This window comes from Lytechinus pictus, chromosome 16, assembly GCF_037042905.1.
Source record: "Lytechinus pictus isolate F3 Inbred chromosome 16, Lp3.0, whole genome shotgun sequence".
Taxonomy (NCBI): Eukaryota; Metazoa; Echinodermata; class Echinoidea; order Temnopleuroida; family Toxopneustidae; genus Lytechinus; species Lytechinus pictus.
In genome coordinates, this window is record NC_087260.1 from 13,871,838 (window position 1) to 14,016,016 (window position 144,179).

The 144,179-nt window shown below is 36.0% G+C and overlaps 6 protein-coding genes across 6 annotated transcripts in view; 1 reads left to right on the forward strand and 5 right to left on the reverse strand.

The window, feature by feature from the left end:
* Positions 1-3,731: 3,731 nt before the first annotated feature.
* LOC129278648 (hepatic sodium/bile acid cotransporter-like) lies at positions 3,732-8,370 on the reverse strand. The gene is made up of 2 exons (XM_054914793.2): positions 8,000-8,370; positions 3,732-5,950 (listed from the first exon to the last, which is right to left on the reverse strand). Exon 2 carries the CDS (start codon positions 5,940-5,942, stop codon positions 4,488-4,490), a length of 1,455 nt encoding a protein of 484 aa, XP_054770768.2. The 5' UTR covers positions 5,943-5,950; positions 8,000-8,370; the 3' UTR covers positions 3,732-4,487.
* Positions 8,371-12,460: 4,090 nt separating this feature from the next.
* On the reverse strand, positions 12,461-29,163 carry LOC129278788 (uncharacterized). The gene is made up of 5 exons (XM_054914925.2): positions 28,934-29,163; positions 25,076-25,179; positions 18,711-18,900; positions 15,468-15,632; positions 12,461-14,923 (listed from the first exon to the last, which is right to left on the reverse strand). The coding sequence occupies exons 1-5, from the start codon at positions 29,154-29,156 to the stop codon at positions 14,784-14,786; spliced, it is 822 nt and encodes a 273-aa protein (XP_054770900.2). The 5' UTR covers positions 29,157-29,163; the 3' UTR covers positions 12,461-14,783.
* Positions 29,164-58,482: 29,319 nt separating this feature from the next.
* Positions 58,483-60,334, reverse strand: LOC135157109 (uncharacterized protein DDB_G0271670-like; the record flags this gene model as incomplete). Its single annotated transcript, XM_064111621.1, has 4 exons — positions 58,483-58,520; positions 59,024-59,297; positions 59,706-59,892; positions 60,066-60,334. Coding segments are annotated over 4 exons (768 nt in total), but the record flags the coding sequence as incomplete, so codon positions are not given.
* A 9,080-nt stretch (positions 60,335-69,414) lies between these two features.
* LOC129279128 (delta-type opioid receptor-like) lies at positions 69,415-73,522 on the reverse strand. The gene has a single exon (XM_054915237.2). It carries the CDS (start codon positions 72,866-72,868, stop codon positions 71,606-71,608), a length of 1,263 nt encoding a protein of 420 aa, XP_054771212.2. The 5' UTR covers positions 72,869-73,522; the 3' UTR covers positions 69,415-71,605.
* A 14,214-nt stretch (positions 73,523-87,736) lies between these two features.
* Positions 87,737-98,687, forward strand: LOC129279110 (WAG22 antigen-like). Its single transcript, XM_064111314.1, has 2 exons — positions 87,737-87,932; positions 93,858-98,687. The coding sequence occupies exon 2, from the start codon at positions 93,931-93,933 to the stop codon at positions 94,804-94,806; it is 876 nt and encodes a 291-aa protein (XP_063967384.1). The 5' UTR covers positions 87,737-87,932; positions 93,858-93,930; the 3' UTR covers positions 94,807-98,687.
* A 2,254-nt stretch (positions 98,688-100,941) lies between these two features.
* LOC129278786 (probable E3 ubiquitin-protein ligase HERC4) overlaps positions 100,942-144,179 on the reverse strand; it is a 50,372-nt gene continuing 7,134 nt past the window's right edge. The window contains exons 5-22 of the mRNA XM_064111494.1: positions 142,291-142,491; positions 137,592-137,671; positions 136,412-136,536; positions 132,390-132,583; positions 131,717-131,889; positions 130,337-130,500; positions 129,403-129,493; positions 127,384-127,552; positions 125,772-125,956; positions 121,959-122,093; positions 118,079-118,180; positions 117,095-117,388; positions 116,568-116,675; positions 111,863-111,987; positions 111,019-111,180; positions 109,412-109,586; positions 107,916-108,018; positions 100,942-104,680 (exon numbers count right to left, since the gene is read on the reverse strand). Coding sequence (XP_063967564.1) covers positions 104,421-104,680; positions 107,916-108,018; positions 109,412-109,586; positions 111,019-111,180; positions 111,863-111,987; positions 116,568-116,675; positions 117,095-117,388; positions 118,079-118,180; positions 121,959-122,093; positions 125,772-125,956; positions 127,384-127,552; positions 129,403-129,493; positions 130,337-130,500; positions 131,717-131,889; positions 132,390-132,583; positions 136,412-136,536; positions 137,592-137,671; positions 142,291-142,491 — 2,846 coding nt within the window. The 3' untranslated portion in view covers positions 100,942-104,420. The remainder of the gene's footprint in view (positions 104,681-107,915; positions 108,019-109,411; positions 109,587-111,018; positions 111,181-111,862; positions 111,988-116,567; positions 116,676-117,094; positions 117,389-118,078; positions 118,181-121,958; positions 122,094-125,771; positions 125,957-127,383; positions 127,553-129,402; positions 129,494-130,336; positions 130,501-131,716; positions 131,890-132,389; positions 132,584-136,411; positions 136,537-137,591; positions 137,672-142,290; positions 142,492-144,179) is intronic.

The following is a 144,179-nucleotide window of genomic DNA, read 5'->3' on the forward strand; positions in this document are numbered from 1 at the left end:
AAGTTTTGCTTAATTTCACAAAACAGTTATACGCACATCTTGGTTGGTATGCAAATGAGGAGACTGATGATATCATCCACTCACTATTTCTTTTGTATTTTATCATATGAAATGTGAAATATTATAATTTTCTCCCCATTGTCGATTGAAACAGTGATCTATTCCTCCCTGAACATGTGATATTAGCATTGCTTTATACTACAGTGCGTATAAAAAAAGTTTACACTTTGAAAAAGCCGTGGGAATTAAATAATGTACAACATGTGGGTAATTTTTGACATATAATCTTGGGTTTGGGTCTCATCTATCCAATGAAAGTAAAAGTTTTGACAGAATGTTACACTTGAGTGAGCACTGTCCATTTTTGTAAAGCTCGCAGAAATCTGTTTGCGCAGAAATGCTCGTTTTCATTCTGTGTCAAGGGGTAAGGGAGAAATCAAACTTACCCTGCGAAACATTTCTCATACATTTCCCTTGCACTTTTGGTCAGTTGAAATAAAACGGATACATTCAAGCATTTTTGCCACCCAAAGTGAAATTTCAACACTTAGTAAGCACAACCTCTACCCTTTTTGCGCCAGCTGTATCTGAGGACATACTGAATCTGAACAAAAGTTTTTATCAGACATCTCCTCTAAGTTTTTATCATTTAAAGTGGGTTTACATTTTATTTTTCATTAATACTTGTTTCTCCACACTTTTCCCAAGCTTGAAAATGATTAACAAAATGAAAATCAAGCCTAAGCCATTTCATGTAAATCACAGCTCAGTGTAAGCAAATATCGTCACGATGGCCTCGGTATGTGGGGGAGTCAGGATGGGGTGCAATACACTCTTCGAAGTGTTTTGGGCAAGGAAACAAGTTTAAAAAGGTAAAAGATCTCTTCAAATCAATTTTACTAGCTAAATTCAATGTGTTCTTCATGATTAACATTCGCATAACTATTTCAAAGTTCTGCGCAAATCATTTTTCACTAACTTTTCAAAAGTAAGTGGCGCTTACTCAAGCGGAAATATTTTTCAACAGTTATATTGTCATTTGCTTAAATGGATCTGTACCAATCTTAAAATGTGGAAAAATCTTCAGGATATTACAAATGTATAATTTTACAGGATTTTTTCTAAGTGTAAACTTTTTTATGATACGGACTGTATAATGATTCAGTCAAGTCGGTCCCTATGGTCATATCTGTAAAGACTGAAATATTGTATAATTCAAACTATAAAAAACAAAAGAAACAGTGAGTGATGGACATCATCGACTGACTCATTTGCATGTCACTGAGTTGTGCATATCACTGTTGTGTGAAAAATAAGCGAAACTTTAAAATGCTATAACTTTCTTATTTTACATCCGATTTTGATGAAATTTTCAGTGTTTTACCAGTTTGATTTTTCTCTATTTATTCAAATCAACATTTTGCTGGGGTGGAATTGACCTTTAAGGGTAAGGTTTCACTCGCCAATACTTGTTAAGGGGTGCATTTTCAGAATATGGAAAATACGCGTTTAGGGTGCATTTCTAGACCCCATGGTCGCGCATGGTATCCACTCGTCAATGGAAGTGGCCCCCCGGGGGAAAAAAACAAAAAAAAACCAATGAATAAAAATACTCTTAATTTTTGGTTAAAACTCCCTTTTTATTTTGCTTGTCAAATTTTTTCCCGGGAAAATATGCCCCCCCCCTTGGGAAAATCCTGGATCCGCCCCTGACCTTATGAATAACCCCGCCGAGCTTTCATGTTTTTATCTAATATTTTAGAATAAAACATTTTAATCAGTTCTCTTATCAATGCTTGGGCCATCAATCTTCGACCATGAATCTTCTTTTATAGCGCCATCTAGGAAGAACCCCGTCTTTAAAAAAAATAATTAAAAAAACCCCAATATTTAAAAAATTCACCTAAAATTATTGTAGGCTAGTTTGAGAAAATTGCAGATTGAAAAAAAAATTATTCATACGAATCCCATTCCCATAACCAGGTAGTAATAATAACAGAGTTCCTTGCCTCTCAAAATCAGCGTAAAAACCCTTTGCCTTGGTTGTATCAATATGAGTACTTGGACAATCTTGAACTTAACCTCCCTTTTCCCTACTTGAAAACCCCCATCATAAGGAAGGGGGTCATTTCCCCTCCCCCGGTGAGGCCGCCCTTCATTCGCGGCTAGATAAAGGATGGTACTAATATTTTCCACTCATTATATAAAGAAAATGCTTGAAAGCAAAATATTGTTCAATACGAGCCACATTGATAAACTATCAAGCATTTTCGCGATTTTTGTTGTTTAAAGACTGGTTAAATATGTTGCTTCACGGCCACTTTTCTACAATTTTTCCGCTTTTCTCTTGATATTTTCGCTTTTCTCAATATTTCTCTTGCGAGTCCAAGTAGGCCTACCTCTCAATTTTTCCGGCTTTCTCTCACTTTCACCAGAAGTTTCGATCTCCTGCCTTTTTTAATGATTTCCGGTTTCGTCGCACACTTTCGCGCTTTTCTCTCATAATAGCTCCCTGTTACCATCTCTCTAGCTGCACTCAATACCACTATTGTACAGATTGGGGGGGGGGGGTGGGACTTGCTGTCATACTCCCTCAAGATTCATGTTCAAGAACAAAAATGGAAAGGAGAAAAGGAAGAAAAGTAACAAAAGGTCAGATATGATTTTTCCTGAATATTAGGTCAAAGATATATCACAAAATTAGATTTGGAAAAGGTCAAAAATTTCCTCGCTCGCTTTGCTCATTTGGAACTTTTAAGATTTTTTTTTTCAATCACACTCCGTCGCTATTCTTTGCCACCATCAATTTTTGTAGGCTTATTACGCCCGGCTGCAGCTTATTCATGCATTTGCTCCTTGTGAACCCAATAGTAAATTTCTCATCTAGTTACCAGTTTAATATCCTAAAGGAGAAATAATGAATAAATCTAAATCTAAATAAATTTGGCATTTAGACTTCAAAAATCACAGAGGAGATGGTGGGGATTTTTTATTTTTTTTTTATTTTTAGATTTTTTAGATCTATTTATTTCCGTTCAACAAAATAATATAATCGAAGAAACAGTACAAGACATGTTCAAAATATTACTTCTATAGTCACTAGCGTACCTACGGGGAGGGGGGGGGGGGCAGAGGGGGCAGTCTGCCCCCCTGACGAGCAACGACCCATGCAAAGGACGTATCCCTGCCCCCCTGACGGGCTTGAAAGACCTTTTTTGCCCCCCCCCCTGACGAGATTGAAGACCTTTATTGCCCCCCCTGTCGAGCTTTTTTCTTTTGCTTGTCAATTTTTTTTCTGGTAGGAAATCCTTCATTTGTGATTGAATGATTGAAGACCTTTTTTTTTTTTTTTGCTTGTCACAATTTTTGGCGGACGGCTTTGCCCCCCCCCCTGTGGAAAATCCTAGGTACGCCACTGCTTCTAGTTCAATGACAAAACAAATATTGAAGATAAATTAACTGAACGGAAGGACTTGCCGTTTTGTTGGGGGGTGGTTAAAATGTTATATGCATTCGTCTCGTCTAGGGGATTCTATTACCATGGTTACCATTCTCTCTGTACATCGAAGCTCGGGTGTACACAGCAATAAGTCACATGATCATCGTGATCATGATGTCAATGATCACACGACGACGCTGTTGCTTGCACGGCAGCTAACTCTTAAAAACTAGTGACGTGATTAAAATTGAAATCAGTGATTAAGAAATGAATCTCGATAAAGCCTAACATGTGTCCTCTTCTTGTTTTATTTCACAATCTGTTGATTACATAAACAAGTGATTAAAAAAGTGTATATACAAATAGGTAGAATAGTCAGGGGGGGGGGGTTAATTGCCCCCAGAAATGTCCTTTTTCGGAATTGGTCGGTAGTAGGTAACTTCATGTTGATAATTCAGCATAAAATTTATTCGTGTTTGTACTTTTTCCTTAAAATAAAATTTTATAAATAATTATGGCTTGATACAGTTTTCACGTGCATCATTTTTAAGGGAAAATTATTGGCAGCAGTTTGAACTTTTCGAGACCACTTTGTCTATTTTGAAGTATATTGGGTTTGAAACTGAGTTGGTCAGGGGAGCGTTTCATGAAAGGACTTGTCGGACGTTTTATCCGACAAGTCCCATTTTATCCGACAGTTACCATAGTAACAGTACTTCTCAGCCAATCAACATCAGAGAAATATGTCAGATCTGACAACTTGTCGGATGAAAATGTTGATGAAACACTCCCCAGGATGGCATTAGGGTGACCAACGACAAAACAATGAATTCTGGATAGAAATAGGAATGTGGTTGTAGTGGGGGATATCCAGGAATTTCCAAGTGGGCATATGTAGACTAAAAATATCTAAATTATTTGTCTTGTTCTTAAGGGGGTGGGGAATTGATGTGCCCAGCCTGGATATGCCACTGGCTTGTAGGCTTGGTCATGGCTGCTGTTGAAAAGAACTGTTTCCTCCACAAACAACTAACATTTAACGAATTAATCACTGATTAAAAGCTTTATTGACGTGGCCATGTTCTTCAGTGTTGGTATCCAACCCAACCACAATTGAAGTAGGATCAATAGCCTCTAATGGAACGTCTTTACCGTTCTTTCCCGGCTCGGATGATTTCTTTTCCACTGAAGACATCTCTTCACTTTCATCATCTTTTTTAGAGAACCGTTCTTTGCAGAAAACATACCGGGCAAGGACGTAGATGATAAAGACAACGATACCCTCGCAGAGACTAAGAAGAGCAATGATGTACGGTACTCTGCCTATAAGATCTGCTTCAGGTCTTGGGTAGAAAAGCGACAGCATGGTGAACGCCAGAAGGCTGTTTTGAGAACCAGTTTCTAAGGAAACCGTTACGGCCTGCTTCCGCTTGATGCAGAGGATTTTGGATATGATCAAGCCGGCGATGCAGCCGAAGAGAGGGAGCAATGCCGATACGGCGTACTCCTCGATGCTTGCACTCTTGTAGAGGTGCACCTGGGCGGGGGTCCCGACACTGATTGCAACAATGATGCACATGGATGCAACTGGCTTGAGGCACTTCTCACAGTATTTCGTGAATTTGGATGAGAATCGAGCAATGATCATGCTCAGACCGACGGGAATGACCAGGTACAGGATTTGAAGGAAGAGATCAAAGTACGGTGTCTCGAGGTTCTCTTCTCCAATAGTGAACGTACGAGTATAGAGCCAAAGATTGAAAGGCATCATGCCCATGGCTACGATGGTGGAACTGAGAGTCATGATAAGACTCAGGATGAAATCACAGTCGAGGAGAAGACTGAAGATGTTACTGAGCCACCCACCGGGACAGGATCCCACCATGATCAAACCCAAGGCTGCAGTGTTGTCCAGACTGAAAGCCTTGGACAACCCGAAAGCCAGGGCTGGCATGACAAAGAACTGGCATACCATAGCCAGGAGAAGAACCCAAGGCTTCTTCAAAATGCTCCAGATGTCACCCACCTTGATCTTGCTGCCCATCATGATGTAGGAGATGATTAGCCATATGAGAGTCAGATAGCTGAAGACGGGTGTCAGAATGGTCGGGATCGTTGACACCTTGACGACATAAGAACCTACCAATTCATCTTCTGCATCGCCTGTGTAGTATATCTGTAGCGTACTGATCCCAAAGAACAATCCCTTGATGGATGTCGAGACATTGACTGGTGCATTTCCGAGAGATGGGATGCTGACGTTCGTAACCCCTTGGACGTCAAATATCTCAGGATCTGCCCTTCGCAGTTGCAGAAACCCTGTTGTTATGGCTGGATCCATATCGGTGACGGTGATGGTCAAAGGCAACTTTTGTTCTTGATAAATGGCCAGGAATTCATCTGAGCCGTACGAGAAGTTGAAACGTGATGTGGAGATGTCCTGACCCTCAACGTAAGAAAACGTTGCGAACATCAATATGATAAAGATGTAATTTCCAGTCATGATGATACCTACAAGACAATAGATATGGAAGAGGAGAAAAGTCAAGGTCAAACCTAGATATACATTCCATTTACAAAATTATTTATCTTCTGACATAACTAGATTTTCCGTCGACATACCGACTGATTCCAAATGTCCAGGGTGGAAATCCAGACTCAGTGAGAACTTAAGTCCTTTACGGAATGCTAATTTATCTTTTTCAATATGAAGATAACATATTATTGGCTTGTATGGATGGGGGCTGGGATGGTAACAGGTGTGTAACAAAGATATATAGAACAAGGAAAGGACGACAATTATATGACTTCAGAAGACGGCAACAAGGCTAAAAAATACCTTGGTGTTTATCTTTCACATGTCTATTATGTCCCCATAACGCCTGTGCAGTTGTGCAAGACACTTTTCTAAACTATGTACATTCAGAAACTCAAAATGCGATAAACATCTTATGTCATCTCGGTGACGTTAGATTTCAGACATTAGCATAGTCTGAAATTAATTTAATTCATTTAAGACTTACTTTCCCAAACTATGGAATGAAATTCCAAATGATATAAAAAATAGTTCTACCTTATCAAGATTTACATTTTTATGCAGGAAAATGTTATTTTCCGTTTATTGATGGCATGCATGTAATCTCACATCTTACTTTAGTGCTTCCCCCCCTTAACCCCATCCTTTTTCTTCTTCTTTTTTTGCTGCAGGAGTGTTTCACTTAATTTTGATCTAAGATTTTTACTCTTTAAATTTTAATTTTGTTATTTGTAATGTATTAATGTATCGTGGTGACCCCTTTTATAAGCATCGCTTCTCCGGGGTCTCCGAACCATCTATTTTTTTTCTGATACTTTGTTAATACTGTATATTGTACTGTTTTTATCCTTTTGATGGTTGAATAAATAAATGAATTGAATTGAATTGAATAGTATTGGACTATACGGGAGGGGGCTGCTGCCCTCAAAGTTTTACAAACGTGATATCTTTTTGCAGAGTCGTTACATCATCATCATCATGAACAGTAGCGTACGCATGATTTTTAAGGGGGGGGGGAGGCGGGTTTCAAGCTGAATGAAAAGTTGATTAAAAAAAAAAAGGTCTTCAACATAAATATAGGGGGGTGAATTCTTATGGGGGGTATGATATTAAAAAAAAATTATGTGGAGCGTTGTGGCCCAGTGGGTTAGTCTTTGAAACAGAGGGTCGTGGGTTTAAATCCCAGCTATGGGGTAGTTTCCTTCAGCAAGAAATTTATCCACATTGTGCTGCACTCAACCCAGGTGAGGTGAATGGGAAATGCACTGAGCGCTGGAAGGCTGCTTGAGCTACAGCCAGGATAATAATATCCAAGTCCTTTAGAAGCGCAAAGAGACGTTATTCATAATGTGATATGCGCCATACAAGAACTGTCTATTATCATTATTATCAAAGGGAGGTGAACACCTATAACCCCCCCCCCCCTTCGTACGCTACTGATCATGATTTTGAACGACTTACCTTTGATACCCGACTTATTTGACTCGTTATACACCAAAGCTATCAAATAATTGATTACTGATTTAAAATTCACCAATATTTTTACTCTCTCGCATATTTTATCTAAAATAGCACATCGTAACAAAATTTAGACCCCTGGAAATATTTTCCTCGTTTCACCACTGAACTATGGAATAGGACACTTTGCCATATTTTCATATTAACCTTATGCCTAGATGAATATAGATTATTGTGAGAACTTCACATTCCAGTTGTTATACGATTGTTAATGACGTATATCTTGACTTTGCGAAACAACGCCAGATTACATTCCAGCACCGAAAGTAAATTAACGATATGCCAAATTCTGGCTTGGTTTAGATGGCTTTGAAAATAAATCATTCACGTCATGAAAAGTATTTTACTTTATCGACTAAACTCAAAAGATAAATTTTGAATTGTAAAGTGTCGAATACTGCTTGAAAAAAAGTTTGTACAATACATAAGACCAGGTAATCCAGTCAAATTTGAAATGTAAAACAAAATTAAAATGATTTCAAATTAGAAAAATCAATGAGACTTACCTTATTAAGGTCACACTCTTGAGCTGTGACTAAAGTTGACTTAAGTTGTTGGCACCCAAGAGCAAAATGCAAAATCACAGAAAAAGTTTTCTTTTTGTCTTTCAGGTGTCAAGTATGCCATATATTCCGACCACCGTTTCTCCATACCACCAAATTTTGATAGAGCATTTTATTATCCCAGATATTTACCTTTCTTCAAGTTTCTCTTCAAAGAAAGATCGTTGTTTCCCGATAAAGAAGATTGTGTATTCCAATCTTTATGATGGTAATTATTTGAAGAAGACAGAGAGATAACACCTCTTATAAGATTAATGGCTTGCAGTAGTTCTTCCTGACTTTGGTTGCTCCGAAACAGCCTAATTTTCAAGGATGCGGAATACAAAAGAGGTTTCGAATCCAAGGGTGTCGCTGGAACGTAATATTAATGGAATGGGTTTTAAAACCTGAGATTTTCAGATAAACCTGCAGAAGGCCAGACAAAACTATCCTGCCTTTGCTATCCACCCATTGGCCATGTTGGCGGCGGAAGCCAAAAGATTTAGGGGGGTCCACCTGAAATTTTGGGATGGACACAGGTAATTGTAAGAAATCCGGAACCAACCTGTCTTATATAAACGGGTTATAATTATGTTGATATTGAAGTACATTAACATATTCTGCTCTCCCAATGCTTATTTTCCAAGCTCATTGCACTCACATGTTAAAGAGAGCAATTCTAAAAACAATTATTGGATTTACCTTACAAGAACAAAATGTAGTTATTCGGCACCACATTTAAGTAGTCGGTCCCTTCTCTTTATCGTACAAGAATTTATTATCATAAAGTAGTAAAATCCCTCTAAGAAATCCAATGATTTTGTTCTAAAGGCGTGACTCTCAATTAGTGCTCATCATCGCTACTTTTAGTACATTTTTTGTCAACAAATGTTTCGATTGTATTTACTTGGTTTATGTTTTGTTGAAAATGAAATATAAAAAAACATCATATGATCATGCAATGGTACTCATCAAGCCAATACCCCCAAATCACCGGCATTCCTCTTATATTTGATTCAACGAAGAATGTTTAGTAATTACTCGAACAACCCTTAATTTGAAATTTATAATATGTTTTGCTAATTACGGTTTGTCCAACGAGTTAAATGAGAGGTAATTAACACGGTTTTATGTCAATTGCTATTTGGTAAAGTCATAAAGTGCAAGGACCAATTACATTATACCACATCTACACTGTTAAAAAACCCCAGAAAGATTTAAATACAGAAGAAAAGTTAAAACACAGATTTTACAGAAATAAATTACCAAATCATCCTGTAGATTGTTATAACAGGAAATATTTTCTACAAATTTACAGATCAGGTCTGTTTTACAGGGGCCACGGATACGGGAGGGGGCTGTAGGGGCTGAAGCCCGTGTACAGAAAATTGAAAATGACCATCTTATTTTTATTTTTTTTGCATGGTCAGCTTCCCCTTTTTCAAAACCGTTTCGCGGCCCCCGTTAAAAAAAAAGGGAAAGGGTTTTATTACAATAAATTTGTAAGATTACAAACACCAAATACCAATTTCCTGTAATTTTACACAAATGCATGTAAGATCACAGGTGTTCTCGAGTTTTTGTTTCATTTAAGTAGAAATTTTCTAACAGTGAACATTGAGATTTGATGCATGTTGTCTATGTTCAATCACACACGATGGTAAATGGAATTAACGGGGTTTTTTTTAATAAACATTTTGAACAATTTTTTTTAAGAGGGAGCTCTAAAGGTTAACAACCGGATGCAAAAACTTTTAGATGGGACATGTGGGGTATAAGGGTTGTAGACATAATGTATTCTAATATATTTCAAAGGCGTGCACAGGTAACTCCATTGTGAAGCCATGCCCCCATCCATGCCCTGTACGATACATAATTAGCAGATAAATAATCTGACGAAAATGTAGGCCCTATAAATTAATGGAATTATTTATTTATTCATTAAATGTATTTGTTTATTAGTTGACTAATTGATTGATTAATTCGTTCATTTATTTATTTATATTTATTTATTCATTTATTCATTTATTTATCATTTGATTTATCAAACAGATAAATTCATTCATTTGTCCATTCAGCCATCTATCCATCCATCGATTTATTGTATTAATTCATTCATTCATTCACTCACTCACTCATTCATTCGTTCGATCGTTCATTCATCCGTCCTTCCGTCCGTTCGTTCGTTCGTCGTTCATTCATTCGTTCGTTCATTCGTCCGCCCTTCCGTTCGTTCGTTCGTCGTTTATTCATTCATTCATTCATTCATCCATCCATTCATTCATTCATTCACTCACTCATTCACTAATTCACTCAATCCCTCTCTCTATATCACTCACTCACTCACTCACTCACTCATTCATTCATTCATTCATTCATTCATTTATTCGTTTGCTTATTGAGTCCTTTGTGTGGGAGCTTAAACAGCGTGTTCTCTACATTAATTTTACAGGTCTCTCTTTTTAACCATTAACTCATACATTAAAAAATACCAACATATGAAACAAATAAAGCACGAAAAAAAAGATCGCCAGTACCTATTAGTCTACAATGTAGACCCACATCTGCAGTGTGTGTACCACAACTGATTCAAGGAGTCTGCATAGCAGATTAGGTGTACTGTAGCTGCAGATGTGGCTCGCTTCGCTCGCCCTTTCAGGGTGGTTTCGCAAACCAGCAGCAGCGCGCTTTGCGCGCTGAGATCCCAGCTCACGAGCCATTCAGAGTCTGCATAGCAGACTAAGTACCTATTGAGAAACTTATGTGTTTGCCAAGAACAGGATGAAGTAGTTTCGATGTTGATACAATAGCATGATGAAAAAATTACTCGAATCTTTGTATTAAAATCAGGAAACAACTACGGAAATACTTATTGAGCATAGATTCCGTATATGTCTTAAAATCAATATTGCGAGTTGAACTGTGTTACAAACTCAAATGTCCAACATTATGTCGAACACATGCAACCGGGGGTTAATGCCCCTTCACAGTTCCTGGACCAAGATAAAAATGAAAATGATAAAAGGAAGAAAATGAAAGGAAAAGCGGTTAGAGATGATAACATATATCATATTATTATAATACAACATGATTTTCATTCTATAAGGTCAATTTTCTGCTCGCCCACTTCGTTATCTCGCAACTATTGCCCCATACACCATGATGTACTCCCCTCAAATCAGTTGAACCCAATACGCCATCGGTAAAGACAACATTAACTTGTTATCATAATTACAATTATGTTCATGAACTAAAAAAAATCATCTTTCTATCGGTTTCGGTTGTTGCCATTATCATGATTATACGAAAATGCTGCATTATTTGATATTCTGGAGCTGGAGCATATGGCAATGTACACATCGCATTTATATCGGTTGCATGTTATGTCGTATATGATAAACGAAAGCGTCGGATCTGGATATTTATATATACCAAATAAGAAGACTTTTCAGTGATCCAGGTATTATATTTTTCAAAATTCTAAGTGAGGAATGATGTATCTATAGTTTATTGGAGGGTCTGTGCATGGGACAGGAATGTAGATGTGGAAATGTGATCTGATTGTATGAGGAAATAGAAGTGAACGATTCTGAAAAGAAGATATCCAAGCGAGTCCTTCCACTCAACATGGAGCTAACAGATCAATGTACCCCATTTATACCAGTAGAGAATATTCCAAAGGACGATTTCAACATCGAGCTCGAGGTTAAATCTTCATTTTTTACATCACCAAATGTCCGAACATCTCTCGAAGAGGTGGGCGAAAGGGGCTTCTGTCTACCGAAATCTGCCGAGGGTGTTGATGAAAAGGACTCCGGTATGCCGAAATCTTTCGAGGGTGTGGATGAAACGGACTTCTGTCTGTCGAAAATTACCGAAGATTTGAATGGAATGGATTTCAATGCGGCGACATCTGCCGAGGTTCTGGAGAAAGCAGACTTCTGTCTGTCGAAATCTGCCGAGAGTGTGGACGAAACAAACCCCAGTCTGCCTGAATCTGCCGAGCGTGTGGACGAAACCGACTCCACTTCACCGAAATCTGCCGATGGTGTGGGCGAAACGGACTCCAGCCTGCCGAAAGCTGCCAAAGAGGTAGACGAAACGGACTTCAATTCAACCGGGTTCGAGTGGGAGCCCGATGCACGATGTCATTGTTGTTCGTGCCGCCATCGCTCAGATACGATGTCGCCCTTTATAATGTTCAATAGGTCGTATTTCCAGACGATTGCGTGTTGTTTGGTTTTAGTTGCCTTAATCACCGTCGGCATCATTGTCGCTGTCGTATTTGGATTACGGCATATCATCAGACTATTTATAAACTTTTGATCAAAGATATACCTGTACAGTCATGAGATTGAGACGTATGCATAAATGCATTAGCCACAAGCAGACAGGATGAAAGAAACAAAAACTCTGGTATATGTATGTCATTTCACATTTGGCGATTTAATGTACCGTTACCTTTGCACAACACAATTGCCCAATCATACATTCATACATTGGACTAAACCTCGTCTACATTAATATTACTAGCGTAGAACATTTCCATCTGATATATACATTATTAAAAAAAATGTAAACCACCTAAGATGACATTATAGTTTAAAACTAACGAACCTAATATGAACGAAATACAGTGAACTAAACTTGATCTACACTGATATAACCGACGATTGTTATATTATATCCACTTTGGTTGTCAAATTTTCCGTAAATGACCTTAAATTTTGGTTGAAAACCTTTGTCAACATTTTCGTGGACGAAATGTTTTAAATTTTGGATGAAAACCTTTTTCTTTTTTTTTTTGCTTGTCATTTTATTTTCTTGGGGAAAATGTGCCCCCCTTTTTGAAAATCCTGGATCCGCCCCTGCATATATCATTAACTTAATGATTTTAGAATATAATGGAATGCAATTTAAGCATATTGCAAACCTGTACAAAAATAAGGCATGTAACATGTAAAAGGTATGATTTATATTTGATGAAAGATGAATTCATCATACGGATAACGTGGCAAACGGTATCTCGGTCTCACCCGCAAAATCGACTACAAACCGCCATAAGTCATTACATTGTGAAAAAAATTCTGCGAGATTTTACGTGTAAACCGTGATTTTTTCGGACCGAGTTTACGGTGAAAATAACGTAAAATTTACGAGAGACTCAAATTGACGGTGAAATCATTGTAAAAGCTCCCAGTGTTTTTTATAGGGATGGTCCAGGCTGGAAATATTTATATCTCAATAAATAGAGTAAAATTCACAAAGCAAAATGCTGAAAATTTGATCAAAATCAGATAACAAATAACAAAGTTATTGAATTTCAAAGATTTGCATTATTCCGGTGAAACAGTTCTAGACAGGTCTTTATGAATATTCATTAGGTGGGTGTCATATCCCCACTTGTTCTTTTGTCTTTTCTTATATGAAATTAGGTTTATTCAAAAAAATTCTACCAAGAACTAAAACAATTGGATTGACAACTGATTAAGTGCATTAGTTATTTATATTTATTGCCGCAACTTATTTCATCATAATGGAGACACATCATTTACAAAATTTAAACATTTATGATTTCACGTAATAACATAAGAAAAAGGAAAGTGGGGATGTGACATCATCAGCCCACCTAATGAATATTCATGACGATGTGCATATAACTGTTTTCACAAAATATTGATGAACTTTAAAATTCAATAACTTTGTTATTTGTTATCCGATTTTGATGAAATTTTCAGCATTTTGCTCTGTGAATTTTTCTCTATTCAATTAGATATAAATATTTTCAGCCCGCACCATCCCTTTAACGATAAGCTGTAAAGTTTACGGTGGAAAGTCGTGCAGCAATTTGACAGCGATTTACCGTCAAAATAAAAACAAAAATAACCGTTAAAATGGTGGTCACAATATTAATATTCTGCATGAATTATTTATGTCTTTAAGAATGAGCTAAATACGTATTCATTGGCGAGAGAAACCACGTTTGGAACAGAAACTTTTATACAAAGAAAAACAAAACCAGTGACTTTATAATGTCAATTCAATAATTTGCACATAACCTACATAATACTGCGCTATTTCATAGGCTTGTTAATTAATTAAGATATTCAAATTTTGTACATATAAGTTTGCACTAAATGTTATTCTTGACAACGTGTAGGCTTACCAGAGGCTTGTATGACATAACAACTGTATGCAAAATGGATTTTAAGCATTTCTTTCTTTATTGCTAATAATTATGGTCGATGGATATATCATTACCTTCATATTAAAGAAACTTCCAAATATATACATGTATACGACCGTGGAAGTTCATCTGTGTTGGTTGAAGAAAAAAAAAGAATGCAAATGACCAAGTTAACATGCAAATTACTTTGAATCATTATAGGGGGGGGGGGGTCATATAGAGTTCGAAATTCAAGAGCGACTTTAAGAACGACTGGTGAACCTTTCTTTCGCACTAGCCCATCGCCAATGAACTTTGTGGTGTATACAATTTACGACAAGAAAGGAAGATCCGCCAGTCGACATAATCTCAATGTTGATCGTTTATAATCACGATGATGACTTTTTAACGTTCGTTTTTTCTTTAGTGATAAAAGTTGATTTCATTGATCTTTACCAACTTAATGTCTTGTTTGAGAAATTAAGTAAAATCATATTGGCAAATGTTTTCAAATGTTCATCTGCTCATACTGATTTGTTGGTATTTATCTTCGAGAACAGAAATAAAACTGAAATATAGAACTTATATGTTATCGTAGCTATCCTTCTTGCGGTTCTTGATAAGATAGACTATGATTCCCCCTACAACCACCGCTGCAACTCCCGCGATACAACAACCAACGATGAGGCCAACGTTTGGATCATCATCATCACACTCATGAGCTGAAATTAGAAGAAGGTAGTACGTATCGGGAGGGGGGAGGGGGTAGGAGATGAATCAAGGAGTGAAGGGGAGCAGGAATGGGGGGAAAGAGAGATATAATGAGTTATAGAGATTATTAAGATTATAATAAATGACTACGATGGGGGAGAAAGATGGAGAAAAGGGGTGGGGGAATGAGAGAGAGAGAGTGGAAACGAGTGGGAAAGGGGAGAGAAAGAGAGAGAGAGGGGGGACAGGGGGCAAGGCCCAGCGATGACTTCAATCATATTTGATATTACTCTATCTGTGGTATATACAACTGTATCTATACATTCGAGACAAAATATCCGTTTTACAAATCGAAAGAGCCATAGCGGAACACTTTTTTTTGGGGGGGGGGGGGGCTGATTGCATGCACGGTTGATGCATATTATAACAAATCAATGCATCATGACAAACAGGATTTTAGTGTGATTAAAATTATAATGGAAAACAATATTTTGTTGTTGAAAATGTTGTCCCTCTTTCTCTTCAATTTGGAGAGTATCTCTTAAAATTGCTTACCGTGACCGCAGCCATCCGTAGTGTGTTCGACAAATGGTTGGAAGAGGGGCGAAGATAGCTCTATCATAGCAGTGTCGAGATCAAACGATAACCTATCACACACATAATGCTCCCCAAGAGGTACAGAGAAAAATTCCCCTGTAACATTCAGAGTATCGATGATTTCTATTGAAAAATAAAACGATTTGAAAAATAAGATATCAATCAAGCACATTTTAAGAGGAAGTCATCACGGGAGAGGGTGTCTGGTAATTTAGATGGAATTAATCTGAGCCCATAATACGATAGTGCGTTACTTATTACTAATTTATGATATATATTTATTTACCGTTTTTTTTTAGCAAATTTGATCTAGAAATGGCTAAATAAAACATTTTCGATGTTCTTAATTGAAGAAGTTACGGAGATATTTGAGCTCTAAACTATAATCCTAAACATCTGAATAAATGTCGTTGACTCGAGACTTGTTGACTTATCATGACTCCACTGTCAATTTAAGAATTAAATATAACCGTTTAAACAACAACTGTAAGGTTCATAGGTAAACAGCTTTGTGCTATTAAACAGCAAGTTTACTGTGTTGTAAACATATTCTCCTATTAAAGAGTGTATACTCATTTCTCTACACACACTTAAAATGTTGGGCAACATAATGTCTACTGTGTTTGGTTAAAGTATGTTGGTAAAAATGCATATATATTCTGGGCAATTATTATCCAATTGTGCAAATTTATTACTTAATTATTAGTTTTTATTACCCAATTTGGACAGATTTTAACCAATAATTGTGTGGTCAGTATGTTGCCTAGGGTTGGTCAAAAGTTGGAATTTTTTGTCCAACTGTTTTAAGAGTGCATCAATGAAACCAGCATATAAGGACCACCCATGGGAGACAAGAGAATTGGTCTTTATGAGCAGTTGGACATGTAATTTAGGTTTCAATGAAATAAATCATTCAATGGAAACCAAAATTGTAGTCTTTATGGACAGGTGCACTGCAAAGATACTGGTGTTAATTTAACACCAGCTCGGTATCTCTATCTGAAAACACCAGAGAGGTGTTGAAAACAGTCATGACTTCGGCTTTAGACTAACACCTGGGGGGCGTTTCATGAAAGGACTTGTCGGACGTTTTATCCGACAAGTCCCATTTTATCCGACAGTTACCATAGTAACAGTACCTCTCAGCCAATCAACATCAGAGAAAGATGTCAGATCTGACAACTTGTCGGATGAAAATGTTGATGAAACATTCCCCTGATAGGCATTTAAACAACACTACACTCTAAACCATATTGGGTAAAAATGCTCCATGTGGGTAATTATGTGTCAAAACAACATTGGGCATTTCTTTAGGGCATTTTTATTTATACAGTGTGATGAAAATTTTGCCCATTCTAAAGTAATTACTTTTAACCTTACTGGACAATGCTTCCCGCATTGGGTAAAACGCTGCCCAAACTTGTTCGGACACAATTTTATAATTACCCTCGTGCTGGTTAAAATTTTACCCAATATTTTATACAGTGTAATCAATGTTAAACCATTATCGGTTTGATTCTTATCTGGTGTTGTTTCAACACTTCCCAGGTGTATACCAATACATAAATCGAACTGGTGTTAAATCAACACCAGTGTTTTGGCAGTGTGGTCCTTCTATACAGGTGGCTGCTATAGAGTAGGCGGGTGTTTTATAAGCTGTTCGTAAGTTATGAGCGAATTTACGAACGACTGGTGATCATGATCTTATGGTTTTTTCATTGTTGTTAATGAAAAAAAAAATACCGGTGCTGATTTAACACTAGCCTGGTATCTATGTCGGCACCAGGGAAGTGTTGAAACAACACCAGTAAAGAATTAAACCGATATTGGTTTAACACTGATTCATGTTGTTTATATGGTATTAGCTTAAAGCCGAACTGGAGTTGCTTCAACACTTCTCTGTTGTTTTCCTTTATAGATACTGAGCTGGTGTTAAATTAACACCGGTATTTTTACAGTGAAAGGATGACCAGTCATTCGGACATGTAACTAAGTCAATCCTAAAGCTACGGTGCGATGCGTTCGTACGAATCTCACCGTTCATACGAATTCTGGAGTTCGTAGACATTCGTAGATAGGCCATCGATTCTTACGGCCCTCTTGCGAATTCCGTATGAACGCCGTTTAATTCCTAAAAACATCTTAAGACCTTCTTGAGAAACGAAATAATTTTCGGCAATTTTATGGCCCTAGAATTCATACGTTTTTCGTAAGAATGCCTTGAGTTATTCTTTCGTCAGATCTTACGATTTCTGTTTTCGCAAGATATTCGTACATGCAACTCACGGCACTCTCAAGTCATTCGTTCGACGATTTTACGAATTTGTGTATATTTTGTCGGATTGTAAGGAATACGCTTGATCATTATCACCGAAAAAATCATCGAGATTTTGTTGTGCGGTGGCATCAAAGTCACATTTCTCTTTCTTTGGCTTTCCCGTTACCTCATCTTTATCACTATCACCCTGTCGTCTTGATGGTTCTCCCTCGTCTTGCTCGACCTCGTCATGTTCCACCACCACCTCCTAGTCACTTCCAATGTCCATCAACTCTTGATGAAGAGGCTGTTGCTGCAGCTCTCCTCCTTTCGCTCCTTCTTCCTAATTTTTTTCTTCCCTATCGCCCTTTTCCCTTTGAGAGATTTCCTTTTTGGCTGCATATTTCTTCGACAGGAGATGCTTCTTTGTTGATCACCACGAGCAGAGTGAAGATTGAACTATGCGCGTTTGGCTTCACATCCCATAAAAATCCAAAGTAGCCCTTACGAATCCATTACGAACGCCTTGCAAACGCCAAGAGTCGTCCGTAAGAGCGCCGTACGAATATCTACGAACAACTTAAGGCCTTCTTACGACCATCGTAAGAATTAAAGGCTTCTAGAACTGTCTATTGACCTCCCCCCAAAAAAAATCTAGCGTGATGGTTCTTACGATGTTCTCACGACGTTCTTACGGCCGCCTTACGAAGAGAGGGTTTCGTACGAGATTAACAAAAAGTCTTGGACACGGCCAAACTTACGAACGGTCTGCGAACGCTGGTTTCATACGGCCTTCATGAGAAGATCTTACTAAAAATTGTTCGTAAGGCGTTCGTTGCAGTTCATAATGGCATTTGTGACCGAGCCTTTACTTATTACGAATATAGCTTTGTGAAACATCCACCCGGTTTGACTGTACTAATAATTATTCCTCTGTTACCTACCACCTTCCATTGTCATCAAATCAAACGCGACTTTCTCTAAATGATATTTGCTGCCCTCTATGTCGAAGTGAAGTTGGAGCTGCCAGATATCATCATCGGAAGGAAAAGACATCACGAATATAGAACTATTTTCAGTGCAACTTGAATTGCGAGAGGTTGCTTCTTTTGGTATGTCCACTGTTGTTTCATTCTAAGTGGATGGATAAAACAGAGGGAGAGGAAAGAGAAAATGTTTATTTTCAAAGAATAAATACATGGAATTAAAAAAAATTAGTTACCACCCCCCCCCCAAAAAAAAAACCCAACAAAAGACACTAAATATCGACAGTGATCAAGAGTATGTGAAATTAGTCTTCAAATGAATTACTCAGAGCTCTTCTTTTCGGTGCAATTTTCATCCTAAAAGTTTTCTGTACCTTTAGGGATGCCATTAGGTACATTAAGAGACTTGGGTGCAGTATTTTACCCTTTATGAATTAGCACCATTTTAATGAAGAAAAAAAAAGGAACTCGGTCTGAAAGGTGCAGAAGTATATCTGTTAGGGTGCAAACATACATTTTCGGGGTGGAAAAAACCCCGTGTATTTTGTACCTTTTACGATGTAAGATAATTAATTATCTTGTATACAAAAATGTGTAGCCAGCACGTGTTAGGTGCAAGGTTCAACCTTTTTTAAGTGTGTACATCGGAAGTATATCGGATCACCTAAATTTTCTCGATCAAAAACAAGAGGTTTTTTTCAGCAGAAGTCTAAGTGACCGTTCGGGGGGAGGGGGTTGTCGGTGTGGTGCTCCTTCTTTCTACCAGGCCAGATTAACCTAAAAACTCAGCAGATTATTATTATTATCATTGTTTTTTTTTTCAAGCATAGGCCTATATACTACTGATAAAAAAAAACAATTCTTGCTATTTTCGTTACACAGTCATCCGTGTATGACGCAGAGCGGCGCCACGAATCACAGGTGGGCCGGGGGGGGGGGGCGCCCTCCTCTTAGGAGAAGATTCAAGAAAGAGGGAGAAAATGGAGCAAAGAAGCAAAAAGGGTATAAAATCGAGAGATACCCAATGTTACACTTGTTATTCAACCGAAAATATAAAATCATGATCATAATTAGCATGAGCGGAAATCTGTCCCAAATGTAGGGGGACTAGGGGCTAGAAAAATTGACAAGCAAAAAAAAAAAGACAACATCAACAAAAAGAAAAGATTTTCACCCAAAATGTAAGGTCATTTAGTCCAAAATAATATATTAGGCATTGTGAATGATGTATTTTTCTCCATCATAAAATACCATAAATAGTAGGGGGACTTTTTATTTTGTGTCCCCCTTCTATTTTTGGTAGGGGGACGCGTCCCCCTGGGATTTCCGCCCATTATAATTAGGTCATCGATATCCCCCCCCCCCCTGTCAATCATTCTGGCGCCTCTACGCGACCGCACGACTGATAAAACGTGCAGCACGTGCGGATTTTTGTACATTATTATTTTCTTCAAACATTTACGCATTTGCAGGTCAAACAGATGGATTTTTTCCTTGAAAACCTTTTAAGGTGCATTGTAAACCTTGTCATCAAGTGAGATGGAAATTGTTTTTAAAAACGAATTATAACAAACATTCTCATTTTCTACGAGGTTTCGTAGTCGCTAATAGCCACTTCTGCTACTTAGCCAGCTATAATGTTAGAAATTACAAACACTCTTACCATGGAAAATCCCTGCTAATTATTGTCTTGAAGGATGTGAATGATTTTATATAAAAGGGGGAGAATTTAAAAGTTTGTTTTCTCCGAATATGTGTTCAGTTTACGCAACCATATTCGACCTACATTGTGATACAATTTGAAATATTTCTGCTCTCATTTCATTCTTGAACATGTTATAGATAAAAATTGCGTTTTTGGTTTCTGTACATTTATATCGATAAAAACAAGAAATTGTTCGTACAAAATCACAAAGAAAAAGAATAGAAACAATAATTATGATAATATTATCAGCTTTCTCATCATCCGGTAAAATTTACTGTTGTTTTACTGTTGTGTTACTTTGTAGCATGATCATTGTTGTCACGTTCGATTATATTGCGTATTCTCTGATTACGGTAACATTTAAGTTCTCACATTATATGCAACTCCATCTCCTCAGGCTTTACTATCTGATAATAGCATAACGTTGTTTATTTAAATACTAGTACATGAACATTTCATATTGACTGGATATTATAGTTGCACATGGAAACAAACACTCTTTACTATTAAGTTCTTTGTTTTAATAAGTAATGCATTTAAACATATATTGCCATTTTATACCGATTTTATTTTTGTATATTTGTAAGCCCCGACTAGTGAGGAGAGCTTCATAACAGAAACCAGTTTTTCTTTTAGTCATCCTCAGGCACTAGTCGGTGGTAATTTATTCCTCTTGTACATATTCTCGTTGTCTTTTGCCTGGAAATAAAATAATAAATGCCACTTGGTCTATGTGCACCCGCTTATATACGTCTTCTTTCCGTTTCGTCTTATCCTATACGGTCTCCCGGCCTCCTGGTTCGTCTGCAACCAGTTCGTCTACAAAAAAAAAAGTTCTAAAAACCCATCCAAAACATGTGCAATTGCGTCTAGTCCAGTTGGTCTAACACAACCTTGACCTTGTCTATGCGAGTAGATGAATGTCTGAACCAAATTTTTGTGTGACAAAGTAAAAAAAAGAAGATAGGTCTATACCCGGTGAAAGGTAAACAAACTGGGCATTAGACTATCTGATAATTAGACTAAGTGGGTTTTAGACCACGTATAGTGTAGACAAATGTAAATTAGACAAAACTGATAGAAGACCAGGTGGATTTGGCCCACGAAAATTTCGAACATTATGAAATTTTCGTCGAGCAAAATATTTTTTTTTGGCGCCGTCACGCGCCACTATATGCACCAGTTGGGAGGCAGTTTGAGTCTGTAAATTGCCAATTCGTGCACTGCCAACTCGTCCACTCACCACATGGTCAACCTTCATTTACTGCAGTGCCATTCCGTCCATCAACATTTCTTCTAGTAACCATTTGGTCCAATAACCATTTGGTTCAAGCAACACTTCGTCTAATCACCATTTTGTCTATTACCATTTCGTCTAATAACCAGTTGGTCTAATACACATTTTCTTTTCATTCATTTTGCACAATTAACACTTTAGTTAATTAGACCAAATGGTATATGGACTAAATGGCTATTGGACCAACTGGTTATTAGACGGAATGGCATTAGACTAAATGAAAGTAGACCATGTGGTGAGTAGACGAACTGATGATAGACCAAATGGTAGTAGATGAGTTTGCAATTGGACGAATTGGCATTAGACGAGTAACGAGTTGGAAATAAACCGTTTGAGTCATGCACTGCATGCCACTAGGCATCTTATTGGCGACACTGGGCGCCATGTGCAGCAGCTTTGCATTGGCGGGAACAGTGGGCTCCTTGCATTACAATGTATAATTACTAAGCAAGTGAAGTGTACAAATGGTGTAACTTTCAATGATATTATGCAGTTTAATCTGCAACATCCGATGATAATGATAGTAATAAAACAATGATAATAATGATGATGATCATAATGATAATCATAATAATAATAATAATGATAATAATAATAATAACAATGATGATAACAATGATAACAATAGTAATAATATTACCAATACTGCTATTATTACTACAGTGAATATAATGATAATACTTATAATAACGCAGTTCTTGTATTGCATATGAAGCCTTTTACAGCCTGGGGCCCAGGGCGGAAACGTATTAAGGTAATTTTAGCACGAAAGCTCACCTAATCACGAGTGAAGTGTCGAACCAAAACAAGGGTGTGCGCCGCTGGAAATCATCTTCAGCAACAATCATAACCTTCAATCTAATACAATACTTACTCTAAACTGAATTTAAAAATATATCGTGATCACCCTCATGAGCTTTCATAATATATGGATAATTGCTTGAATTATCAAGTTTTCAAACAAGCATAACAGTAACAATCTCATCAAAATCAGATTTAAAAACATGATTATGGCATCACGATGCAATGCATTATTTTCAAAAGGAAAATGTATGGCAACGTGAGCTGGAGAATGAGCGTTTATGAAATGAAAATTCTCAAAAAAATTCACCTTCAATTTGACTTTAATATAAACATAACACTCATATTAGGCGTTCTTATCAAAGCGTTAAGGAATTATTTGGTTGGCTGGTTGGCTGGTTGGCTGGTTGGTTGGTTGATTGATTGGTTGGATGGTTGATTTATTGAAGGATTGATTGGTTGGTTGATTGGTTAGTTATTTGATTGATTGGTTGATTGATTGATTGATTGGTTGTTTGGTTGATAGATATATAGATAGATAGATAGACAGATAGATAGATTGATTGATTAATTGAGTAATTGGTTGATTGATTGAATGGTTGGTTGATTGGTTGTTTGATTGATTGGTTGAACAATTGGTTGTTTGATTGATTGGTTGATTGATTGATTGGTTGAACGATTGGTTGTTTGGTTGATTGATTGGTTGGTTGATTGATTGATTGGTTGTTTGGTTGATAGATAGATAGATAAACAGATAGATAGATTGATTGTTTGACTAATTGAGTGATTGGTTGATTGATTGAATGACTGGTTGATTGATTGGTTGATTGGTTTTATGGTTTTTTGATTGAATAGTTGGTTGATTAAAATATTGATTGGATGGTTGATTAGTTGGTTGGATGGGGATTGATTTATTGGTTGACTGATTAATCGGTTAGTTGGTTGTTTGATTGGTTGGTTGATTGATTGATTGATTGGTTGGTTGATTGATTAATTGGTTGTTTGATTGATTGATTGATTGGTTGATTGATTGATTGATTGATTGATTAGTTGTTTGGTTGATAGATAGATAGATAGACAGATAGATTGATTGATTGATTAACTGAGTGATTGGTTGATTGATTGAATGGTTGGTTGATTGATTGGTTGATTGATTTTATGGTTTTTTGATTGAATGGTTGGTTGATTAAAATATTGGTGGATGGTTGATTAGTTGGTTGGATGGGGATTGATTTATTGGTTGATTAATTAATTGGTTAGTTGGTTGTTTGATTGGTTGGTTGATTGATTGATTGGTTGATTAATTGGTTGATTGATTTAATTGGTTGATTGATTGATTTATTAATTGGTTAGTTGGTTGTTTGATTGGTTGGTTGGTTGGTTGATTGATTGATTGGTTGGTTGTTTGGTTGAGTGACTGATTGGTTAGTTGATTGATTGATTGGTTGGTTGATTGACTGATTGGTAAGTTGATTTGTTAGTTGATTGACTGATTGGTTAGTTGATTGATTGGTTAATTGTATTGATTGATTGGATGGTGGATTAACTCATTAGTTGATTAATTGATATTGATAAATATTGTGATGAGACATTACTTTTGATTTACACAATTGGTTTAACTGGATATATTTGGTGGATGCGGCATTTAGAAAATGTTCTAGACATTATGATAAATAAAAAAAGAAGAAGATAAGAACATGAAAACGACTGCTAGAAAGGTATGAGATGGACTTACTCCCAAATTGAATTTAGTCAATATTATATCAAGGAAAGAGGGACCTAGCGCAGAAGCCCTGAGCTACATGAGGGAAAATCGTGAGCATATTGTTTTTCTTTTGTGTTAAACATCCAAATAAAGATGATGCAAAAATTTACATGAATATTGATCGTTTTATAAATCTTTTTAACTGGCCAATCCATGCCAAGAAAAACGACAGCGACAAACCATTAAAATCCTGAGCCCTCAATTAATGCAGTTTAAGCCTAATTAGCGACTGGGATCACTGCAACAGATGGGTCGCTATAATTATGGAATATATTCCTTTTGTCATGTTTTTCTCTCCATCCGACTGGAATGAATACTAATTCATGACCAGATTGGCTAAGTCTTGCAATCAACGGCTACGCCCAAGCCCCCAGGCTTCAGTTTTCGAAAGCTTATAAATATTCAAATTTTCATTTCCAACGAAAAGTTATAAGCAGGTTTGGTTTACTATATATCTGCCCTCAATTTAATTGAATTCAATTATATTGTATTTCTTCATAATACACCCCCCAAAAAGGAGACAAAAAGATAATAAGGGACTAACACAAAGTAGCAAGTAGCCTTAACTAACGTTGATATCCCTAAAATTTAGAGCATACGAAATATATTACCAAAAACACATGAAATTGATGAAATAAACACTAAAGGAATAAATCTCAAATATCTTATAAATTAATTTATTTATTCTTAGAAAGAAAAATGTGATGACAAAATTGCAAATCAATGAAAGATACCTCTATGGAGAAAACACTTACATTTTCACTGTATTCATATGTAATAGATCCACCAAAGGACATACGCATGCAAATACTTCCATTATCATAAACAGTCCATGTAGCGAAAGTGCAAGCAGTAGGTTCTGAAATCAATAAAAATTACCATCATTTAAAAGTGATATAAATTTATCAATAAACACAATTTGCTAAATTCTAATCAATATGGCTCTAGAAAAAAGTTACCAAACTTGGCTTTAATCCGAATTTATAATAAAATTACAAACCCACTTGCTAACAAAGAACATGTCATTGGTTTATTTTATAAATAATAGCGGGCCTAAAATGGAGCCTTGAGGGACACCACATTGACCTATTTTACTTTCAAAACTTAATCATTATGGTGTGCGAGGTCAATCCCACCTTTGGTGTAAAGACTATTTCAGAAATCGAAAGCAATACGTCACATTTAATGAAAATGACTCTCACTCACTTTTAGGTCAATGTGGTGTCCACCAAGGCTCCATTTTAGGCCCGCTATTATTTCTTCTATAGGTCAATGCCATTATTAAAACTTCATCCATTTTATCTTTTGTATTACTCGCTGACGACACAAATATATTTTTTTCCTATAAAAATCTCACCTCCTTAAACAATATATTAAATCATGAAATAAATAAAGTACTACAGTGGTTTAAAGCTAACAAACTATCCTTGAACACAAAAGACCCATTACATACATTTTAAACATCATTCTCATATTACTGATACTCAAATTCACATACAGATTGACGGCACGCCATTAGAGCCGAAGACTCACTCTAGATTTTTAGGGATTATCATCGATCAAGCTTTATTTTTGAATGAGTATCTTCATCATATCATTATGAGTATTTAAAAAAGTATTGGGATAATTTCCAAATTAGAAAATATTTTACCTCAGAAAACTTTATTCCTATTGTATAATTATATTATAGTGCTTCGATACATAACCTACTGTAACGTTGTTTGGGCTAATTGTGGTTCTACAAAGCTGAATTCTAATTTTAAATTACAAAGAGAGTTATTCGCATTTCTACAGGGTGGCTTTACTTTGGACACACATATCCTTTATTTAAAAAAAAATGCCGACTTGCATACTCTTCAAGTAGCTATCATTATGTTTAAGTATGTTAATAAACTTTCAGCTCACAAACCCCAAACTATTAATTACCTCTGAATCCATTCGACATCATGGTCCAAACATTTGGAATAATCTTGCTGACAAAATTAATTCTTGTTCTACCTTGTACTCCGTTGAAGCCACTCTTCAAATAAATATCATTCAATTCTATTCTTCCCATACTCCAAATTAACATAGATAAATAAATATCCACATTCGCCAATTAAAATTTCTTATTTTGCTCTATACTGCTACCTACAGCACCCGCACCTGCACCTGCATTGCACCCACTTGATCAGTAAAACATCACACTCGGTCACGAAACTTTTATGAGGCCGCCATCAATTTCAAGCTTAACCGCTCACGATGGCGGTCTCCTCCGTTCATTAAGTTAAGATTATGCTCACTTCAATATTTTGTATATTCATTATGTATTATTACTATATTGTTTATCTTATGAATTATTTTGTATGTTGTATATCATTATGTCACATTGATATTGTATTATTTTTGAATGCAGAAATAAAAGCAAAATTAAACAAACAATACATGATATAACAGTGATATTGTTACTTTTGTATTCAAAATGATATTGACGACGTTCCAACATTGAAATGTGATTGCTTTATGCTCACGCGGTCTAAAACCACCAGGTCTATATTTCCATGGGCCTGCATGTTGAGGAAAATTGAATGAAACCATTATCATCATCATCATCTTCATCATCACCACGACCACCACGACCATCACCACCACCACCACCATCATCATCATCATCATCGTCATTATCAACATCATCATCTTCATCATCATTGTCATCATCATCATCATCAGCATTATCGTCATCATCTTCTTCATCGTCATCATCTTTATCAACATCATTACCACCACCATCGTCATCATCATAATAATCGTCATCATCATCATCATCACCACCACCACCACCACCATCATCATCGTCATTATCAACATCATCATCTTCATCATCATTGTCATTATCAACATCAGCATTATCGTCATCACCACCTCCATGATCATCATTATCATCATCATCTTCTTCATCGTCACCATCATTATCATCAACATCATTACCACCATCATCATCATAATCATCGTCATCATCATCATCATCACCACCGCCATCATCATCATCATCCTCATCATCATTACCAACGCCATCATAATCACAATTATCATCATCATCATCATCCTCATCATCCTCATCATCACTATCATTATCCTCCTCCTCCTCATCATCATCATCACCACCGCCATAATTATCAATCATCATCATTATTGTGCTTTCTTATAAAGCACTGAACACAATGCAACATTTTTAATTACCATCTGGCTCTAGCAGAAAATATGTCGTCAATAAGATCTTCAGGCTATTGCTTTGATATTAGGTCTGAGAATTTCGTTTGTTATACTGGCACTTGGCCGATAATGAGTTTCTAAGATCATCAAATTATGCTCTTAGCGTATTCTCACAGTTAATGGGGGGGGGGGGGGCTTGGGAGGCTACATTGCCACTTGGAGATCCATTAACATCTAGATCAATTCGGAGCTTGTTACAACACAAACACTTCAAACAGTAGAGCAACGGTGCAATTTATCATTTGCGAATAACCTATACATTGAGCACGAATGGTCCCCTTATAGCCACATGCGGAACTCCCATTGCAAGTAACGGATACCTTGCTGAGTTAAATAACCCTCTTAAAAAATGTTGATTAAAATATCAAGCAACGCTGTTTAAGCCCATTAATCTAACAACTATTGTTTAAAATTTTAAACAAGTTGATTTTAAAAGTGTTGATAATTGGTTAAAAATTTTAACAATTCTTTAAAGGGTTAAACAATTGTGCAAAAAAAATAAACAATAGTAGTTTAAAGTGACGGGTTTTTACAGTGTTGCTTAAAAATTTAATCAACGGGTTTTTAACACATATTGGTGTAGTTCTGATATGAGTTGTTCAAGGGGCACGCGTCGATGGCTTTTTTTAAGTCCAAAATTGCTACTTTTTTAGTTATAAGTTCTTTCCATCCATTCATTAACAAATTTAATTCGTCAATGAAATTATTAAGTTTCTATTAAATTTCAAATAAGAACTTGATTGCATATGTAATCGCGTCTTACAAAATAAAACGGTACAAAATGAAATTGTGTTTCATGTTCGGAGTTGCATTCGATTGGAACATTTTATGCATCCGTCATTGACCGATTCTGACCAAGCTCTTGAATGAGCGTATGGCCGACGTTTAGGTTAGAAGGGAAGTTTCAAACATGATTGTATCATTACGCTCCGCAATGGCCAAGACGGTTACCTACCGGTAACCTTTATAAACTGTCATGATCCGACGCTGAACCGTTGCTCGGTCAGTGGCGGTTGAGTACTAGTCTGCAGGCCGCACAGACCCTGATTGAATCTTCGATCAACTAGTGGGTCTTCATACAAGACTAGCACAAATACAACTTGTTGAACGAGAAGGGGCCTTCTATAATCATATAAGTCAATAAGTCATTAAGGACCTTAAACTGCACATTCAAACCACTCTCATTGAGTGTTTGCATAGTAGGCTACAGTTGACATGGTTGAGTATAGTACCGTCTAAACCAGAGGGAGAAGGGGGGGCGGTTGAGATAGGGATAAGGTTTCCTTATCTATGCTTAAAAACGAATTCAGGAATCAGACGTGGATGAAAGCAAAATAATCGCACTTTATTTCATGACATACCTGGAGTGGTGGTACGAGTCGGCTGTAGCGTTGTTGTTGAGTTAAGGACAGCGGTGGTCTCGAGCTCCGTGACGTTAGCCGTAGTCATACCAGTTGAACCGGTAGCCGAAGTTACCGTATTCGCATCACTTGTACCGGGAGATGTCCCGACTGTCGAAGAGGTCTGAGTTGAACCGAATGCAACCCATGAAAGCAGCAGAAGAAAAACAGTCGTGGCTTTCATCTCTGCTTGCCTAGGGATAAAACAAAACAGAAAACAATATCATCATAATTGGCTGTAAGAACAAATGTAATTTCATTCTAAATTTGTTACAATTTCGTTAGATTTAATCGGCATCGTAACAGACACAGTATGGAGTAAATGAGATGATGATGTCAAGACATTAACTATTCGTTTTGTATCAGCATTTCAGTTTTTTCCTTAACTATTGCTAATGTTCATTTGACTCACGTGTAGCATTTAAACACCGTTATTGTAATTCACTGGAAATCAGGAATGTGACTTATTCCTTCGATTACAAATAAAGTACGAACAGAGTCTGGTCTTACTTAGAATTTTGATGATTTCATTATAGAGCTCAAAGGACTTTCAATTCAAGCTTTTAATTCAAACCTTAAAAGGTGAAAGGTATGTACATCCAATGTTCTGCTGCCACAAACCACTTATCATTATTTCGGCACTTCAACGCTTCTGTACCTCTGACCTCATTTTGAAATAATGTTTGTCAGAAACATTTTCTCCCGTCTGAAGGGGTTTCCAGGCACACTGCTGAGTTGGCCTATATGACAGCACCTTGCCTGAGTCGATTTGACTGGCTTCAGCTTTATGAATATTAATAGGCAACGATGTGCGTGATTGGGGCTTGTCTGAGATTAAAGTAAGGATTCCTTTTATATGTTTTCATCATTTTTTTCATAGCTTATTTATAAGCTGTGCAGCTGAAGAAAATATAGTACTTCCGAAGCCTTTCGCTGAGAGATGAGCCAAATCTATAAGAGAGCGAGCCTGTTAAAGGTCAAGTCCACCTCAGAAACATGTTGATTTGAATCAATAGAGAAAAATCGGAGAATCATAATGCTGAAATTTCATCAAAATCGGATGAAAAATAAGAAAGTTAAGACATTTTAAAATTTCGCTTATTTTTCACAAAATAGTTATATGCACAATTTAGTCACATGCAAATGAGAGAATTGATGATGTCCCTCTCTCACTATTTGTATTGTTGTTAATTGTTTGAATTATACAATATTTCAATTTTTACAGATAAGGCCCAACTTGACTGAACCATAAAATGTTAAACAATAGTAGTTCCACATGTTAAAGGCAAAATAAAACTTTGTTTTTCACAGGACAATGAGAAATTAAAATATTTCATATTTCATATAATAAAATACAAAAGAAATAGTGAGTGAGTGATGTCATCACTTCCCTCGTTTGCATACCGACCAGGATGTGCATATAACTATTTTGTGAAATTAAGCGAAACTTAAAAATGTTATAACTTTTTTATTTTACATCCGATTTTGATGAAATTTTCAGTGTTGTGCTTGTTGGATTTTTCTCTCTTTATTCAAATCAACTTTTTGTTGGGATGGACTTGACCTTTAATAATCCTGGGCCGACATGAACGAGACGCGTATTTGTCGGCTCTGGCGTCGCTATTAGTACGAAGTTTTCGCTTCAACCACGCATGACGCCTCAAGAACATAGACAATCTATTGTCAAATGCCCTTCATGACAAAGCAGTCTTTGTCGAAAATCGGTGAATCAAAACAGCAGTTTCGTCTGTGAGTCTGGACAAACGACCTTTATTTGCTGTTCTAGTTCATCACTTTTCAAATTAGATTAATACCTCCCTCCTGTTCATTATCATTTGACGGGCATTGTCAATTCATTTACTGTACTAAGATCTAGACTCCATCCCCGTTGCGATTACAGCGGAAAAGCCCTTCTATTCTAAAGTAAAAACGCGACCCATGTAAGGGAGGGGAGGGGCGGGGCTTTTATATATTAAAAGATGGCCTTCTATTATTAGTAGAGCGGATTAGCTCCAAAAATCACAACAATTGTGCAAATTTTGACTAAAGCATGAAACTTTCACAAGTATTAGTATATGCCGTAAGATTTATTTTAAAGGTGGGAGGTAAATTTTAAAATGCCATTTTCGGCCGTTGCCATGGCAACGGATTAATTTCTCAAAAATGACATACATTCCCATGTAAATGGTAAATAAACATGACATAGATGACCAAAATGATAATTTTCAAGTTCCCAATTGAATATATATAAAATTTAGAAACATTCAAAATTAACAAGATAGTTCCAATTTGTCCGTTGCCATGGCAACGGCTTGTTTTTCCCCAGAAAAATAAAAAACTGATTAAAAAAACGTTGTAGAATAGGATTTATCTTTAATTTCCCCTAATTTTACAGTGTTAAACAACGATATTTTGGTTGCTCAATGTATAAACTACATCTCAAGCCATTGCCATGGCAACCAAATAACATCTAATTTACAAAAATAACATGGTAAACTAGACAATGGACAGGTGGAAAATACAACTGGAAATGACTTAATCTGTATGCTTAAGTTTTGACCCCCTCATTTGAACAAAAAAATACAGAATGTGTTCTGCAGGAGTTCTTTATAAAGATAAAACATTATGTTGCCTTGGTAATGCTTGAATTAAATAAAAAAAACGAATGTTGCAAAGATCCCGTTGCCATGGCAACAGTTTATTTCCCTCTAGAAAGGTAAAAATATTGATAAAATTATAGAATACATGTATGATTATCATTCCATTTTCAATATTTTTAAGGAACTAATCAAAATATGATTGTGACTACATTTATAAATATAACATCTTAAGCCATTGCCATGGCAACCAGATAACATCTAATTTAAAAAACAACAGCAGGGATGACAAGGTTATGGATAGGTGAAAAGTACAATGAAAATTAACTTATGTAAATGCATAAGGTTTGACCTACTCAATTAATTTAGGGGAAATAATACAGAGAGTGTTCTGCATGAACTAATTGGAATGATACAGATTGACGTTGCCTTGGTAATACTTGAATTCAACGATAAATATCAATGTTGCAAATTGCCTGTTGCCATAGCAACGGATCATTTAGTACCAGTTTTTATTAAAAAAGGACTATAGAATCTGTTTTTTCTTGCATTTCCCCCAATCTTAGTGTGTTAAACATAGATATGTTTGATGCAAATTGTTTAAATAAAATCTAAAGCTATTGCCATGGCAACCAAATAATATCTAATTCACAAAAAAATAATAATTTGGATGACAAGATCATGGACAGGTGGAAAATACAAATATAACTCAATATGCGAAAGGTTTGGCTAGTCATTTAATTTTAAACAAAAAATTCACTAAGTATTCTGTATGAGTTCATTAGAATAATAAATTGATGTTGCCTTGGTAATTCTTGAATTAAATGATAAATATTAATAATTCAAATGTTCTGTTGCCATGGCAACAGCTCATTTCCCCCAGAAAAGTATCAGCAGCTTTGATAAATAAAAACATGATAAAATCTGATTTTTCTTTCATTTCCCTTAAGTTAAGGGTGTTAGAAAATATATGTTTGCGGTTAATATGTAGATAACATCTTCAGCCATTGCCTTGGCAACCAATCAAGATGTAATTTATAAATACCAAAAAAGATTACTGTTGAAATGATAATGGTCAGGTGGGATGTAAAATAAAGGTTTACTTTTAAAAGCTACATAATGTTTGACCAGTCATTAAAGGGGAATGAAACCTTTGGAACAAGTAGGCTTGTGTCGAAACAGAAAAATCAAAGAATAAGAACAAAGAAAGTTTGAGAAAAATCAGACAAATAATAAGAAAGTTATGAGCATTTGAATATTGCAATCTCTAATGCTATGGAGATCCTCCCATTGGCAACGCTACAAGGATGTGTGATGTCACACATGAACAACTTTCCCTTTGATGGACCCTGAAAATGTGTCTTTTTGCTTTTTCGTATGGTGATACAAACTCTTTATCCATGATGTATTCTATAAAAATCTGTATTACATGCCCTCCTATAGAAAGAATACATGTTCTACTGATAGATGTAATAAAAGAGGCAATTTAAGTGAAATATATACTAAAGTAATGGGGAGAGTTGTTCAAGAGTGACATCACACATCTTTGTCGCATTGCCAATGTGAGGATCTCCATAGCATTAGTGATCGCAATATTCAAAAGCTCATAACTTTCTCATTATTTGTCCGATTTTTCTCAAACTTTCATTGATCTGTTTCTTAGATTTTTCTGTTTTCACACAAGCTATCTTGTTCTAAAGGTTTCATTCTCCTTTAAGTTTTGAACAAAAATTACAGTAAGTGTTCTGCATGAGTACAATAGCATGATAAAAACTGATGCTGCCTTGGTAATGGTTGAATTTAATATCATTTTTTTGCAAATGTGTAACGGATCGTTTTCCCCCAGAAAATACCATCTTTGATAAAAAAATACCTAGTAGAATCTTATTTTCATTCATTTCCACTAAGGTTAGGGTGTCAAACATACACGTACATGTTTGTTGTTAAATGTATAAATAACATTTTAAGGCGTTGAAATGGCAATAACATAACATTTCATTTACAAAAAAACATAGCTGACAAGATAATGGACCGAAGGAAAATACAATAAAATTAACTGAATATGCGTAAGGTTTGACCTACTCTTTTAATTTTGAACAAAAGTTACATTAAGTGTTATGCATGATTTCATTAGGATGACAAAAATTACTTTTGTTTTGGTAATGCTTGAACATAATGATGAATATCAATGTTACAAATGGCTCCAGAAAAGTACAAATTTTGATAAAAATATGTGTATTTATTTCCTTTTCCCTTATAGGAGGTTGCTGAACATAAATATGCTACATGATAAGCACCATCTTATTTCATTATACATGGCATCGAAATAAGACCTACAAAAATCACATCAGACTTTTTTGGGCTCAACTAAATTCCCGAAACTCTAATTTTGATGCTGGACAATTACGTTCAAAGTATTCGCAGGCGGCCATTTTGAAGAAAGCGTGTTTTAAAGCTGTTCATCATATCAATATCTAAGGGGATTATAGGGGTTGATGAATCAAAATCTTAAGTCTATTTGAGGAGTAGACATGGTCTTGATATCCTAATCAAGGTAAATACAGTAAATCAACTTTTACATGGAGATCATGAAATCATGAAATCCTTCCTTGTTCGACTGTTTTAGCATACTTGGCTTGAAATATGATAGCAAAGCACTATTAGGCATCATCTGCCAGGATACACCTTTTAATTCCTGCATACAAATGTCAGAAAATCGTTACTTTGTGAAAATTCCCATAATTTCTTTAAAAATTCATGAAAATTGCCGAAAATTAAAAAAAAATTCCCACAAAAGTCACGTTTATTCCCATGGAAAGTTTCCATCAAGAAAATTCCCGGGAATTTGCAACCCGTCCCCCCCCCCCTCCCAAAAAAGAAAAAAAAATCATTATCAAGAAAGAATACAGAGAAAGTGAAAGAGAGATGGATAAAATATGATTATTTTACGAATAATATACCAAAAGGAAAAATTTGGAAATTTTTGCTCTGTCGCTGGCTCGGTGAGAACATTTTAAAGTAAATTTTGCTTGATATGTCATATCTGGCCCCCTCAAAATTGCACTGCTGATTTTGAAGAAGAAAATTTTGTAATACTGTGATAATTTTTAAAGTAACATATGAATCTATTCAACGCCAAGTGTAATCTATTCACTGGTTATTTTACATGAAAAGTAGACTCGTCAAATAAAATAAAAAATACCTTTACTGGTTGAAAGGTTAAAAATAATTTAAGCAAGGGTATTCCAGGATGGTGCCCTCAGTGGGTGCCATAGGCTAAAAATTCACAATTCATCCATTACTTGATAAAATGGCTTTAATTTGGTTTCTATTCATTGGTTTTAAGGATCAAGTAGTACATTGGACCAAGTTACAGGGAAAGCCAGTGGTCTGGAATGTCCAAAAATCCAAGATGGCTTCAAAAAATTGAATCTAAAATGGTTGCTTATACCTAAAGCGGACATAGCTCATTTCATATTGGCCTGGAGGATAATATTTTGGTGTCTAAATCATTGGTTTCAAGAGTAAATCATTGGTTTCAAGAGTCTAACAATATTAGTACAAGTTACAATGACAGTCAGGTGTATTCGAAAATCCAATATGGCTTCCAAAAACTATTCTAAAATGGCTGCTGATACTTAAAAGTGGAATAACTCCTTTTATATTCACCTGTGAGATATGATTTTGGTGTCTAAACCATAGTTTCAAAAGTGAAATAATAAATTAGGACATATTTTGTTCAATATCTGTCTGGGGAATATGATTTTGATGTCTAAACCATCATCATAAAACCATGGTTTAATGCATTAGAACAAGTTACAAGGACAACCAATGGACTGGTATGTTAAAAAATCCAAGATGGCCTCCAAAATGGGGTCTAAATTGATTGTTGTTACTTCGAAATGGACATATAATTTATTAATAATGCACATTGGGGGTATGATTTTGGTGTCTACACTAGTGTTTCAGGGGTCAACTAATACTGTACATTGTGTCAAGTTGAATGGACAGTCAGGTGTTAATATTGTGTCCAAAAATTCAAAGATTGTTTGAAAAATGGGGGTTTTAATGTTACTTAAAAGTGGACATAGTACATTAAAAAATACTCCTGGGGATGTTATTTTGGTGTCTACATTAGAATTTCAAGGATCAAATGATACGTTGGGACTGGTTACAATGATGTATAGATGTCCATTTTGCCTGAAAATCCAAGATGGCATCAATGAATGGGTTAAAAAATGACGACTGTTACGTTGAAGTGGATATGATATCCACTTGTGAGAATCTACCTTGGATTTTGGACAAAATTGAAAACTAACCATCCTTGTTACTTGTCCTAATGTAATAGTGGACCCTTCATACCACAGTGTAGACACCAAAGATGTTTCTCACAGGTTGTATGAACTCTGATAATTTTTGAGTGATAGAAGTCATTTTAGATTCCATTTTGGTCACCCTCTTGGATTTTTAGGCAATTTGGACAACTGGATATCATTGTAACAAGTCTAAACGTATTTTTCGAAACCTTAAACCAAAGTTTGAACACCAAAATCATTTTTCCTTGGTTGACTTTCAATGAACTTTGTCAATTTTTAAGCAACAGACTCCAATTAAACCCCGATTGTTTGAAGCCATCTTAGATGTTTAGACATATTGGATTACTCACTGTCCTTGTAACTTGTTCCATGTCATGATGTATTTACTGACTTTTAAAACCATGGTTTAGATATCAAAATAATATGCCCTTGGCAGATATTACACGAAATATGTCAATTCTTTAGTAACAGGGCTATTCTATAATCCATTTTTTGAAGCCACCTTGGATTTTTGACATACTTGACCACTGAGTGTTCTTGTAACTTGTCCTAATGTATAGTTTGACACATTTCACCATGGCATAAACTTATTCCAGGCTATTAAACAATCTACGTTTTTTTAATGCATCAACAACAATTTTAGACTCTATTTTCAAAGCCATCTTGGATTTTTTTAAATATACTGGACAACTGACTGTCCGTGTAACTTGTCATAGTGTATTACTTGACCATTGAAACCATGGTCTAGACACCAAATCATATATCCCAGACGGATATGAAATAAGCTATGTCCATTTATATATCAACAGCCATTTCAAACTCCATTTTTGGAAGCTGTCTCAGGGTCTTGGACACATCAGACCACTGGCTGTCCTTGTAACTAGTCACAATATACTACTTCACCCTTAAAACCATTGCATAGAAACCACATTAAGCCACTGGAATTAGATGTAATTTGGTTGTCATGGCAATGGCATAAGTTATTTGTATATCAACAGCAAACATAATGCTTTGCACTCTAAAATTAGGGGAAATTTATGACAAAATGCAGATTCTAAACTGTTTTTCTATCAAATTTGGTACTTTATTCGGGAAAAAAGGAGTCATTGCCATGGCAACGGGCTATATGTAACAGTGATATTTATCATTAAGTTCAAGCATTACCAAGGCAACCTCAAATTTTATCATTCTAATGAACTAATGCGAACCACTGTAATCTTTGTTCAAAATTAATTGACTGGGTCAAACCTTGAGTTAATGGATTGCATTTTCCACCTGTCCATTATCATGTCAACCATGTTATTTTTTTCAAATTAGATGTTATTTGGTTGCCATGACAATGGCTTAAGCTATAATTTGAATGTTAACAGGAAACATATCCATTCTTACCCTAAAATTAGGGGAAATGAAAGGAAAAAATCAGATTCTACAGATTTTCTGATCAAAACTGTTACTTTTCTTGGGGAAATGAGTAGTTGCTATGGCAACAGGTCATTTGCAACGTTGATGTTTATCGAATTCAATTATTACCAAGGCAACTTCAATGTTTATCATTCTAAGAATGATAAATAGTTCATGTAGAACACTCATTGTATTGTTTCCCCTAGATTAATTGAGGTCAATCCTGATGCATACAGTGATGCACATCAAGTGAATTTTCATTGTATTTTTCACCTGTCCATATCCTTGTCATCCATGTTGTTTTTTTAATTAGATGTTATCTGGTTGCCATGGCAATGGCTTAAGATGTTATATTTATAAATTTAGTCACATATATATCTCGATTAGTACCTTAAAATTATTGAAAATGGAAAGATGATCATACATGTCTAAATTCTAATTCAATATTTTTACCTTTCCAGAGGGAAATAAGCTGTTGTCATGGCAACGAGCCCTTTGTAACATTTTAAAAAGAATTTAATCCAAGTGTTACCAAGGCAACATAAGTTCATATCTTTTTAAAGAACTCCTGCAGAACATTTTAAGTACTTTTTGTTCAAATGAGGGGGTCAAAAGTTAAGCATACAGATTAAGTCAATTCTAATTGTATTTTCCACCTGTCCATTGTGTTGTCAACCATGTTATTTTTTTTTTCAAATTAGATTAATTTGGTTGCCATGACAATGGCTTCAGATATTGTTTGTATGTTAACAGCAAACATATCAATTCTTACCATTAAATTAGGGGAAATGAAAGAAAAATCAGAGTCCAAAGTCCTTTTTCTAATCAAAACTAGAACTTTTTTGCGTAAATGAGCCGTTGCTATGGCAACAGGTCATTTGCAACATTGATATTTATCGTTGAATTCAAGTGTTACTAAGGTAACATCAATGTTTATCATTCTAATTAGTTCATGAAGAACACTCACTGTATACTGTTTCCCCTAAATTAATTGAGTAGGTCAAAACTTATGCATAAAAGTTATTTTCATTGGATTTTTCACCTATCCATAACCCTGTCATCCCTGTCATTGATTTTTTTTAATTAGATGTTATTTGGTTGCCATGGCAATGGCTTAAGATGTTATATTTATAAATGCAGTCACAAACATATATTTTTATTAGTTCCTTAAAAATATTGAAAATGGAATGATGATCGTATTCTACATTTTTATCAATATTTTTACCTTTCTAGAGGGAAATATGCTGTTGCCATGGCAACGGGATCTTTGCAACATTTGTTTTTAAAATTTAATTCAAGCATTACCAAGGCAACATAATGTTTTATCTTTATAAAGAACTCCTGCAGAACACTTTCTGTATTTTTTTGTTCAAATGAGGGGGTCAAAACTTAAGCATACAGATTAAGTCATTTCCAGTTGTATTTTCCACCTGTCCATTGTCTTGTTAACCATTTAATTTGTGTAAATTGATGTTATTTGGTTGCCATGGCAACGGCTTGAGATGTAGTTTATACATTGAGCAACCAAAATATCATTGTTCAACACTGTAAAATTAGGGAAAATTAAAGATAAATCCTATTCTACAACGTTTTTTTAATCAGTTTTTTTATTTTTCTGGGGAAAAACAAGTCGTTGCCATGGCAACGGACCAATTGGAACTATCTTGTTAATTTTGAATGTTTCTAAATTTTATATATATTCATTTGGGAGCTTAAAAATTATCATTTTGGTCATCTATATCATGTTTATTTACCATTTACATGGGAATGTATGTCATTTTTGAGAAATTAATCCGTTGCCATGGCAACGGCCGAAAATGGCATTTTAAAATTTACCTCCCATCTTTAAAATAAATCTTAGGGCATATACTTATACTTGTGAAAGTTTCATGCTTTAGTCAAAATTTGCACAATTGTTCGGCTAATCCGCTCTACTATATATAATATTATATATTAAAAGATGGCCTTCTAAAAATATAATAGCAGGGCCCGCTGGGAGAACAGTTTTCGGAACTGAAGTGGCTACCCTGGGTAAATATGCCGCTATTATTATTATTATTATTATTATTATCATGTTGTGCTTTCCATTTAGTTAGGGCGGAAAAGTGCTTCTGAAAATGGCGATGACCTTTCATCGCTTTATTTTTCATTCATCAAAAAATTTTGGATTGAAAAATATACTTCAGGAAAATTGCGGTGAACTTTGACCGTTTTTTTGTGGTCAGAACCTATTTGTCCCTCCCGGCCAAATAAGTTTTCCATGTACGCTACTGCCCCCATTATAGGTGATATCTACCTTCTGCTCCTTATTCCATTTATTTTCATATTTGTTTGTAAAAACTGTTTTGTATATTCAACATAATTTACTTAAAACGACTGATACAGAGAATCATTTTGCAATTTCTCTCTTTAAACAGCGTGTTTCCTTAAACAAAATCGTTCCCATCTAGAGATTTAAAAAATATATACAGAAGCAAACGAGATAATCATGAGAATAGGGAGGACAAAGTTATTATACGCCTACCATTATAGAGGATAACTTGTATAATATACTCGAAAGGGCGTGGAGATACTTGTCGTATAATTAGCTTCATGAGTCTTATTAGCAAAGGTCAACCATTTGATAACGCAAATAAGTATTCATAAGCTTTAGGGCGATTTCCCGATGGATTATTGTGCTCAGCAACCCTCTGCCGCTTTTAGGAAATTTACCATTATCTGCCCAGGATAGAGCGCCATTAACAAGACTGTGACGCTTCGGAGATCTTTTTTTTAAGAATAATTCTTATATTGCTTTTGTGTTTGTCTCATTTGCACCACTCTTAGACAAAACAGGATTATTTCAATTGTTAAGTAGACAATGGTAAATCATTAGAACTATTTCATTTTACGAAAAAGAAGAATATTTACAATCAGGAACATTGATGCTGTAAATTAGCTGAATAGTTGTTCTTTTATAAGTCGACATCCGATGAAAAACACTTATTGAAACGCAAGCCCGTGAGGCATTCGGTTATGAAGAGTTTGTAAGTGGCTCTACATGACTATAGATAAGAAAAAGATAATCAAGATACATGTAATTAGTTATACGGACGGACGAAATTATATTATGTCTGGTGAACTATTCAATTACCACCTATAGCTTGGATAACGCTTGTTGAATGTCAATGTATGTTTCATAAAGCTGTTCGTAAGTTAAGAGCAACTTTAAGAACGGCTGGTGACACATTCTTGTGGAAAATGCGGGGGAACTTGGTACATTCATTCCCGACCTTTCGTTGGAGAACGCGAACGCTTATTTACGACGTTAGTTGATTTTGGAAGAGACTTTTGGGCCCGTCGTCATGGTCGTAAATCTCTGTCCTGCAATGCAAATTGTGTGACATGAGATTTTTTTTTCGTTTCGCATCTGCAACGGAAACATTCACCATGCGTTTCGTGTGCAAAATTATGGTTGCTACTATGGTAACAGCGATATATCCGATCTAGGACGACTTTCCAAAGCCACATTTGGTTCCTCCCAGAGCTCGAGAGGCCGCCCGGGGGGCCCACTTCCATTGAAGAGTGGATACCAGGCGCGACCACGCGTAAAAAGGGAAAGAGTGGGCAAGTACGTTACGTATAGGCCTATGTAACGTTATAAGGGTGTCAAAAACGATGTTTAAAATACTGAAAAAGAGGATATGTTTTCAATACTTGTAGGGTTTCACAAGCTAAATACTTGTTAAAGAGAAATTCCAGTAGTTGCAGTAAACACTGATTTCATGAGAAAGTCTGTAAAACAAGGCTTAATTGTCAGTATATCTTCGATGATCTAGATTTAGTACAGTTACATAAACTGAACTTCGTGAAATCTTGAAATCTACGCTGAAAAATGTTCAGACTGAACTTCCCCAACACAGATAAGCGCACGTGGGACAGTGTATAATTGTTGCTTTGAATGTCGTGCCCGACGCTCTACCCGAATCCTGTGCTTATTTGCTGATTTCTCAGCGATTACACAATTTCTTCCAGAATCCTTTGGCACATACGTTTTATTTATACAAACAGACACTTTGGTGGTCATTTCATTGGATTCTGTACGAACTCATTTTGATATCGTTACCAAAACTAGCATTTACCTTTAAGAGATGCATTTTCATAATCTGGAAAAGCCTTGCTTCCCTTGTTTAGGGTGCTTTTCGAAACCGCATGGTCGTGCCTGGTATCCACTCATCAATGGAAGTGGTCCCCCCCCCCGGGAATTCGAATCTAATTCCAATTTCTCCCGTCTGAAGGGGTTTCCAGGCACACTGCTGAGTTGGCCTATGACACCTTGCCTGAGTCGATTTGACTGGCTTCAGCTTTATGAATTTTAATAGGCAACGATGTGCGTGATTGGGGCTTGTCTGAGATTAAAGTAAGGATTCCTTTTATATGTTTTCATCATTTTTTTTCATAGCTTATTTATAAGCTGTGCAGCTGAAGAAAATATATTTCTTCCGAAGCCTTTCGCTGAGAGATGAGCGAAATCTATACGAGAGCGAGCCTGTTAAAGGTCAAGTCCACCTCAGAAACATGTTGATTTGAGTCAATAGAGAAACATTTCTGGGGAAATTAAAACATAATGCCCATTACATTGTGTGCTAGAGGCATATCGTTTGTGTAGGAGTAAACAAAAGAAAAAACCCGTGTTCAGACGTATACATGCTGTGTACATAATCAACGCATGCGAAATGGTTTCGGCTGGAGAGGTGATTTGACCCATGGAATCAATTGCCAGAGATCCACCAATAATCCACATTATATGCAATATCGATTCGATGGACTGTAATGATCTATATCTAAGCCTTAATTCAGTAACTTTTTCCTCACTCAATATGTACTCGATTTGTTTGAAAAACCACTTTCTTATCCATGTCATAATCTATTGTAGGTCCTGCATTTCGAATATCTCCAGCCATCAGTCGTAATGAACATGCATGTATGGTGCGGGTGTCGCGGGAAAGAATTTTGCACACGAAAAGCAGATCTGTAGGGCCTGTAACCCCCTGTAACACAAAGCTTAGCATTGATTGTAGAGCAGTTTTCTACGTTTGATTCTATTGACTATAATGTACAATCAATCTTAAAAAATCTAGTGTATGATTAAGCGTTAACTTTTGTGTTAGGGGACCCTAATATTAGCGCTCGTGATGATTGCGAAAGGTGGCTATTAACGATGGTTAAGCGGGCAAGAAAGGTTCACCAGTCGTTCTTACAATCGCTCTTAACTTACGAACAGCTTTATGAAACACCCACGCGGTTCCTAACGTTTAGAACCAGGCCAATACTTCAATGGGGCTAATAATCTATTCATGAGGTCATATCTTGGGGCCTCACCGACCGATTCCCACCAAATTTGGGTTGTGTGGGTTTTTGTCATCATGCTTTACCAAAATATGATATCAAAAATGCTGAAATTCAAAAAGTGAAAATTGATGACGTCACACTTCAGTACTCTATTGAACTAACACTGAATTTAACACCGGATTGAAATTACTAATGTGTTCATGTTAGTACACCGGAAACATCACAGTCTTTGCAGTGCAGCAAATAACCAAAAGGCCTATTTTTGTAATAGAGGTTTTATTTGTTTATCGGATTGGTAAAATACCTGTTAATTCCTAATTCGTGTTTCAAGAAGCATTAAAATTGATTGCATCTCAGCCAATCACACGTATAATTTTCTGTAGCTTATAACAAATGAGACTGAAAAAAGGAATCGCCAATAAATCATTTCATGAAACCTTGCCTATCTCAAGAACACTCATTAGCGAGAGAAAAATCAAAGATCTTGATCTATTACTATTAAATAATTTAAAAAAAGAAGAAAGAAAAATAAAATACGGAAGCATGAAACATGTCTACATCTTGGCAAATTCTCGCAGTCATTATTACACCTCTCCTTATAAAACCTCAATTCATTTGTCGCCATCGCAGCAACTCTTAAGATGAAAAAATACACGTACAATAAGTAAATTTTGATTGATCCTCAAACTGATATTTATAGAGTTTTACATTGACGACTATTATTTTATTGCAGACACGGGTAGTCAGCCACTGTATATTTTGAAAGGTCCGTCTTTTGGCCGATTTCGTCTGATTTCATCAATTGCTCCATTATAATTTTCCACACAGCAATCGATCAAACTGAGTTCAAAGTTCCTGTCCACAGTGTGTTCACAGTGCGTTCAAAGTGAGTTAAAAGTGTTCACAGTGAGTTACAAGTGTGTTCACAGTGAGTTCGAATTGAGTTAAAATGGTGTTCATATTAAGTTCAAGTGTATTCACAATATGTTAACACAGTGAGTTCAAAGTGTGTCACATTGTGTTGAAAGTGTTTTCACAGTGTGTTTACAGTGTGTTCAAAGTGTGTCCACAGTGTGTTGAAAGTGTTTTCACAGTGTGTTTACAGTGTGTTCACAGTGTGTTCACAGTGTGTCCACAGTGTGTTCATAGTGTGTTCACAGTGTGATCACAGTGTGTTCACAGTATGCCCAGTGTGTTCATAGTGTGTTCACAGTGTGTTCACAGTGTGTTCATAGTGTGTTCACAGTGTGTTCATAGTGTGTTCACAGTGTGTCCACAGTGTGTTCACAGTGTGTTCACAGTGTGTCCACAGTGTGTTCATAGTGTGTTCACAGTGTGCTCACAGTGTGATCACAGTGTGTTCACAGTGTGCTCACAGTGTGTTCATAGTGTGTTCACAGTGCGTTCTCAGTGTGCTCATATTGAGTTCAAAGTGTGTCCACAGTGTGTTCGAAATGTCAACTAAGACACTGTGGACATATTATGTGACACCTTGTATCTAGCAGATCAAAGCTCCATGATTGCTAAATAATGTAACATACCTTTTTTGTGTGTTTCGAAAATCACACAAATACCTACTCATTTCAACATCACAAACATTGATTCAGGCAATGAATTCAGACAGTATAGCTCTAATTTCTTCTTCAAATCCACTTGAGATAATATTATTTGTGTAGACATTGCGACCGCTTTATGACGCTTCATCTGTTTAACATTATGACTATCTATGATAATGTGGATACATTTCCGTTTAATAATCAGTAGTTAATGATAGAAGATAGACTTTGTCCTTATGATTTAGCTGCGGGAGGCAATGTATGAACATTACCCGCAAAGCAAAGAGCAAAAGCATGCGTTCCATCACGGTTTCTTGTGCCTCACTGCTAAAAAAATAATGATATTCAGAACAACAGTAATTACAACTCAAATGAAAATGCTTACGAAAATAATAATACAACTTATAATTGAAATACATGTAATATTCATACGATGATAATTGACATACATTTACAAAAACACTTCAGTTTTGCAATTTCATAATTCAACAATTTCTCACAACTTGTGTTCGATATATGCCCCTGTTTTTGTCTATTTGTCATTCTGTCGATTTATGAATGTATCTATTATTGTTATTTATGAATGTTGATTTTATTTATGGATGTGTATTTTCATGATGGTCTGACAAACAACAAAAAAATCCATTCACTACAATTCGACACCGCCCTACATCTACACTAGACGACACCATAACTAAACATCTCTACACGAGAAGCCTATACTACATGTACACGTAGGCGTAGGTCCAGAGGGGGGGGGGTGCAAAAGGGCCCCCTTGTTGGGGACTTTCTTGGCAGGTGAAAATTTGTAAAGGAAAAAAAATAGAACTCACACATATATATACATATATTTATATTTTATGATAAATATTATTTTTCCTACCTTTTTCATACTTTTTTTTTGCTTATCATTTTTTGTGTAGTTGAAAAGCATGCGCCTGTGCATCGGGTGTGGGCGGGGGGCATTTCATAAAAAAATGTCCGAAAAGTTATAAGATCTGACACTTCTATTGATTTTGATTGGGTGAGAAGCACAGTTCCTTTGGCAATTATAACTGTCGAATAAAGTCGGACTTTTCGGATAAAATATCCAACAAGTCTTTTTATGAAATGCTCCTCTGATGGACCCACCCGTAACGTACAGCCCTTTCACACGGTAAAAAAAAAATCGTAATTTGAATGATGATTCCAGTGAAAAATAAGGCTAGTGACGAAATTTTAGCACGCGTGAAACCAAACCAGAACATGAATAGAATCACGAACGCTAATCACAATCACGAATTCAAACTCTTCTCCGGAGGTGAATTCCACTTCAGTTTCACTCAAATCACAGTTCTCGAGTGACAGTGTGAAAGGTCCGATGATTCTTAAGACGAAATCCAATCATCATTGCAATGATGATTCAACCGCCCTTTCACACGGTAAAAAAAATCGTATTTTGAATAATGATTCCAGTGAAAAATAAGGCTAATGACGAATATTTAGTACGTGTGAAATCAAAGTAGACCATGATTAGAATCACGAACGCATATCACACTCACGCTCACAATAGCAATCATCATTACAATGATGATTCAAAATTCACGTGTGAAAAGGCCCCCAAGATTCACGTATGAAGAGGCCCAAAAAGACACCTCTCCGTTTTAACTCATGTTGTGTGTTTTCAACCATGTTTCACATTATCGTAGCGAATAATGGAAGATAGTTCATGATGGTTAATGGAAATTGAGATGGTAAGGAAATAACTATTATCAAACTGATTTATATACGGTATGACCATGTTATAGAAATTCTTCAATGTTTAGTTACCAATATGAAATTTGAAAATGCTATATCTTTCCTCTTCGACAATCCACCGCGATTCACCTTGATGATTGCTTTTACACTTTAAAGGGAAATCCAACCTTTGTGATAACATGTTGTGTTAGGAAGGATGATGAAAGTTTTAAAGAAATCGGACAAGCAATTAGAAAGTTATGGCTGCTTTAAAATTGAGATCCGTAAGACTATGTAGATTTCAAATTGACAACTGGGTAATTAGTAAATTATGACAAGGGGCAAAGACAACTTTCCCATCGGCCATGGGCTTAATTATCAGGGATTGTGGTTTTCTCCTAAGTACCAGTTCCCCTGGGGCAGTAATCTAAATATAGCCAAGGTAGTATATTGTTTTATGTCCTAATGGAAAGAAAAAATATAGTTTGAAGTAAAACTTTCGAAAAAAATGACATTTTAGCCATTTTACACGGAGGAGTATAGGCCTTGCCTTACATCACTATGACATCACATATGCGGCCAATTCGAAGTCTCCATGGGTATAGTGATTACCAATATTTACAGCTTTTGAAAATTCTTAACTTTCTTATTGTTTGTCCGATAGTGTTCAAACTTTCACCTATCAATTGTTTGATTGTTCTTTTTCCTCTAAAAACAAGTTTTTGTATGGGTAGGATTCCCCTTTAAGAAGAAAACGAAGTCATGGTGGACTCGGTCATTTATTTTCAGAAATAAAAAACAACAAGAAAAAGAACACACAATTTTAATACCACCTCCTATCACATTTCTCAAGCCAGGTGGGGGGAGGTGAAACACCATGTTTTGCTAAATATTTATTTTGATTAGTTTCTTCTAGAATCAACATCCTTCACTTATAGTGTTGAAGCAAAAAAAGGAAACAAGACAAAGCATAATAAAAGAACACATTTTTTTTTTTTACAAAACACGGACAAAGGCTCTAGAAAAATCAATGTAAATATCAGTTGCATGAACATAAATAATACACACATAGTTGAAAGAAGCGGAGAAGCATAACGACAAGATAGGCAATTCCGGAAATTTATGACAACTGCTAAATGATAAAGAGTTCCTGCAGATTAATAGATTAATTCTAAATACTTCTTATGTAGTTTACTTATAGTCTACTTACCTAATTGGAAAATAATTAGTTTGAAATTCAAAATATGGTCCTGTCATGGAGGTCTTTACAACAGGTTTTCGAATACAACGCGACGGTACTATGATATACCCCGTGCTAATACAATGTATCTACATAACGAGATGGTTTTCTCCTAATTCTATTTGCATTCTTTATCTTTACAAATAAAGACACTGATTAGAGAACATTGAACGTTGACACTTTGTTAATCCGTAAAAACAACTTTACAATTCATATCTCTTTAGAATTCCATAGACACAATGATATATATGAGGATGGTACGGTGTAAAAATGGCAGAGGTGAAAATGGCAGAGGCCAAAAATGCAGAGTTAAATATGGCAGGAGCAATAATGGCAGAGGTAAAAATGACCGATGCAAAAATGGCAGAGGTAAAAATGGCAGAGGCAAACATGTCAGAGTTTAAAATGGCGAAGGTATACATGGCAGAGGTAAAATAACAGAGGTAAAAATGGCAGAGGTAAAAATGGCAAAGGTAAAAATGGCCGAGGCAAAAATGGCAGAGGCAAACATGTCAGAGGTACAAATGTCAGAGGTAAAAATGGCAGAGGTAAAAATGGCAAAGGTAAATAAGGCAAAGGCAAATATGGCAAAGGTAAAAATGGCAAAAGTAAAAATGGCCGAGTAAAAATGAAAAAGATAAAATTGGCAGAGGAAAACATGTCAGAGTTAAAAAAAAAAAAAAAAAAAATAATGACACTGTAAAATATGATTAATGTTTGCCCTCAGTTATACGTCACTAACTTTATGCCGCTCTCACAACTACTACTATACTACTACTACTACTACTACACTACTACTACTACTACTACCACTACTACTACTACTGCTACTACTACTACCACTACTACTACTACTACTACTACTACTACTACCAATACTACCACTACTACCACTACTATCACTACGACTACTACTACTACTACTACTACTACTACTACTACTACTACTACTACGACTACTACTACCAGAACAACCACCACCAGTACTACTACTACTACTACTGCTGCTACTGCTATATACTACTCCTCCAATCACGTACATGTATACTACTACCACTACGACGACGATGACATACTACTCTTACTACTACTACTACTACTACTACTACTACTATTACTACTATTACTACTACTACTACTACTACTACTACTACTACTTCTGCTGCTGCTGCTACTACTATTATTAATACTACTACTACTACTACTACTACTGCTGCTGCTGCTACTACTACTATTACTACAACAACAACAACAACCAATACTACTACTACTACTGCTGCTGCTGCTGCTACTACTATTATTAATACTACTACTACTATTATTACTGCTGCTGCTGCTGCTGCTGCTGCTACTACTACTACTACTACAACAACAACAACAACAACAACCAATACTACTACTACTACTACTACTACTACTACTACTGCTACTACTTATATTGTTGTTGTTGCTTCTACTACTACTACTACTGCTGCTACTACTACTACTACAACAACAACAACAACAACAACCAATACTACTACTACTACTACTGCTGCTGATGCTGCTGCTACTACTATTATTAAGGCGTGTTGTCAAAAGTGTGCGTGCGTCTTTACCTTTATATTCTACGGCGAACCCGCTGAGCGTGCCATTGTCCATTTTTCTTTCCTACGGGTCAGTGCTCTTGCCATTCAAGACGCCAGCGTGCCCTTTTGCAGCGAAAACGGAAGCGTTCGCTTTTATCTTTTCTTCTGACATGCTTCGGTTGGCTCTCCGATAATATGTTTTTGCATTAGCGCCCTCTATGTTCACGATATCGGCGTTTTAGGCAAACTATTGAACGCCCGATCTCTAGTCACTGATCTGAATATCATTGTGTCCTTGTATCGGTGTGCCTAGTCCATTGGGGGTACATTTTCCAAAGTTACGCTTTCACAATTTCTTTTGATAGTTTTTCGTTTCAGGTTTCAGTAGTGACAAAGTTCAATTAGATTTAGATTTGATTTTTTCAAATAGAACGAGTTGTTTTATTTTGAAGAATATACCGTTAAGACACTGACTTTCTAAAAGTAAATGTTCAGGTGCGGGTAATTTTTTTTTCATCACACTGAGCCCACACAGTCAGCATTGTCGGGTGAAAAGGAAAAATATGGAATTGTCCTTAACTTCTTTGTAAACGAAATGCAAAACCCTTTGCAAAAGATGCAATATAAATCATACCTGGGTCCCAAAATGATGGCATTTAAATATCTACATTGAAACGCTATACTGTGACAAAAAATAATAAACTCATAAAATGCAAGCGTTTTTGTGGGAAAATGGACAAGGGCATCGTTGAGATTCATATTTGAGCTAAACATAGGCCTATATCTAATTTAGTCAAAGTGCACAACAATTTTACTCTTAATATACATTATGTTTAAACATTAACATGCTAGAAACTTATATATTCACACATAATACAGATGTCGTGCAAAACAAACGAATAAAATATCATTAATTTTGAACTTTTAAAAATTAAATTGGATGCTCAAGCAGTCATATCGGTCATTGTTGATTAAATGCACAATTCTTGAATTTCATTGCCCGAAATTTAGAACAAAAAGTATTTTCGTTACTTTGTAAGACCATTACAAACATCTTTACCTTCAAACGAAATCAAAAGCACTTAACAATTTAGTATAAAAATTATCAAACTTGACCATGAATTGAGTTGAATGTTTATAAAGGAATTATAGCGTATTTTAATGAATCCCATTCTAAACTTTGAATGACCGATGTCTCCGGGGAAAAAATATCGCGTGAATTAAAATGCAAATTAACACATTTAAGTGACTCTGACATGAAATTGGACATGAAAACCTATATTATCTTTTTACCTGGGATCCGTCTTTATTCTCTTATCAATTTCCCTTGTGATCTAGAGTACTAAGTGACCAAGTGTTCTTGATTACCATCCAGCAGACACAGAACCGAAGGGGGTCTGGGCTGAAGCCTCCACACTCTTTTTCCTCCAAATAGCGTACAAAACGTAAAAAGTACCATGATTTTATGCATGGTGATCCCCTTCAAAACCGTTCGGCGGTTGGGGAAGGCTTAATTGTCTTTTTCAATTTTTCAGTTCTACTCACAATATTTAATTTTGTCAACTTAATTTTAATGGCTTTTTTTTTTCATCCAACTTCATTTCTTCCTTTGAATTTTTCTAAACCTTTTCTATACTTATTTTTTTAACCTTCACGTTTGACTTATACAGTAGTGCATATTGCCGTTGATTTCTTCTTCCTATCAAATATCTGAATTTATCTGCAATATGTGTGTGTCAAATTATTGCAAATTAGATTCCCAGTGTCTCAGGTAAACATAATTTACCGACGTAAAGTTTGTAATACGAAAGCCTCTTTGGCCTAGTTTCCCTTCCAACTTTGTACTTCACCTCTTAATCGTATAGCTGTATTCTGTATAGCTTGCAAATTTAAATACTTTTACACACACAAAAAAAATCAATAAACGTTCAGGAAATGGTAATGCCTCGGTCACATTTGCTCTCCGGCGGCCGTACGGCGAGTCGAAAACAGCCGTTTTATTCATTTTTATTCAAACCACCTATATTTAGCTGGTACAAAAACTGTTGAAACGACTGTTTTCGACTCGCCGTACGGCCGCCGTAGAACAAATGTGACCGAGGTATTAGGCATACTAGATCAAGAAGGATGGAGTGTATGCTGGCGCAGATCCTGCCGAATTAACACAATACAATCTAATAGGCGCCGTATTTATTTTGAACAATAGTTGGCCTCTCAAAAGTATTGTGGTCTATTCTGTGACCTCTACTATTGTAAGCGCTTTGGGCCTAATGGGAAAAGCGCAGTACAAATAATAAGTAATAATAATAATAATAATAATAATAATACTAAAAGAAGTCAGTGGGTCTATATTCTGCACCTGGAGGGTACAGTAGTGATACCGGGGGGGGGGGGTGGCATCCGGCCCTTGCGCCCTCCCTCTTTGAGAGCCATTATCAATTGCTAATGTAAATATGCCATTTTTACACAAGTGTGCCCCCCTTTGAAACTCACAGCATGTATTTTAATGAGGATATGTCGTTCATGCACAAGTGAGGACCTTCACTTTCGCCTGGTAAACACCCCTTTTCCAAATATATTTGATTATTAAAATACACGGAGAGATGATAGGCAAAGAATATAACTCGAATGTTAATATTAAGAGTAGACCTATAAGGAGGGAAGTTACATGGTTAATTAAAAATGTGTTGATAAAATATCAGTGGAACGTTATGTTATAATTTGCTGCGCCAAACAGGTTTTATGTAATATTGCTCTTTATAAAGACAAGTATTAAACTACATTAAATGTCGAAATGCTGAGATGTATAATGGAAACCATATTAAAATGCACATTACGAAAAGAACCAAAATCAAGGCTCTAGTATGGGGACAAAACGAGAACAAGAAAACTACCCATTTGATGCTCATTTTAATTCCCAGAAAGCCGGACGTTGAAAATGACCTGGGCCAGTGCATTGCTAGCTGTATTTAATGGGAGAGCTCGGCTTACCCCATTGTCAAGGTAGATTTAAATTACCCCATTCTTGATTGGGGAGATTACCCTATTGTTGAACATAGAGGTGGTCTGACTGGTGGCGGATTTCAATAGAAGGATGACCCCTTGATTGGTGGGGGTATTTCAATGGGTGACTGTCTTAATACTTTGATGTGTCCCCGATGTGTCTTTTAATCGAACACCGTGTTTGCAACTAATCCCAATTAATGAGACTATTTGGCATCAAAATGAAAGTCTAACTTCCATCCTTTTCATAGATTTCGTTTGAAAATACTTACAGTGTACGTTTATAAGGTAAACTTGAAATATGAGAAGGCGCTTTATAATATGTAAACCAAATATGATTTGTTCATAAGTATCTTTATAACAAATGTTTTCAAAATCGAGTTTCATAGAACAGATGTATAATACTCGATTTAATAACAACCATAATATTTCATAGTCATCGAGAGGGTAAGTATCAGACTAAATAATGCAAGCGTGATTTGTTCAGGCGCTGGTAAGATTTTTCTTTTCAATCCCACTGAGCCTGATCTCTTTTTTTTTTCATACAAAAGCCGGGATAGACATGTGGTTAAATAAGCATTAATTGGATTCGTGCTTTCGGGAAAACAGTATTTATTTACGAGCAAGAACATTGAAGTGTTCAGTGTTGGCACCGGTTGGCACCACTGCGATGAAGTTAATTCGAATTGTGTTTTTGAACAGGATCAAAATAGTAGAAGTAAAAACGTTAAGCTTATTATATAAATATGTATTAATCATTCGGATTTATGCATTATTCTGAACTACAATTGTCTATAATTGAATGATTTATATGTATTCAATCAGTGGCAGATTTTCAGGTGGGGGCACATTTTCCCTTGAAAACTTTTTAGACAAAAAAGTTGTCACTAAAATAGGGCATTTTGACCCGTTTAAAACGTGACATTAAAAAATTAAGGTCTTTACTTGTGTTTGAACAACATGTTCATATTACAGATATTTGCTGTGACTCTCAAAAAGTGAGTACACTTGCAGGGGCGGAACCATCCTTCGCCAAGGGGGGGGGGGTCTTTTTAATCACATACCCCCGATCAGCCGCTCAAATATGATTTTTGTTTGTTTAAATGAATGTAAAATAATCTCATAAGCCTTATTTAAATAGTGCGAGCGCGAAGCGCGAGCTATTGTTTAAATTATTATTCCATGTATTTTGTCCTAAAATGGCATTCTGGCAATGCTTGTGATCCTAAACGAGATGAGTAAATTTAATATACGCTTTGATCATTCTGATAAAAAAAAAGATATGTTAACGGCTGATTGCAGTTAGCCATGAAGACGTTACATATTTCAACAGTCAAATAACGCGAGCGCGAAGCGCGAGCTGAAAATTTTGATCTTTCTACCTGAAGAATTGAAATTCTAAGCAATTTTTGTAATCATGAAAAAGTTGAATATATAACAAAGCAATTGATGCGAGCGCGAAGCGCAAGCGGAAAATTCGAGATTTGTAGGAAAATTGTGAGTGGATATGGATCACAGTTAAAAAGGAGCTGATATGTTTCATTATTATTACTTTGAGTTTGACATACATGTAGGACCGGGACATTCTAAGAACATTATTCCATCGTATGAAAATTATGACTGTCTTCCTATTTCTCTTCCTATCAATGCGCTAGATGAAACTTGTCGATATTCCATTCTGAAAAAGGAACAATTTAAAGCGCTTTTGTAATAATGAATAAGATGCATGAGTTAATATATTTTTAACAATCAATGTGCGCGCATATCGCCAGCCGAAAATTGTTGATAAACTGTCATAAAATGGAGATTTTAAGTAGTTTGTTATAGAATTAATATTTAAATTTTTATAACTCACCAATCAAAATGCAAGCATGCAGCGCTAGCTGATACGTTTTTACAATCTGACATGAATAGGTATATTTTTATAAGTATATGGAATACAGGAAAATAATAGGTACCTGGAAATCAAATTTTGTGAGCGCGCAGCGCAAGCAGAAAATGTTTATATTCAGACAATAAAACAGAAATTTTTACAGAACACTTTTTTAAAATGAAAGTTCAATTTCCGAGCTGAAATATGTTATGTATATTGACTTCAAAATTTGATATTTAAAGTTCCATATATGTAAATCACCTAAAAGGTAATGCGCGCGCAAAGCACGAGCGAAAATTTTATATAATGACATGAAAGATTTTTTTTTATTGTTTTCGAAGTCTTCCCCTCGTCTTATTTATTCACTCGTTTTCCTCCTCTCATGTTTACAATTTTTTCTCCCCTCTTTTCCCTTTTTTGGTCTTTCTTTCCCCCTTTTTTTGTTCCGCCAATAGGGGGAGGAGGGAGGGCGGACCCCTTGCCCCACCCCTGGATCCAACTCTGGAACAATCTACCAAAAAGTATTAAACAAGCAGATTCAAGAGAGAAATTCAAATCCGTGTTAAAACCTTTTTTGTTAAATATAGCTTTCCCTCCGCATGTGAAGCCCCTCAATTGTTTACAGCCTACTGTGAACTGTACAACTACTTTATTTTTTGGTGAAATTCCTTCTCTCTCTATATTTTTTCCTTAGCGTTTAGATAAATGTTTTGTTCTAAGTGGTATACAAATAATGTAAATTAGTGGCGTGCGTTTCCCGATCTCCGTATCGAAATCAATATTAATGAGAGAGCGCAATTTCATTGTTTTCGCTCTAATGGGGAAGGGGAGGGGGAGAGGGTCAGTGTTCAATCACGCAAAAGACGTAGGCCTATATGTGCATAAGTCCATGTCATTGGTGTAATGATAAAGATGATGAATCTGATGAATTATGTTTGTCGACGTTATAATAAAGTTAATACAATCAATATGATTCAGGCGTACACCGCTTTAACTGCATGGTATCATGCATCCAGAAATCGAAATAGCCGATGTATTCAAAACGTACGTAGCCGGGATGGCATGCAGTTCGGATGTTACAGTACTCTAACATTAGAATAATCTCGTATTACAAATGTCAATTTTGCGAAAATGCACACAAATTCATAACTTGATAGACTCTGGGGGATGATGTCGATATAAAAATCGCATCGACCTCGATATGCAAGCATGTTTGATACTGCGTCGGACTTGACAACCCGCAAAATCTTTTCCAAAATTAGATGAAGGCCATCCATTCTCATTCTTTTTAATCTAAATATAATCTATGTATTTCAGGATCATGATATGAAAACCTTTTATAACAAACATGATAAAGGAAAAACGCGTCTCAAGTTATACATGGTTCATTGCCGCAAAATATACCAATCATCTTCATTTGTTATCATTTAATCATCAACATTATCACTGATATTATTATTCGTATTATCATGTCCGTTAATATCACTTCAAAGTTATAATTATCATTATATCATCATCACCATCATCATTCATTCAGTATCTATTTCCAATCGTTCTCCAATATCAATTTTATATTTTATATAATTAAGAATATATGAAAGGTAATAGTAATGATAATGGTGATGCTGGTAATCATGAACATTAGATCCGTTTTGTGAGATAATTTATGCAATTTTACACGCTAATCGCTACTCGATGATGGTGAAAGAAAGAAGTCGGGACGGTAGTTACTGTATACACGTACTTTATTACACTATAGTACAAAAGATTCCCCATCGGACGGGCCAACGGTCTTTTGAAATAGGTTCATCTATTGAAATTATGACAATAATCACGACAGCGGATATGGGGAACTATTCTCTGAGCGCCTCTCCCATTCATTGTTGTCTGTGGCGAACCCGCTGAGCATGCCATTGTCAATGATTCTCTACACGGGTGAGTGATCTTGCTTTTTCATGATCATAGGCCTGGGCAATGACTAAGAACAGTTCGATGAGTATCAATGCCAAGTAATCCTGAAAGGTCAATAATGTTAAATTCTCTTGCTGGAGAAGACTATATCATGGCACTATTTGCTTTTGCTGTAGGCCAGTTGTGTACAACCTGATATAGATGATAAATAATAATTATCTTTCATCTATTTTAGAGTAATGATCTAATGTTAATATCATTCTACATAATCACCCTGAAGCTTACGGCCCCATATCTTCACCCGTGAAGTATTGAAATTTGAAGTTTAAATTATTGAACATCATGGCATCCTAGTATTGTACTGATTTTTACCATCACTGCAATATAGATAAAAACATAGAGTTAATTCTACTCACATTGATTTTACTTTAGAGCAAATTCAACCCCCCCCCCCCTTCCCTTCCCGCTACAAACTTTCTTTCATTCCCTTTCATTATTTCCTTACAAAAAATGATCCTAATTTCAATCACTATGATAATGACATAGATGATTTGCTGTTGACGATAATGATGCTGCTGATGATAGTGATGATAATCAAAACTGATGATGATGATGGTGGTGGTGGTGGCGGTGATGGTGAATGTGGTAGTGGTAGCCTTGGTGATTATGACAAATAAAAATACTGAAAGTTACGAAAGTCACACATTCAATGAATAATACCTAGAAACATACTTTTAGATGAAATAAAAATCACACACAATTTGTGCAACTTGTAAGCCTCCCATTTAGTTTATTCTTATTTTTTTAACTGAATTGTGTCCGCTTATATTCCTTCTTGATGATGATTTAAAGCTTTTAAGTTTATAATTATATTGGTAAATCCCGGTCAGAAAAGTTCATGTCACCATTCCATTCCTGAGTACTATATAATATCAAGGAGATGATATCTCCTTGATTATATGAGCATGGCCCTAAAGTGATTGTGATGTGATAGGTATGAAATCAAATGTGTTTTATTGGAAAATTTAGCCCTTTTCACACATTCTTTTTTTTCCAGCGATTTGGCGACCGATCAAAATGTCTGTGTATTTTTAATTGGAAACCATCTATCGGGACAGACTTCAAGATGTAGGTCTGAATAACATTGCAACATACTTCGTTTGGTGCTCAAAAGGTTATTTCTAAAATAGAACATCATCGAGAAATGGTGCTTGATTCATGACATCTGAAGAAAAAAATCCGATGACCACTGCACTTTTGTAAACATTTTAAAATGCTTGTTAATACTCGACAAAATTAAAAAGACAAAATTACGTATTATTTACCAAAGTTAATCGAAGAGTTTCAACATGACAATTAGAACAATAAATTAAACACTACACATGCAGAGAACGATCGAGATGAGAATAAAAACTTGATCAGATGATGTAATATACTGATAAGCTTTTTCTTTATCTTCCTTTTTCCTCTTCGTATTCTTCCTCATCTCTCATTATTATTCTCATCCCTTTTTACTGCTCCCCCATTCTACATGTACGTCTGCTTCTCCTTGGTAATTCTTCTTCTCCTCCTCCTTCTCCCACCTCATCGATTTATGAAGATAAAGTTATAATGAAATAATAGAAATGTTTATGAAGATAATACTTATAATAGAGAAATGAAGATGATTGCGATTGTAACAGCGGTGATGACGATATCGATGGGACAGTGTATTATAATATTGCCTCGAAAAATACCTGACACTTGATGGAATTCCGTGCTTATATCGCTCATTTCTCAGCACGAATTTCTTTCACAGGGCTATTTGGCAAATATTTTTCATTTATACAAACAAACACTCCGTTGGTAAATTTCATTGGATTCTGATCGAACTAATTTTCAGATCGTTACCACATTTGGTATTCATCTTCAATTCCGAACATTACGTTTAATACGTTAAACCAATTAAATGAAGTTACATACTTTAGTCTGTTATAAGTTGTTTATATGTACTCTCATACCCCGAGAGGGGATCGATGGGGTGAATATAATGTAAATCTAAATCAGGGGCGGATCCAGCCTCCGCCACTGCATGTCTTCCCCTCTGTTCCCCTTTCACTCTTTCCCTTTTTCCCCTTTATTTCTCCCCCCATCGTCCACCAGATCTCTCTTCTTCTTTCCCCTTATTTTCTGTCTCTATCCATTTCCATATTCCAATTTGTCCCCCCTCTCCCGTTGATTCGATCCTAAATTTCTTCCCCTCTCAAATTTCCAATTTTTTTTTCTCTTTCAACTGTTTTTCCTCCATATTTTTTCACCCTTCCTCTTCCTCCATCCCAATGTTTTTTTCTTATTTTCTCTCTGTTTCCCCTTCCTTTTCTCTCCCTATCCTTAGTTTTCTTCTTCCTCGTTTCATCTTCTCTTTTGGTCCCGCTTCTTTAAAACAAGGAGATAAAGAAAATTAAGAGACTATAATTATGTTATCCTGGGGAAATGGTTGCCCGTCCAAAAATTGAACAAACTATTTTTAACAGTTTCTAATAAATCTTTGATCTATCTATGCCTTATAGTGCCAAGCTGTTCCGGTCATATTCATTTCATCTTGCCATTTCCTTCTCTTTATTTATTTATTTATTTATTTTTTTTTTTTTGGGGGGGGGACTCCCGACACTTGTTTCAGATGCGAGTAATAATAAATATTCCAAGTTGACGTGAATTGTACGAATGGCTTGGGCCTACGAAACGAAAATGTGTGGAATCTTATTTTCCCACCTAAAACATCATAAATTGACCCTCTTCCAATGCGAAAAAGGAGGTTTTCATGGTTATTGCAGCAAATTCGAAAGATCAGTAACGATTTATGACACGTGCGTGATTTTTGATTAAGCTACTGTGGCTTTATGAATGCACCCGAACTTCCATTATAGATGCCAACCATAGTTCAGAACAGTGACCCGAACTCTCCGATCCGACAATAAATATGAAGGCACGCCTTTGTTTTGGTCGTAGAGGGAGCTATTTAGAATAGATTCTCCGGTTTTTCGACAGAAATTAAGACTTGCAGGAAAGACGAACAAAAGAACGGTGGCATCAATGGGCCTTTGATGGCGGCCGTTCCTTTGAAGAGAAGGGAACGTTGGGCAGGAAAGCCGAAGCGAAAACCCGGATGCAGTAAAGACGGTATAGAACGGTGCATGGACTTTTGACAAGCTCCCTAATACTACTACTACTACTACTACTACTACTGCTGCTGCTGCTACTACTACTACTACTACTACTTCTACTACTACAACAACAGCAACAACTACTAGTACTACTACTACTACTATTACTATTACTATTATTTCTATTACCACTAGTACTAGTACTAATACTCCTATTCCTACTACAAATACTACTACTACTACTCCTATTCCAACTACTACTACTCCCATTCCTCCTACTACTACTACTACTACTACTACTACTACTACTACTACTACTACTATCCTTACTACTACTACTACTAGTGCAACTACTACTACTCGTATTCCTACGACTAATATTTATACTACTAGTACTAGTACTAGTACTACTACTACTATTACTACTACTGCTACTACTACTACTACTACTACTACTACTGGTGCTACTACTTATATTGCCGTTGATGCTTCTACTACTACTACTACTGCTGCTGCTGCTGCTGCTACTACTACTACTACAACAACAACAACAACAACCAATACTACTACTACTACTACTACTGCTGATGCTGCTGCTACTACTATTATTAATACTACTACTACTACTACTACTACTACTGCTGCTACTACTACTACTACTACTACTACTTCTACTACTACAACAACAACAACAACTACTACTACTACTATTACTATTACTGTTACTATTACTTCTATTACCACTAGTACTAGTAATACTACTCCTATTCCTACTACAAATACTACTACTACTACTCCTATTCCAACTACTACTACTGCTACTACTCCTATTTCTACTACTACTGCTAATATCCTTACTACTACTACTACTAGTGCAACTACTACTACTCGTATTCCTACGACTAATATTTATACTACTAGTACTAGTACTACTACTACTATTACTACTACTGCTACTACTACAACTACTACTACTGCTACTACTTCTATTGCTGTTGTTGCTTCTACTACTACTACTACTACTACTACTGCTGCTGCTGCTACTACTCCTATTCATCCTCCTCCTCCTACTACTACTACTACTACTACCACTACTACTACTACTACTACTACTACCACTACTACTACTACTACTACTATCACGACTACTACTATTAGTCCTTTTCCTACTACTAATACTACTACTACTACTCCTATTCCAACTACTACTAATACTACTACTACTACTACTACTACTACTACTACTACTACTACTACTGCTTCTACTCCCATTCCTATTTCTACTACTACTACTACTACTACTACTACTACTACCAGAACAACCACCACCAGTACTACAACTACTACTACTACTACTACTACTACTACTACTACTGCTGCTGCTGCTACTGCTATATACTACTCCTCCAATCACGTACATGTATACTACTACCACTACGACGACGTACTACTCTTACTACTACTACTACTACTACTACTACTACTACTACTACTACTACTATTACTACTACTACTACTACCATTACTACTACTACTACTGCTGCTGCTGCTGCTACTACTATTATTAATACTACTATTACTACTCCTACTGCTGCTGCTGCTGCTACTACTACTACTACTACTACAACAACAACAACAACCACTACTACTACTACTACTACTACTACTACTACTACTATTACTATTACTACTACTACTACTACTGCTGCTGCTGGTGCTACTACTATTATTAATATTACAACTACTACTCCTACTACTGCTGCTGCTGCTGCTACTACTACTACTACAACAACACCAACAACAACCACTACTACTACTACTACTACTACTGCTGCTGCTACTACTATCATTAATACTACTATTACAACTACTACTGCTGCTGCTGCTGCTGCTACTACAACAACAACAACAACCACTACTACTACTACTACTACTACTACTGCTGCTGCTGGTACCTCGCTTTTAATTGCTTTTAAGCCGCTATTACCCACGTATAAGCAATTTAAAAAAAAATATTTATTAGAAGATTTTAGCGGCATCAGAGTAAAAGTGTTTTACGTGTGCGACAGAATTATTTCGCTAATACATGGATAATAGCGGCTTGAAAGCAGTTAAAGGCAAGGGTCTATAATGACCAATTCCAATGAAATTTTGGAAACACACTACTACTACTACTAAAACTGTCTCTGCTGCTTCTACTACTACTACTACTACTACTACTACTACTACTACTACTACTACTACTTCTACTACTACTACTACTATTACCATTACTACTACTGCTACTACTACTACTACTAATACTACTAATATACTATTACCACAATCCTTTACCCATTGTACAACTATATCAACAAAAGCACCAACAATAATAATCGCAATCATCAACATGATGATGGTTGTATGGAAAATAACATAACGATGATCACAGCAAACGCAATTCCAACATGATCTCCGGTGGCTGTAACACGTAAACATAATGATAGGAATTCTCACACGAGAGCAGGTGAATTGACCGAACTAATTACAATAATATTTTTATGAACTTTTATAAACTTTGAAATATTGCAGGAATTTTTTTTTGTTCTTAAATTATACATGACCAACCGCCCTTTCATACGGTTAAAAAAAAATCGTAATTTGAATGATGACTCTCGTGAAAAATAAGGTTAATGACGAATTTTAGCACGTGTGAAACCAAACTAGAAAACCAAACTAGAATCAAGAACGCTAATCACAATCAGGAATTCAAATTCTACTCCAGAGGTGAATTCCATGCAGTTAAGTTTCACTCAAATTACGGTACGAATTTTGCGTGTGAAAGGTTTGACCTCCAAAACATCTTTTGGGGGCGGACCTTTCAAGCACTTTCGTAGATGATACAGTTGTCATGCACTCATCGTAGTTTGTATTTGCGATGTAGTGCTTTAAGTCAACAGGGACACATACCGCCTTTGCTCGGAATTCGAATTCAAATTCACAGTTTTCGAGTGAGCGTGTGAAAGGTCCGATGATTCTAAAGACGAATTGCACTAATTATTACAATGATGATTCAAGTTTCATGTTCATGTGTGAAAAGGCCATTAGGCATTTCTAATATATATAAATATATTTTTCAATATGTAGGTGTGTATTTCTTTATTAATTTCAATGACAATATAATTCAAACGAATCAAACCACGAATTCAAGGACCTGCACCGAATAATTTTTAGATCCTTGATAATACTCCATTAGTCATTGGAAAATCATCGGATTTGATAGGAATTGATGGAGTTTAAGCACCATGAACGAATCGACTCTGCATGTCAACTTCAGAAAATGACATTTCGTTATTCGACGCAGAAAGCGACGATTGTTCAATCGTATTATTACCGACCTTTTGAATTCGTAAAAAATATAAAGTAGCAATGGGGGAAGTGTTCTTCAAGATGCGTGCCGGTGCATTATGAAACGCACTTATAGCATGCTTAAACAACTTTCCCGTTGTTGACTTGCAAAGAACGACTTGGGAGAGCGTTGGATGATCATTCATTCCAAATAAAGCACAAGAACAAAAAAAAAATGAAGAGTCAGTAACCCATTCATGTTTTAATGAATTTTCTGCGAGTGATTTATGTCTTTCATAATCCTTTTCCTCTGGGCCAATATGTTCCTCGGAAATAATACAAATTCATTCAAGTTTATATTATGTGATCATCCATCAAGGGTCGGCGGAACATGGGGAGGGGCAGGGGGACACTTCCCCCCCCCCCAAAAAAAAAAAAAAAAAAAAAAAAAAAAAAAAAAAAACTTCCCCCGTAGGAGAAAATGCCTTTTTTTCAAAATGGAAAATGCCCTTTTTTTCAAAATGAAAAACCCTTTTTGAATTAACATAATACATTTTAGTTTAAAAAAATCACAAAATGTTGGGCCAGCGCTTCGTGTTCTCATAAATTATTTTTTAGTACATGTAGTAAGGTACTCATCCTGTTCATGGTTACAAAATATGCTTAGAATGTCCAAATGTTAGGTTAGAATATCACAGGTTTTCAGCTCGCGCTTCGCTCTCGCGTTTATTATTTAAATAGATACATACCTTTTCTCATTATTACAAAAACTACTCGGAATGTTTACTTTTCATGTATTATTACATGAAATGTCCAAACGTTTGAGCTCGTGATTCGTGCTCGCAACATCTCAGACACATGGATGCCCTTTCAGTGCCCTAACTGACTAACATGTCTAGTTCTACAACTTCAGATTTGATTTTTTTTCCCAAACCGCTCGCTCGCGGAAATATGAGACAGAAATATATATCTTATCAATCAGAAATCACTTTAAAAAAACTTTGCTCAATTTGATTACTACAAAACACACATTTTCACACAGATGATAATGTTATTGTGTAAATATCCTTTTGTACCAAAATGCCCATTTTTACATATAAGTGCCCCTTTTTCGCTTTGCCCCCCAAACGAAGTTACGTTCCGCCGCCCCTGCATCCATCAATACTTGAAGTACATTCTATACAGTAGCAGGCATCAATAATAATTCAATCCTATTACTGGTATTCTTTTCTTCTCACCTCCACTATAACAAAAGCGGGTGACCTTGTGAAGAATAAAGGCGAAGAAAATAATCATAATACGTCATCACAAGAGTGGCTATTAAATGTGATGGATATTGATTGTGAATTTTTCAGAATCGTAATTCATTCAGATTGTATAAGCACCATGAATAACATGGACTTGCGTATAAGAGTATACTTATTTAAGACTTAGTCAACCGATTCCTTCCAAATTGCCTTCGAATCAGACGAAGTATTTTCGACGTTAATAATGACAAATTTGAAATCAAACTAAAGAGAAGTGCCCTTCCAAAAAGGTATGACTTCCTTACAATAGAGAAACTAAACTCCACCCTGTAAAAACGCTGTTTAAACTTTCAAGCATGTTGTGTCACTCTAAGAACTATTTTAAAAGTTTTAAACAAGTTGTTTAAACTATTTAAACAATTGTTTTAAATGTTTACACAACTTGTTTAAAACTTTAAACAATAGTTGTTAGAGCGACAGGCTTAAACAATTTGTCTGAAAGTTTAGACAGCGTTTGAAATGACATGAGATTGTTAGTTACTGCTAGAAAAATAAAACGGGACGAACGACCAAAGAGCCTAAAGCAGAGGGGGCCCTAAGCTCTTTTTCAGTTTTACCTATTGCCATACGTCCGACTAGAAACACCCCCTCCCTATTGAAAAGCAAAAAAGGTACCCTTTATACCCTTCACTGGTTAGAGGGGAATCCAACCCAAATGAAAACCTGGTATTAGAGGAAAAAGAACATTCAGACAAGTTGATAGGTGAAAGTTTGAACAAATTCGGACAAACAATAAGAAATAAGATTTTTTAAAAGTTGTAATTATAGGTAATCACTATACCCATGGAGACTTCAAATTGGCCGCATATGTAATATCATGGTGATGTAAGACAAGGACTACTCTTCCGTGTACTCCGTTACATAAAATTGCTAAACTGGCATTTTTTCAAAAGTTTTATTTCAAATTATATTTTTCTTTCATGAGGACATAAAGTTATATATTAGATAGCCAAGACAGATAGCCAAGCGCGATTGGTCCATTGCGCGTCACGTGACATGTCTGATCGAAATCAATGTATTTTCACAGCCGGTCCACCTTCGATAAATATATAGACCAGCCGGTCCATGAATATATTTTTCTACGTGTATGGCGCCCTCTTGTGAAGTAGACGTTACCAATTACACGGAAATAACATATGTGGGACTGAAGTAGCGATCGCTTGCAATCGATCAACACTCTTCGAAGGTACCGGACCGCGGTATTTAACAGTGGGCTGAGTCCGACGACGAGCCAACTACGAGTTAGAACTAACGACAACGTTAGGACTTCTTCAGTTATTTGTGTAGACAGGAATAAACGTCATTGTTGAAATTCTGAGGATTTATTCAATAATTACTGGATACCGTATTGGTGAGTGAAGCCAAATTTTGTTAGTCTACCAGTTAGGGACTGAAGCTTTATAGCTTTTGGATTTGGTCTAACGCCAAAGATTTGTGGTGATGCCCAATGAGCAATGATGAATAATTAGATCAGCTTATGGACGATAAAATTGGGTTAGTAGATCTAGATTTAGGCCTAGGCCAAGATCTAAGTTAGGTCTAATTTTTTAACGTGTATTGCCGTTAGATATAGATCTAGGCTAGAGTTAGACCAAAAGCTTCGGTCTCTGTATGTTGGTTGTTCCGCTGAACTACGTTGGCTCCACCAATGGGGATTACAGTAAAATGTAATAAATTGTTGAATAAATCCCCAGAAACGACGGTTATTCCTGTCTAGGCTAGAGTCTAAAAAGTTAGAGTAGATCTAGGCTAGAATCTGATCTATCGTTAAATCTTGATTACGACAACGTAAGTTGGTGTTACTTGTAGCAAAACATTAGATTCTAGATTTGGTCCTGGAACTGGTTCGACAACAGAAAGATCAGGACCACCTCGAACAGTAGTCTGACATAGATCTAACTTAGTCATGTTTATCTCATCATGTTTATCTCATCCCCAATTAGATCTAGATCAGAATCTGCACCTGATCATAGCTCAACATTGAACATACATTCTCGATCTGCCTTGGGTTCTGGACCTGGACTCTAAATTAGATCTAACAAGTTAGGCCTAAACAAACTTGATTTTGATTAGAAAGTGGGCATTCAATGTGTTAGACTCAGTCACTGTAAATATCATACACAACTGATCTACTGGCTACTGCACGCACCGTAGACCTAACTTTAGTTAAGTTTAGAGTTAACGTTAGATCTATCTTCATCATTCAAGGCTATCTAATATAACAGATATTGACTGATGGGGTGTGTAAAAAAACAATCTTTTGACCGCCTAAAGGATTTATATTTTCCCTCGTGATCATATTTTCCCTCAGCGCTGCGCGCTTCGGGAAAATATAACCCCTCGGGAAAATATAAATCCGGCGGTCCAAAGAATGTTTATATTACACACCCCATCAGTCAATATCTGTATAATACTACCTGGAATACATTTAGATTACTGCTCCAGGGGAATAGGTACTTAGGAGAAAACCACAAATCCCTGATAATTAAGTACATGGCCTATGGGAAAGTTGTCATTGCTCCTTGTCAGAATTTACTTACCCAGTTATCAATTTGAAATCTACATAGTCTTAGGGATCTCAATTTTAAATCAGCCATAACTTTCTTATTGCGTGTCCGATTTCTTTCAAACTTTCACCATTCTGTTTCATTTATTATTCTCCTTTCCAAACACAACATTTTAAGATCAAGGCTGGATTCCCCTTTAAAGTTCAGAAAAGTCTATGCGAAACGAAGTTTGGAACGGACACACCATTAAGCCCTAAAACACGGTAAAGAGTTAGCTCTCTACTCTAACCCCAAGATCTCTGCCTCATTCAGACCTTCAGCCACATAAACCCACGTCCTTTTCCGAATATTTCGTTTCTAAATTGTTTTTTCAAAATAACTTGTTAAAGGTCAAGTCCACCCCAGCAAAACGTTGATTTGAATAAATAGAGAAAAATCAAACTAGCATAACACTGAAAATTTCATCAAAATCGGATGTAAAATAAGAAAGTTATGGCATTTTAAAGTTTCGCTTATTTTTCACAAAACAGTGATGTGCACAACTCAGTGACATGCAAATGAGTCAGTTGATGATGTCCATCACTCACTATTTATTTTGTTTTGTATTGTATGATATATACAATATTTCATTTTTTACAGATTTGACCGTAGGGACCGACTGGACTGAAGTCACTGAACCATATAGTATCAAACAATGCTAATTCCACATGTTCAGGGAGGAGTTAATCACTGTATCACTTGACAATGAGGAGAAATTTAGAATATTTCATATTTCATATAATAGAATACAAAAGAAATAGTGAGTGGATGACGTCATCAGTCTCCTCATTTGCATACCGACCAGGATGTGCATACAACTGTTTTGTAAAATTAAGCGAAACTTTAAATGTCATAACTTTATTATTTTACATCCGATTTTGATGAAATTTGCAATGTTATGCTTGTTGGATTTTTCTCTTTTTATTCAAATAAATTTTTTGTTGGGGTGGACTTGTCCTTTGAATAATATCGTTCCTCTCTTGCCATATTTCGAAACCTACACACATCTCCTTTACAGAGTGATACAATCAGTTAATCACACCAGCGCTCTCTCTGCCATATACACACGCCCCCCTAACATCCACTCTACTATTCATAATGCACAACCGCATCATAACATCTAGGATACACTCCACACCCGTCACACACTCACACGTGTTATTTGACAACCGGGGACTCACTTATCGTTCATCGCTAAAGTGGGGACGATCGAGCGTTTGTGGTCTAATAACACTAACAATTTTGAATTTACTCCACTAACCAGGGTCAGCTATTCATGCATTCATTTTTAGGCCTACTCAATAAAACGGGTTGATATGAGATGGGGAGTTAATTTGCGCAGTTTTCTATACTGGGGACGTCCCCGGTTGTATAGGATGTTCCCGTTTAATGGGTAAAATGCAAAAAACAATCTCACCAGGAGTACAACTAATTCACTCTTACACACACCCCCACACTCTCATCCCGCACACACGCACGCACCCCTATTGTCCTACACACCTTGATCACATAATACGAATCAAACCTCTCTATCTTTAAAGAGGACAAACAAAAAGCACAAATTTTCGACAAAATTGTTTACATTGAAAATAATTATGATAAACAATTGTCCGAATTATTTGACCACTCGTGTCCACTTTGTATACAAGATTGCTAAGTTTTCGAGGTGCATTGTACTTACAAGCCCAACTCTAGCCTTAGCCCTCTTGACCATAAACAAAGAAGTCCGCCATCACACGAAACATATTCAAGATTACAACGAATAGACTCACTTGATATGACATACTAAAGAAATATATTACAAATATATTACAAATCATTACTGTGCATCTGTCAAAAACCACGTGATAACAGCCTCATTTGTATTTTCTAATTTTCCTTTAACAATCACATTCTATACCCTTCCGTAAATTCCATTTAACCTTTGCTCTTTCACTTGTGCTGCTTTCTAATCATTGATTAGAAACAACAAACCCTCATTTTTTTTTAATTCATATGTATTTTTTAAGAAGTGCACACCTAGTCACCAAGAATGCTTACAGCATTTCCATTTATCTGAATGCAAGATAAAAGAGGATTGTCGATTAATTTCAATGCTCTCGGCGGCTTAGGCGGCCGGGGATCGAATCCCGGACTTTCCATGTATAATCAAGCGCCTTAGACCACTCGGTCACGGCACCTCACCTCATTGTACCAGCTTCACGTCGATTAACAAGAGCTCTAAGAGCTATGGCCCATACTACAATGGTGAGTTTTCACACTGCGATGCAGGACGAGTTCAAGAACATATAGAAAACGTATAGTCAAATGCTTCATGACAAAACACATCCAAGAAGCCTTTGTCGAAAATTGGTGGAATTAAAAAAACCGTTTTGTCTTGGACTCTGGACAAATAAAAACATACACAATTGCAATTATTGACAAAAAGTAATACAAAAGAAGCAAAAAAAATCCAGCAAGCATCACTTCAATAATTTTCATCAAAATCGGATGTAAAATAGGAAAGTTATTATATTTTCAAGTCTCGCTTAATTTCACAAACAGTTGTATACCCATCCTGGTCTGTATGCAAATGATGGAACCGATGACTTCAATCACTCACTCACTATTTCTTTTGCACTTTATTGTATGAAATGTGAAATATTATATTTTTCTCCTCATTATCCTGAGAAGTATACATCCTTCCTGAACATGTGGAATTACCGCCGTTTCAACATTTTAGGTTCAGTCAAATTGGTCCTTATATTGTCAAATATGTAAAAAAAAATAAAAATATTGTATAATTCAAACATTACAAAACAAATGAAATAGTGAGGAACGTCACTGCATCTCTCATTTGCACGGGTCACTTAGTTGTGCATATTGTTTGTTTTCTTGCAAAAAGTAAGCGAAACTTAAAAATGCCATTACTTTATTTGCATCCACTTTTGATGAAATTCCAGCGTTATGCTTGTTTGATTTCCCCTATTGATTCAAATAAAAAAAAATCCGTAGTAAGATTTGACCTTTTTTCTAGATAAAACTTCTTCGAAGCTTTTGCGCGCCTCTTCTACCAATCTCCACGGAATAATAAACGTAAAAGTAATTTTCACATAAAAGGGAATGAATGAGTACTTAAAGTTTCAAAGCTTTTTAGGTAGTCCTTAGTCTCCTTGAAAATAAGGTCTAATGTCATAAGAAATTTATATCAACAGCGTTTCAATTCTTCCTTTATCGACCATGCCCCAATAACAAGGAGAATTGCGTATTTATCTATTTCAACGAGAATGATTACTCTAAACAACATCTAGATCATGCGTACACTCTAAAAACACTGAATAAAAGTTTACCCAATGTTCGGTAGAAAGGGTTTGCTGGGAATTTTTTTTTTACCCCATTTTGAGCAAAATGCACATTTTAAGGGTCAATTTCAACGCCACATTGCGTAAAATTTACAAATTGTTTGGTATCTTTTTACCCAACCAAAGTACATGTTCCCATTTTACCCAATATCGGGTAAACTTTTTCTTAAGAATGTACATTACTAAAAACGACAGTGGGCATTATTAAGACAGTGCATTACACTTTAAACGTCAAAGAACAACTATTTAAGCAGATTATGCATCCATCCTCTCAGACAATAAAAAGAATCATTAATTTCATTGGAAGAATCACTTCATAAATATCCATAGATATTGAAAAACAAACAAATTATTTTCAACGCAACACTTATATATATATAATACATGTATATATATATATATATACATATATTTATATATAAACAAGGTCCATCTTCATTGCAGTGAATAACTTTGTGTAGGATTTCAAAATAGATGGGAAGCATTTTGTGACCCATAACAACAATCAAGAAACTGATATTAAGATGAACAGCTTCGAAACTATAGGATTAACGAACGAGTCAATGAGTCGCTACAAAATGAATCTCTTTCATAATAAATATCATCCATTCGTTTAATTGGCAGGAAACAGATTTATAATAAGAACCAATTTTAGAACAAATGAGACGAAGATATAGCAGCATCCGTGATTTCACAGTCAAGGCTGCATCTCCAAATTGTATCGTGTGCTTGATTTAAGACAGCTTAAATGCAGACATAATATCAGTGTCTATAGTATATTATATACGCCAACTCAGCATAACAGGCATATGACTAATTATAGACCTTTTTTTGCGATATGCTATCTTCGCATTTGAAAGCAAACTACGGGTTGTTTAGCGCATTTTTAAGCAATGTTCTATTGCTGCGGCATGAAATCGAATCCAATATTGCATCTGCACATCACTCTAGTGGCCTCAGTTTCACAAACGAAGCCGACTCCAGACCGATCAAAGTTATTTCGTCATACCGAAAGGCAAATCATCGCTTGGGTTTGAGTCGGTTTCGTCTGGGTGTGACCGGGCCTAATGTACCTAATCGACCGAATACATAGCAGCTAGTGCATGAAAACGCCCCAATCATGTTAATAGTCGCTTAAACATGTCGCTTAAAAAAACGAGTCGTCCTACATTATCCACACAATTTTATGTTCATGTATCGCGTGTTAAGCAGTAGCTATTGTGTGAACCTATATGCATTCAGCTATGAGAGCTGGTACCGGATAAGAAACATTTTAATGGTATTCATTTAATATTAGCATTCAATGTAGCATCTCGCAACCTTTTTAATGAAAAAAATACCATTTTAGAACTTTCAAAGGGATCTCTGGTGAAAATCCTCAGCAAGACAATAGGTTTATAGGAATCCCAGAAAGATTTAACTGTTTTTCTCATAAAAACACGATAACGTAGTTTCATGCAGTGAGAGTAACAATGAATATCTATACAATTTATGAAAAAAAGATGGATTTAAATCAATATTTCATCGTTAAATATTGAGGCAAATGCAAAAACTAGAATGGATGGTTATAAGGAAAATTAAAATCACGAAATTCATGATTAAAATAATATCGGGATAAAATTGGCTATTGCATGGACGTACGTAGATATTTTTCCTGGTGGGCAGGACGATTTTCGTAGAAGCTCGCAGGTTTTAAGAAATTTTGCCCCATCGGCCATGTCTGGCCCCTCATTTTTTTGTCATTGCGTTACAGATCTAGCCTGACTGGACCAGCCACTGCCTCCGAACTTTGAACCACAAGGTCCGGGGTTCAAATCCCACCACAGTACTGGCGTCCTTTGGCAAGGCGTTTATCTAAATTTGCCACTCTCCACCCAGATGTAGTAAATGGGTACCCGGTAGAAAGGAATTACTTGAATGCCCGAGCGTCTGATCAGAATAGCCGTGCTAAAGCCGGGACAATAGTATGCAGGGCTTAGAGACATTTGTATTAAGCGCTATATAAATGTCGTTATTATTATTACTATTATTATCATTAGATATCATATCTGAACAAAAATTACGCAACCTATTTGCCGACAATCTGAGTGTTTCTTTTACACATATTTTATTTAAAAGGAACAATTATTAAAGTCATACTTCAATTCATCTCTTGAAGGTCTTTTTTGCTGACTGTTATATACATAGACAAGCCTTTTCTCAACAAAAGTAATGTTTGACCTCATCTCAACTATAAATATACATGTAGATCTAGCATGTCTAGATTCCCTTTTTTTTATAAAAGTAAAATAATCTGTGTTGCGTTGATTACCAAGTGGAATGCAGTTTTATATTTTATGAATATGAATAAAAATAATGTTTCTTTTGTAGAAAATTATAACTTGGAAATTACAGTCTCCGTGGTCACTCAGCTATTTAGCGATATTTGATACCCTTTATAATCGACCATACCTATTTTTAATTTCTACATTTAAATATTGATAAGAATTCATTACGGAATGTCTTCATCCTAAGTGCATAGATGAATGGGTTTATGCATGTGTTACACGTTGACATGACGATCGTGATGCGGTAGGGGACCAGCGAGAAATCGATCACCCCAAGATTCAGTAGAAGAAAGTAGATTTGATTGGGTGACCAGCAGACAAAGAATCCCAAAGAGACTAGGAAAAGAACCTTGGTGGTCTTGAGCCGTCGGACGGATGCTCCTGCAGGACGGGTGGATCTCGGGACTTTGGCAGTAGCTCGTTTGGAAGTCTGGAGTTCCGCGAATCTATCAAGATTGGTACCTTGATTACAGGATACCCCCAACGATGAACACCCAGCAGGTCCGGGTCTCACCACTTTGTTAGAAATAACAGATATCTGACTCTCTGTGGGATTTTCGGGAACGCTTTCAGTGACCGACTGGTTCATCCTGGCGGGACACAAGGCACGTCGTTGCTGGTTTTCTTTCTTCTGTGTGACACAACTACTTGACGAGGCTTCGGACTTGTGGGAGGGCAGAATGGCTGTCTGAGATGCCATCGAGTTGCTGGTGGCGTTGGCTGACATCATGGCTGAGACTTTGTTCATCTTTAACATCGTGCGGGCGATACACACGAAAGAAAATGTCATGATGCACATTGGGAAAAAGTATTCCCAAAAGAAAAGTACAATTGAGATGGCCTTCTGTGCTTTGTCGAAATTCTCTGTACAGGCCCCGTCTCGAAAATGGTTGACAATGACGTTGTAAGCGATGTTGATACCTGGTGCAGTGAACCACGCGAAAATGGCAATGAATAACACCGAGGATCGTTTAAAGATCTTCGCGTACCACATTGGATGTACCACTGCAATGTATCTTTCAATCGAGATTATGGTCAAGTTGAATGTAGAAATGGCAAAGGACGACCATAACAGGACATACGACGTCCAAAATTTGCAATAGATGCTGCCCGTGATGAGGTTCGAAGGCGGTTTCGGGTTGACGATACTCGTAATCGTTAGGAAAATCAACAAAGCAGAAGCGATGCTGTCAACGGCAGCCTGCATGATTATCAAGAAGTTGGTCTGGTTGTGCTTGGAGCGACGCTTGAAAACCACCACACAGATGAGGTTGCCAAGAATGCCCAAAGATCCGAAGATCAGTTCGCATGCGTTGACGAGACTGATCCCGACCTTGACGTCGGGACTGCCCATTGTATCATTTTCCATGGGAATTTCACTCGTAGAATTCATCTTTACTGAGCCGGAACTGTTCAAAACCCACAACTGACAAGGAGATGAACTTCAGCTGTGTTTAACAATTGTGGTTAGGTGACTATCGCTATCAGAACGTGAAAGAATCTGAGTCCTCAAGTCTCAAATGGTCTGACTTGTAGAGAGAAAAAAGTTATCAGGATACTGTCAACCCGCCATTAGAGTAAAAAGAAAGGAGTCCACAGTGCATAATGGCCCCTCATCAGACAACGCAAGAAAGTTATAATCAAGAAAATGGATATTAATTTTGTGATTATAAAACAAATCATAAATCAATGATGCAATAGTAGTGATCGGTGGTAATTGAATTAGTGAAAAAAAACGTCACTTGCATTCGTCCACAATACTGTTTATCTGGTAGTATATATTTTTCTTTAGAGCAAAAGGAGACCACAAAGAGTCCATGACTGATTGCCGCGGAGCACAGTTTCCCTTCTTGACTTCATACAGTTTTTACCTGTATTCTCCTCGTACTCGTGAGATGTGGTGACCCAAAGGTGGAAATTGTGAAGGCAGAATGAATAAAGAACCCAAACACCGACTCCAATACCTCAACATCGCTTCAAATCGGTAAAAACTAGTCGATGACGCTTTCATGGAACTATTAAAGTTTGAGTAATCATCACAGCCTCAGACTGGCTATGAAAGGACACCTTTATGGAGTTGAGCCGTCTTTTAAATGTCGAGCGCTTTTAGCTAAGATACTGCATCCTGACTCTCTGTACAGTCAGGCAGGCTGTTTATATCCTGATGTAGATTCATAACGTCTCTTCACTTCCATCCAACTGCAATTACGGGTTATCAACCAATCACGGTTAAGTGCGCAATCTTGTGATAAGATGCTGACAAACTGGGCATAACACAAAAGACAAGGATCTCGCGATATTTCTTTTTTACTTATAAGTGTATCACTGCGATGCAATTAGGTGTAGCGGAGGAGCATCAGTTGACGCAGAGAGTGAGCCACTTTCCATATTATTTAAAGGACAAGTCCACCCCAATGAAATGTTGATTAAAATACAAAGAGAAAAATCCAACAAGCATAACACTGAAAATTTCATCAAAATCGGATGTAAATTAAGAAAGTTATGACATTTTAAAGTTTTGCTTAATTTCACGTAATAGTTACATTCACATCCTTGACAGTATGCAAATGAGGAGACTAATGACATCATCCACTCACTATTTCTTTTGTATTTCATTACATGGAATATGAAATATTCAAATTTTTTCCTCGTTGTCAAGTGAAATAAGTTTTATTCCTTCCTGAACATGTGTAATTATCATTGTTTGAACATTTTTTATGTTCTAACATGAGGGTGCATATTTTCAAATCTGTAAAAATCGAAATATTGTATAATTCAAACAATAAAAAAACAATAGAAATAGTGAGTGAGTGACATCAGCGACTCTCTCATTTGCATATCACTAAGTTGTGCATATAACTGTTTTGTGAAAGATAAGTGAAACTTAAAAATGTCATAACTTTTTTATTTTACAACCGATTTTGATGAAATTTTCAGTGCTATGTTTTTTTTATTTTTCTCTTTTTCTACAAATCAACGTTTTTCTGGAGTGGACTTGACCTTTAACATACGTAATAGATGGTTAACCGGCATTCCTGATTCCTCCTTGAAATTCATAGTTTCAATTTCAATAGCGCCGCATCTCTTTGTAAATTAATCTATTAAAGGACAAGTCCACCCCAACAAAAAGTTGATTCAAATAAAAAGAGAGAAATCCAACAAGCAAAACACTGAAAATTTCATCAAAATCGGATGTAAAATAAGAAAATTATGACATTTAAAGTTTCGCTTAATTTCACAAAACAGTTATATGCACATCATGGTCAGTATGCAAATGAGGAGACTGATGACGTCATCCACTCACTATTTATTTTGTACTTTATTATATGAAATATGAAATATTCTAATTTTCTCCTCATTGCCAAGTGAAACAACGATTAATTCCTCCCTGAACACGTGGAATTAGCATTGTGTAATATTATATGGTTCAGTCAAGTTGGTCCTTATTGTCAAATTTGTAATTGCATAATTCAAACAATAAAAAACAAAATAATTAGTGAGTGATGGACATCACCGACTGACTCATTTGCATGTCATTGAGTTGTACATATCACTGTTTTGTGAAAATTGAAATAAGTATATTCTATTACAGTGGTCGCGCGGAACCGGTGATGGGGGTTTTAGCCCCACTTTTTTACAAACCGTATTTTATACAAAAAAAAGGAACTTAAAAATCATCTGATTGTGATTTTTGGTATGGTGATCGATCCCCCCTCACACTTTAAAACAGTTCCGCGGCCTTTGCATTATTGCGGCGCATTTCTTGTTGATTTTAAGGCGGTGAATTCGCTTAGGTTCGATAGGTACACTCTAAAAAATAGTAGGTACACTCTAAAAAATATTGGGCAATGTCTACACAACAATTGGTTAAAACTTTATCAAATTCAGGGTAGTTTTAAACCAACAATGTGTGTTTTGGGTAAAAACTACATAGTATTGGTTGAAAACTACCAAGAGTTGGATAAACTTTTAAACCAATTTTTGATTTTTGTGTGGACAATATGTTGCCCAACATTGTAAGAGTGTAGCCACTCAGTTCTTGCAAATTATATCTTCTGCGCATGATTGTGGACATGGCTCTGATCAATTAAGGGTTCACAGCACTTAATTCGACCCAACCCATTTCTAATCATCCCAAGATAGATACAGTCGATTGACAAAGTCTATGCAAATATGACTCGCCATCTAATACTGATTCTAAGAAGGCAACCACTGTATTCCTTGGTGAAGAAATATCAACTTTGGAATTAGGGCCTTTTCACATGAGAATCTAGAGTCATCATTGTAATGATTACAATTCGTCTTTAGAATCATCGTACCATTTACACGTTCACTCGAAAACTGTGATTTAGATTCGAATTCCTGAGCGAGGGCGGTATTGTGTCCTTGGTGACTTGTCAATCAAAGCACTGCATCGCAAATGCAAACTACGTGCATGACAATGGTATTATGGAAGTGCTTGAAAGGTCACGTAAGCTCCGCCCCCCAACAATTTTTTTCTGGAGGTCATGCCTTTCAGACATAGAATTCGTACCGTAATTTGAGTGAAACTTAATTGGAATTCACCTCCAAAGTAGAATTTGAATTCGTGATTATGATTAGCGTTCGTGATTCTATATAGTTTGGTTTCACACGTGTATAGTAGACTTGTTAACTGCAAAAAAAGGGGTGAACGCTGCATTTTTTAGTACAAATGTGCCTCTTGGCATGTATATTCCTTTAATCCATTGGAAAAATTTTATCCGAAGAGACACCCTGCATCTATGCAAATTAACCCTAATTAGCATAAATCATGTAAATTAGCCTCTAAAATGAGTAATTTACTAAACACACTTGTAAAACTGTAAAGCTACTTCATAGAAATGTCAAATTCGATGCAAAGCGTTTGTGGAAGTAGCAAAAGAAAACTAATGAAAAAAAAAGGCAGTAACCATACATTTCATTACCTAATTTGCATAAATTATACACATTTTCAATCAAAAGTGCCCCTTTTTCAAATGATTCTGGATAATCTGAATTGAATAAAAGTATCAATAAATGTGGTATGTAAATAATGAATGGTAGAAATGTGTCTTAGGGTCTGGGAAAGACATTGGACAAACGAACTTTTTTGAAATATGCAAATAATCCCTACTACCATAATTTATGCATAAAACTGCAAAATGCTCTGAACATTAGAAAAACCACTTTGATAGTAAAACATGTCTTACTCGTGACAATCTAATGATGACGAAAGGAAAAGAAACTATACATGAGAAAACTATATCTGTGTAATATTCAATATTTGCGTTAAATTCATTTGTTTGTGATATTCAGTGCATAATTTGCATAAATTATGCAAATTAGTACTATATTAAGCTTTTGTGTGATTTTGAATGATCTAAACTTAATAAATAATTATATATGTGTTAAATAGGGTTATTATAAAGTATTCGGGCTCAAAGAATTCACTACATCTATGCAAATGACCACTTATTACCAAAAATACATATCAATGAGTTTACCTATACTAATTCCATGAGTAGTGTAAAAAATGAGGCATTTTAAACAGTACTAACGTTCTATGGATGGAGTAAAAGAAAACATTTACCAACGAGCCGTTTATCTATCCATATTGTCGTCTAATTTGCATAAATTATGTATAAATTATGCATAAATTATCATACATTATGCAAATTATGCAAACATAAAATGGCTAATTTTCGCAGTTTATACCTGATTCCCAATCAAAATTCTGGCACAATTAAAACTAAAGTTCAATATGACATGAAGAGACAAGTAAATACAGATAGAAATAGTTTGTTGGGTGTAGAACTACACAACTTTTCATATCATGCTAATTACAATTGGTATAATTATATAGTTCCAGGCAGTGTTATTTAATTGCTTGTATCAACTAAATTGATTCTCTTCTAACATATACATGGGATTATATTTACAAAAATTGGTCCCACAGTTAAATAAAATTTTAGAGTTTTAGAGTTCATAGTCTGAAACTTTTATATTTTCCTAAATGCTGCGATGCCACAATTAGCAAAACAACTTTTATATTCATGAAACCTCCTCTGCTCTTGGTAAAATTAGAAAAAGACGGAAAAGGGTATTATTGTAGTTTTAGTATTGAATTAATTTTTGTTCTGGTTTCTGTGAATGCGTATTTTGAGCCATGTTTAGTCAAATGAATTACTTGCATACGATGTTATTTAAGGAACTCTGCACTTCAAACAATTTCTTGTTTATGCTTAAATAGTTCCTACTTTGTATTATATGTTACATTATATTCAGTTCATAGACTGAAACTTTTATATTTTCCTAAATGCTGCGATGCCGCAATTAGCAAAACAACTTTTATATTTATGAAACCTCCTCTGCTCTTGGTAAAATTAGAAAAAGACGGAAAAGGGTATTATTGTAGTTCTAGTATTGAATTAATTTTTGTTCTGGTGTCTGTGAATGCGTATTTTGAGCCATGTTTAGTCAAATGAATTACTTGCATACGATGTTATTTAAGGAACTCTGCACTTCAAACAATTTCTTGTTTACGCTTTAATAGTTCCTACTTTGTATTATATGTAACATTATATTCAGTTCATAGACTGAAACTTTTATATTTTCCTAAATGCTGCGATGCCGCAATTAGCAAAACAACTTTTATATTTATGAAACCTCCTCTGCTCTTGGTAAAATTAGAAAAAGACGGAAAAGGGTATTATTGTAGTTCTAGTATTGAATTAATTTTTGTTCTGGTTTCTGTGAATGCGTATTTTGAGCCATGTTTAGTCAAATGAATTACTTGCATACGATGTTATTTAAGGAACTATGCACTTCAAACATTTTCTTGTTTATGCTTTAATAGTTCCTACTTTGTATTATATTGAACATTATATTCAGTCAATTTATTTCTTGTTATGCATGGAGAAAAATAAAAAATTGCTATGCATTTTACATGCAATGACGTTCTGGTATTCAAAGCCTAACCTCATGGGAGCCTCTCGAAGCTACTCCACACCCCTTTCTCAATATCAAGAGTTATATAATTTTTATTCGAATTATCGCTATAATTTCCACCGATCTTTTGAAAAAGACAGAGGATACATTGTTCTAAAGGTTGCATTCAAAGACGTCCTGGTACATTGAAGCCTATACCCTTTACTATTTTACGTTGCTTGTCAAAGTAGCCCCATCACTTTCCTTAGACTATATTATTCTATTTAAAATATCCTTTTGATAACGCCCCTTCTGTAAAAGGGGCGCTTTTGCCGAAAATTAAATCAGCTTCTATTTTCATTAACGTTCTAAGATAAAGGAGGCAGAAGGATTAAGTGAAGAAAAATCCTGACAAATTAAATCCTCTCCCCATCGAAACCTATAAAAAGTTGCACGACTAATTATCTTATTAATTACATTTCTGCAAATTCTGCTACACTGTAAAACCACTTCAATACTTAATGTTCTCTAGGATAAGAAATAGAAGACCCTACTCTACTGGTTAGTAACCAGTAGAGCATGTAACCAGTGGTTACATTAACATTTGGAACATCAAAGTCTTTCCCAATGGAAGCCCCCATGGCATTTCTAGTACACGAGCAAGCATCAAAATATATTATTGTTCGTAACATATATTATTTCATTTAGATGGGTATTAATACATTTTCCACTATCTTCTTGTAATGTAATACAAAATATGAAGATTTTCCATTGGAAAAGGTGCCTTTACTATACATTAACTAGCCATGGTAAATATTAAAAAGTAAGAGGAATGTTTTTTGCCCCAAAGGGGGTTTAAAAAGTGCAGTATGAAAAGGAGTGGGGAACCATGAAGGTACGCTCTGTACCATGAATTTTCTACATGCAACTTGTGAAACGATTCTTCCTATATTTACCTAAAATAATATGTAGAATTGTGGGGAGGGGGTACTTCGACAGGCACACAATGTTGGATATGCTTCAAAGTGCCGGATTTTCTCTACCTGTAACTTGGCAGACAGGCAGAGTGTCCCCTCTATGTTAAAAAAAAAACAATAAAAAAAATGGAAGTGGCTTTTCCATGTAGAAAAAAATGACGTTTTGTCCCAATTGAGAGTTCCAAAAGGACGCTAGTTCAAACATAGATTCAATGCGGAATGAGATGTGATACTTTCGACAGGCAGGCTCCTTTGTGGAATATAGGATCTAATTAACTTAATAACATGAAATCGACAGAGCAACGTCTCCTCTATCTATTAAACAGAGGTTCCATAAAACTAAACTTTGCTTTACTATATAGGTGTTAAAGACGCCTTTTTGCCACCGTGGGGGCTACAAACAATATTAATTTTACAAAAGAAAACACTCCGAATTATATGCAATGCACCAGTTCGTTCTTATACAGATCAATTGTTTCTGGAACATAAAATCATGAAAATAAAAAAATTATATTTATTTCAATTAGGTCAATTCATGTATAAATATAAAAATAATTCGTTGCCACGCATATTTGATTCTATGTTTCCCCAAAACCAATCCCTCCATAACTATCCCACCAGGCAGTCAAATGAATTTCACTTGCCCCTCCTTAGAACGCATCTCGCACAAAATACTTATATACAGGTCCAAGATTTTGGAATTCCCTTGACGATGAGATTAAAGACGCCCGTTCTTTACTGTCCTTTAAAAACAAACTAAAATTTATGCTCTTAAAATCTTAATGAATTATATTTACTATTCTAAACTAGAATTTTGTATCCTTTTTTTTTTTGCTAATCTATTATCTATGTTTATACAGAACATAATGCCTTATTTTTTCCAGTTAGACATAAGATTTGAAATACAAAAGTTATAGCTTGTCTATACATTATATTGCTCCTTTTATATTGTATATGTGTCTGCGTGTATGTGTGTATGTGTGTATGTGTATGTGTGTGTATGTATATATGCAGGGGCGTCGATCCATTTTTCAGATTGGGGGGGCAAAATCATGAATCAACTTTCCAAAGGCGCTCGATCACACAAAACAAACAGACTCAAACACACACACACACACATATGCCTATATACAGTGCGTCCCAAAAAAAACTATACACTTTTGAAATGGCTGCCAAATAAAAAATGTAGCACTTTGGGGAAAAAGACTTACATATATGGAAAGCCAATAAAGTCAACTTTCAAATGACACCAAAAAGTTGGAAAACTATTCATGCTTGAGCGAGCACTGCCCACTGAAACAAAGGGTATGAAAATTAGGGTGGGCTGGAATTAGCCTTCCAATTTATGTAAGTTTTTGAGAGGCAAATCCTTTCGAACTTGCAAAGTTAAGGGCGTTGTGATAAATTAATGATCAACCATGACCAGTTTTGGTTGCATAAGCAAATTTTATAAATTATTAAATTGAACTTTAATGCATGAGTGAACACAAATTCCACTTTTTTGGCAGCATTTCAACTTTATTATTTGGATCTCTTTTTGGGCAGCATTTCAACTTTATCATGTGGATTTCAGCAATGTGTTCATGGGAGTCGGGAGAATAGGGGGTGAGATAGGACTTAAGTGGGAGAAGTAGGTTGATGGAATAAGGGTCAACAGAACATTTAGCCCCGCCCCCTCCCTCTTTCCCGCCCTCCCCTCCTGTTGAGAGACTGATGGCTATTATCATGTACGCGTGAAGTCCAGAGCAGAATGTCGATTTAATGAATAATTCTGAATTGGGGCATCAACTTTTTCCTATCAATCATTTAATCAACAATTTATCAGTAAATCAACTCATTCAATGTGCAATGTGATCAATCAAACATTCAGTTCTTTTTCAATAAATAAATTATTTCATTAATCATCATAATCATTAAATTTCTTGGTAATTATTCAATTAAAAAAAACTGACCATCAGCCACCGGTCACTATGGCAGGTATAAGTTTTGAATAGGCTACAATCCAGGAAGTGAGACAGAGAGAGAGGGGGGGGGGCTGGGAAATGGAGGTGGAGAGGGGAGGGTACATATGACTTTTAATTTGTAAAAGGACAAAAAGAAGAGGAATGCCCTTTTAACCAAGTCTTAGCATATCTCGCCCTCTTGCTTGTAACAGGTACCATCACATTACTCTGACTCTCCCGAACACACTTCTGAGGTCCACAATATGAATATGCTACTCTAAAATTACAATTCCTGTTCACTCATGCATTAAATTTCAATTTAGTAACTCATGAAATTTGCCTAAGAAACCAAAACTTATCTCACTCATTAATTTAGCTTAGCAAGTTCCAAAGGACTAACCACTCAAAAAAACTGTAAGGCTAATTCCTGCCCAGCCTAGCCGAGCTTAGTCTCTCAGGAGAGAAGCGGGGGGGGGGGGTTGAGATGGAGAGAGGGGTAGCTAAATGTTCTGTTGACCTTTATCCCATCAACGTACTTCACCTACCTAAGTCATATTACCCCCTCTTCTCCTGACTGTCATGAACACATTGTTGAGATCCACATGATAAAGACAAAATGCTGCACTAAATATTGCAATTCATGATCACTCATGCATTACATTTCAATTTAATAACGCATTAAATTTTCACAATCAACAAACTGATCACAATTGATCTTTAATTCACCAAATAACCCTCAACTTTGCATGTACCAAACAAAAAACCTGAAAGAAATTGGAAGGCTAATTCCGGCCCACCCTAATTTTCATACCCTTTGTTTCTAATCTGAAAACCGGACATTTTGAGCACGATTTTAGATGAAGAACGAGTTGCGTATCTCAATCTCGCTTGCTGATTTCTGTGTAACATTACAATCTTATTTTATTTTTTTGCACATGCGGAATTATTGGGGGGGCAAAACGATATGTTTGCCCCCCCCAATATTTTCATTGGTGGGGCGGTTGCCCCCCCTGCCCCCCCATGATCGACGCCTCTGTATATATGTATATGCATATATATGGATAAATATGTGTGTATGTATGTGTAGACATAATATATATGCAGCAGATTAGCTTTGCATCCCTCTCCCTATCTCTATTTTTTTCTTTCAATATTCTTGGCAGTTGTCATCGTATTATTGTCCACCTCATGTACTTGTATTGTGTTGTGTCGTGTTATTGTCTTTGTCTCTCAATTTCACAATCCTGTATAAGATTTTTATTTTTTTGCCCTTTTCGTTATCTTCATGTATTCCTTTGCGTATATTTCAATGTTCTTTGTATCTAACTTTTTGAGGGGTCCACATTCTACAAGCTTTGCTTTTCAGTGGACCCCTCCATTCTTCTCATGACATATAATTATATTGATTTAATTATATTTAATTATATTGATTATATTGATTTAAACTTGACATGCATGTTAATTTATTTTGAATCACTTATTGAATATGTATATCATTTATTCAATGTTGAATTTTGTTCATGCTTTTGTTTAAATTGAATCAATTTATCTTGTTCTTATTTTGTATTATGTTGAAGAATGAAAAATAAATTGAATTGAATTGAATTGAAAGTGAACACATAAAATATTTCAATATTGTCAAAATATGGAAAGGGATGGGGAAATAGCCCCCTTAGAAGTAGGCTTTAATTTGCCTGAATTTCTTATTTATATAGCCTGTGCACTAGAACAATGTCTCCTCCTGGGCACTGTGAACGATTTTTACAGGGGGTGCTGATGTAAATTTGAAAAGCAAAAAAGGTTCAATATAAAATCAAGGTCATTTTGGTCCTAAGATATTTAACAAGCAAAGAAACAAAAAGGATTGCACTACAAAATGAAGGTTATTTTGGTAATTTGTTTTCGTTTTGTCACATCTGCCGGAATTCCAGGGTGTGCTGTCTATGAAGAATAATACACGCAGCACCCCCCCCCCCCCCGAAAATCTTACGGGTGCTTCAGCCCACGCTTCCCAGTGCCAGGGCCTCCTCTATATAGATGCTGCTGTTAATAAGTGCCCTTTTCCAGACGAGGGCTTCATTTAGACGATATTTTCAATATATATTGTCAACACAAAATAAAGGGTGGGGCAACTTCGACAGGCCCCGTCATGTATATACAGGGACTTATTTTCATGCCTTCTCTGTTGTTGTTTTTTTTTCCAAGAGGAGAATGTAAAGCAGCTTTACTGTGTAGTAGAAATGCATCTTTCTTCCGATGGGGCACTAAAAATATTTTATTTCAACATAGAGTGGAATCAATAAAGAGGTTTGGGTAGTTTAGAGCTTACGTGTGGCTGTTCTTCATTGTACCGCAGCTCCTCTACATGTTACTTGTAGAGTATTTTCTCCTCAATCTATTCCAAGATATCAATACAAACAAAAGTAATCTTTTTGGAGTTCTAAAGACAATAAATTATTTTTAAATACATAAAACCAAAATGGGAAAGGGTATCCTAGGCATGCTCCTGTTGGGTTATAGCATCTACTGTGCTAGAGCATTATTACGAACTGCAGAACAATATCCCCTCTAAATAAAAGAGGTTCCCTAAATATAATTACCAAAAACGCCATTCGCCTTGCCTTTGGCTTTAAAACACGATATTTTTATATAGTGTCGAAATACGGAGAGGGGTGTGAGTAAATTCGGTGGGCTGCCGTGGGCGTAGGCTTAAATAAACCAAAAACTTTCTTCAGGAAACACGTTGACTGATGTCTCATACATCTGTCTTTTCCAAGTCGATAATACATCTCAAACTGACTTTGTAAAGTAGCGGGAATGCAGATTCGCCACTTCGGGGTCTCCAAAAGATAGATATTTTAATAAAGTTAAAATATGGATTGAGGTGGGGTACATTCGTCATGACTCATGTGTTTATATTTTTGATGTGCCAGAGCTTCATTAAAGTAACCTACAAAGCAAGGTTTCCTCTAAATTTTCCAAGAGAAACAAACTAGAAACAAATAAAACAAATTGTGTTTTACCGATACCGAAATGCATTTTGCCTGTATATACCATATATTACGTTGTGGCAGACACACCAACAAAAGCGATACGAGAAGTCGATGGAAGCTGTTGCGTTGGGATTGTGTTATCTCGAATGACATACCATTGATCGCTTTATAGCGGATTCGTGAGTGTGACTGTGACATAGAGGTTTGTTTTGGCCTCGTTTTAGCGCAATATCACGTAATACATTTTGACGTATTTCCCTCTTTCTAAGCAAATTAAGACACTAATACTGTCATGAAGCATATCTATGTTTTCGCTAATATATTCTCTTTCCTGTAGAATGTTGACATTGCGCATTAATTGCTGTTATTTAAAAAACATTTTAGGATTCATGAAACAAATACTGTGTTTTAAATTATAATTTGCATAATTCATGTAAATTAGGTAATAGTAAACAAGGATATCCCAATCATTTTATGACAATTTTCTTCCCTTTCTTACCCTAAGTCTTTGTTTCCAATTTTGGAGCAGTTCTGGTTAAATATATACTCTTAAATACTTGTTTTCACTATATCGACATAATATGCAAATTTATGCAAATTACTTGCTTATTTGCATAGAGACAGCGTGTCTCTTTGGATGAATCTTTTTCTTTTGACTCAAGGAACATTTTTGCCAAGTGGGACACTTGTACTAAAAAATTCAAGTCTACTAGTGCTAAAAATTCGTCATTATAATTATTTTTCACCACTGGGAATCATTCAAATTACGATTTTGGTACCGTGTGAAAGGGTTAGTTGACTGGCGGAAGAGATAGGGCCTTTTTTCGGGTGATGAATAGATAGATAGGCCTAGATTTTATTTTCAAACGATAAACAAAAATAACTAACATCAGATACAGAGTCTGATTAACGGGTGTGTGCCATGAAAAGAAAATGCATGAAGTAAAAGAAACCTAATACACATATCACTTCGAAATCAGAATATTTTAAAGGTATGTGGATAACTGAATTATGCCTGTCTATACAAGTTATCAAAATCAATATAATCAAAGGCACAGTTAAAAATGTATATCCGAAACATAAATATTCAATAGCATATAATGTATATCACTCATGTCAATATTGTAGGGTACGATATTACTTAAATACCTGAATAATTTTTTTAAATGCCACCAATAATCATATGATCACTTAAATAATACACCCACGCACTTTCCCATGCACAACCGCATACAAACACACCCTTCTCATCACGTACCTATCCTGCTCAACTTACTCTCTTTAAAGGACAAGTCCACCCCCAACGAAAAGTTGATTTGAATAAAAAGAGAAAAATCCAACGAGCATGACACTGAAAATTTCATCAAAATCGGATGTAAAATAAGAAAGTTTTGACATTTTAAACTTTCGCTTAATTTCACAAAACAGTTCTATGCACATCCTGGTCAATATGCAAATGAGGGGACTGATGACATCATTCACTCACTCTTTCTTTTGTATTTCATTATATGAAATATGATTTATTCCCATTTTCTCCTCATTGTCCTTGAAACAAAAGTTTCATTCCTCCCTGAACACGTGGAATTACCATTGCCTTAACATTTTATGGTTCAGTCAAGTTGGTCCTTATCATCAAATCTGTAAAAATTGAAATATTCTATATTTCAAACATTAAAAAACAAAAGAAATAGTGAGTGAGGGACATCATCGACTCTCTCATTTGCAAGTCATTGAGTTGTGCATATAACTGTTTTGTGAAAAATAAGCGAAACTTTAAAATGTCATAACTTCCTTATTTTACATCCGATTTTGATGAAATTTTCAGCATTATGCTAGTTTGATTTTTTTCTATTTATTAAAATCAACATTTTTTCTGAGGAGGACTTGGCCTTTAATAAATCTCCTTAATAAATCAAAGTAGCAATGCAGGAAAAAGCGCAGTAGACTATAAAAATCTCAATATTTAAGTTAGGCACGATTAGCTTACCCTAAACATGTCGAGTGAGATCTCATCGCGCGATATGCTTCCATACATGTTGCTTTATTTCCAAAACATGCAACATGAGCCGGTCAATATGCGCTTTGTTGGTCAGATTTGAAATATCAGATACATTTCTTGTAGTACACATTAGTCTCCCCTATTAAATCATAATTTTATATGATTTTTTGATACTGCTGTTTGACACGCGTTTCTGTGGGGAATAATCATGAGGGTGTTTCGCTGAGGAACTAATGGAGAGTTGAAGAACAAAGAAAATGTATTGTAAATGCCCATCATGAAGGGTCTTTATAGAAAAATGTTGAATCCAAACAGCAGTTTAGTAATTCTTAACAAATGACATATTTGCAATTTTTCGTCAACTCCGAAACTTAGAACGAATCTGTTGTTCCGTACGGATGACAAGGACCTCGCAGCTATTATTTGTCAATTTGACTGGCATTAATTTAATTGACATTTCTGATTTTTGAATCCTCCGTAAGTCGTTGACTAAAAAAAAAAAAAAAATCCCTATTTACAGGTGTGACCATCGATATATATATATAAAAAATGGATAGAACTCGTTGTAGGCTACTGTTGCCACCCCGGGGGGGGGGGGGGCACTTTGACGAGTGGATACCATGCGCGACCACGGGGTCTCGAAAAACACCCTTAACACGTATTTTCCATATTCTGAAAATGCAACCCTTAACACGTATTGGCGTGTGATGAAACCCTACCCTTAACAAGTATTGGAAACAAAACGATACTCTTGGCAAGTAGTCCCTGAATTGAACCCCTAAACAAGTACAGCATATTTTAATTGTTATTGTCACGGACGTCGGTCGTCGCTTTTACCTTAAACCTACATCGTTGGCTTTAGTACAGCCCCACCTCCCACACCTCGCGCAAATCGTACTTTAAACACGTAGTGTTACTCTATGGGCCATAAATTATAAAACAATTTAGTCTTAATTTTCATATCATAACAAATTTGACCCTAAACACGTAGCTTCCTAGCGAAAATAGATACCCTTTTTTCTTTATTTTAGTGTTTTTGACACCTTTATTACGTTACGTACGTAACGTGCCCTATCTTGAAAAGGACGTGTTTTTTTTTTGTCGCGCATGGTATTCACTCGTCAATGTAAGTGCCCCCCCCCCCGGGGGGGTTGCCACAAACTGGATGGACCTTGAAGCTACATGAAAAGTACTCCACGACACAATTAACAGTATGGTGCCATACCAACACATAAGCAACAACAAGTACATGCACATGCAAGAGAGAAAAGTGTGGAACTTTGTGCGCACTTGAGCATTTGGAGTAGTTTTAAGTGTTTCCGGTGTCCTCAAACTAGCGCTTTGTTGCTCTATCCAGATTTTTCATATCAATGGGTGTGACCCGATTGACTCTGATGAAGTATGCACAATTGCGCATGCGTCATGATCTCGGTCGACTGCAAGTGCGACCGGATGTAGCTCGAGCTAGTCAGACATAATTATAACAGATGGCTGCCGTACGTACGTATACAATACATGTAGACAAATTATGCCAACGTGTGTGTACGTTAGATTGGACCATGAAGCTATTGGACCCTACAGGCTACACAAAACTGAGCCGTGAGTGATAGGTAGTCAGGTAAGAAAATAATTGGTCATTTTTTGACAGACATCTATCATGTTACTGGGGTTATTGTATGTCTATGTCTATGATAACAGGGAATTTATTAGTCTCTATAACAAATACCTGCATGATTATATCATTCGTCTTCGATATACCTTCGTCTTCTTCAATTGTGCCCGGGATTCGTGCACGATATGGCCTGCAGACAATTGACAAAAATAGCCCGGAAAAATAGAAGACATGTCACCTCTATGTACAGTGCGTATCAAAAAAAGGTTTACAGTTATACACTTTGAAAAAGCCCTGGGAATAAAAAACATACATGTGGGTAACTTTTTCATAATCTTGGGCTTAGGTCTCATCTATCCAATGAAAGTAAAAGTTTTGGCAGAATGTTACACTTGAGTGAGCACTGTCCATTTTTATAAAGCTACCAAAAATCTGTTTGCGCAAAAATGCTTGTTTTAACGTTGTGTCAAGGGGAAAGGGCAAAATCAAACTTACTCTGCGAAACATTTCTCATACATTTCCCTTGCACTTTTAGTCAATCGAAATAAAACGAATACATTCAAGCATTTTGTAACGATTTTGCCACCCAAATTGAAATTTCAACACTTAGTAACATAATCATGATAATGGTGAGTCGCGTGCATTTGAGTGTCCGAAAGTCAACACACACAGCTTCAACACAGGGAACAGTGGTTTTCATGAACGTAATATTGCAGAAATCCGGGTATATCTTTATAACTATTAATAATCTCACACCAGATTGATAATAGTGTGAAAATTTTATCCAATTCCATTAATTTGATGTAAATTTTATTACAATTAATTCACCTTTTACGTCTCGCTGTTCATTTGAAAGTGTCCATGTTCACAACTCTTGCTATGGCAAACGGTCTGAAACCACCCATATTTTCGAGAAGCTGGCACCTTTGTTTTCCCCCTGGAATATCCCTAAGGGTAAAAAAGGTCGAGATTGATTGTCATCTCAATGCTAGATAGATTACCTGCAGTTTGATGTATAATACTTTAACACTGGTATAATGGTTACGTCTTATTTTTCCCCAAAACTTTGAGATCGAGCAGGCAGAACATGGCATATTTATGTGTACAACGTACGTCACGTGACTAACGGGTGATAGTTTCTGTTCCTAGACCCTTTTCATTTGAAACAATTAATACAGTCCAAACAAACTTAATTAATGCATTTAATGTTGAAAGTAACAATATTCTTGTACTATGAAGCTTTGGCTACTGATATTTATAATATAGCTACAGTTTGAGGAAGCAAATATCGAGTCCGGAATTGATTTTTATTTGCAATAGGGTCTGCGTAAGTATACTTTATACTAGCAGGCTAGCATCGTCTGCTACGTAAACCAAATGAGCGAACATGACCGAAACTAACCATTATGTCACATCCTTTACCCTTTTTGTTCCAGCTGGATCTGAAGACATAACTGGATCTGAACAAATTTTTTTATCAGACAACTCCAGCATTTTTTCACAAAGTTTTTATCATTTAAAGTGGGTTTAAATTTCATTTTTTCACTTAATACTTGTTTCTCCACACTTTTCCCAAGCTTGACAATGATTAACAAAATAAAAAGAAAGCCTAATAAATCACAGCTCAGTGTAAAGCAAATATCGTCACGATGGCCTCTGTGTGTGGGGGAGTGGGGTGGGGCGCAATGCACTTTTCGAAGTGCTTTGGGCAAGGAAACAAGTTAAAAAAGGGTAAAAGATATCTTCAAATCAATTTTACTAGCTAATAAATGCCACGTGTTCTTCATGATTAAGGTCTACTTTTATTCGCATAACTATTTCAAAGTTCTGCGCAAATCATTTTTTCACTACCTTTTCAAAAGTGGTGTTCACTCAAGCGGAAATATTTTTCGACAGTTATATCGTCATTTGCTTAACTGGATCTGTACCAATGTTAAAATGTGGAAAAATCTTCAGGATATATCAAATGTATAATTTTACAGGATTTTATCTTAGTGTAAACTTTTTTTGATACGCACTGTATAACGTGTGCGGTGTACGTACCGCCATGTGGTGACCGTACGTAGACCTTAGCGCCATGATTACCAGGTTGGGATGGGGGGGGGGGGGTAATTAGATTTGGTTTGGACGGGGGTGTGCGGCTAAAGTGAAGGCTCAAAACCCATACCCATATTTTAGCTAAAAAGGTACCCAGTATAGGGAGTTTCATCCAAAAAGGGGCCCATGTTTAAGGGTGGGTTTAACTTAAGTCAACAAATTGTGCTATAGTATATCTGTTGGCCTAAGTTGCGATCATCCCGTGTGATGTTCAAGCGTTCGCTGTTCTGCATGGTTCCAGGTCGTTTTTAATTACTGGTATCACGTTCAAGGGGGAGCCGCCGAGGGATTTAGGCAACGAATTGTCGTATTGTACTGGATTTATTATATACTTCGACGAAACAGCGGATGGTTTATTTTGACCGGGCATTTTCATCCCGGATTTGCAGAAATATTTGCACCTAAAGACATTGGAGGAGAATTGGCCCCATGTTTAAGGCCAGTATCTAAAAATTGGGGCCATGTTTAGGGATTTTATTTTCCAGCATAAAACCATACCTCATGTTTAGGGATTTCTTCCAAAAAAGCGATCCACTCCAGTGACACAGCCCCGTATGTCTTATTTCGTGAGTAGGCCCTACCCCGGCCCTCCCCCCCCCCGGGGGGTGTGCATATGGAACTCTTGCCAGGTGGCACAATATCATGGGACAAAGTCCGACAGACAGTCACAGATAATTATAGAAATAGACTACTATTTATTTTCTCTCTCTTTCTCTCTTGAATTTAATGTAGTTTAATGTGTTTGCTTTCTTTCGTTTGTTTGTTTCTTTCTACAAATTTAGATTCGTTTGCAATCAGTCGTATAAATTAGTTAATTGGGGCTTGATAACAGCAGAATCTTAAAACACAGAACATGTATTATATTAATAAATGTTAGAACACATTGGTCAGGTATGCTTATGAATTGCAATGAATACCAGCAATCGAAAATCTTAATTAGGGGAGGGGCTAATACTAGAGGTGACAAATAATGCGAATTCAAAGAATATTCTTAGCGAGGTTTTAGAGGAAAAACCGAATGATTCTAGCATGATTTGGTAGTGTAGGCCTAAACGTTACTTCCACTTTGACGAAGGGGGTGAAGTGATTTTCGATGGCATTATCAATATTGTTTGGTAGGGGAAGGCGGGGTAAGTTGAGCATAGGGGCAAGTTGAGCCACCAGCCCCAGGCTAATAATGAATGAGTAAGACATTATGGTGTTGTTATGTATTGGTGACCCATGACATAACCCTTAACCCCACCACATTGTTTTCAACTTTGAGACAAAAAGTACTTTTTTAGAGGGAAAAATACAAATTTCAACCAAAAAAGTAAAAAAGGGTGTGTAATAGATAAGTGCTTTTAACCCACACACGTCTTTAAATATAATAAAGAAGTAAGAACAATATTGTTAGTCCAGGTATGGATTATCATTCTTGTCATAGTCTTTTACATGATGGATGCATAAGAAATGTGTGGATGTAAAAATATCGCATGAAGTTAGGACTTGGGTAAGTTGAGCCAGCCAACATGGGGCAAGTTGAGCCATGGTAATTCTTATGGTAATGTATAATAAAAAAACAAACAATCTTTAAAAAGCCATTGATATGCAGGTAGAAAGGAGCAAAACCACATGACAGTTCTTTTACTTTTAGAGGATGTTAGTATTTAGAGAGAATTAGCAAGTGAAAGACTTTAAATAAAAAATTGGCATACTGGTTCTTCCCGCATACATTTTGTACATAGTTTTTTTGGCTCAAATTACCCCAGAAAGTTGCACAACTTACCCCACATATGGGGCAAGTTGAGCCATTGGACATCGTTTTTTTTTTCAAAGGTCACAATGACTTTTAGTGTGGGGGTAGAAAGTTATAGATAGGTGAAAAATATTTCCCAAGAATCAAATTTAAAGGCAAGGTACTTTTTTTTACGATACTATTATTCATATAAATTCTAACATGCAAAATGCAAAAAAGTGTCACAACTTACCCCGCCTTCCCCTATGTATCAATGTCAACGCACTATAACATTTGATTATTTCTATTCTTGTATTTCTATGTTTTGGATTGGCTTTTTAATAAGTCTACACGCTCATTTTGAATTATGTGTATGTATTATTGGTAATAAAACAAGTATTCATTGAAGTCGATTTGGTTGTCTGAAAAAATATTATATAATGTACCGACAGAGCATTGGGTGTTATTATTGACAATAAACTGTCATGGAAACCACACATTGATAATATATGCAAAACAATTCAAGAAACATCGGAATTATTAACAAACCCAAATATTTTCTTCAATCTCACACTTTACTTACATTATATCATACATTAATATTACCATACATTAATTTTGGCATGGGGCTGTGCAATCCAACACAAATACAAAGGATACTATTGTTGGAGAAGAAGTCTCTTAGAAATATTTTTCAAACTCATTTCAGATCACACACAGATGTCCTTTTTTTTTCCAAAATAATATTCTTAAAGTGAATGATTTATATCAATTTCAACTCTCCCAATTTATGTATAAACTAAGTAAAGATGATCTCCCCACATTTTTTTTTCAAATAAGTTCTGTAAAAACTCCTCCATACATGATTACCCAACGAGACAACGTAATTGTAATCACCTACCACCAGTCCGTACTATATTATCAAAAAGCTTTTTCGTCTTTTTTTGGACCAGTGTATTGGAATTCACTGCCCAATGACTTTAAAGAATCACCAAGCATTAATATTTTCAAGCGCAAACTTAAAAAGATGCTATTTTGCCAATACTCCATACCAACAAGTCAAGCTAACATATAACTGTAACTACAAGTATTTAAATCTAATCTTTAACTATCAATAAATTTGTCAAATATATATTCTAAATAATGTCACTACAGTGCCTAATGACCTGTGTACCTGCCATGTTCCTCTTTTCATTTTTAGTTTTATTTGCACCACCCTTTTCTCCTCCTATAATTTCTACTTAAAATTTATCATTATTATCGTTATCATTACAATTGTTTGTTGTTGCTTATTCGCTCTATTTTGGTATTTTGTAGATAACGTATTTTAAGTTCGTTTTCCGTCCGTCTCTTGTATATACAGGTTATGTAACTTAGTATTGGAACTAAGTTTGGGGACTTGCCTTTTTTATAAGCTCTGCTTTTCTTGGCAAGTCCCTTCGTTCAGTTAATTCAACTTCAATGTTTGTTATGAAATGTCACTGAACTGTATGTATTATTTTGAACATGTATTTGTACTGTTACTTCGATTATATTTTTGTTGAACGGAAATAAATGAATCTAAATCTAAACCTCGTTCATTGTATAACCTATTCAAAGTGTTTTTTGTTCTCTTTTGGAATTCTGCCAGTTTATTGTCCCATACATGCTAAAAGTAACATTGCTCTATAGTCGGATTTATTAATTATTTAACAGAGTTTTGTGTGACAACAGGGTGTCAGCATAATGGGGCATTTTTATGGAGAACTTTACATAATGTCTGCTTGCTTTCACAAAAGAAACTTATTTAATACTTGGACAATGAAATTTTCAAAATAACGAACCTGATATTATTGTTATTGTGGTTATCAATTATTACTATCATTATTATTATTATTATTATCATCATCATCATTATTATTAGTGATGGTTGTAATAGTGGAAGTAGTAGTAGTAGTAGTAGTAGTAGTGGTAGTAGTGATAGTAGTAGTAGTAGTAGTAGTGGTGGTGGTGGTGGTGGTAGTATATATTATAGCTGTTAAAGTAGTGAAAAATATATAGTAAAAAGTTTAGTATTAGGATAATAATCATCATCATTATAAATGCTTTTTTTCTTTATCCCTATTTTTTCATTTCAGTTTAACTCAACTCAAGTGAATATTTCTGCATCGATTGAGCGGTAAATTGTGAAAGAAAATAGGCCTGCGAAATATGTCGAATGTGGTCAGACCAGACAACCATGTGGGTATTCGCGATTGCCAGACCCAGACATATGATCAGACCAAAGAGCTCTATGATCAGACCGATTTGGCACAGGCAGCTGCAGAGAACGAGAAAAACCACCAGAAAGAGCCGGAGGCGTCCGTGACAAGGTCTCCTACAGGAGGAAAAGATGATGCGTTTGAGGAAGATCAGCCATTGCCAAGTTGCACCAGAACAGAACAGCGCAAGAATGTGAAGCCACAAAATGAGCAGTCAACGGGTACACAAGCATCAACTCGGCCTAAAGACTGTGCGACACGTTGTCCAGATCAAGGTGGTCGAGGGACAGGAGGAGATCAAGGTGGTCGAGGAACAGGAGGAGATCAAGGTGGTCCAGGGACAGATGGAGATCAAGGTGGTCGAGGGGCAGAAGGAGATCAAGGTGGTCCAGGGACAGGAGGGAGTCCAGACAAAGATGAAGACAAAAAGTCCGGGAACTTTGCTTCGTATGCTCTCAAATTCACCGCAGGAGCAGCTGTCCTTGGCATTGGATCCTTCATAGCAGCACCTCTGGTACTCACCGGAATGGGCTTCACTGCAGCTGGTGTACAAGCCGGTTCTATTGGTGCATACCTGATGTCAGCATCTGCAATTGCAAATGGAGGTGGAGTCGCTGCAGGAAGTGCCGTTGCCTTACTTCAATCCGCAGGAGCGGCGGGTGGAATAGCTGCTACCACCTGCGCTGGCATAGGAATCGGGGGTGCGGCCGCTATCACGGGTTTGGTGGCAACAGGGGAGGTTGTCGTGGGTACTGTGAGATACAAGGTAAAGCAGCATAACAGCCCTAAAACAAAGGAGGTTGGAACCCAGACAGACCCAGATTGAATTCTGCCGTCTCCTTTGGAAGAATGCTACATGTAATCCATTGATATCAATCTTCATTCCAGAAAGTAATTAAGATTCTGTTTCTGTTTCTCTTCATGGTAACTCCCGTAGGAACTCGGCAGGACAGCTTTTTGCTGGCTATCGTCTGGCTGATAAACAACTAATTACATGTACCTAGGAAACATTCTACTTCTAGGTTAATCAGTCATAGTGGCTGCCGTTATTGACGGCAGATATTATACTCTTGGGCCTTTTTATCAAAGTGGAGACAATGGCAGAGTGGGGATTCGAACTCACAACCTCGCGATAATGAGTCCAATGGTCTAACCACTGGACCATTGCTTTAGTTTGAATTATAATTCAATTTAGATGTCTGTATCCCTCTGCAATGACTCTAAAGATCTGTTTACCATTGTGCCCTGCAAAAGGAAATAAGCAACAAGCAAATCAGTTTTTAGTGACTGATTGTATTCAAAATGTTTCAAATGATACAAAAAACTTTTCTCTTTTTTTTTAGACCGAAATAGTTCTTTCAAGTGTGTTCTCACTCAAGTCTTGAACACCTCCCAGAGCAAAGAGATACCGCATTTACTTCATTGCCAATTAATTTTCGTTCATCAACAGGAACTAGCTCTTCAATCACGTATTAATTCCTTTTGCTTTCATACTAGGATAATAACTACTGTAAGTTACCAATAACGCTGTTTAAAATTTTAAGCACGTTGTTTAAGCCCATCACTCTAACAACTATTGTTGAAACTTTTTAAACAACTGTTGAAACTTTTTAAACAACTGTTTAAACCTTAAACAATTGTTTTAACCTATTAAACAAGTTGTTTACAATTACAAAAAAACAACTTGTTAGAGTGACAGGCTTAAACAATGCTTTTTTTTACTGTGTGGGGCATGTTAAGTATTACCAACCCCTCTCCCGCAAAGGCGATGATAGACATTCAGTGTAGTATTACTACTCTTATTGAATAAAGTATTATAATAGCGGGGGGTATTTTTTAACCTTCCATTTAATTTCGATAAACATCTTATAATACTGTGCTAGCCCAGACTGTACCCTATATACAAACAGATCGAAGAATGCAAAAACTGTCAAAATTGCAAGCGAAACATTCCACCCCCTCTGGCCATTAATAATGATTACTAAAGATATATGTCGTAATATTGGAAATGACCATATACTTATATTTTCCCTTTTTTTCTCTGATTCAATTGAATATTTGTATGGTTGGATATATATACATTTTCTAAGATAAAGTGACAATAATCGTTCGCTCCTTTCATCTACGGTTTTTTTGTTGTCTCGCCTGAACGAAATTTATATGATGTCACGTCCATCCTTTTGTGAAGTTTTTGTCCAACCAGCTCTCATTTCTTTATTTCTGTATCAATTATGTTCACACTTGGTTAAAATGATTTGTGGGTAATACCGCATTTGTCTTGTTTAGGGTGATTGGGTCATCAGTCATATAAGCTTGAATGGTCAATTTTTGTTTAAATCGTTCTCATTTCTTATTTCTGCATTGATTGTTTATGCTTGGTACATACGATCCTTGTGTAAATAGTTCATGAAGATGATTGCGTCAGAAGCAATCTCGGGGTCAAAGGGTCATTTTTTTTAATTGCTCTCATTTCTTTATTTCTTCATCAATTGTGTTTGCGCATGGAGAGCGCATGCTGCCAATCTCTAGTGCAATATTTCTGAAATATGAATCAAATTCATGCGACTGACGATCAGTCGCATGTGACTATTTCGAGGAATTTTCGCTCCACGATGTAAGGACGGTTCATTAATAGAGAACACATTGTTAACGCCGTTAATGACAAACAACAACAAACAAATCTTTTTTTTAAGTTGGTGAAACAAAAGAACAGTTTCGTCCCCGACTCTTGGCGAACGACGTAATACGAAAATATCATTGCAAAACTTTCGTCAGCTCCAAAACCTAGGACGAAACTGCCGCTCCGGTTCATCAGATTTTTACAAAGACCTCCAAGCTATTTCTTGTCACATGACATGCATTTATAATAAATACAGTCAGTGGATTCGTGAACCCTCATCGCAGAGCGAAAAGTCACTATTGTCAAAGACATTCAAGCAATGTTGCCGTACAAAAGTATCATTTGTTGTAAATGAGCAATGTGTGTTCGTCGTTTACATAGGCGTCAATGCAATTTAACAGCATATTTTCTTCAATATCTTTCCATAGAACGATCATTTCTTCCCCAAATTTTGCCTGACCGCGCAACATAAAAAGTGTTTTAGAAACAATAACTCAAATCTGACTGATGTGTCACTTGCTTCCTTTTGCCAAAGTTGGGCAGAATGGTATTCATTGTCTGCAACTGATCAGATCAGTGTAGAAATTGATTTAAGAATTGTGGTATTGTTTATTTTTTGAAAGCTGAAACGGATAAAATACGAATATCCATATTACTTTGCACAGAATGACTCCGTTATTGACCTTTCATCGTATGCTACAATTCCAGATTATTTATTCTAATGAAAAATAATGTTTACAGAAATATATTTGCTGGACAAAAATCGCTTTTTTATTTCCATATGAATATGGCAGAGCTGCCTATAAGTTGGATTTGTTTCTATTTAGTATGATTTTTAAGGGGAAAATAACACTAAATAGGATTATCCCGCTAGAAATAGGATTTCTGAAACCTGTGAGAATTTTTTATCAAAAATCTAAAGCAAAATATATTAGGATTTTATATATAGGATTTTAGGCTTGAAAATAGGATAAATGGAGATAAAGAATAGCGTTCTTCTTCTACAATCCAGGTTTACAGCCCAGAGCCCCGTCATACAAGAGTTGCGATTGATCCGGTCAATCACAACTATGGACGGTCAACAATGTCAATATCTATTATGCATGTTTGTTCAAAATATTTTCTTACTACGATGTATATTCATGCATTCATTGTTTTCTTGAAAATTCACTGTGCTTCTCTTTGTTTTCAAAGACATTTTGCAAATTTCCTGTCGAAAAAGTTATAACGTTAAAGGATTTCCATAGAGTTACGATCAATCGTTAATCTTTGTAAGATGGGGTCCATATGTGGTGTCTTTGAACATGTGACATCAAGGGAAAATAGCTGCAGTTGTAGTTTCCTGAGTTTGTTATTTACGTGGTCTAGTAGCAGTTATTCTACTTCTCGCCCACTACTACACTACACTTTGTCCAGTATACACAATTGTATATTTTAATCTAGTATCCAGTTGGTCTAATTTTCACTCTGTCTACCTATTTATATATTTATTTATTAACAGTTCACCTATAAAATAAGTGGTGTTAACCCAAGTGAAAATGAGACCAAATGGGAGCAGCCCAACTAGAAATCCGACAAAATTGATGAATGAATTTCAAAGCGATTAGACCAATTGCTTAGTAGACAAAGTGTTAATATACTTACTAGGATTAGATCATTGAGGTGAGGCAAAGCACATGTAGACTAATCAGCAATTAATTTGAATTTATTTGTATCCGCAGTGCATAAATTTGTGTTCCATTGGATCAAATAAAATAATTTACAGAAACTCATGCACATAAAATGGATATGAGCCCATAAACTAAAACAGATTTAACCATCGGTCATGTCGGTTTAAAAAATGTGTAAAAAATAAAATTCCGAAATGTATTAGCAGTTATTGTATCTCTTGCGCTTCTTAAGATTTGGACAACTTCTCGAATAAATTTTAGTGTTATATATGATTCGACAAAAAGACTACATGTTTGAATTATTATATATGTGTATTTTTTTTCTTTGAAAAAAAATTTATATTTGTCTTAATATATACCTGCAATTTGGAAATATTGTACTTATAATGCAGAAGAATAATAAATCGGAACTTACATGCTTATACTTATTGTACTCTACTCGCTTATATACCATGCCTCCTTGTGAATATCACTAACATGTTTGCCACGTTTATTGAAATTGTAAAAAACAGATCTATTCTAAGCATATAAAGAGTTTAATACCAAAAGGGGTTAGATGTTGTTTGAAGGTTTGCATGGTGGCATGTAAATTTGCTGATGTGGTTTACGGTCCTGAAGACGGACAGTCAACCTGCCCGAAACGTCGAGTCTCTACTGCTTATACTCATCATCTCTACTCGCCGACTCAAGCCAGCATCTCCTCATCCATCCTACTACTCAAGCTGTTTTTTCAACTCATCTATCTCTTCTGGTTTACAGTCCTTTTCAGGACTACATTCAAGAAAAGAATACTCTACTCTCAAATCTCCACTTTCTCGCCTATCCCATTTCTTGTCTTCTTCTTTCCACTGTTTCTATAACACTCCACATGGTGTACCGTAAACCACATCAGCGATTGGCGGGTTAGATCCACTATTAGCCATTCTGAAATAATGAACGTGTTTTAATTTAACTATATTGCAGTGTTTGCAATCGTAATAAATTTAACATAATACCCCCATCATGTGACTGCAGAAACACATTTAAAAACAATTTGCTGGTCTTTAATTTTAATTATTTTTTTTAATTTTTAAACCCTTTTGGAAATAACTTAAATCTAGCCCCTTATATGTGCGCACGTTCGTGTGTGTGGGTGTGTGAGTGTGCCTGAGGATGAGCGTGGGTGTGTGTGCGTGCAACTGCGCATGTCTGTTTATTTTTGCTTGTGGGGGATCACTTCTGGCATCGCGTTCCGACATTAAAGAATGACAATATTTCAAGGATTCTCAATATTTAATTTTCATAAGGGATTACGTCAAAAATTGTAAATTTTATAGATTTTGTTTTTTAATGAAGACTCGTAGATTTTTCCTGAATGTGATTTAATATTAATTGTGTCTTGAAATGAGAATAGGGAAACATAAAAATATAATAAATTTTGAAGGAATTAATTTGTATATTACCTAAGCCACGAATATGGAATAACTGTTGTGAAACCCACCATTCCGTAGAAGCGTCTTCGAAAATGTTAGTATAGAGTAGGGTTAACCAACTTTAATGACTAAAATACCTCCCAATATGTTTAAGTTATAAATGATAAATGCTAGACAATGATTACTATATTAGTAACAAAAATTGTTATCCATTTTCTGACCAAACTTATTTCTAAGACTAAAACAACCCTTTCTTTCAGCTTACAAGGACTTTGCAAATTGGAAAACCCCATTCCCTTTTTTTTAAACAATATCCTGGATTGTTTGAATGCATTCATAAATTCTAGACTGTCACTGTAGAGGCATGTGATCATCAGATGCATCTTTTGTAAAATGTATACTGCTACGCACGTCAGGCGATTCGGGGTTCGAGTTCCACCGCAGTACTCGCGTCCTTTGGCAAGGTGTTTATCTGCATTTGCCACTCTCCTTCCAGGTGTAGTAAATGGGTACCCGATAAGAAAAAAATACAAGAATGCTTGAGCGCCCAATCAGGGTAGCCGTAGCCGAGGGTATAGTATATTAGCATGCAGAGTCCGCTAGGAGAACAGTTCAAGTTCAAGTTCATTTATTTAAACCAATATACAATATAAAATCAAATTACAAAACATATATCATAAGATGGTTAGGACCAAAATGAAGCCGAAGCTTGTGAATATTGGCCCTTTACATAAAATATATTAAATAAATTATAAAAACAATGTCAACAAAATAAATTAACAAGTAATCGATTAAGAAATACTTGCATACATACACAACCTAGAAACACCCATACACACACTCACATACAAACAAGGATCCTATATTTCATTAAGTAATTGTTTTTTACAGAGTTTTTTTAAATCTAGATAAAGTAGTACTTTCCTGGATTGAGTTATGTAAATTATTCCAATATTTGATACCATTGTATGAAAGAGATATTAATGACGAGGTTAAACGTAATTTGGGAAGATGAAATTGATTTTGAGTTTTCGAAACTGAAGTGGTTACCCGTGTAATTAAGAGGTTAATATAATTATTGTTGTTACTTATATCATTATTGTGTGGTTTGAAATAATATAAGTCTGTAGCAAATAAATGATCAACTGAGAAAGGGAATAACACAAGCTCAAACATACACATCAAACAGAACAGCAAACGGAGATGAAGAAGAACTTCAGGAACAAAAATAGTACAAAATAGTACTTGACTCAATTAAGTCTGGTTGTGCACTTGTTTTTTTTTAAAGATGGCTTCTTTGACTCATTTAAACTCAAACCATATTACAGAATTAACATATATTCAAATTAAGCAATATCAACCAACAAATAAAAAGAAAGGAGGAGCCAACTGAAAGTGTGGGAGTCTAGGTCATAAAAATAACCAATAAGCGATAAGTGGATGGAGATGAATAACATGATGGATGATGACATAATGAAAAATGTCATGATTGTTGAACACAAGAATCAGATGTGGGAATGTAATAAATGAACACATTTGAATAGAAAAAAGAATGACAAGCAGGTTGAAAGTCAAATGGACAACAGAATCATCAATAATGTAAACAAAGCTACTAAAGCTAGAACTGGAACTAAATTATAATGATACTTTATGTCAAAATAACAGTTCTACATTATCATGATAATTATTATTATTATTAATACTGTTATAATTTTTATCATTATTATCATACATATTGGATAAATCTCCGGACTTTGAACCACAATGTCCGGGGTTCAAACTCCACCGCAGCACTCGCGTCCTTTGGCAAGGCGTTTATCCACATTTGCCACTCTCCACCTAGGTGTAAATGGGTACCCGGTAGGAATTCCTTGAATGCTCGAGCGTCCGATCATGATAGCCGTGCTAAAGCCGGAGTAATAGTATGCAGCGCTTAGAAAAAATGTATTTAGCGCTATTTAAATGTTGCATAATATTATTATTATTACTACTACTACTACTGCTACTACTGAAGAATCCCCTTCAGATCATTGAAAATCTTTCATTATATATATTGGGGATATGTGACTAATAATGATAAATTTACACATCAGCACATTTATCAGAGTCAAATTTCAAAAATGCCTCGCATTTTCACAAAACTACTACTCGTGAAAAATCAATGGACGTGATCGAGGTGTTTCATCAAGACTATTTGTCGTCAGTCAAGTTTTTAAATTTAAAAACTTTTCTTGGCATTGTCTGGTTGAGAAACATGGGTGTCTGGCTGCAAGTGGAAATAATAAGCCAAAAAAATTCAAGGGGGCCAGATATGGCTTATGATAAACTTTAAAAAAAGTTACGAGCAGGCGAGGCGAGCAAGCAAAACTTTCGACATCTTTACGTACAATACAACAATTTAGATTTGTGATAGATTTGGACATAATATTCAAAAGCTATCACAAATTTAAATTTTTATTATAACATTTCACCCTTTATTTTTGTCTTCTATTGTCTTTTTTTCTTCTTTTTTGTGGTCGTATTTTTTTTTTTTTTTTTTTTTTTTGGGGGGGGGGGGCTCTTGCCAAGCCCTTCATCTGTACGCCACTGCTGACTGCTATATGGCAAGTGTCTGATATTAACAACTTATCACTGCTGGGGCCCTTTGCAGAAAGAGTTGCAATCAATCGCAACTCTAAAAAATCATGCGCAACTTGATTTTCAACCAATCAACAGCGCGCATTTGGGACTTGCGATTGATTTTTGGCTTGCGTTTAAACACAACACTTTCTGCAACGGGCCCCTGAACACTTTCATGAATTGGTTCTGGTATTTACTATACACGTGTAGCGTGTATCTATATCTGTGAGGTTAAGACCTGGGCCCCGGTCGTCTTACAAAGAGTTGCGATTGATCCGATCAACCACGACTATGGACGGCTAGGCACATCAACATATAAAATACATGTTTGTTCAAAATATTTTCTAGATTTGATGTATCTGCATACATTCATAATTCTCTAAAAATTTCAGTGTGATTCTTTTATTTGTTTACTAAGGAGATTGTGCAAATTTCCTGTAAAAAAATTATAGTATGGATGGATTTTTTTTATAGAGTTGAGACTGATTGGATCAATCATAACTCTTTGTAAGACGGGGCCCTGAACTTGAATAAATGGAAGCTCTTCGCGACCCATCGTAATACATACATGTACATAATGAAGACCTAACAACACACAAATGATAACGTCCTTCTTTAAAATAGAACATAATAGAACTAAACAGAAAAAAGGCATTACAGGCAGAAAGTTATCAAAATACATTGAAAGGAATTTAAAAGTACTCTGCGTAACGTAACATATGTTTAGTTGAAATCACATCATGAAACCAGTATCTGCAAAAGACACAAACATTTAATGTGGAATCAACAGGTCTGATAAAACATATTAAAGGGATGGTCCGGGCTGAACATATTTATATCTTAATACATAGAGTAGAATTCACTGAGCAAAATGCCGAAAATTTATCTTCATATCAGACTCCTAGAACATATTGTACATGTATATCTTTAATGGTTCCATGACATTTGCCCCGGCGAAAATTGCTCCGATGCAAAATCTGCAAGTAAAGCCAAATGTAAAATCTAACCTCCAACAATAAATAAATCCTAATCCTTATTTTCACATTATTCTGAACCAGAAACTATTACAATCCTAATTGTATCTCCTCTGAGATATTAAGACCGGGACAAATGTAGCAGGAGCAAAATGTCGGGTCATCATCTTTAAAGGGATGGTCCGGGCTGAAAGTATTCATAGTTTAATAAATAGAGTAGAATTCACTGAACAAAATGACGAAAATGTCATCGAAATCGGATAACAAATAAAGTTATTGAAATTTAAAGTTTAGCAATATTTTCTGAAAACAGTCGTCATGAATATTCATTAGGTGGGTTGATGATGTCACATCCCCACTTTAAGTTTTCTTATGTTATTACATTAAATCGTAATTTTTTTCATTATCTCATACTTATGTGAGCAATAAGTCTCCCTCATAATAAAATAAGTTGCAACAATAAATATCTAATGCACTAAATCAGATGTCAATCCAATTTTTCTAGTTTTTTTTTGGAGAAAAACAATTGAATAAACCTAATTTCATGTAATAAAATACAACAGAACAAGTGGGGATGTGACATCATCAGCCCACCTTAAAGACAGTGCTACTTCCTCTAGCTGTCTGTGCTCACTGAGCAGTGAGCAACATGGAACGAGGCACTTATACAAGGGGCAGTATTCGAAACAACTGAGTAGCTTTTGCTTTTCGACGCTCCAACGTCAGTTTTGGATCAGCAGGTTCGATTTGCTTGTGAAGGTTCAACAAAACTTCCTCTGTCCGAGTATATATGCACTGATCACTAAACAATATGGAATGATGTGTTGAAAGACAATATTCTAGACCAGTGGCAGTGAGCTTTTGCTATTCGGCGTTCTAGGGTAAGGCCTACCACTATCATGACTATGTGTAGCTTAATTTTGACAATCAGATTCTGTTTTTGAAGGCTCTTCAATTATTCCTGTATTCACTGATTACTATACGTGTGGAATGGGTGTCGCATACGTACAAGGTTCAGTATTGTATGCCAGTGGCAATTAGGCCTAGCTTTTGCTTTCCGAAGCTCCATCAGCGGATTCTGCTTTTTGAAGGTTCATCAATTAACACTGCTAGGCCTACTATTATTTCTGTATAGACACTGAGCTCTAAGCAATATGGAATGGGATGTTGTACATGGACAGCGCTTTCCCCAAGCGATCCTCAACCATCTCTCTACTGGTGTACATGGGAAGTTTAAGTGTTCGGTTATACTGGTTGTTATCGCAGCAGTGGGCCATCGGGCACAGCAAGGACAACCTCTCTTCAGGAGTCCCCTCTGTACCTTCTGGGATCGGAAGTTCAGCGATCGTGAGATGGAAGTCTTTTAATCCACCGACCGGTACACGATCAGTCCCCGCCACAAAAACTGCACGGAACGTAAAAGAATGACATGTACTTTTTTACTTCGTTGTGTTTATTGATCTGGCATGTTATACGAATTCTATTATCATAACAATGAACAACTTTTTTGCCATGAATTCCTGTACGATTTGTCTTACTCTATCAGTGAAAATAGTTTGCTAAATATTTTGTTAGGCTTGAACACAGTAAAAATGAAATGTTACATCAACATTAGAAAGCTTGGAGTGACAGTCTTTTCTAAATGTCGCATTTATCACTTTAAATTGTTCGACCTAAAACTGTTGGATTCAGTCTAAATGTCAATATTCACATACCATGCAAGCAGTGTTTGTTGTGGCTCAAAGTGTGAGGCCCCCAATGGGCAAGCCTCCGCAATACCCAAATGTAGAATAATCACTTTGAACAGGCACTCGCTCCATTGTGCCACTGCATTCGTCGTAGTTAAAGGGATGGTCCGGGCTGAAAGTACGTAAAACTTAATAAATAGAGTAGAATTCACAGAGCAAAATGCCGAAAATTTTATCAAAATCGGATAACAAATAACAAAGTTATTGAATTTTAAAGTTTAGCAATATTTTGTGAAAACAGCTGTCGTCATGAATATTCATTAGGTGGGCTGATGATGTCACATAACCACTTGTTCTTTTGTTTTTTATTATATGAAATTAGGTTTATTAGGTGGTCTGTCATTAAGATGACAGATCACCTATTATATTCGTCAGAATTTTCTTTATTTTTATTGCCAAATCTTTGTCCACCTCTATCTCAAAATCGGGCATGTCAATTTCCTTGATTTTCATGTCATGTATGGGCATCATTATGGACATGGGAATGGAAACTTTTCAAGGTTATCAAATCATGATGACGTCATCTAGGCGCCATTTTGTAAAATTAAATGATTGATCATATCATCGCAACTAATCATAAAAAATCATCCATATTTGCATCATATCAAGTTCAGGTGACAGGTCATCAGGACATATCATCAGAGGTCATGCAAAGGTCACGACGCGCACGTACGCGCGCGTCAAAATTCAAAAATTCCCCAAATCAACCGTGGTCAAGTTTGGGTACGTTTCTGGTCATTTTGAGCATGTCAAGAATTTGCGCGCGCACAGGTATGCGTGCGCGTTCTTGCACCTACCATCGTTATGCATCTTCGAGTCATCATTTCTTTCATGTCTTTCCATTGTTCATTATCTTCTGATTAATTTGATACCTCATTCAGCCTCTTACGACCAATAATACGGGAATGCGCGTCCATTCAAATTTGCATTACGCGCGCGTAAATGGGCTAAAATATGCCTATATAAAATTCACTGTAGCTCTTCAGGGAGTCCGTTGACCCCAAATTTCATTTGGAGATTTTGTAATTACGTCAATTTTAAGTTATTAGTGAAAATTACATATTTCCGCAACAAACGTCAATGACTTGACCGTATCTTCGTTTTTACTGGTCAGTTTTCTTCCAAATTTTGATATCGTATAGTGAAGACAATTCTCTACAAATAACGTGTGAATAATTTTGACTTTTGACCACAGCATCAATGTGTTATGATGTGTTTAAATTTTTGCAAATTTTTTCTGGACGTAATTTTTGAGAAATTCTTTAGAGAAATGTTTTATTAACCAATTGTACAGTCTTCCTGAAAATTTCAAGCCCACTTGCCTTGCATTTTTTTATGTAGGACAATTTTTGTAATTTTGCCGGAACTTTTTAAGGGGCAATTTTAACATTGTAAAACATCATTTATGTATTTTTTAGTAAACGCTGCAATATTTAAACGCTATTGGGTTGAAAATTTTCATTCCGGACATTTTGCGGAAATTCCTGGATTTTTTTCTGTTTGTTCATTTTTACTTAATATAACATATAACAAATTTTCAGGTACCTTCTGTGAAATGAATAAATTGTGCAATTTAGTTAATTACACATGTTCCCGAAATTTTGCGGGAAAATTGCCAGTATTTGAATCTTTTACCTGACTTTTTTTCAGTAAAAATCATCAAGAAAGAATTTTCAAGTAAATGTCAAAGTCATACACAATTAATAAATGGATATTGAAAATTTTTGACGGAAAATATTATTTGAAATGTTTAAAAATTTTCAGAAATTTGGCAAACATTTACAAAAAAATCTGGTTCTTTTATCAAATACATCACTCATGAGTTTTGAGGTGAATGCTGTGAAATTATAGCATTATGAAACTTCTCATTAAAATCTATTGAAATGTAGCAGAAAATTTGAACAAAAATATTTAAGATATTTTAGCTTTTAAAAAGTATCACCTATGAATTTTCAAGTATTCTGTGAAATTAATACCCACTGACATTGTGAAATGTCAGTGGGTGAAATTAAAAAAAAAATGCTCAAAGTACAAAGAATTTTTAACAAGAATTTGCATAAAAAACATCAAACTGTCGATTAAAAATTAGCTGCTGTGAAAATTAAGGCGCCTTTCATTGCGCAATTTTGGAAAGCCAATTTCGGTAAAATCGTCTGAGATTTTTGGAGAGTTTTTAAGCCGGCATTTTACGTGCTCCTAACTTTATTTCGTATTTAACATATTGCATTATCACCACCATCATTATAATCATCACGATTGTCATCACTACATTTATAATCACATTTAGCAATGGTCAAAATTTATTCCTTTGATGTCTATGATCAAGATTATCAATCATATCTGAATGATTCATTCCCGGGATTCATTTTATACAACATTAGCCGACAATGAATGAAAAATCATGACAGACCACCTAATTCGTCCGCATGACGAATTAAAATCTAGTTCAAATTTTTTTCCTCCAAGAACTAGAAAAAATTGGATTGACAACTGATTTAGTCCATTAGATATTTATTGCTGCAACTTATTTCATTATAAGGGAGACATATTATTCACACAAGTATGAAATAATGAAAAAAATTATGATTTTATGTAATAACATAAGAAAACGGAAAGTGGAGATGTGACATCATCAGCCCACCTAATGAATATTCATGACGACTGTTTTCACAAAATATTGCTAAACTTTAAACTTCAATAACTTTATTATTTGTTATCCGATTTTGATGAAATTTTCGGCATTTTGCTCAGTGAATTCTACTCTATGTATTAAGATATAAATATTTTCAGCCCGGACCATCCCTTTAACATACTCGTGTCTCAACAGCACCATCCGGGAAATGCTATGATATAAAATGATTTTTTACTTCTAAATGGATTTTCTTTTCTTACCGAGGAACTTTCTCTTCTGGCCGTCATCTAGAGCGTGGAAGCATTCCCAGAACATCTTGATCGTCAGATGGGAGTTAGTGTAGGGCTCTAAGTACCGTGTGGACTGGTAAACAGGAAGACAAATTGTAAGGATAGAAAAAAGGTATAGCAGTTAAATATCCATAGGTCGATAGGTTCACTCATCTGTACCACATTAGCATCCCTGATTATTCTGGGAAAGATGTATGTTTTAGAATTCCTCGGGAGGAAAAATCCTGAAAATCATTCACTCTAAAAAATGTTGGGCAACATACGGTCCACACAACAATTGGTTAAAACTTTATCCAATTCTGGGTAGTTTTACACCAATAATGTGTGCTTTGGGTGAAAACTACACAGTATTGGTTGAAAACTACCCAGAATTGGATAAAGTTTTAACCAATTGTTGTGTGGACCGTATGTTGCCCAACATTTTTTAGAGTGTTGTATAAAAGTTCTTTTTCCATCGTTCCAAAAGCATTAAGAAGAGTATTCTACGAAATAATGATCCCCAAACAATCCTAACATTGAGAGAGTTTGTTATAAGCTTTGCTTCCATGGAGATGTTGAAGTTCGAGGTGTAACATTTTCCTGGCTTCATTTCCAATAGCCCGGTGGGGTCCGACATTTATCCTTCAAGGGGGTGCCTTTAAAACTCTAGAAACATAAAGTCTATGGTTGCCCACCCGAGTGGGAGTGGGGGCATTCCCTCTTTTTTGTCCATTCATTTGAGCCATCGGCCATGGAAATGCCGTGGCCGAGGGGTCTAAGGCGCCTGACTATACATTACAAGTCGCAGGTTCGATCCCCGGCCGCGGCATCTAGTATGCCCGTGAGCAGAGCATTTGATTGACGATGCTCTTTTTTTTTCCTGCATTCAAATAAAAAGAAAGGCTAAACGCATTATTGGTAACCAGGAGTGCATTTGTTTTGTTTTTTTAAGTCACAAAAACCCGGCTCAAACTAGCTGTCATGTTGTGCCTTAAAATTATCGAAGGACAATCAACAATCGTTTCGTGGACGGGCTTGTACTTCCGTTCATTAGAAGAATACCCTCTAGCTCCACCTGAATAACTGCTTAATTACCGAATTCCTGGACATGCTGTAGGATAGGAAATTTGAACATGACTCGATGCCAATCTTATGAAGTATGATTGTATTACGGTTGAAAATAATAACCTATTCAAAACTTATTAAAGCTCTTTCCGAGAGAATTAGTTTAATGTGACGGCCTCTCACGTAGTCCTTTATGATCTAATAAAGTATCGTTCACTGCAGGACCTTCTGGTGGGAAATTTCCAGGGGACCGTTTCATCAACAGTACTGTCCGACAGGTTGTCAGATCTGACAACTTTCCGTGATTCTAATCGGCTGAGAAGCACTGTAACTGTCGGATAAAACAGGACAGGTCCTTTTAAACGCTCCCCTGGTCTATATATTATATCAAGCAAGGCAACCCTGTCGTGTTGGCAACATACCATCTCCAGATCCTTCCAATCGAAGTAGTTCTCGCCATTGATAAGAGCTTCGAACTCGACAGGTCTGAAGATACCCAGGATTTTGGCATCCCACAAAGAATAGAACCCGTCTTTGAATGCAGCAAATTGTGACGGAGCGAGATAATGCCGTATCTTCTTCTCCACATACAGGTGTCTATTGTGAGATTCATAAAAATTAGGAAATAAAGAAATAGATAATAAATGAATGAACAAATAAATATAAAACATTATCCGATATACAGAGATTGTTTGGGACTATGTAAGCACCATTGACTCGTACCAGGTGGGTCCGTGGTCAGAGTTTCCACCCCACGAACGGAAGGTCGTGAGTTCGATCCCAGGAAGAGTCGAGAGTCGTACCAGTGACCTTCTGCCTTCGGCTTCTTGCTAAGCACCCGACAAGTAAGAATGGATGAAGGGCAATAACAACCTACATATTTTTACACTGGTTTAGGCTGGGTCAGCTGTAACAACACCTTACGTCTGAAGTAGGCCTAGGGTAAGTTGGTGTTTCTTTTTTATATCATTATCAATAACTCAAATACATTCAGAAAAATGCCGAAACAAGTCAACGTATTCAAACCCTGTGGGATAGTTGTAACGAATATACTGGACAGGCTTTGAGAAACTTCGACTTTAGCGGATGTACCCCCATCACCATTGATAGCATGATAGCTTCATATCTGGAGCTTCTTTCTCACATCACGAGTAGCCTCTATCAAGTCTCTTTCTAAACTGTTGCACGCTAGGAAAATGAGAATGACGATCTTAAAGTAGACGATGTTATCAAAATGACTCCTATTACTACTTCCACTACTACTACTACTACTACCACCACCACCACTACTAATACTACCACCACCACTACTACTACCACCACTAATACTACTACCACTACTACTACCACTACCACCACTACTACTACTACTACTACTACCACTATTTCTATAAATGCTACTATTGCTAGTACTACTTTAACGACCACTACTTCTACTACTACCACCACCATCACTACTACTACTACTACTTACAACTACTACTACTACTAATACTACTACTACTAGTACTACTACCACTACCATCACTACTACTAACACCACCACTACTACTACCACTACTACTGATGATGATAATAATACTACTGCTGCTGTTACAGCTACTGCAACCAGTGCTGCTGATATTTCTATAAATGCTACTATTTCTAGTATTACTTTAACGACCACTACTTCTACTACTAATACTGCAACTGCTACAACAACAACAACAACTACTACTACTACTACTACTACTACTACTATAATTTCTACTAATAATGTTGCTGTTACTACAACTACTTCTACTCTACTACTACCACTACTACTACTACTACTACTACCACCACCAACACCACTACTTCTGCAGCAGTTGCCTCTGCTGATACTACTGCTGCTGCTGATGATGATACTTTTATAAGTTTGCTTCTTCTTCTACTCCCATCTCTTTTACTACTATATCACGTCCCTACCTAATGATTCCAGTTCTAACTCTTAGTGAATTAACTACTTGCTTTTATTAAACATTTAAAAAATGACTGCTTTCGTTCTTACACATTTTCTTTAGTGACGTCCACGAGTCGTCCATCATCGAGCTCTATCTCCTCACCGTAGCAAATCCCCTGTACCTCTTCCTCCGAGCTAGTTAGGAGTTTCTTCATTTGATCTGCGAATTCCTTATCCAGCTCTTCTAATTCCCCCATCTCACTACCAGGACTACATAATTATAGATGATTATAGAAATATAAGACAGAACGTGCATTATTAAAAAGGAGTACGTGAGGCTGGGACCAGTCCCCGAGTTTTTAAAGAGGGGGTGCTGGTTTATCAACAAGCAAAGACAAAAAAAAGTTTTCACCACAAAAAAGACCTTATTTTCAGGGGTGCTGCGTATGAGTGTTGGGTGCTTCAGGTGAAATAAGCATCGTTTAGATGTATTAGCACAAGAATATGGCATCAGTCGTAATGTCTTGCGCAATTTATAACCAAATTTATGAAACGGCTCCTTAAAAAAGACCCGTGAGCTCACTTTCTATTATACAATGAATAATTTACTTTATTCCTACATGTTGGCATGTTTGGCGCCCGTATCTGCCTGTCAATCTACACTGCAAAAACTGTGGTGTTGATTTAACACCAGCCCGGAATATCCACACCAGAGAAGTGTTAAACAACACCAGTTCCGTTTTGGTCTAACATCAGATAGGTGTTTATACAACACCAATTAGTATAAAAACAGCATCGGTTTAATTCCAAACTGGTGTTGTTTCAATACTTCTCTGGTGTGGAATCTACATATTATGTAGATTCCGGGCTGGTGTTAAATCAACACCGGAGTTTTTGCAGTGTATATTAATGTATTGAGTTCAATGTAAAGTAGCAAACGACTGATTTTTACCCCTTTCCGAGTAGCTTTGCATAGAGGACTTGTGGAAAAGCCGGTAACGGTACAAATGCCTTGTTGTACAGTGATAGTCCAAGTAGAAGACCACATATCTTCGCATTTCCACTGCTTGAGCATTCCTGTTATTTTCATCAAATAAGAAAGTTTACATCACTAATACAGAAAAGTTGAAAAGAAATTAAAAAATTTCAAGCGATAATTAATTCTTCAACCATCCGTCTTATTAAATATATTTAAGCTTTCAGATTTGTATATTAGAAATAATCATTTCTACATTATTAAATCATATATATATATTTTTTAATTTAAGGCATTACTAATTTGTTTTGTTATCAATGTAAACTGGCTAACAACTGTTGATGATCATGAGGATATGGCAATAGTAAAGATAGTTATAATAAAAATGATAAAGATTAAAGTGATATCAATAATAATAATGATAATATCAACTATACTACTACTACTACTACTACTACTACTGCTGCTGCTGCTTCTAATACTACTTCTAGGCCTACTACTACTACTACTACTACTACTTACTACTGTTATTTCTAATACTACTTCTGCTATTACTTTTTCTAATTCTACTACTACTACTACTACTTCTACTACTTACTACTGTTACTTCTAATACTACTTCTGCTATTAGATTTAGATTTAGATTTTATTCCGTTCAACAATTTTTTCAAAATATAATCAAAGTTACAATACATATTCAATATAATCGATAATACAGACAAATCAATGAAATTTCGTAACAAATGTTGAATATAAATTAAACAAAACTACAATTTGTTGCAGTAATATTATCAATGAAAAGAAACAAGAGAGGGACTTGCCAAGAAAAGCAAAAGCTTGTAGAGAAGGCAAGCCCCTAAACTTAGTTTCAATACTAATTATAAACAAACTATATATACAACTCTATACAAAAATCGAGACGGACACAGAAGACAAACTTAAAACAAGTAATCCACAAATATCAAAATAAAACGAATAAGCGACAACAAAAATAAGAGAAAATAATTCAAATAATAATAATTACAGTGGTAACACTAAAAAAGTACTTACAAAATCATGATAGGGAGGGAAAAGTGGCAAAGGAAAGAAAGAGGGAGATAAGGGAGGTGCAAATAAAAAGTGCAAATGAAAAGAGGAACATGGCAGGTGCACAGGTCGTAATGTATTGTATCATGTTGTAGCGGTTTTTTTTTATAAGTAAAGTTTGACAAATTTATTGGCAGTTAAAGGTTAAGTTAGTATGTAGTTTTAGTTTAGGTTATGTGTTAGCTTGACTTGTTGGTGTGGAGTATTGACAAATGAGCATCTTTTTAAGTTTGCGTTTAAAAATATTAAGGTTTGTAGATTCTTTAAAGTCGTTGGGCAGGGAATTCCAATACACAGGTCCAAAAAAAAGATAAAAAGAGTTTTTCGCTAATATAGTACGGGTAGGGGGTAGGTGATAACAATTACGTTGTCTCGTTGGGTAATCGTGTATAGAGGAGTTTTTACAGAACATATTTAAAAAATTGTTGGGAGATCATCTTTGTTTAGTTTATACATAAATTGGGCGAGTTGGAAAAGATATAAATCACTCACTTTAAGAATATTTTTTTGGAAGAATAGTATATCTGTGTGTGATCTGAATTGGGTTTGAAAAATTATTCTACGAGCCTTCTTCTGCAGCAACAGTATTCTTTGTAATTGTGTTTGGATCGCACAATCCCATGCCAAAATGCCATAATTAATGTATGGTAATATTAATGTATGATACAGTGTAAGTAAAGTGTGAGATGGGAGAATTTTTTTTAGTTTGTTGATAATTCCGATGTTTCTTGAAATTGTTTTGCATGTATTATTGATGTGTGGTTTCCATGATAGCTTATTATCAATAGTAACCCCCAAAAATCTTGTCTCTGAAACATTGTTAAGAACAGTATTATCAAAAATTATGTTATCAGGTATTGTATTTATTCTTTTTAATACTAAAAAGCATAAAATTCGTCTTTTGTAAGTTAAGTGATAGTTTATTCGCCTTAATCCAGTCAGTGACATGTATAAGCTCTGAGTTTACAATTCTTACAAGTTGGTTTACGTTATCATGAGAAAAGAAAATGTTCGAATCGTCAGCAAACAATACAAATGTTAGTAAATTTGAACTTTTTTTAATGTCATTAATATATGTAATAAAAAGAAGAGGACCAAGTAAACTACCCTGTGGTACTCCACATGTAATAGGAAGAGTAGATGAAACAACGTTGTTGACTGACACAAATTGAGACCTTTCTGTTAGGTAGCTCTTGAACCACTCCAAGGCCTTCCCCCTGATACCATAAAAAGAAAGTTTATGAAGAAGTATATCGTGGTTAATGGTATCGAAGGCCTTGCAGAAGTCCAGGAAAATACCAACAGTATGACAACCTTTATCTATGGAAGAAGTAATTGTATTAATAAAAGTCAAAATTGCATGCGAGGTGCTATGATTTTCGCGGAAACCAAATTGCGAGTTCGAAAAAGTATTGAATTTATTTAAGAACGTAATTGTACGAGTATGTATAAGTTTTTCGAGAATTTCAGATAACGAAGTGAGCAATGAAATAGGACGGTAATTAGAAACAAGTTGATTATCACCTTTTTTGTAAAGGGGGATGACTTTGGCTATTTTCATTAGGTTAGGTACCTTCCCTGTGTTCATAGAAACATTAAATATGTGGACCAGAGGATCGACGATAGTTAAAATAATTTTCTTAAGTAGGAAGTTAGGAATACCATCGAAACCTGGGCTCTTCTTGGTCTGTAGATTATTAACAATATTAATAATTTCTCTTGTGTTCGTAGAATAAAAAATTATAGAGTTTGGATTTGGGTTGTCAAGAAAACTGTTGAAAGATTTATGAGTTTGAGGGACTTTGCTTGTTGATTGATCTCAAAAGTGATTTAGTAATCCAAGGGTGGAGTGGAACCTTTTTATAATTTGATTTTCTGTTAGTGGTAAAAGGAACGTGAGTATCTAGAGAAGAGTTTAATTTGGAAATGAAAAAGTTATATGCGTCATCAACGTCTGTGGATTCAAAAACAGTTGACCAGTCTGTTGTATTTAAATTATTAATTAGATTGTTTATGTTGTCTTCAGTTATCTTTCGGAATGGAGTATTGAATGCTTCTTTCACGATAATTTTATTTGTAGATAATTTAGCAAAAATTGGAAAGTGATCAGTAATGTCACTAAGGATAATACCGGCTTTGGGAATTTGTTGAGTTTTTCTACTTCTTTTTCTACTTCTACTACTACTACTACTACTATTACTACTTCTACTACTACTATTACTATTTATTTCTTTCCAGTTTTATTTCAGCAGGGTAGCCTCTTCAGTTGACAAACTATTATCACTGAGGACCCTGCTACTGCTACTGCTACTACTTCTACTACTACTGTGTACTACTAATGCCAATCATGACTTCCTGTTTGAGAAATTACTTTTGTTATTGTTGCCCACATTAGATCCCTTTCAATGTCGGCCAAAGGTATAAGCGCTATATAATTATTAAGTTCAGGCAAGCATATCAGTCAGTCCGCAAGCCCCTGTGTTAATGAGCAAATGAGCAAGATTTATCCAAGTCCTCTCGTGGCTGAATTCATGTCCCTGCAAAATCTCGTGAATTGTGAGACTTTCTTTCTCAAAGAATTTAACCACTTTCTCCTTGAGTAATATTGATTATTTTTGTACCATGGGCAAGAGTAAATGTTACCCTTTTATATTAGTCATTTTGTTTTAATGAAATATTTTGATAAATAAGTGAATTTTTTACCTGAAAAGATGCATCAAACAGAATTTTCTTCCTCTGTTTTCACTTGCAAATTGTGCAACATTTTGTGTTTTAGGCACCAACATTATTCATATCATCAGAAAGCTCAAACTCTATACTTTCTTACAATGTCACTCTTGATATGTGGCATCTTTTAGATGGGTCAGCAGCCAGTTATTTCCATCAAGATGCAAGACGAGATTTCTGAAATTTCTGAGTAACATAAGATCCAGAGTTCTGATTGGCTGAATACTGTTTTCAAAACAAACAGGCGCGGGTAATTTGAAGAGATTACCACATGGTGAGTGTGACCTTGCAGAGGCCCAGTGTGGGGAACATTGGAATTTGCGTGGGTGTGTGGTCTATGACCAATCAGAGCGCAGTATTCTTGTTTTTGAGCTGCAAAATGTACTTGGCCTATGAAAAGCTGGCTGCTGACCCATCTAAAATACATCTTCTTATAAAAATTATATCATATTAAAGCTTAGATCTTCAGCTTTTTCATGATTTAAAAATCATTTGTGCCTAAACAGAAATTAAGTGTGAAAACAACAACTTTTGTCGCATAAAAAAAACATTTTGTTTCATGTTTTAGATCAAAAGTTTTTCCTATATTACAACATTCTTTTAAAAATCCAAACACATGACCTAAAAGAATGATTCTTCTTCTTTACAAAGATACCAAAAACATGAAATTTGGTCAATATTTAGAGCAGCAATGGCCGAATAAAAAGAGGTATTTTGGTTCGCACCAAGCTCATTAACTATGCAAAAACCCTCTTGTCATGAATATCACTTGGATAAAAGAAGCTACTTTTTCAGGGCTTGCGGGCTGACTGATATCTAGATTAAGGCATATGAATGTTTTTTGTAATGTTATTGATACTGTGCGTACCTCTCGAAACCAGACTTGTGACTGAGTCGGGTCCTCTCCGTCAATATATCGGAAAACATCGTGCTTTTCCGGATTCAGGAGGTCCTGGAAAACAAGCCTGAAGAATTCCTGTATATTCAACAACAAAGGCACACGAGACACGGTGCATTTTCGCCGAGTAAAACAAGGATATCATAATTTTATTTAGCCCTCTCCACTGCCAGTTTAGCAAAATTAGACATTCAGAATATCATTTTCTATAATTATTGTGCATTCATGTATGATTTGTAAACATATATTGATTTATAAATGAAAGAATACTGAAGTTATTGTTGTATAATCCTTGTTTTTTACATTTCAAGACCTCACTATCGATGCTTTGAAGTGCAATCGACTTGACGAGAGATTTCATGTCGACTCAAAAAAGTATGTCGTTGTGGCATCATAGCGAGATCGATGGCGCCATGTCAAAATTTCCTTTTCATGAATACAGTTCCAAGGGGTTACCTTACGATTACTTTACTATTCTAGATGTGATCGCTACTCACCAGACTCAACGCTCCTTCGTCAATACCTTTTTCCCCTTCGAAGACGACCCTGAGCGGCATCTGAAGATCAGTCCTGGATATCGTCAGCATCCCTGAGAGTCCTTGCCGTACCCTTCCTCCGAAGATGTGATCCCGATTCACAACAAGGTAGAGGCGTGGAGGAGACATATGAGCATACGTATATTCAAAGATGAATGAGAACTCCAGGGAATTCGTGGAAATTCCGGGGAATTTGTGTTGAATGAGTTGCTTTATTTTACGTCGAATAATATCTACTTTAGCTTCCATGGCATTCTGAATGGTTTTTTTTTAGGTAGAAAGTTGTGAAAAAAGTTTCAACACTAAAGCCGAGTTCTTCTTTGTCCTTAATTTATGTATTCTTCTTCTTCTTCTGAATAATAAAAATAATATTTATGATAATAATAATAATAACAATGATAAGGATAATAATAATAATGATAAATAATAATAATAATAATAGTGATAATAATACTACTACTAATAATAACATGATAGAAATAATGGTGATATTGATGATGTTAATAAGGAACTATTCTTAATATTATAGACGAAAATAATTTTAGCAAAAATATTGATAAATATCATACAAAAAATAACAGCAGTAAAAAATAGTACTGATTGGTATTTTTCTTTTATTCACAGAATGGCCGGACAATAATCGTGTTTCTTATTTTCCCATATTATCATTCTTCGTAGTGATGCTATAAATTTCATCATTACCATTCACAACCGAATTAATTTTATTCTGAAATTATGATATATCGAATATTAGGCATTTTGCACACAATGACACACACCCCCCCCCCCCCTTTAAAGGACTGAATAGCAAACATTTGAGCTCGCTCTACGCACTTGTTTGACATGGTATTGATTGTTCATCGAATTTGCAAAATTGATATTTAAATGCAATGACACAATGAATGTTCATAAAAAATAATACTTTTTGCTGATCGCTATACGTACCTTTTGCTCTCTCTTGCATTGTGATTCCAAGAGGTATGTCTTGGTTTTCAGATCAATAAGGAATGGATATGACAACCAGGAAAATCTCTCAGCTTGAATGAACTTCGAAAGAACAAGCAATATCAGCAGGATTTTAGAAAATAAGTAAAATTTGTTAGTTTCAAATAATGCTGCATTCAGATATTTTAACAAGAGCACACGTTGGAATTAATAATGCACATAACACTTAAATTTATTTGATGCAACATAAACAAAATCCACAATTTTTGTATGACGTCATATCTATGTTATAGAAGTTGGATATATGCTTCTGTTAACAATTGAACGGAATTATTGAAAAGTTTTTTATGCATGACTGCATATTAATGATGATATTGTTAAATCGGAGTTGAATGGAATATGCCAACTTAAACGGAATAAAACAAGTTGAGAAAACGATAATAACCTACATTCCCACTGCATTTCTTATCACAATAAGAGTCGCTTATCGGATATACTAGAATTCAGCACAAAACAAAGGGGTATATCCTTTAAATTTATAAATTATTACCACGATTATGTTTTGAGTATTGCGAAGAGTATACAAATAGCGAATAGGCATGAGTGCGATGGTGCGAGATTTCGCATGAGGTGAAAGAAAGATGCTCTATTCAACGAGGCGTTAGCCGAGTTGAATAGAGTGTTTCTTTCTTTCACCGAATGCGAAATCTCGCACCATTGCACGAATAAGAATATTCGCTATTTGTGTTGTACAACGCCTCGGAGTTTAGCGAATTTATGAAAAAACTAAGAGTTTTTCCTGCAGTAATCTATGAAAAGGGAGCAAAAATATGGAAAGCGAAAAGCAAAATCCCACAATTACAAGTACAAGCGAACACCTCGGGCAGCATTGCGCATTTAGCCAGCAGGCTATACGCGTATTGCACCTGCATTTTTACTGAGCGCAATGAATTGAATCGTATTGTGACGTCATCTCCTAAAGCCGTGCAACGGTACATTTTGGACGGTACATTTTGGATGGTACGTCTTTTGTGCAACGGTAGGAATGTTTGACATTCAGCCTCCCATTTGCTCGCGTACGTACAACAAGCTAAGTAGGCGTTGTACAATATACCATGTATACCATTATCAATAATGTCCCCGGTTTTTTATTATGAGTGCATGACGTGTTTGATCTTGTGTAAGAAAATAGCACTGGTCTTTTGAATATTGAGTGATGAAACTTTTAGATTTCGCACCGCACCGCAGAACGAATTCAATGACACAGTAAATGTATTGAGAATGAAAGTTAAATCACCATGAAAAACTGAGAGAGTGGGAACAGGGACCTGGGAAGCGGGGGTGCTGGGGGTGCTGCGTGTACTATTTTCCATAGGCAGCACCCCCACGAAATCAGGTTCCCTCTGTATTTTTGTTTTTAAATATGTTCTCATGTACATCACATCCGACAATCACAAATCATGTAGTACTGTCTTTCACATATTCCAATAACATATATCCCTCCTAACATGCCTAACGCGACTCAATCAAGCTTCGGCACTCCGATACAGACGTGGTCGCGCGCTATACGTGATAACCATACATACTACTAGTTACTCGATAGCAGGGAGGGACATGGGTGTGGATGGATTTGAAACTTCCAGATTTTATGTCGAACCAAGTGTGCGCGCGCCTGACCGCCCCGTGTTTTGTATAAACAAGTACAAGTCAGACAACAGAAATCAAATTTTCAGTCTTTTTCACCCTACCCCATGGCCCGTGGGAAGCGGGGGTGCTGAAGCACCCGAAAATTTTCATTGGGGGTGCTGCGTGTGTTATTTTCCATAGGCAGCACCTCCTGGAAATTAGGACTGGAATGATAAATGACAGAAATGTAATGAAAATGAACTACGTTTTGTAGGAATCACCCCCACTTCAGAATTTTCCGACACAGTACTTGAAATAGTGTTTAAATTCACCCTTTTCCAGATCGGAATATCAAATATTTTCTGCTCGCGCTTCGCTTCGCGCTCGCATTATTGATTTTATAAAAATAAAATGTATTTAGAATGCCCAGAAATACCAGGTCTAAGTCTAAACACGCGCACGCATGTTTATTCAGAGACGCAGCTTGTTTTGGGGGGTACTGAAATATCAAATCAAATACATTTTTTAAATACAATTTTTTCAAAATAAACACATTTTTCAAAATCTGATAACAAATAGTTAAGTTATTTAATTTTCAAGTTTAGCAATATTTTGTGAAAATGGTGATATGCATGTCGTCACGAATATTTAATTGGTGGGTTGATGATGTCACATCCCCACTATCCTTTTTCTTATGTTATTACATGGAATCAAAATCGTTTCATTTTTTCATACCAGTGTGAATTATATGTCTCCCTTCTATTGAAATAAGTTGCAGCAAAGAATATCTAATGAACTAAATCAGTTGTCAATTCAATTATTTTGGTCCTTGAAGGGAAAATATTGAATAAACCTAATTTTATATAATAAATACTAAAGAACAAGTGGGGATGACATCATCAGTTTGCTCATTGAATATTAATGAAGACTAAAACTGTTTAATGCTAATCTTTAAAATTCAATAACTATCATATTCCTTGTCTGATTTTGATCAAATAGTCATTCTTCTGTTCGCCTGATTTTTCTTTATCTGTTCAAAACATATTGCATTCAGTCTGAGTAGAGTACCCCTTTAAGCGTGCTTCAATTATAAAGTTTCAGATCAGAATATCAAAAATTTTCTGCTCGCGCTTCGCGCTCACATTATTAATGTAGGAAGATATCCAATTACACATAATTTCTTGATTAACAAAACATGAATAAAATGTCCCGTTTTTATGTCTGAAATCTCAACTTTGTTTCTGCTCGCGCTTTGCGCTCGCATCAATTGTATAGTTATATACCTATCCTGTTCATGATTAGAAAAGTGCTAAGATGTCCCATTTTTAGGTCTGAATCTCATTTTTATTTTCGCTCGCGCGTCGTGCTCGCATAAATTGTACAGTAATATAACTATCCTGTTCATGATAAGAAAAGTGCTTAGAATGTTTCGTTTTTAGGTCTAAAATCTCAATTTTGTTTCCGCTCGCGCTTCGCGCTCGCATCAATTATATAGTTATATAGCTATCCTGTTCATGATTACAAAAAGTGCTTAGAATGTTCATTATTTAGGTCGGAATGTCAATTGTTTCAGCTCGCGCTTCGCGCTCGCATTATTTGATAGTTGATATATGCTTCGTCTTCATGGGTAACTGCAAACAGTCCTTATAACAGGTTCCTTTCGATCAGGCAAGAGCGTATATTAAAAATATCTGCTCGCGCTCGCAGTTATTATTTGTTACATACGCATCTTGTTCAGGACCACAAACATTGCTCAAAATTTTCAATTTTCAGGACAAAATACATGAAAAAAAAATTTAAAAAAATAGCTCGCGCTTTGCGCTCGAATTATCTAATTATATATCTATGCTCTTTTCTAAGAAAAAAAACTAAGAAGTGACTGTCATAATATATATATATATATGTGTGTGTGTATAACAGAGCAATGGAAAACTCAATTGTGCCCCCCCCCCCACCTTTGAGGAGAGATTTCAGCACCCCCACTGAAATAATCGTTCCCTGGTCCCTGAGTGGGAAGTCATTGTCGAAAATCGGTGAACCGCGACAGCAGTTTCGTCCTAAGTTTGGGAGTTGACGACAAATTGCAAACATGCCTTTTGCCCAGAGTCCAGGTCCGGACGAATCTGCTGGTTTGATTCAACAATTTTCGACAAAGATGTCTCGGTTGCTTCTTGTCATGAACGGTATTTGATATTTTCTAAGTTCTTGAAAGCGTTCTGCGTCGCAGTGCGAACACTGTCTCCAACTGATTTACCGAGAGAACGTAGTTCGAGAGTCTCCGTCGAAGCTGATGTTGCATGAAGCGTTCCAAATCCTCTTCCAGACCGTTGAAGTCCAGGCGAGTCAGGTAAAATGTTTTGACATCAATGATGTCGTGCATAATATTGATCTATTCAATTACAAAGAGAAAAAAATGGATTTATACTCACTCTCTCTCTCTCTCTCTCTATATATATATATATATAAAGAATATCATATCATATTATTAATAAGATAGGGAAACAATCAAGAGTGGGATGACCCTGACAGTCTCGTCTGCTTTACGCGATTCAATATAGTATCAGAGCTGAGTTAGGAAACAACTAAGATGAATGTTTATTCATAAAAAAACATTCATATGGTAATAAAATACTTATTCATAAAAACACCACTAAAATACTCAGTTCATTGACCCTAAATGACTTATGATCTTGATCATATGACCCGAAATTCGGAAGAAATGATCAGTGATAATTGACAGCCCTCGTGTCCATGTGTCATGCAATAGACCCATTTAATTTCAACACAGTAAAACAAATTATACAACGCTGTTTACTACATGAACCTTACAGTAATTATTTAAACAGTTTAAACAAGTGTCTAAATCTTAAGCAACAAAGTTTAATTTTCAATATCTAATCTTCAATAAATTAAACATGATTGTTTGTACGGTTAAACAAATACTGTAAGGTTCATATATAGTAAACAGCGTTGTATAAAATCTTAAACAGCGTTTTTACTGTGAAGGTTATATTTCACCTTGGTTAACAAATGACCAATGGCCTTAATCATTTGACCTGAAGCTCGTGCAGGATGATCCGTAATTCTTGATTAGCCTTGTGTCCAAGTTTTAAGAATTGGATCCATAAACTTTTAATGTTATGGTGACGTATAAAAAAGTATCCCTTACACAATCAAAGTTAATTGACAATAAATGACATTTGACCTTAATCATGTGACCAGAAACCCATGCAAGGAAGTCAGTTAAATTTCCAACATCGATACCCAAAGCATGGTCAAAGTTAATTGACCTTAAATTACCTAAGACTTTGGCCATGTGACCTGCATGAAACTCATGCATAATGATCTGTGATACATGATACACCCTTATGCTTTACTTTCGTAAGACAAGTCCATTTACTTTCTAAGTTATCATGTTTCAAAAACTTAATCTTAGTTTAGTTTTTATGCTAATACCACAACAAGGTCAAAGCTCATTGACCCTAAATGGCCTTTGACATTGATCATATTACTTGAAACTCACGTAAAATATATTCAGAGACATTTGATTACGCTTATGTCCACGTTTCATGAAACAGATAAATGTAGTTTAAATTATGGCACTTCAAAAACTTAGCCTTGGTTGATATTTTAATGTTGATATCCCCAATATGGTAAAGTTCCTTGGCCCTAAATAAATGTTGAACATAATCATGTGACCAGAAACTCGTGAACCCGTCATCAAGTAGTTACCATGCAGACGGTTCTTTCCGATTCACTGTCTATCAAATGCGGAGTCCCTCAAGGAAGTATTTTAGGCCCCATTCTTTTTATGTCTTGCATCAATGATATGTGTACTTGTATTAATACTTATAATATTGTAAAACGTAATATTTTCTCACACGATCCATCAGTTACATGTTTGTCAAGTGCACAAAAATTGTTTGTATTTATTTTTAAACAAAATTATTATTTGTTGTAATTTTGTAATGTAACTAAGATGAGGGCTTGCCTGTTGTACAAAATAAATACAAATGTCATTTGAGATAACTTTATTTACTGAATTGCGTTCCTTAAATCTATGATTTTTATGTTATATATATATATATATATAATATTTTGTCGTGTAGTATTTTCGACCTTGTTATGTTATGTTTATCATATTATGTACAATTGTGAAACGGAAATAAATAAATTAAATCAAATCAATTAACGAATCTAAATTAATTTTATATGCTGATTATATTGTCTTGCTATATTCAGATACAAATCCCAAGATAATTGATAAAAAACGTAGTGCAGATTTGGCGAATTGCATCGAACGGATGTCTGACAACAAGCTTAGTTTACACGTTGGGAAAACGGAAAGCATTTTATTTTGTTCGAAACGAAAATGAAGATATACACACGATTTCAAGGTTTCATATAATAGTCACTCAAGTAATTGACATAAAAGATTCAGTAAAATATTTGGGTATTAATTTAACAAGTAACCTATCATGGACGGGTTTGGTAGACTCAATCGCCAAAAAGGCAAATTCACGCTTAAAATTTTTGTATAGATATCAAACCTGTTTGAATATGAAGTCTAGACGTATTTTATGCTTTGCTTTAATACAATGTCTATTCGACTATGCTAATGCGGCTTGGTACGGTAGTCTGGGTGTTACGGATAAGAAAAAGCTAAGAATAATTCAAAATAAAATTGTAAGGTACATTAATGTTTTAGGATCAAGAACACATGTCGGACGTAATGAACTTGAACAGGCAGGATAACTTAATGTAGGTCACAGATCGCAACAATTAGTATTACACCACGTGCATAAAATATTATATTCGGATACATTAGATCATAATATATAGCACATATAGTTTCACCCGTGAAATACCCTTACATACTTACATAAATACATGCATGGGGGGGGGGTGGGTTGGGTTATTAGTTGTAAGTGTCATATAAATGCAATATATCTTTATCATTGATAGAAGTTTTATCCGTTCAGTATTTCAAATAACTGTATTTTGTATTATATCATTTACCGATTAATATATTTTTGGGGGTGACCCAACTTTATAACGAGCATACTGCTTTCATGGGCATCCAATTTTCCTGATATATATATATATATACATATAATTAACTGTTGTGTATTTTTTTAATGTATGTGCATGATACGTCATATGTATAATGTCTCATTTTTATACTTTGTAATGTTTGTTTGTATATTCTTGACTTTGTATATTTTTAATGGAAAATAAATGAAATCAAAATGAAAATCAATCAATCAAATACCCATAGGTACGATACTCGAAATAGTAATTTTAATTTTGTATTACAAAAACGTGAAGGACATATAGGGAACACTTCTTATTTTAATGGTATCCAATCTTGGAATGCTCTTCCTAATCAAGTAAAAGCTTTAAATTTTTTTCTCAATTTTAGAGTGCATTAAAGAAGCACATAAAACTGGAAGCTACTCGAGAACAGTATTACCAGTAAAAATCACACATTTTGTATAGTAACTGTTGGTTTCTAGTTGTAGATAATGTAGGGTATGTTAAAATATAATCTTGTTTTATATTGGGAAGATCATTGTTTGCTTCAGATGTTTGCAAATTATTTGACTGATGGATATGTATTTTTATACAATATTCCAGTACTTGTCGTAGTTTATACTTTTTGTTACAATATATTAATGTTTTATACTAACTATAGGACCCCATTGGAAATAAGCCTTTCGGCTTTCATGGGCTATCCTGTCAAGGTATTCTTTCAATTTCACTGTACAATCTCCTGTGATATTCTTGACGAATAAAATCAATCAAAAATCTATCAAAGGGCAATAACGATGTCGTTATATTGTTGTCGCTGCTTAAGTTTAACGACGTCCATTAAAACAACAATATATTTACGCCTTTTCTAATTCTTTTTCTCCGATGTTTTAGTGTAATGGTATTTTTTCAAGAATAACCTTCTAGTAAAATTGCAAGAACTTAGATCCACAAATGTTTAATGCTATTAGTTCATTTTAAAAAGTACCATTAAATTGTCAAAGTTCATTGACCCTGAAATAATTTACAACTGTACCTCGTGAAGGCATTGCAGTACTTTGAGGTACGTCTTGAAGTTGTCCTGTTCGTTCGCTTGGAGAACACTGTTTTCTGCGAGCATGCCGATAGCTCCCCGATAGGTAGCCACTGTTCCATAGAAGGACACGGGTTCGTATACCCACCACCTTTCCAGTCGACTTAAGACGTTCCCTTTGCCGTGACCTTCGCATGAAATACAAATAAAATCACCTCTTCATCAATAATTCTTGATCTACATGTACAATGTAATTTGGGATGTGGGTCAATTGTCGTTTACACACTAATAGACGTCGCAAATGCGGGAAATATGCCGTGTTTTTTACATATAGGTCATTATGGTCATGCAAGTTCGACACATGTTCTCTGTTTACACACGAAAAGGACGTGTCCCTGGTCTGACTCGGCTCGCGGGTTGAAACCTACGACTTTGGCAGATCAAAAAAGCCGTGTTCGACACGGCTCGCGGATCACTCTGATCTCGTTTACACATAAAAAAATTGCCGTGTTTAGCACGGCTCGCGTGTCGAACCCCCGGGGTATGTGCCGCGGAGGGGACCCCCATTTTTACACTCAAATTTCCGTTCCAAGGCATAGCATTTTTGTCTTATTGAGAAAAAGAACAAAGAAAGCCGCTCCAAGGCATAGCATTTCCTTCTTATCGAGAAAAAAGAAGAAAGAAATCCGCTCCAAAGCTTCGCATATTTTTCGTTACGCCGTTCCGGTCGCATTGATCTGCTACAATTTTGGTGAAAAGCGGCCGTAGAGCGCTTTTCGACCATCGCCTAAGCCCGAGCGCACCCGGCGGAGGCTGCGCTAGCTGCGTTATGCACGATTGCCCGTTCCATAGGGATGCATACGCACTCACAGAGATACGGAGATCCGTTCCGAGGACCCCCGTTTTCACAAACATTTGTAGTTCCGAAGCCCGTTCCGAGGACCCTCCTTTTTAAAATAAGCCCGCTCCAAGGCCCCCGTTTTTTGCCTCGCCCGCGGCACACCCCTACCATTTTTTTGGTCGAGTGCCCCCCCCCCCGGGGTCGAACCTCCGAGCCGAGTCACTGTGTAAACACGGTGTTAATCGGCAAAGGGCCTATTATGATTGCCTATAGGCCCTAATGCACTTTGAAGCCCAACTGAAAAGAAGTCTATGCAGAATTGTTGCATAAATTATTCATTCAATTTTTTGTTTAAAAGGTTTAAATTCGTGTGGGGAATGTTGCACTTTGTCTTCAAACATGTCAAACGAGATCTGTAGAAGCCATAGCCTGTAGACAAGGCCCCTTGTCAGATATGACGCGTACATCAGAAACCGAGCGACTAGTAAAGAAAAGACCCGGGGAAAAGACTAATATAATATTGAACAAACCCGGGTGAAAGAGCCATTTACTGTGCCTTTGGGAACCCGAATTGCAGCTCAAGTCGCTCGATTTCGCATTCTCCCGCATTTCGTCGGTGCACCGATTTCGTCAGGTTCTCTTCTTCAACCGCCGGTCTCGTTTCAGCCATTACTTGACGAAGAATATAGCTAAGTCGAGAGGTTTTGTCAAAACGCTACAGAAGGTTCGTATAATCCTGTTTCATACCATTTCCATAATTTTAATTATCATTACCAGATATCAACAATTTTCCTAGAGCGGTCAAAACCTTCCGGCACCACGGAAATTGAGGAGAGTGAAAAATAGGGCACTCGAGAAGTATGAAGAAAAATTGAAGGTCCTTATCGGTCAACTGTTCAAGTTGGATGTTTCTGCACATGTCATTGGTTACGACTTCAGCTATCTGTAACATGAGAGAGAGAAAAAAAGGGGTTACAGAAAAAAAAACCTTGGAAAGAAAGAGAGAGTGAGGGTGGGAGAGGGAATAACGGGGGGGGGGGGATAAGAACAAATCGTAAGAGAATTTCATAGGTAAGAATAGTGAATAGTCATGAACTTGATTTGAATAAAATAGAACAAGCTCTGTATCGTTTGGTTACAGTAGAAGTACTATAGTATGTTAGCATACTAAGAATTGCAGTAGTAATTGTAGTAGTAGTAGTAGTAGTAGTAGTAGTAGTAGCAGTGGTAGAAGTAGAAGTAGTAGTAGTAGTAGTAGAAGTAGTAGTAGTAGTAGAAGTAGTAGTAGTAGTTGTAGTAGTAGTAGTTGTTGTTGTAGTAGTAGTAGCAGTAGTAGTAGAAGTAGTTGTTGTTGTAGTAGTAGTAGTAGTAGTACTAGTAGTAGTAGAAGTAGTTGTAGTAGTAGTAGCAGTAGTAGTAGTTATATAACAATGCAATTGCCATAATCGTCGCCTGTTTCTTAAAATAGTAACTCCTATTCGCAATAATTGGTTATTGGATACATACATGTATCTTGTTTTTTATTGTTTAAGAAGTGCTCAATTGATCTATTTTTTTCAGATCGGGATATAAGAAACCTTGAGCTCGCATACAGTGTAAGATACCAACATCCTGTTAAAAATTACAAAAAGTGCTTAGAATGTCCGTTCTTAAGTCATTCACCATCAAAAAAATATTCGAGTTTGCATACTTTGTTATTAAAAATGTGCTAAGATTGTCCAGTTTTGGGATCAGAATGTCGACATTTTTTACCTCGCGTATCGCGGTTCTATAGATACTCATGGTTACAAACAGTGCTTTAACATGTTAAATTTCAAGTTTTCAGGTCAAAATATAAATATAGTTCGCGCTTTGGGTTCGCCAATAGTTTAATCAGATACTCATATCATGTCCAAATTATAAAAGGTGCATGGAATGTCCCGTTTTAAGGTCTAAATCGCGGCCGATCAGGAAAAAATGTGGAGGAAATTATCTTTCAGCCCACCTATTGGCGATCGAAAGCTGAATGCGAAACTATAAAAGTTCAATATTTACAAAAACAGCCCCCGTAAATAAAGAAGAATCATTGCTACAGGCCTGTTTATATATATATATATATATATATATATATGTATATATATATATATATATATATATATATATATATATATATATATATATATATATATATGTATATATATATATATATATATATATATATATATATATATATATATATATATATATATATACATGTATATATATATAAACTGCGAAATTAACAAACCATTTTTAAATTGTCCACACAGTTCAAGAGAAAATTCACCCTATAACAAAACGCTCTCGTAAAATAGCAAAAAAAAATAATAATAAAAAAAGGCTTAAGAAAAATCCATCGGAATTAAAAAAAAAGTTATTACAAACATTTTTTTAATTCGTGACGCTATATGAGAGCAGCTTCCCCAGATGTCGTTTATTAAAATAATCGATGAAATTTCATATTCTATACAAATGAAAATTATTTCACTCCTGCAAGAACAAAAAATCTTTTGGTCATTATGAACCATTGAAAAAAAAATATGCATTTTATATTGCATAATGGGGAAGCTGCTCATATACGACGTCACAGGGCAAAAGCTTCAATCTTTGATGAATTTTCCTCAAAACTTCACGAATATTCTTCATTACTTTTTTCTGGTATATGTTATTCACAACAAACTTTTCTTCGGGTGAACTTGCCCTTTAATAAAAAAGGCTGATTAATTTTTTAATTTCCCCGACTTTAATTCATGTAAACCATATAGGACATATTACCCATTCAAGAAGTATCTCCTTCGAGCTGATCAGTTTGAAAGCATTCCTTGCCGCCTCCAAATCAATATCCAGGTCGTCATCGTCATGTGGCCTAAAATAATGACATTGAAAAATTGATAAATGATATAGGTTTGACCCTCAGATCTTGCTTTTTATTCACTAGCATAATTGGACTTATTTGACTGGACGCGAGTTTTAGCTAAAGTTTGACCGATATTTGTTTGTCACTCTGGGCTAAATAAAATATCTGGTTGTAATACCTTTTTCTGGGAAGGGGAAGGGTTTAATATTCTAATCATCCTTGATATAATAAAAAAAATATATGTTGGTTGTTTTTAGACTTTTTTAAGTTCCAACTACAATGACATCATGAGCCCTTACAGGGCCGACCCTGTGGAATTCTTATCCACAGAGTGAAAGACAGACGCCAGTGGCCACCCTCACCATATTCAGGGGCAACCTAGACCGGTATCTCTAGATTCCTCTTGACAGACAACCAAAAGATCAATCCTGTAATGAATCCTTGTTCTTCTCTTTCTCTAATTTGCTCCGATGCGCATTGAGCATTTAATCGGGTGGAAAGTGTGCTATACAAATTCAATGGCCCGAGTTCACAAAGATGGTTTTTAAAACCAGCGGTGGAACCCATGGTTTATGCAAATTTCCTGTATATATTACCTTTTTTTACCGTGTGTATTAAAAAAGGCTCAATGCAGATGCGCACTTTTATCACAGAGCCCCTATTCGACGCCTTTTGCCGTGGTTATCCACGCTATTTTATTCACGAGTCCACTCTTCAAACAGTGGACTCATGAATGAAATAGCGTACTTAACCTTAATTAATTCGGGCCGATGTTTTATTATCATTTTCGTCATTATTTTCATTCAAATAAATCAATTATATTATGTAAATCAGAATCAGATTTAATGTTACCCTGCCATTGGGAAAGATGCATTCAAACTTGCTGGTGATGAGAATATCATCTTTGCTTCTTTGATTGGCTCGCTGATGTTCGTTTCCATGGGGATGGCTTCATCAACCTCACTCAAACTCTGGAGCAGTTCGTTTGAGAGAATTGGCATCTCATTTTGACAATCCTGGAACATAAGAGATTTATTAAAAAAACGATTTATCTATTTTATTTACCAATATATAAACAAATACATATAAAATTACTCTGTAAAAACGCTGTTTAAAATTCTAAGTACGTTGTTTAAGCCCGTCACTCTAACAACTATTGTTTAAACCTTTTAAACAACTGTTTAAACCTTTTAAACAACTGTTTAAACGTTTTAAACAACTGTGTAAACTTTTTTAACAAGTTGTTTAAAAAGTGTTACCAATTACAAAAAAGTTTAAACAACTTGTTGTTAGAGTGACGGGCTTAAACAACGCGCTATTTTTTTTTACTGTGTACAACAGTATAATACATGATAAAATTACATTGAAGTGATTGCTCGGCTCAGCTAAGCTATTAAATCACAACTTTTCGACCAACGGGTCCAGTTGATTAAAATAAACAAGATAACATTAGTAGGGGACATATTAACGAAAGCTTAAAGAACATTTCCCCAGGAATAGCAAGTTTATTTTTTTTCCTGTGACAAACAAGCATCTCCTCATAGCAAGGTCCATATTATTGTGACGATTAATGGATCAATTGCTTAAAATGCATTTCGTTCAATCGTGTATTAGATAATGTGTCTCATAACTTATAAAGGACAAGTCCACCTTAACAGAAATTTGATTTGAATAAAAAGAGGAAAATCCAACAAGCATAACATTGAAAATTTCATCAAAATCGGATGTAAAATAAGAAAGTTATGACATTTTCAATTTCCGCTTAATTTCACAAAACATTTTATATGCACATCTTGGTCGGCATGCAAATGAGGGGACTGATGACGTCACCCACTCAATATTTCTTTTGTATTTTATTTCATTTCTGGGGTGGACTTGACTTTTCAATGCACTTGACTGTGAAATAGTGCTAAACATTATGGGAAATACCAACTCAAGCTTTTTTTTTTGTCATGTGGAAATGGGATTGCTGCTCGCGTGTGATATCAAAATGTCAACACTGTGAAAAAAAATCAAAACTCGGTTCTCCTTCTCTACAGGATGGATATATTAAGGAATGAGAGCAGGAGGATTTTTGTGATGAAGGGGTGGGAGATGATCTTCAAAAATCCATAAATAAAATTTGTTTATTGAGAAACATGGCCATATTTTCTGGTCTTTATGATCGTTCGTCATATTTGCTTAGCGCCTTTTCGCTCCATGCAGTTCAAGGTAGAAATACATCACCCCTACCTTCGTTGAACTTGAGGTCAGCATGTAGTTTTGGAAGAATTGCGTGAAGAAGGAAGGGAGCGGTGGTATTAACCAAGTCAACCAACGACCCGCGGGAGGAGATTCCGAACCACTACACAATAACGCTTTATCATGCAATATGACGTGGAGTCGACTCTTTTCAAGATTGTTTCCTGATTGGTGAATTTTAGAAAGAGATAGTGTCAGTATACCTGAATGCATTTTTCTTCATAGCCATATAGTTCTCTTTTTTGTCACACCATGGTCACCGACGAAGACTTTGCCTTTCATTTGTTAAAAGAGCTCCGTTTTTCATATAAATATATTTATAATCCACATAAGATAAGTGCAAAACACCATATAAAGAGTGCTCAACTATATGTATTTGAGCAATAGAGTGGGAGAGGGAGCAGCGTTCCTGCTGTTCCTGCGAAACAGATCTGTAGTGCATGAAGTTACACTATCAAAGATAGTTGAAAAAACGTGGAGATGAAAGGTACCTCGGGTATAGCCTCTAGTCAAGGAATGAAAAAAAAATATTTCGTTAATAATGTCGCTCCTTTAAAAGGACTATATTATCCGGAATATCGAGGGAAAAAATCATCTCCAAAATTGTATATTTAGCACTTATTAAGCATGCCAGGACAAGGGCGTAAAAGACATATTAAATTACCGATATTTGGAACCTTAAACAGTTTGATGTCGATATCATCATATCCTGGTGGCCATTCAGGAAGCGCTTTGGATCTGAAAGCATCTCCAAATGTGGTTTCCTCTAATGAATCAAGTCGCAGGCATTCAGAAGCGTTGCTAGTGTCCAGAAGAAGCGGCTTTCCGCCTGACTGATTGATCAGGAACGTATTCCGACTACAGGAGCAATAACAATATTAATATCATAATGACGATGATCAATGGCGGGTCCAGGTGGGGCACATCCGGCCCTAGTCTAGATCTGGACGTTTGTAATTATTTGTTCGGAAAACTCTACACTCACTCACCTCACCGCGCGCGCACACACACATTCACACACACACCATCATACACCCCACGGTGTGTATGTGTGAGGGTGGCGGGGGGGGGGGTGCGTGTGTGTGTGTTTTCCAAACAAATAACTACAAACGTGCGGATCTAGACTAATCCGGCCCGTGTCTGGGCGTTGTGGCGTGCGCCTGTAATCCAAGCTGTGGGGAAGTTACAATTTGATGCAGAGGTTCGAGCCCTGGTCACGTCTTTCGGATGGTGACGTTAAAGGTCGGTCCCAGACGTAAATAATTATATCTGATTGATACACGTCTGACAAAACTAAAATACACACACACACACACAATTCCTCCCCCTCCCTTTTAGAGGCACCAAATATATGTCATGCTAACGCAAGTGCGGAACTTTTTTTTTCTTTAATAAAATGACCTCCATTTCGTAGTGAAAACCTTTTGTTTTGCTGTGCTTTTCTTTCATGGAACAAAATCACCCCCATTTTGTTTATTAGTTGGAGAGCTTGTTTTTCTTGTAAAAAAATGCTCCCCCCCCCCCTCCCTCGGAAAATCTTGGATCCGCCCTGACGTTGATGACGACATCGAAATTGGAAATAAGCATAATCATTTTAAAAACTGCATTGTTATTGAAATTTTGTTCCACCATGTACGTTCGATTGCAAAAGTGATGGTAATAACTAAGATGAGGAGGACTTGAACAATTATACATCTGTGTCTGGGAGGTTAAAAGTAATAGACTTGTGACCAGCGGTTCTCTCCTCCCGATATAACGGGATGAGTTACAGAAAAAAAGGGTTTTACATGCTCCATGAAGATTGAAATCATGTTGAACATTTTTGTACCCGAATTAGAAATATCTCAATTTTAATGTAATCAAACAGCAAGGAAAATGTGTATTTGTGTTATATCATGCGCTCAGTATAACATAATAAGCCAGTTCACGGTTAGCTCACGATCAACTTTTCTCAAATGACCTTTGTGATTTTTCATTAGGATAAGCGCTATCATTTTCAAATGTAGATGTTGCGTAAGCTTTACCGGTAGAGTATTCAAATTCTAAGAACAAAATGCATTGTATAGACCAGGTGACTAGAATAGTAGATCAGGCAGTGGCGTACCGTGGGTCACGGCATTGGGGGGGCACCAGCAAAAATTTTGAGTCACTAAGTGAGCGCGCGAAGCGCGCCCAGTTGCCAGGTATAACTAATAGAGACATTTTAAGGACAGTGCCATTAAACGGATATGTCTCTCACTGGTCAAATAATGCGAGCGCGAAGCGCGAGCTTAAAATATTTAAAATTTTTTATATTTAGACCTAAAAAGGGACATTATAATCAATCTTGTGTAATCATGATATGTACCTGTCTCGCTAAATAATGCGAGCGCGGAGCGCGAGCTGAAATTTTTGTAAATATTGACCCCCAAACAGGAAGACTTTAAGGACTATATTTTAGGAATCCATTAAGTGTATACACATCTCACCATAGTCATCTTATGCGAGTGCCAATAAGCGCTTGCTGATTTTGTTAGAATTACATCTTAACCTGCACATAAAGCACTTGTAATCATTATTAACATATTCAAATCTTGCGAGCGCGAAGCGCGAGCTGAAAATTTAGGAAATTCAGACCTGAAGAGGGGCATTTTAAGGCTTGTTTGTAGAAATTCACGAAGACCATACGTAGTTCAATAACCAAATGATGCGAGCGCGAAGCGCGAGCTGAAAATGTTTGATATTCAGATTAGAAAGAGGGACATTTAAGGACTGATTCTAGGAATTCATGGAGAGCAGACATATTTCACCAATCCACTACTGCGAACGTAAGCACGGAAAGGAAATGTTTTATTTCAAGACCTTAAAATGGGGCAATCACTTTAAGTAGTCATGAAAAAGAAGCATAGGGCCTACTATTGTACATAAAACAATAACTCGAAGTGCGAGGAAATATATTTTGCAGTTTGGTGTATATTGACTTGAAAACGGGAGGTTTTAGTATAACAGGATTATATATCTCGGTAAACAGACAATGCGAGCACCAGGAACAATGAAGACATAGGCCCTGAGCGAATTATGTTTCATAAAGTTATGAAAAAAATGTTTCTTATGTAAATAACATAACATAATTATGATGAACAATTATAATGAACAATAATGTCTTCTTTCCCACTTCGTTTCTCTTCCTTACTCCCTCTTTTTCTCCTTTTCCCCGTGTTCTTTTTTTTTTTTTTGGTCAGCCGATTGGGGGGGGGGGGCACGTGCCCCCCCCCCCCCCGTAGTTACGCCACTGAGATCAGGGATAAAGTTTGGAAATCTGTTTTATTGTCTGCGTTTAATTGGCACATTTGACTTTTGTTTAGGCTACTGTCAAATACCAGTGATTATGAAGGCTCTATTTATTACTCTTCAGCTTGGATATGATAAATATTTTGAAAGGCATACATGAATAATCATCAAATCACAAATGCCTATGTCAGTGAATTTGAAAGCCACCTTCATGGTTGTCTCCAATGACCTTTTTCTGCTCGTGCGCAGTTTACAACCGTGAACAGGGAAAGGACCCCTGCAGTTTCGCCCGCACAACCCGGTTCAACATAGCAGCGGTGCTCACTGTCAAGACAACTAAGATGAATGATTAATTCACTAGAAACACCATTCATATGATAATGAAATACTAAGTTCATTCACCCTCAATTGCCTTTGACCTTGACCACGTGACCTGAGACTCTTGCAAACTGATCAGTGATACTCATGAGTGTCGATCGGTGTTCATGGTGGTGGTAAGGGGGGGGGGTGACTGACGCAATATATTTTTTTCTCTGGGAGGGATTTTTTTCTTGGGGAGGGCAGTAGCGTAACGAGACTGACTTTTTAGGAGCCCGACACTGTATAGAAGGCAATGTTTTAAAAAAGCTGCGATTGAGCGAAGCGAGTGAGCAAACGTTTTTACCTTTTTAATACAAAAATATAATTTTGTAGCAGATTTCGACGTGATAATTATGAAATACATATTTCATCCTTTTTCTTTTCCTTTTATTTTTCTACTTCTTATTTCTTAATCGTAAAGCTGTGAGAGAAACGAGTGAGCAAATTTTTTGACCTTTTTAATACAGAAATCATATTTTGTGATAGATTTTGACTTGGTGATTATAAAATTTCATATTTCACACTTTTTCTTTTTGTTTGTCTCTTCTGCTACTCTCTTGGTCGTGGTACATTTTTTTTTTTGGGGGGGGTCTCGTAAGGGGGGGGGGTGGTCCTTGAAACTGAATTTTTAAGTATACATTAGCTTTACTTTTACAACAAGACTAGGTACTATACATGTAAGTAATAAAACAATAATGTGAGCTGAAACTTTTGAAAATTTACCTAAAAATTGCATTTCGTATCTCGACGTTCAAATAAAATGGTAAACATGTTCAATATGCACTCTTAAAATGTTGGGCAACATTCTGTTCACACAACAAATGGTTAAAACGTTATTTAATTATTGGTAGTTATAAACCAATAATGTGTGCTTTGGGTGAAAACGACACAGAATTTGTTGAGAACTACCCAGAAATTGATAAATTTTGAACCAATTGTTGTGTGGACAGTATCTTGCCCAACATTTTAAGGGCGTGTCGACTTTGCAAGATAGATTATCTCGCCATGTCGTCAAGTCGGTGGCACATTACAGTTTTTGTTTGATTAATACAATACCCAGATGACGTTAAAGATGAGAAGCAACAACCACTGTCTGTTCGTTCCCGATTCATCTCTGGTTTAAACCTCTGTCGGACTGAATTAATTTTCGCCCCCTTCCAAATTACCTTCAGTTCGCCGGTCTGGGTTCAAAACAAATAAGTGGGGGACTTATGAATTTATACCGTCTGTCGTTTTTCTTTGATTCAACATTTATACAGGGGCGGCGGAGCGAGGTTGAAAGTGGGGGGGGGGGCACATGGGAAAAGGGGCACCTTTTCTTTCGAAAAAGACAATGGGGGCAGCACGTGTAAACTTTAAAAATAAACTCGAAAGTGGGGGAGAGAAGCGACCGAGCTTATCATTGAGGCACTTTTGCATTTTGTTAAGTAAAATTGGGACACTGATTCGAGATATGGCACTTGGTAACACGCAAAATAGGTCCTTCTCAGGTGAAAGGGGAACAGTACACGTTCGTGAGGGGGCATTTTTTGCTTAAAAGGACACTTTTTCAGTGCTTCAAAAATTGGGGGGCAGTGTGCCCCCGGTCCCCCAGGATCGCCGCCCCTGCATTTATACATTTTACATTTAGAGAGAATTTCTTGAGAATGAATTAGAACAAATGATAATGGCTTTGTGCTTGCTTGACCGTTTTGACCTCTTGGAGTACCTTTTTTTAATTTCCAATTCGTCTGATGCTAATTCGTCCAATTGCCAACTCGTATTTTGGTCTAACATCAGTTCGTCCACTATCCACATGGTCTAAGTGCCAATTCGTCCACTCACCATTTCGTCTAATAACCAGTTGGTTCAATAGCCGTTAAGTCCATATACCATTTGGTATAATTGGACTAAAAGTGATGATTGGGCCAAATGGTTAGGCCTATTAGACTAAATGGTTGTTAGACGGAATGTTAATGGACGGAATGGCATTAGACTATCAAAATGAAAGTAGACCATGTGGAGAGTGGACAAGTTGGCAGTAGATGAATTGGCAATTTACCACCTTTTTTTTTGGGGGGGGGGGGTGGGGGAGCGCGTTGTAGTTATATCCATCGATATAACTACAAGATGGCGGCCCGATGACATCAATTAAAAAATCGATTGTGATATATTAGCTTGTATACATTCATCAATCATGCAATGATCCATTGACATGATCGGCTGACTTTAAGTGATGTCGTCCATTAATTCATACCTCGTACAGGATCGTCGTAGAGTTGTTAGTGCAGGTGGCGTTCTTCACTCCCTTCCTAACAAACGCAGGAAATTCTACATCTACGGAAAAAAGGAGGGGATATAGGTTAGACCATTTTTTTTTTTTTTTTACAATATTTTATCATATTGTATCAATATAATTCCAGTCCGTGCTTACGTTCGCTTTAATGGATTAGTGATATATGTCTGATCGTCACGAATTCCGAAAAACAGTCCTTAAAATGTCCCTTTTTCTGGTCTGAATATTTTCAGCTCGCACTTCGCGCTCGCAATCTTTTATTAGTGAGATACGTACCATGTACATGATTACGTTTAAAAAGTGCTTCTTGCATGTTAAGGTGTAATTCTAACAAAATCAGCAAGCACATTGAGCTCGAATTAGATGACTATGTCATGTATGGTGAGATATGTATGCTATGCTCTTCATGAATTCCTATGTCCTTAAAATGTCCCTAGTTGGGGTCAATATATACAAAACTTTTAGCTCGCGCTTCGCGCTCGCATTGTTTGTTTAGTGAGACAGATACGTATCATGATTTGAAAAGTTTGCTTGTAATTTTTAGGTCTGAATATCAAACTTTTCATTTCGCGCTTCGCGCTCCCATTATTTAATCAATGAAATACATGTCCGTTTAATGGCAGTCTTTAAAATGTCTCTATTAGGTCAGTATACCTGGCAATTGAGAGACTAAAAATGTTTGCAGGTGCCCCCCCCCCCCATGCCGTGACCCACGGTACGCCACTGGACATAGTCTAACTAGAACAATAATGATAACAAAAAACAGCATTGATGCATATGGAGGAATAGGACTAGGATTGGACCTGATCTACTTTTGGTTTAACTTTGGCCCGTAGCCATTTTGAGATTTCTGGTGTCAGGAGATCAGCTCCGACTGTATGCCTACGTGTATTGCAGTGTTGTAGTGCCTTGATGCTCGGCCTTGGCCTTAAGGCCTACTTTTTCAAAGCCTTGGTATTGAGATGGCCTTGGCCCTGAGGATTTTGAGCCTTGAAATCTTAAGGCATTTTGTTTTTTGCACTTTCATTTGTTTTTATATAATTATAAATGTTTTAATTGCTCCGTATATCTAATGGTCAATATTGCATAGGTTATGTAGATTCGAATCAGTGATAGGTCATTACGCCATCACGTGACCATAGCTGCGAGGATCGCATTTGTTATATTCTAGGTTTTGACGTCACCTCAGTGAATATAACTGCGTTGTATTGTCAATTGCGGCATTATATTCACTAAGGTGACGTCACTCGCTGCGCACAAGTTGCGTAATCTGGTAGTTTATTTGATGTACGCGCTAGTGTTAACGCGTCGATTGCATAAATAACGCGTTTGATGTATTTTCCCAAAAAATTATATTATGACGTATCGGATGGATCAGAGCTGTAGCAAGAATTTCGGGTTGGAGCCAGATGATGAAGGCAATCTCTGATGGCGAATCACCATAGACTATATAATAGAACAGATATTGCCAGGTCTATATTTTGAATAAATAACATTTCAACTCCCCTCCAAAGCTATATTTTCCCTCGGGAGAATATTTTCCCTCAGCGCTGCGCGCTTCGGGCAAAATATAACTCCGTCGGGGAGAGGAAATGTTATATTCAAACTAAAGGTAGGCAATATCTGTATAATACTACAAGTCAGCAGTAGCAGCAGCAGCAGTAGTAGTAAGTGTACTTAGCAGTGCCATCAATTGTAATTATCGCCATTATCAAGAATTATCATCACATAATTATGTAACAAAGAAAACAGAAGTGATGAAAAATAACATTACTTATTGGTAATGTGTTGTAATAATGACTAATGATGATAATGGCAATATCAATGATAATGATAATAATGATTATGATAACGATTATAGTGATTTTATGACAGGAATAATTCTGACAGATCTGACTGTAATTTTGACAACAATTTTCATACTTTAAAAAATAGCTAACTCTAAAGATTGATAACAAGTTTGATTTTTATTCCATTAGGATTTTCCTTGTATTATTTTCTTTGACCAACAAAGTTAGAATGTTTTAAGTCTTAATGATATTCTGAAAAGATTTGGTAAACTTGGAACACAATCTTCAATTTTGTCATTTCCAAATGGGCTATGTCAATGGCATGATGAGCCAAACATTTTGAGGGGCCAAGCATGGCATATAGAGCAAAATATCTGCCCCCAAAAAAGTTGAAAACGATTGAAGCGAGCAAAATTGTTCACCCTCTTACTATAATTATTAGAAAAGCTAATTTGTGATAGTTTGTGACAATATGTTAAGAAAATGATATCACATTTACTACTTTTCCTTTCCTTTTATAAGTTTATTCTTGGTGGTGGAACTTCTTGTCTCTCTCTTTTTTTTTCTGGGGTCTTATATATTTTAAGCAGGCGAGAAAGAGGAATGGGAAAAGAGATAGAGAGAAAGGGGAGGCTGGTGAGGCAGAATATACTACAAAATCAGTTAGTATGTTGATAGGCAGTACATCTTATTAAATTGTATATATTTTATTTTGGTCTAGTGTCCCAGATTGACAAAGCAAAGTAAAAAAAAAAAAAGGTTACTTATTTTTAATCATATGGTTCTACAATGAATTTCATTTCACTACGGTTTCAAGGAAACAAACAACATATTTATTTTTGTGTCAGTGTGGTTTAATAGATAACCACTCTATTTTATTGTTTCCAGGAATAATTAAGATTTACCCTCCCCCAACTAATGGTATGGGGTGCGCCCCGTTTATTTGATATCCTTTTGAATATAACTTTATATTGTTAATATTCTTTATTCCGGTTTTTTGAGGTAAAATAAACTGTGTAGAAGATACAAGAAATGATAATTGAAATTTAAAAGTGGTTGTAAGCAGAAAAAACCATGAATACTGACAAGAGCCCTTAAAATGACTCATTTTCAGGTTAGCATTTGAAAATTTCAACTTGCGCTTTGTGCTCTCTTGCCCCCCCCCCCCCCAAAAAAAAAAAAGTTTCTTGTTGGAAAAATTCCCGTTTTCTAAAATCGAAAAAGAAATATCTTTTTTTTATAGTAAAACATAATACTTTTTTGGTTCGAAAATCACAAAATTTTGGATCGCGCTCGCATAAATTATTAGGTACTCATTCTGTTCCCATTTACAAAAAAAATGCTTAGAATGTCCTGTTTTTCAGGTTGAAATATCACAAAATTATGTATCCTATTTATCACTAAATGCAGCCTAGAACAGCTTCCTTTTCTGGTCAGTAAAAATTTGAGCTCGCGCTTCGCGCTCGCGTTAATTCTTTAGTAAGATGCACATCTTTTTCATGATTACAAAAACAGCTCGGAAAATTTAATTTTCATTTCTTATTACACGAAATGTACAGAAGTTTGAGCTCGTGATTCGCTCTGGCAACATCACGCAAGGATGCCCTTTTAACAGTGATTAGCGCCATAATTGACCAAAAATCGAGTTTTACAACTTCAGAATTGATTTTTTTTTTCAAAACCGCTTGCTCGCTACGCTTTCTCACGGAAAAGTAAAGCCTAAATCAAAATATCTACATGTACCTTATCAATTAGAAATCACTTTGAAAAGGCTTTGCTGAACTTAATTTATACAAAACACACAACTTCTTCATGCATTTTGAAAATATATGTTTGCAACACGATGCTCATTTTGACTTATAAGTGCATTTTTTTGCTTTGTCCCCCCCCCCCAAAAAAAAAAAAATATATATATATATATATATATACGTTCTGCCTCCTCTGTCCCAGGGAGTGGAGAAAGACGTTGAGAATGGGCATGCCAGGATTAGATGACCGTGGTAATAAAAATTATTGCAATGTAACTCGCCTAGAAAAAGAATGGATTAAATGTACAAAGGTAACTATATCATTTTAATATTATGTCTAAATCTATCATGAAATTATTTTTGTTTTACATGCACAAGGGTCAAAATTTTCGCTCGCTCACACCTTTTATACATGTTGCCATGTGTGTCAAGTCTGCCGCCTAAGCATGGTTGTCTCATTGTTCCATATATCGAAAGTTTGAAATGCCTTGGCCTTGGGTTTCCATGCCTTGGCCTCAGCCTTGGGTAGTGAAGCCTTGGCCTTGGTTATTAAAGCCTTGGCCTTGGCTCGGAGGTTTGAGCCTTGACTACAACACTGGTGTATTGTGTTAAGCATCATCTTCATGGTTTGTTTTCTACATCATTCATTAATAGCGAGAATGTATGGGTGGCCAAAAGGGTCAAATCATTCTGTTTATTTTCATCCTATTAATCGTTAGTCCTTTTGGCCGCCCATAAGAATGTGTTCGGTCATAGTTACGATGATATCTGAACCGATCACAACACAGAATTTAATGATTAAAAGAAATTAGTCTTCAGATTATGAATCTGCAATGCAAAATACTTTTTCTTCAAGGGACAAAGTTCTGAGTAAAAAAAAAATGCCTCACTTCCCTCGGATGAATGATTCCCTCCATGCTTTCCAAAAGTTTGTTTTATAATAAAATGCCTTGAATGATATTCTATAGGCATGATCATGATAATCTTAATAGGAAAAACTATTTCATACATTCATTGTACAACTATCTGAACGAAGAAATAAAAGCAAAACAAGCCACTCTTTTCTGAGACCATTTCACAGCTACATAATTTTGAAACAAAAATGAACATTTTTTACGATACCATCTTGTTTGAGTTGTTTGCGTTGTCCGTCTGCGTCAAAGCCCCAAACATATGCATCACCAGCATCGGAAACAATAAGGGTGTGATCGCCTCCAGTGGCAATATGTTGAATTACCATACCACTTGGAAGACCTTCGACTAAAGTCGGACATCGGGTACGTCGCTTCACCTTTGTTTTTCCCCACGAATACAAGCTCCCTCCTGTAAAAAGCACCGACAAATTAGCAACGTAAAAATAGCAACAGTACACTTTCAAACAATAAATGATTATAGAAAATGTAAATGATAATTGATATTCAAGATGAGCGTTGTGGCACATTGGATTAGTCTCCTGAAACAGAGGGTCGTGGGTTCGAATCCCAGCCATGGCATAATTTTCCTTCAGCAAGAAATAGATCCACATTGTGCTGCACTCAACACAGGTGAGGTTAATGGGTACCTGGCAGGAATTTGTTCCTTGAACTCGTTGAAACGAAGTGCGCGTAACAGCTGCTCTGCTAAAGCTAGGGGTTATTATGCTTCTTTATTGTAGAGCTTAGAGATGTCGGGTAAAGTAAGTGTTCAGGGGCCCGTTGCAGAAAGAGTTGCGTTTAAACGCAAGCCAAAAAATCAATCGCAAGTCCCAAATGCGCGTTGTTGATTGGTTGAAAATCAAGTTACGCATGATTTTTAGAGTTGCGATTGATTGCAACTCTTTCTGCAACGGGCCCCAGCGCTATTAGTCCGGGAGCATGCAAGGACCTGTGAAAAATGAGTTCGTACAACCCACACCACAGGAAAGGTTGGATACCTTAGGTAGTTAATATGGACCCTCTAGACCACTGCTAGGTAGGTAGTAGTCTCAAATTGTGGTATCACTTTTTACTACCGTTTAATTTAAAGAGCAATGTAAAATAGCAACAACAAAATAATCAATAACTTTTAAGGGGAAGGGGAAATGTAACCTGCTATATCTCCGCTTGTATATGTCATAAATACGTCATTCATGTATCAAAATGTTGCTGGGTGACAGCTCTAACGTTACAGCAACATTCAAAAGTGAAATTGAGATATCGAACCTTCAAAATAGGAATGCACTAATGGCCAGTGTCCATTTCCATCTCAAGTAGATATGAAAAAATTGGGACAATAAAATTTATTTTTGTGTTTAAATATGTGTCGCTCTATAAGACTATACTTTGATTATATATGCATTATCCATAACAATATAAAGATTTTTGAACATTTTCAGATATGTTCTAACTAGCATGCGGGCTACTATGTTAATCTTGTAGTGCCGTTAGTTCTGGATCCAACGCTGCTTAAATCAATTGGAATTACTTTTTTACTGGCAATATAATCTGCATCTAAACCAAATTGGCGTAGGACCCCGCTCTCAAAAATTAAAATGATGGGGCCAGATATGGAGTATGGGGCAAAATGTCTAAGGAACTGTTTTCGCGACCGAAGCGATTGAGCAAAAAATACATTTTAATACATCACTCTGATTTTCGGACAGATTATAACATATTATCCATGCAGAAAATATAATATTTCCTCCTTTTTTTTCTTCTAACTTCATTTTTATCGTGAAATTTGTTTTGGGGGTCAACGGCCCCAAGCCCCTCATTTTTAGAGCAGTATTCATTACTGAACATTATAAAATGTAAATATTTCCAAGTCGCTTTCCCCCTCATTCTTTGTTTATATCAACCCCCCCCCCCAATAAGTATGATGATCTCCGTCATCTAAATAACAAGTACTATACTCAGTATTCCCATTAATCTGAAAGTAATAAAGTAATTGAAGGAATGTAGCAGTTTTTTGTTGTATTATTTAACTTTATTTCAATTCAATTAAACATCTATTTTATTCCAATTGACATTTAATCAATTTTCATGTATAATATA

Excerpts from the sequence above, each read along its gene's own strand:
- LOC129278788 (XM_054914925.2), bottom strand. The coding sequence starts at position 29,156 with ATGAAAGCCACGACTGTTTTTCTTCTGCTGCTTTCATGGGTTGCATTC. Across the intron at positions 18,901-25,075 it reads CATATGAATACAGTGAAAAT|AATGAAACAACAGTGGACAT; the intron begins GTAAGTGTTTTC and ends CCATCCACTTAG. Across the intron at positions 14,924-15,467 it reads TACGGATGGCTGCGGTCACG|CTCATGAGTGTGATGATGAT; the intron begins GTAAGCAATTTT and ends TTCTAATTTCAG.
- LOC129279110 (XM_064111314.1), top strand. The coding sequence starts at position 93,931 with ATGTCGAATGTGGTCAGACCAGACAACCATGTGGGTATTCGCGATTGC.
- LOC129279128 (XM_054915237.2), bottom strand. The coding sequence starts at position 72,868 with ATGAATTCTACGAGTGAAATTCCCATGGAAAATGATACAATGGGCAGT.
- LOC129278648 (XM_054914793.2), bottom strand. The coding sequence starts at position 5,942 with ATGACTGGAAATTACATCTTTATCATATTGATGTTCGCAACGTTTTCT.